Raw genomic sequence first — 144,179 nt, 5'->3', positions numbered from 1 at the left:
AAGACTTAGTGCAGAAAAAACAAGCTAGTATGGGTGCCTGGAGAGTCCACATGAACAATGTCCTGGGAAAGTCAGTCAATTCCATTATATATATTGGTGTGAAGTTATTCTTGGCTCTGAGCTCAGGGATCAAACCTGGGTTTTTCTGCATGCAAAAGGATCTTGTCAATATCCTGACAATTTTGAAAATCAAGATAGTGGTCTCAAAAAAATCAGGTCTGATGTTTATTACTCAATCGGGAGATTTCTGTTCCTAATATCTTCTGAAACACAACATCTGATATAAAGTGTAAAAATACATGGTAAAAGCTTGAGAAATGACTCTGTGACTCCTGCTTTGTAATTCTGAAGTTATACATCCAATCCCAGATACTACCAACATCAAAAAGTGAGGTCCCGGGGCCGGGTAGGTGGCGCTGGAGGTAAGGTGTCTGCCTTGCAAGCACTAGCCAAGGAAGGACCTCGGTTCGATCCCCCGGCGTCCCATATGGTCCCCCCAAGCCAGGGGCGATTTCTGAGCACATAGCCAGGAGTAACCCCTGAGCGTCAAACGGGTGTGGCCCAAAAACCAAAAAAAAAAAAAAAGTGAGGTCCCAGCAGCATTGTCTGAGACTCCCAAGATCAAACTAGTGTGCAAGTGCAGGTACATAGACAGGTGTACCTGTACAACACAACCACACATGCAATCTTGGTTATCTCACAGAAGCACCAAGAATGGACAGGAAAGGGTTTCAGTTTCTTAACTAATTTCAAAAGAGATGTCAAACCAAACTGATATAACTCAAGGGTACTTTGGTATTCAGGCTGAAAATTCTGGGCATCCTTGGGGGGGGGGTGAGTCAAGTCCTGGCCCTATCAAAGGCCTAAGAGCAGCAGCCACACCCCACAGCTGCCACCCAAAATGACCAGCTTCACTTCTTCACATGCTGACAAAAATCCCAGGTATACCAGTTTTCAGGCTAAAAATTCTGGGATCTTGGGCCCGGAGAGATAGCACAGTGGCGTTTGCCTTGCAAGCGGCCGATCCAGGACCAAAGGTGGTTGGTTCGAATCCCGGTGTCCCATAGGGTCCCCCGTGCCTGCCAGGAGCTATTTCTGAGCAGACAGCCAGGAGGAACCCCTGAGCACCGCCGGGTGTGGCCCAAAAAACAAACAAACAAACAAAAATTCTGCGATCTTCTGAGTGGGGGTGGATAGTTCTTCTCACTATCCCCATACTATCCCCATAGCCCCGGTAGGCACACCCACAACCATGTATACAAGAGCCCAGATTCACAACTAATCTCAGAGGAGATGCCAAGTCAGAAACAGACAACTCACAGTCTTGGGGCTGAAAACTCTGGACACCCTCAGGAGGGAAGACCAGAACTATCCCAGTTCTATAAATCCTGGAGCATGTTCACAACCATCTATACTTTCAAATTCCACAAAACTGACAGCCCAGTAGAAGCACAGCAAATTAGATGAGAAAGTAGCATAGAAACCAACTAAGCTCAATAAACCAAAAACATTATCACAGAAGGCTCAACGAGCAACAAAGAGGTCAGTAAACATTCAACTTTTTTTTTGTTTTTGATTTTTGGGCCACACCCGATGTTGCTCAGGAATTACTCCTGGCTATGAGCTCAGAAATCGCACCTGGCTTGGGGGACCATATGGGACGCCAGGGGATCGAAACTAGGTCCATCCTAGGCTAGCACAGGCAAGGCAGGCACCTTACCTCTAGCACCACCATGCCAGCCCCTAAACACTCAACTTTAATAACCCCACTGTGAGATATAACATTTTCACAGATTTTCTTCTACTGAAGGGGACATGCTTGAGAGAAGAGTAGGGAGAGAACTAAAGACAATGGTAGAGGGAATGTCACACAGCACTGATGATGGAACATTGAATGCCTGAAACAACTGCAAACTCTTTGTGTTAAATAAAGTTAAAAAAAACTTCAACAACAACTAAGACAAAATGGCAGACAACCAGAGAAGACTGAAATCTGTTTTCTCCTTGTTCCAAAGCACCTGGATCTATCTGTCTTCCTATCAAGCTAAATGTAGCCTCCAAACACTAACAATGCATAATAATGTATACAACTTCAGAGTCATTTACAACTTACAATAAACTTTATCCAGTAGTTAGCTTCCTCTACCATCTCCTCCCACCACAGCCTGTACCATGGAATGCACTATAGTTAAGTCAACTTTAACCATGCTGGTGGAAAAAAAACCAAACAAACAAACAAACAAAGGAAAGTTAATGAAAACGGAAGGAATCTGGATCTCTTGTTAATCTTCATAAACAGAAAAGACACACTGGGATAGACCAGACCTACTATTAGATCAGAAAAAAAAATTTCAAGTAGTTACTGGGAGCTAATGTTTACTTGTAGCTGATAAGATGAGTAATAATCACATATTCTCCTGAGGTTTGGGCCTTCAAATGTCAACTCCCTTTTATTTTTCCTGTCCAGTTTTTCACTGCTCTAAAAGCAACACTTACTCCACAGCTTTCTTGTAGATTTCAATAGCCTTGTCCAAGTCTCCCTCCAGCAAGTGAATCTTCCCCAGCATTATGTAAGTCAGGTCATGCTTGTTAAGAAGGAGGGCATTGTGCAAATGGTCTTTTGCCTAAGAAAATTGAGGGGATAAAGAAAACAAAATCAGGAGATAGAGAGATTGCATAGTGGGTAGCATACTTTACTTGTACACAACTGATCTGGAGGTTCAATCCCTGGTATCCCTTGGGTCCGCCAACACCACCAGGAGTGATTCCTGAGTACACAGGCAGGGGTCACCCCCTGAGCACTGACGGTAGTGCCTCATTTTTGATGGGATTAGATGTTTTTTTCTTGTAAAGTTCTGTCAGTCATTCACTCACGAATGACCCTCATCCACCCTGTGGGCCGGGGTCCCGGGGGTCGCAATGATACTCTACTTAGAAAACCCTAAAGACTCTACCAAAAGCTTCTAGAAATAGATTCATATAGCAATGTCTACAAAATTAACACACAGAAATCAATGGCCATTTAAACACCAATAATGATAGGGAAGAGATGGACATTAAGAAGGTAATCCCATTCACATTAGTGCCACACAAACTCAAATATCTTGGAGTCAACTTGACCAAAGACGTGAAGGACCTATACAAAGAAAACTATAAAGCCCTGCTCCAAGAAATAAGAGAGGACACACGGAAATGGAAACACATACCCTGCTCATGGATTGGCATCATTAAATGGCAATACTCCCCAAAGGATTATACAAATTTAATGCAATCCCTCTAAAGATACCCATGACATTCTTCAAAGAAGTGGGTCAAACACTTATGAAGTTCATCTGGAACAATAAACACCCTCGAATAGCTAAAGCACGCCTAGGGAAAAGGAAAATGGGAGGCATTACTTTCCCCAACTTTAAACTGTACTACAAAGCAATAGTTATCAAGACAGCATGGTATTGGAATAAAGACAAACCCTCAGATCAGTGGAATAGGCTTGAGTTCTCAGAGAATGTTCCCCAGACATACAAGCACCTAATTTTTGACAAAGGAGCAAGAAATCCCAAGTGAAGCAGGGAAAACCTCTTCAACAAGTGATGCTGGCAGAACTGGTTAGCCACTTGCAAAAAAAGTGAACATAGACCCCCAGTTAACATCATGTACGAAGGTAAAATCCAAATGGATTAAAGACCTTGACATCAGACCTGATACCATAAGGTATATAGAACAACACATAGGTAAAACACTCCATGACATTGAGACTAAAGGCATCTTCAGGGAAGAAACTGCACTTTCCAAACAAATGGAAGCAGAGATAAACAGATGGGAATACATTAAACTGAGAAGCTTCTGCACCTCAAAAGAAATAGTGCCCAGGATACAAGAGCCACCCACTGAGTGGGATAAACTATTCACCCAATACCCATCACATAAGGGGCTAATCTCCAAAATTTACAGGGCACTGACAGAACTTTACAAGAAAAAAAACAACTAATCCCATCAAAAATGAGGAGAAGAAATGAACAGACACTTTGATAAAAAAGAAATACAAATGGCCAAAAGGCACATAAAAAAATGCTCCTCATCACTAATCATCAGGGAGATGCAAATCAAAACAACAATGAGATACCATCTCACACCACAGAGATTGGCACACATCACAAAGAATAAGAACAATCAGTGCTGGCGGGGATGTGGAGAGAAAGGAACTCTTATCCACTGCTGGAGGGAATGTTGTCTAGTCCAACCTCTATGGAAAGTGATATGGAGATTCCTCCAAAAGCTGGAAATTGAGCTCCCATTCGACCCACCTATTCCACTCCTAGGGATATACCCTAGGAACACAAGAATATAATACAAAAACCCCTTCCTCACACTTATATTTATTGCAGCACTATTCACAATAGCCAGGCTCTGGAAACAACCAAGATGCCCTTCAACAGATGAATGGCTAAAGAAACTGTGATACATATACACAATGGAGATGAAGTCATGAAATTTTCCTATACATGGATGTACATGGTATCTATCATACTGAGTAAAATAAGTCAGAGGGAGAGAGAGAGAGAGAGAGACACAGAATAATCTCACTCATCTATGGGTTTTAATAAAAATAAAAGTCATTTTTGCAACAATCCTGAGACAATGATAGGAGGGCTAGAACTTCCAGCTCACTTCATGAAGCTCACCACAAAGAGTGGAGAGTGCAATTATAGAAATAAGTACACCGAGAACTACCATAACCATGTGAATAAATGAGGGAACTGTAAAGCCTGTCTAGAGTACAGGTGGGGGTGGGGTGGGATGGAGGGAGATTTGGGACATTGGTGGTGGGAATGTTGCACTGGTGGAGGGGGTGTTTTTTACATGACTGAAACCTAATCACAATCATATTTGTAATCAAGATGCTTAAATAAAGATATTATAAAAAAAGAAGTATTTCAACAAATGCCAAGTATTATATTTGCTTAACCTGTCGGATTTCATAATACTGCACATATAACCTCAAAAAAACTAAAGCATCTTCTCTCTATAGATGAATAGAAGGGCTGACCGACTGAGCAACTGTTAGAGGTTTAAAATTGATGCATATTTCACAGGGGGAAAAAATGACTCTTACACCTTAAGTACAAATGTGCAGACTTTTTTCACAAGGCCTGAGGGGAAGAATAGATCGTATCAGCTTGTAAACTGACAGTCAATGTTCCAAATGTGTATAAACCCATTAAGATTCTCAGTTCTCTCAGCAGCAGATAAAAGGAAATTACAATTTCACAATCACTTAGGAGCTTTCTAGAGGAAATTCTATCCAATATTCTAATTAACTTTTGTTTCTTTTGTTTAGGGCCAAACTCAGTGGTGATTGAGACTTACTACTTGCTTTGCTCTCAGGAACCACTCCTGGCAGTACCAAGGGAATCATAAGTGATGCTCAAGGTCTGTCATGTAAGGCATACAAATACCTTATGCTGTACTCCTGTCCCTGCTCCACTTAAGACATTTAAATTTTTCTCTTTGAGTACCAAGATGATTCAAATATACTCTCTGATATAGACTTAGAACCTAATCACTGAGATATAAATTCTCTTCATTAAACATAAACTTTAGGGACCTGCGAGGTGGCGCTAGAGGTAAAGTGTCTGCCTTGCAAGCGCTAGCCAAGCAGTTAGATCCCCTGGCGTCCCATATGGTCCCCCCAAGCCAGGAGCGATTTCTGAGTGCTTAGCCAGGAGTAACCCCTGAGCATCAAATGGGTGTGGCCAAAAAAACAAAACAAAACAAAACATAAACTTTAAAAAATCGGGGCGTGAGAGATAGCATGGGGGTTGGGCATTTGCCTTACATGCAGAAGGATGGTTATTCGAATCCCAGCATCTCATATGGTCCCCGAGCCTGCCAGGAGTGATTACTCAGGGAGTAACCCCTGAGTGCAGCCGGGTGTGACCCAGAAACCAAAAAAAAAAAAAAGTAACTCAAGGATGGAGTTACAGCTCAATAAGCTAAGTTCATGCTTTGTATGTAAGAGGGTAGAGTTCAATCCCCAACACCAAAAGGATCTCTGTAAGTACAAAACTAGAAGTGAGTGACATTACCCTTCCACATATCCAGCACCTCTGGGAATGGCCCAAATCCTTCCCCCGCTACAACATCTATCCCTCAAAACACAAGGTCCTCCCAAAACTGCCAGGGTCTGGCCTCACACCCCACCAAAAAAGTAAAACTCAGATATAAGATCTACTTGGGCTGGAGAGATAGTGTAGTAGGGGACTTGCTTTATAAAGTGGTTACCCTTTAGTAACAATACTGCAGATGATAATGTCTGAAAGTGGGAAGAGAAGAGGGAGAGGAAGAGAATGAAATGTCTGCCACAGAGAAGGGTGAGGGGAGGGCAGGAGGGAAATTAAGGACATTGGTGGCAGAAAATGAGCACTGGTGAAGGGTGTTGCACAATGTATGACTGAACTCAATCATGAACAATTTTGTAACTGAATACCTCACAGTGATTCAATGAAAGATTAAAAAAAAATTTAAGGGGGTCAGAGCAATAGTGTAGCAGTAGGGCATTTGCCTTGCATTTGGCTGATCCAGAATAAACCTCGGTTTAATCCCCAGCATCCCTTACAGTCCCCCAAGTCAGGAGCAATTTCTGAGTGCATATCCAAGAGTAATCCCTGAGCATCACCAGGTGTGGCCCCAAAAACAGAAAAAAAAAAGTCTAGATAAAGAATCCATCTCAGTGTAAAGTACTTGATTCATTTATAGAAATGAGGCTCTGGAGAGCATAAAAACCGGCTATCCTTTGCAAAAGCTGGCTCCCTGTGTGTGACACCAGGCGGGGAAAATCCGCGAAAGTACACCGGCCCAGTGGGGCTCAGCTGTGAAAGACTGTGAGTGTGACCTGTCTATGTCTGTCTACTGTCCTCTTGCGTGAAACTCTTGCGAGTGGGGCAAAAAGAGCCTCCAGAAACCTCGCTCGCCCAGACGCCATTTTCAGGGAGGGACTTCAGAGCATAAAAACCGGCTATCCTTTGCAAAAGCTGGCTCCCTGTGTGTGACACCAGGCGGGGAAAATCCGCGAAAGTACACCGGCCCAGTGGGGCTCAGCTGTGAAAGACTGTGAGTGTGACCTGTCTATGTCTGTCTACTGTCCTCTTGCGTGAAACTCTTGCGAGTGGGGCAAAAAGAGCCTCCAGAAACCTCGCTCGCCCAGACGCCATTTTCAGGGAGGGACTTCAGAGCATAAAAACCGGCTATCCTTTGCAAAAGCTGGTTCCCTGTGTGTGACACCAGGCGGGGAAAATCCGCGAAAGTACACCGGCCCAGTGGGGCTCAGCTGTGAAAGACTGTGAGTGTGACCTGTCTATGTCTGTCTACTGTCCTCTTGCGTGAAACTCTTGCGAGTGGGGCAAAAAGAGGCTCAGAGGAGCACGGCCGCGTAGCGAACTCTTTCTAAGGAAAGAACTCCATTGCAACAAGAAGGAAAAATCACACTAAGAACGGCGCTATATCACAGAAGCAAACATTTCTCTCTGGACTGTCTTCTCTGTTACATGCTCGGGCCTAAGATTTGACCCAGTGTGAGGCTTCATCCACGGAGGACTCCCCTCCCTTAGAGGCAAGTCAGCCCATCCAGAAAGGGAGGAGCCAGAGGAGTGTGCTGCCTACATCATATAGACAATGAATACCACTACAACACGTAGAAAAACCCACAATACAAATGTGACAATGGGGAAACAGCGCAGGCCAGCATCAGACATAGAGAATGAAGATGACAATTCTGAGGACCAGATAATGACTGAACAACTAATCAACCTCTCAGATAAGGACTTTAGACTAGCAATATGGAAGGTGCTCAACAGACTCCAAGAAACCATGGATCGAGTTGAACAGAACACTAATAAGAACCAAGAAAATATGAAGGCAGAAATGACAAAACTCCAAACTGAAATAACATGTCAACTAACAGGCCTGAAAAACTCAGTAAACGAAGTGAATGACAAAATGGATAAGCTCTGGGACAGGGTATCAGAAGCTGAGAATAGACTTGGTGCTGTGGAAGATGAGATACATAACAATTCCATACAGCAGGAGAGATTGGACAAAAAACTTAAAGCAAATGAGCAGACAATGGAAAAATTAGTCAAAGAATGGGAACAGACGAAAATAGAAGTCTATGATAAGATCAACAGAAACAACTTAAGAATCATTGGAGTCCCAGAGACCCAGGAAGAAAATTTCCAGGAAGAATCAATGGTCAAGAACATCATTAAAGAGAAACTTCCAGAGCTAAAGAATATATGTGATCAAATCCTGCATGCCCGAAGAGTACCAACCAAAAGAGACCCCAGAAAAACCACCCCAAGACACATCCTAGTCACAATGACAAATCCCACAGATAGAGACAGAATTCTGAAAACAGCAAGATCAAAAGGGGAAATCATGTTCAAGCAAGCTTCCCTGAGATTTACAGCAGACCTGTCACCAGAAACGCTCAATGCCAGAAAGCAGTGGTGGGATATTGTGACAAGACTGAATGAAATGAATGCTTCACCCAGAATACTATACCCAGCAAAACTCACTTTCCGGTTTGATGGAAGAATACATGGTTTCACAGACAAAAAACAGCTCAGAAACTTCACAGACACAAAACCAGTCTTAAGAGAAAAACTGAAAGACCTAATCTAAGACAAGACTACCCAAAAGACACACCAAATTTTGAAATAAAGATGGCGTTAAATCCCAGGACAATTCTTTCTCTCAACGTCAATGGACTAAATGCACCAGTTAAGAGACACAGAGTGGCTAAATGGATCAAAAAACTCAATCCAACCTTCTGCTGCCTACAAGAAACGCACCTGAATAGTCAGAACAAACATAGACTCAAAATAAAAGGCTGGAGAAAAGTTATCCAAGCAAACAACACCCATAAAAAAGCTGGAGTGGCCATACTAATATCAGATAATGCAAACTTTATACTCAGGAAGGTTGTAAGGGACAAAGACGGACATTTTATATTAATCAAGGGGTACGTAGAGCAGGAAGAATTCACTCTCCTAAACATATATGCACCGAATGAGGGGCCAGCAAAATATTTAATACAACTGCTGACAAATCTGAAAAATAATATCAACAACAACACAATAATTGTGGGGGACCTAAACACGGCTTTGTCAACACTGGACAGGTCAACCAGACTGAAACCCAACAAGAATATACTAGACCTGAGGAGAGAAATGGAAGAAAGAGGCCTAGTGGATATATATAGGACACTCCATCCCCAGAAACCTGGATACACATTCTTCTCCAATGTACATGGGACATTCTCCAGGATAGACTACATGCTGGCACATAAAACATACCTCCATAAGATCAAGAGGATAGAAATTTTGCAGACTACCTTCGCTGACCACAAGGCTCTGAAATTATTTGTGAACTCCAAAGGGACTCAGAAGAAACACTTTAACACCTGGAAGTTAAACAGCCTCATGCTCAATAACCAGTGGGTCTGAGATGAAATCAAGGAGGAAATAAAAAGGTTCCTGGAAACAAATGACAATAAAGACACAAACTCTCAGAACTTATGGGACACAGCAAAAGCTGTACTGAGAGGAAAATTTATAGCTTTGCAAGCACACATCAGGAAGGAAGAAGGAGCTTACCTGAGTAGCTTAATGACACAGCTAATAGAACTAGAAAATGCTCAACAAAAGGACCCAAGAACAGGAAGACAGAAGGAAATAACAAAGCTGAGAGCAGAAATCAACGAAGTGGAAACTCAAAAAACAATCCGAAAGATCAACGAAAGCAGAAGTTGGTTCTTTGAAAAAATAAACAAGATTGATAGACCACTGGCAAACCTAACAAAGAAAGAGAGAGAGAGAAACTTGATAACTCGTATCAGGAATGAAAAAGGAGAGATCACTACTGATATGACAGAGATTCAAAGGGTAATCAGAAACTACTTTGAAAAACTCTACGCCACTAAAAATGAGAACCTGGAAGAAATGGATAAATTCTTGGACTCTTATAATCTTCCACGGTTGAAGGAAGAGGATGTAGCATATCTAAACACCCCCATCACCATTGATGAAATTAAAACAGTAATCAAATGTCTGCCGAAAAACAAAAGCCCAGGTCCAGATGGATTCACTAATGAATTCTATCAAACTTTCCAAGAGGAACTACTGCCAATCTTGGCAAGACTCTTTCATGAAATTGAACAAACAGAAACACTTCCAAATAGCTTTTATGAAGCCAACATCACCTTGATACCTAAACCAGACAGAGACGCTACCAAAAAAGAAAATTACAGACCAATATCACTGATGAATGCAGATGCAAAGATCCTCAACAAAATCCTGGCAAATAGGATTCAATGCCTCATTAAGAAGATCATCCACTACGATCAAGTAGGTTTCATCCCAGGAATGCAAGGCTGGTTTAACATCCGTAAATCTATCAACATAATACACAACATCAATAACAAGAAAAATAAAAACCACATGATCATATCAATAGATGCAGAGAAAGCATTTGATAAGGTCCAACACCCATTCTTGATCAAAACTCTCAGCAAGATGGGAATGGAGGGAACCTTTCTCAATATAGTGAAGGCCATCTACCACAAGCCAGTGGCAAATATTATCCTCAATGGAGAAAAACTGAAAGCCTTCCCTCTAAATTCTGGCACAAGACAAGGCTGTCCTCTCTCACCACTCCTATTCAACATAGCACTGGAAGTACTTGCTATAGCGATTAGGCAAGAAAAGGATATCAAGGGAATCCAGATAGGAAAGGAAGAAGTCAAGCTCTCACTGTTTGCAGATGACATGATACTCTACTTAGAAAACCCTAAAGACTCTATCAAAAAGCTTCTAGAAACAATAGACTCATATAGCAAGGTGGCAGGCTACAAAATTAACACACAAAAATCAATGGCCTTTCTATACACCAACAGTAATAAAGAAGAAATGGACATTAAGAAAACAACCCCATTCACAATAGTACCACACAAACTCAAATATCTTGGAATCAACTTGACTAAATATGTGAAGGACCTATACAAAGAAAACTATAAAACTCTGCTCCAAGAAATAAGAGAGGACACACGGAAATGGAAACACATACCCTGCTCATGGATTGGCAGGATTAACATCATCAAAATGTCAATACTCCCCAAGGCATTATACAGATTTAATGCCATCCCTCTAAAGATACCCATGACATTCTTCAAAGAAGTGGATCAGACACTTTTGAAATTCATTTGGAACAATAAACACCCTCGAATAGCTAAAGCAATCATTGGGAAAAAGAATATGGGAGGAATTACTTTTCCCAACTTTAAACTGTACTACAAAGCAACAGTTATCAAAACAGCATGGTATTGGAATAAGGATAGGTCCTCAGATCAGTGGAATAGGCTTGAATACTCAGAAAATGTTCCCCAGAGATACAACCATCTAATTTTTGATAAAGGAGCAGGAAATCCTAAATGGAGCAGGGAAAGCCTCTTCAACAAGTGGTGTTGGCACAATTGGATAGCCACTTGCAAAAAATTAAACTTAGACCCCCAGCTAACATCATGTACAAAGGTAAAATCCAAATGGATTAAAGACCTCGATATCAGCCCCAAAACCATAAGATATATAGAACAGCACATAGGCAAAACACTCCAGGACATTACAGGCATCTTCAAGGAGGAAACTGCACTCTCCAAGCAAGTGAAAGCAGAGATTAACAGATGGGAATATATTAAGCTGAGAAGCTTCTGCACCTCAAAGGAAATAGTGCCCAGGATACAAGAGCCACCCACTGAGTGGGAGAAACTATTCACCCAATACCCATCAGATAAGGGGCTAATCTCCAAAATATACAAGGCACTGACAGAACTTTACAAGAAAAAAACATCTAACCCCATCAAAAAATGGGGAGAAGAAATGAACAGACACTTTGACAAAGAAGAAATACGCATGGCCAAAAGACACATGAAAAAATGTTCCACATCACTAATCATCAGGGAGATGCAAATCAAAACAACGATGAGATACCACCTCACACCCCAGAGAATGGCACACATCACAAAGAATGAGAATAAACAGTGTTGGCGGGGATGTGGAGAGAAAGGAACTCTTATCCACTGCTGGTGGGAATGCTGTCTAGTTCAACCTTTATGGAAAGCGATATGGAGATTCCTCCAAAAACTGGAAATCGAGCTCCCATACGATCCAGCTATACCACTCCTAGGAATATACCCTAGGAACACAAAAATACAATACAAAAACCCCTTCCTTACACCTATATTCATTGCAGCTCTATTTACCATAGCAAGACTCTGGAAACAACCAAGATGCCCTTCAACAGATGAATGGCTAAAGAAACTGTGGTACATATACACAATGGAATATTATGCAGCTGTCAGGAGAGATGAAGTCATGAAATTTTCCTATACATGGATGTACATGGAATCTATTATGCTGAGTGAAATAAGTCAGAGAGAGAGAGAAAAACGCAGAATGGTCTCACTCATCTATGGGTTTTAAGAAAAATGAAAGACACCCTTGTAATAATAATTTTCAGACACAAAAGAGAAAAGAGCTGGAAGTTCCAGCTCACCTCAGGAAGCTCACCACAAAGAGTGATGAGTTTAGTTAGAGAAATAACTACATTTTGAACTGTCCTAATATTGAGAATGTATGAGGGAAATGTAGAGCCTGTTTAGGGTACAGGCGGGGGTTGGGTGGGGAGGAGGGTGATTTGGGACTTGGGTGATGGGAATGTTGCACTGGTGATGGGTGGTGTTCCTTTTATGACTGAAACCCAAACACAATCATGTATGTAATCAAGGTATTTAAATAAAAAAAAATTAAAAAAAAAAACAAAAAAAAACAAAAAAAAAAAACAAAAAAAAAAAACAAAACAAAAAAAAAAAAAAAAAAAAAAAAAAAAAAGAAATGAGGCTCTGGATTTGATTCCCAGCACTGAAGTAAGGCCCACGTTTTCTTTTGCTTGTTTTTTGGCCACACCTGGCAGTGCTCAGGGGTCACTCCTGACTCTGTGTTCAGAAGTCATTCCTGAAAGTTTGGGGGGGGACCGTATGGGATGCTAGGGATTGAACCTGGGTCGGCTGTGTATAAGGCAAATGCCCTACCCACTGTAGGGCTACCTCCAAGGGTTCAGGTCCTTAGGCCCACTTTTTGATATCTAAGTTTTACTGAACCGAAGTTTTATTGGCCACAAAGAAGGAAACTTTGTAATTGGAGCTACTTTATAGAAGTCTTCAAAATAGGAGAGCAAACTATGGTTTTATAGGCTAGATATGTTACTATGCTGGAAAATAAATTGGAGTGAAGAAAATAATTAGGATTGACATTAAAATTATTTCTAAAATATTTCATTTTCTTATTAAAAGCAGAGGGAAATGAAAAATGAGAATAGCAATATGTACCTATGTATATGGCACTTTGAATTTTTACAACCAAAAATCTCTGCAAGAACTGGAAATAAGGGCCCGGAGAGTTAGCACAGCGGTGTTTGCCTTGCAAGCAGCCGATCCAGGACCAAAGGTGGTTGGTTCGAATCCCGGTGTCCCATATGGTCCCCCGTGCCTGCCAGGAGCTATTTCTGAGCAGACATCCAGGAGTAACCCCTGAGCACCGCCGGGGGTGGCCCAAAAACCAAAAACCAAAAACCAAAAAAAAAAAAAAAGAACTGGAAATAAAAGAAACAATGGCATCATCTTTGTAACAAGCATACCTCACAGAAATTCCCAACCCAATCCTAGTCAATCTTTATCTAAATTACCTTGCTGAACTGTTTCAGGTAAATGTAGCAAACTCCTAGGTTATGGGAGATCTCCTGCATATAAAAGAAAGATAGGTATAATTCCACAGCACTACAGTGAAATAACACACATGCATCAAGATGTTGTTGCTCAGTCAAGCTTAAAATTTAAGACATGCACTACAACTAATTTTTTAGGGGGGTCACACTCAATGACGCTCAGGGGTTACTCCTGGTTATGTGCTCAGAAATCACTCCTGGCTTGGGACGCTGGGGATTGAACTCAGGTCCATCCTGAGTCAGCTGTGTACAAGGCAAACGCTCTACCGCTGCACTATCGTGCCGGCCTCAACTAATTTTTAACTAGATTTCATACTCAAATATATTACAGTCTATAAAATGGATATCTTGATACAAATATAAAGTTACAGATCAAAAGAAAGAAAAGCAAGATAATTAAGTACACATCCTGGTTCTGGTCCTTTGAGTATATACATACCCTGTAACCCTTTGAGAAAAGACCACCCATAGCCCCTAAAGATGCTAGCCTTTTCCATTAAGAACAGTATGATTCTTTTTCCCAGGAATCTGATATTAGAACAAACCTAGCTAATAGTTGCAAGCACCAAATAGACTTGGGACTGAGAAGGTCAACTGGAGGCCACAAAAAAGGAAACTTTGTAATTTATAGAAGTCTTCAAAACAGGAGAGCAAACTATGGTTTTCTAGGCTACATCTCACCCCCTGCCTCTTTTTGTAAATGAGATTTTCTTTCAACATAGAGGATTTTGTTTATACTGTTAGTAGCTCTTTCACTTGATTCCTACATTAGTTGCAAATGACACGTATGAAGCTCCGAAAACTTAAAATGTTCACTAATAACTGCCCTTAAAAATAATTGCCTGGGCCAGAGAGATAGCATGGAGGTAAAACATTTGGCTTGCATGCAGAAGGACGGTGGTTCGAATCCCGGCATCCCATATGGTCCCCTGAGCCTGCCAGGAGTGATTTCTGAGCGTAGAGCCAGGAGGAACCCCTGAGCACCGCTGGGTGTGACCTCAAAACCAAAATAAATAAATAAAAATAAAAAATAAATGGTTAGGTTAAAAAAGATATGAAAAGCTAGAAATATAAGCAATCTGGAAAATAAAATAGCAGAATTATTCCTTAATGTATAAGCAAAAAGACAACTCAAAAACTAGTTTCTAGAAACCTAGTTTCTGGAAATCTAGAAAAGAGTCTTAGTTAAGAAAAATGAAGAGGAGCCGGAGAGATAGCATGGAGGTAAGGTGTTTGCCTTTCATGCAGAATGTCCTTGGCTCAAATCCCGGCATCTCATATGATCCCCCAAGTCTGCCAGGAGCAATTTCTGAGTATGGAGCCAGGAGTAACCCCTGAGTGCTGCTGGGTGTGACCCAAAAACCAAAAAAAAAAAAAAAAATGAAGAACAGATGAAAATATATTGAATAGTAAACCAGCATGGAGGATAGGGCTGGTCATGAAAATAATAAACACTTTTTTCGTTTTCCTAATAGCAGCCTGATTTTATTCACCAGTGGCCATGTATCAAATGTTTCTTGGTGTTACAAAAGGAGTAATGTCCCCCAGTAGTGATCCCTGATAATAGAACCATAAGCATAGCTGAGTATAGTTCTCAAACAAATAACAACAAACAGCTTACAGAAGGGGTAGGTAATGATATAAGCAGAAGTCTAACCGGAATGTTTGGATAGGCTGAACCTTACAGATTTAGGTCCTATTTTTTTTCTTATTTCTTTTTTAGTTTGGGGCCATACCCAGTGGTGCTCCAGGGTTATAACTGGCTCTGCACTCAGAAATCACTATTAGCAGGCTTGAGGGACCATATGGGATGCTGGGACCGGCAGAGTGTAAGGCAAACACTTACTATGCTATTACTCTGTATTTTTCTCTTTGTTGCTCCTACTTTATTCTTAGCTAGAATAATGAAGTTACTTGGGCCTAAAGCAGCCATCTTGGAACTATGAAGAAAAGTCCTCAGCTTTGACATTCCTGGAACACCAAATTATGGTCAGCAACTACCCTGTTTCCCTGAAAATAAGACGTCCTCCGAAAATAGACCTACTTATAGGCTTCCTTCTTGGTGAAATATAAGGCATCCCCTGAAAATACGGCCCCTGGGCTCTGTCTTGAAATGAAAATTAATTTACTGTAAACTGGTTGCTAGGGCCACTCCGACTGACTACTGTATGATTCACAGTTTGTCTGATTTGTGTTAACAACTACCTTTACTACCTACTGTATACAGGTAATAAATTTCCTTTATTTTCATTTAACAATACATGTGTACCATATTCTTCTTTATGGAAAAATAAGACATCCCCTGAAAATAAAACTTAGAGCATCTCTGGGAACAAAGAATAATATAAGACACTGTCTTATTTTCTGGGAAACAGGTTTTTTATCTGGACTTCTTGTTTCATAGGGGAAAAAATTAACCTCAAATGGGATACAACCAACATTCAGACAAAAATTTTGTTTAGACAATCTTGTCAGATTGACAGAAACAATAGAGGGAGAAATAAAGAATTGTCAGAAAAAAATGTCCTGACCCGAAGATAGACAAGTGCAAGAAAAAATGCTCACCAATGAGGGTAGGGGGGGAAAATGAAGCTACTCTATACAATTAGTAATAACTTTTCAGAATTTCAGTGATAAAAGGAAAATATTCAAAGCTTCAAAAGGAAAATGAGGTTCTCAACAAGCATCTAACTGGTTACAGACTGCATTTAGCTACACACACTGTCAGAATCAGAATAGACAACATCTGCTAAGTTATGGGCACATGAGATTTCTTGAATCTACATCTAACCAGGGTGTACATCAATAAGGGTACATATAAGACAGATATCTTGGCATGAAAGAATTCAATAGTAGGGGCCGGGCGGTGGCGCTAAAGGTAAGGTGCCTGCCTTGCCTGCGCTAGCCTTGGACGGACCGCGGTTCGATCCCCCGGTGTCCCATATGGTCCCCCAAGCCAGGTGCAACTTCTGAGCGCATAGCCAGGAGTAACCCCTGAGCGTTACTGGGTGTGGCCCAAAAACAAAACAAAACAAAAAAAAAAGAATTCAATAGTAACAACAAAATTCATGTTCAATGGAATCAATACCATGTTTATCAGCAAGAAAAAAACTTAGCCTCCTACTCACCCAGTCTTTCTGGTTAAGTTTAGCAGCTTCATTATATACTTCAGTGGCAGCTTTATGTTTTCCCAAAAGAAATCTGTGGAAGAAATAAATGCATTTTCCAAATTATTATTTCAAAGGTTTTATATTTTGTTTTGTTTTTGTTTTTGTTTTTGTTTGGTTTGGTTTGGTTTTTGGTTTTTGGGTCACACCTAGCATCGCTCAGATGTTACTCCTGGCTCTAGGCTCAGAAAAAGCTCCTGGCAGGCTCAGGGGACCGTATGGGATGCCAAGATTCGAACCACCAACCTTCTGCATGAAAAGCATATGCCTTACCTCCATGCTATCTCTCCGGCCCCTATTTCAATGTTTTTTGTTTTGTTTTATTTTGTTTGGTTTGGTTTGGTTTTTGGGCCACACAGACTAGCTCACTTATACCACATTAGATTATTTTTAAAGAATTCTGGGAGACTTTTTCCTATGAGCTGATTATGCTGGTTTTATTGAGGCTGCTGTAATTCAACATTTGGATCTCTCTGTGTAAAGAGATAGCTGTCACTGACATCTGTTCAGTACTTTGGTCTTAGTCTATACTAATTTTAGCAGACGTCTTCTGTAATTTATGTTTCATGATGTACTACAAAATTAAAGACCAAAAACCAAACCACATAAAACTATATTAAACAAGAGCTGTCACCGTTTATCAATCTATTTAAGGATATAACCTTTCCTTCCAAGCTTAAGTCTCTTTTTATTACAAATTATCATGCTTCTGAAGAGATAGAAAAAAAAAAAAAAAACTGGCTCTGGGCAAAGACAGTGCATGTTATGACAGTTTAGGTTAAGAACGTGTAAATGAGAATTCCATGGAATACTTTGCTGCTGGAAAGGCTATATCTAACAGGTTTCAATGTCTTTGCAGATTGTTTATCTCTAGGAATCTTCAAGACATTCACTTGATGAACTTCTGTTTATTTTTGGCTTTTGGGCATACCTGGCATTGCTCAGACGTTTACTCCTGGCACTGCACCCAGAAATCACACCTGGCAAGGTCAGGAAACTATATGGTAAACATTTAAAAAAGTACTGAGCTAGAGAGACTAGAGCCAAGAGAAAGCCCTGTAAACTGCCAAGTATGGCTCTTAAACATTCTCACTCACACTGTCACACTCTCACTTTCACTCTCTTTCTCCCCTCTCCCTCTCCCTCTCCCTCTTCCTCTCCTCTCCTCTCCTCTTCTCCTTCTCCTCTCCTCTCCTCTCCTCTCCTCTCCTCTCCTCTCCTCTCCTCTCCTCTCCTCTCCTCTCCTCTCCTCTCCTCTCCTCTCCTCTCTTCTCCTACTCCTCCTTCTCCTTCTCCTTCTCCTTCTCCTCTCCTCTCCTCTCCTTCTCCCTCTCCTCTCCCTCTCCCTCTCCCTCCCCTCCCCTCCCCTCCTCTCCTCTCCTCTCCTCTCCTCTCCCTCTCCTCCTCTCTTCTCTCTCTCTTTCTCCCTCCTCTTTCTCCTCCTCTTCTCTCCTCTCCTCTCTCTTCTCTCTCTCTCACACACACAAATGTTAATATTATACTAAGTATTGTTTGGAACACTAAATGGGAAAAATTTCATGGGTTACCAATGAGTAAGGTTAGAAGACCAGAATGTCTTTTGTTTTTGAGGAAGCAACACCCAGCAGTGCTCAGGGGTTACCCCTGATTCTGCATCAGAAATCATTTCCGGCAGGCTCAGGGACCATATGGGATGCTGAGTATCGACCTCCCAGATCAGCCACATGCAAGGCAAATGTCATACCCACTGTGCTATTGCTCTGGCCCCTCACCCCGAGGATGTCTTTATTCATATAAAACAACATTAGCATTTTCTCATCATATTCAAATATGTAATATGTAAAATACTTAAGTTTCTATATACTATATATACTTAATTTATATATTTAGTTTCTATATACTAGCTACATTGTTTTCTCAAATTTCAAAACCATTGCCCATTTTTAAAGTAGATGTTAGTATACCTATTAGCAATTAGCAATTCTCCCAGTAACAGTAACAGCCTGTCCTGACTGAAGAAGCAGCCTCTACTTGAGCACCTGACATTGTTCTGAGTACCCTGGAGGCCTGGCAGGCTTCCAAACTCACAAAGATCTGGCCACTTGCTTGAGGTTATCAGCACACAGAGGACTCAGAACAGCACATGTCTGAAAGAGTTCTAGGGATTCTTGGATATTTCCTTCCAGGCGGAGTATCAGTGCTATCAAGAAAACAGAAAACACAGAAATAAAATCATGCCTTTATTCTGAAAGACTAGACCACAGTATCATAAAAATTAGAGAGGGAAAAAAAAATGAGGATAGGGGCCAGAACACTGGCGCCACAGTAGGGTGCTTGCCTTGCACGCAGCTGACTTAGAACGAACCGTGATTTGATCCCCTGGCATCTCATATGGTCCCCCAAGACAGGAGCAATTTCTTTTTTTTTTTTTTTTTTTTTTGGTTTTTGGGCCACACCCGGTAACGCTCAGGGGTTACTCCTGGCTATGCGCTCAGAAGTCGCTCCTGGCTTGGGGGACCATATGGGACGCCGGGGGATCGAACCAAGGTCCGTCCAAGGCTAGCGCAGGCAAGGCAGGCACCTTACCTCTTTGCGCCACCACCCGGCCCCGACAGGAGCAATTTCTGAGCACATAGCCAGGAGTAACCCCTGAGCGTCACTGGGTGTGGCCCAAAAACCAAAAAAAAAAAAAAATAGGGAGTCACATTGAAGAATTCCTTTGGAGATATTTTTTGGGGGGTCACACCCAGTAGTGCTCAGGGGTTACTCCTGGCTCTCAGAAATCGCTCCTGGCAGGCTCGGGTAATAGTACAGCAAGTAGGGCATTTGCCTTGTATGCGGTCGACAAGGGTTCATTCGATCACAAGCCAAGCACCTCCAGGTGTTATTCTTGAGTACAGAGCCAGGAGTAACCTCTGGGCAACACCAGGTGTGCCCCTATCCATTCCCAAAAGAAATAGATATCACTGTAGAAGGACTCGGGGTCAGAGTGACAGCACAGAGGTAGGTAGCTGCCAACCCAAGAAGAACCCAAGTTAGATCTCCGGCAACCCATATGGTCCCCCCAAGCCTGCCAGGAGTGATTTCTGAACACAGAGCCAGGAGTAATTCCTGAGCACCAATAGGTGTAGTTCAAAAACTAAAAAATAAAAGTAATCCCTGAATGTAGAGCCAAGAATAACTAACTGGGTGTGGTCTAAAAATAAACAAAAAAGTTTTTTTGTTTAGAAGGACTAAAACAGTGGCAATTATTGGCAAGCTAGAATCTTAGGAATTTCACACTACTCCTTTCATTGCCAACATCCACCACACTGAGTACTGCATGCCCTGTGAACACAATTCTTCAAAATGAGAACATTCTTGGGAGTTCCCACTAGATACTCTCTTTATAAAGATAGTTAGATTCCCCCTGATTCTATTTCAAAGTGTACACTCAAATAGGACAAGTGAAATAAATACCCAAACCCAGCCAGGTGATTCTGGCAAAGAATGGAGTAATGAACAATGTTTTTGTTTTCCATACAGCAATAAGTCACAACCACTTTTCTTAAATTTCGGTAAATCTAGGTCTCATAAGATATTCACATGCTCAAGAATTATGAGGTACTGAAAGTCTTAAACTTTTACTACTGGAAAGAAAGCTTTTGTTTGTTTGTCATGAAGTCCTAGATATGTTAAGAACTTACTGATTATGTTAGAAAATAAACTATTAATATGAAGACTAAGAAAAGATTTGTGAACAAAACCACTTGTTTATATCAAAGAATCAAAAAGTTCTGGAAAAAATAAGTATGCCGGGATGAAGAAATAATACAGTGGTAAGACTCTTTCTTGCAATCAGCAGACCCTGGTTTAATCTTAGAACCACATAGGGCAGTGATGGCTAACCTTTTGCTCCCGAGTGCCCAAACTGCCGCACAAAACCAATGAATTTCCTCAAAGTGCCAGCATGTCAATTAAACCTTAATAACAAGATTTTAGTATCTAAAAACTCTATAAATTTTATAAATTTATTAACTGCGAACCTTCCCACGTGTCAGCTGCAAGGACTTCACATGCCACCACTGGCACACGTGCCATAGGTTCGCCATCGCAGACATAGGGTAAACCCAACACAACCAGGAGTCACTCATGATAAGCCCTGGCCAAAGCCAGGTATGGCTAAAACGCTCCTTCCCATGTTCCTCTTGCACAAAAAATAAATAAAATTTCAGGTAACCAAGCCCACAAACACAGTTACCAATGTTCACGTAAGACCAGCTCCACAGAATCACTCTTTTCTAGAAAGAGAAGTCAATCAAGCCATGAAAAATCATGGATATACCAGCTACATAACAGAATGCTGGCAATCTTGAAAGAAAGAGGGCAAAACCTCAGCCCTGCTAAAAGCCATGCCTGCTTTGTTCCATCTGTCACAATCTCCACTTTGCCTAAGGACCTGCTTGACCACTCCTAAAATTCTCTTTGGAGACATCAATCTGACCAAACTTTAGGTATGCTGGTATGTGGGCTGATATCAACAGGGCTTTTTTTTGTTGTTGTTTTTTGGGTCATACCCGGCAGCACTCAGGGGTGACTCCTAGCTCTACGCTCAGAAATTGCTCCTGGCAGGCTGGGGGGACCATATGGGATGACGGGATTCAAACCACCATCCTTCTGCATGCAAGGCAAACACCCTAACTACATGCTATCTCTCTGGCCCCCACCAGGGCTTTTTTGAAGCTTTTTTGAACCACTGTCCTCCAGCCCCTCTTCCTGGCTCTCTATAATTTTTTTTTTTTTGATTTTTGGGTCACACCCGGCAGTGCTCAGGAGTTACTCCTGGCTCTACACTTATTTGGAAACAAATGTATTATGATCAACTATGTGATGCTTTTTTTTTTTTTTTGGTTTTTGGTTTTTGGGTCACACTCGGGGGTTACTCTTGGCCCCATGCTCAGAAGTCACTCCTGGTAGGCTCAGGGGACCAGATGAATGCCAGGATTCGAACTACCAACCATCCGCATGCAAGGCAAACGCTTTACCTCCATGCTATCTCTCCGATCCTGCATTTTTTTTTTTTTTTTGGTTTTTGGACCACACCCGGTGACGCTCAGGGGTTACTCCTGGCTATGCGCTCAGAAGTCGCTCCTGGCTTGGGGGACCATATGGGACACCGGGGGATCGAACCGCGGTCCGTCCTAGGCTAGCGCAGGCAAGGCAGGCACCTTACCTCTAGCACCACCGCCCGGCCCCTTGCATTTTCTTTAAATAAAATAAAAATATGAGGCTGGAGCAATTGCACGGCAGTAGGGCATTTGCCTTGCCAGGACAGACCTTGGTTCAATCCCTGGCATCCCATATGGTCTCCAAGCCAGGAGCAATTTCTGAGCGCATAGCCAGGAGTAATCCGAGCATCACCGGGTGTGGCCCAAAGCCAAAAAATAAAATAAAATAAAGTAAAAATATAAACTTCAGGGACAAAGCAATAGTACAGAAATTAGGCATGCCCTGAATACCAAAAGCAGTGATCCCTGAGTGCAAAGCAAAGAAGAACTGCTGAAAACTGCATGGTATGGCCCCCAAAACAAACAAACAAACAAAAACAGAAAAAAATTCTATCTATATTTCTACATTTGGTTTCTGATATATTTCCTTGATTTTATACTGTATCCTGTAGATCAGAATAAAGGGTTCTTCCATTTATTCTAACTCTCCTTACAAAAATACTTAGATCTTCCCCCATTATTTCTTAGCTTGACTATAGGAATACTTCCAAAAGCTACTTCTGGGCCAAAATTGATACCCTTAATATCAGTTCTAAAAGAATGGATGGTAGCAAGGAGAAAGAATTTTCTTTTTGGGGCCGGGCGGTGGCGCTGGAGCTAAGGTGCCTGCCTTGCCTGCGCACGGACCGCGGTTCGATCCCCCGGCGTCCCATATGGTCCCCCAAGAAGCCAGGAGCAACTTCTGAGCGCATAGCCAGGAGTAACCCCTGAGCGTCACAGGGTGTGGCCCAAAAACCAAAAAAAAAAAAAAAAGAAAAAAAAAAGAAAAAAAAAAGAATTTTCTTTTTATAAGTGTTTTCACTACAGTGGTGCTCATGATTACTCCTAGCACCTACCTTACTCTTATAGCACTCTGAGCTCAGGGATCACATTGGGCAGGGTTTGGGGCCTTTTGGAGTGTCAGGGATTGAACTCAGTCATGTGGTAAGTCATGTGCAAAGCAACTATTCTATCCTTAGTACTCTTTCTCCAGTCTGGGTAGAAAATTTTTCAATTAGAATTATAAGAGAATTTCTGCGGTCAGCTCAAGCTCAAGGACTATGTTCCAATTTAAGGACACAGTAAATGTGATTAAGACCTCTGGAGGACCAGAAAGGTAGTATAGCAAGTAGGGTGCTTGCCTTGCATGTGGCAGACCTGGATTTGATCCCTGACACCCTACATTGTCCCCTGAGCCCACTATGAGTGATCCCTAAACATATAGACAGGAGTCAACCCTGTGCACAGCTGGGTATGGCCCAAAAACAAACAAAAAAACCAAAGACCTCTGAAATATTTTTTTAATTTAAATATTTTTAAGTTTTTTGTTTTCTTTTTTTTGGTTTTTGTTTTTGTTTTGTTTTGTTTTTTTTGGTTTTTGGGCCACACCCGGCGGTGCTCAGGGGTTCCTCCTGGCTGTCTGCTCAGAAATAGCTCCTGGCAGGCACGGGGGACCATATGGGACACCGGGATTCGAACCAACCACCTTTGGTTCTGGATCGGCTGCTTGCAAGGCAAACGCCGCTGTGCTATCTCTCCGGGCCCAAGTTTTTTGTTTTCTATAACTCAAAGTGTGTTTCTTTAAGATAAAAAATATATATGCATACATATATATCTTACCTTGTACATAAATAGCATATTCACACAACCCCTGTGTCTCTTGAAGTTGTTCTTTGATAACAGCCTAAAAGAGGAAGAAAAGAACTTCTTAGTAGTTAAATGTCTAGAATTGTCTTTAAAAAAGGAAACCGCAGACAAGGACAAAGTAAAAAATCTAGGATACTAAACAAAATAGTTAATTTGGAATTTTTTTAACTCTCTCGTTTCTTATTCTAAAACACTGGTTGGCAAACAAACCAAATCTGACCCATATGATCCAGAAAGATCTAACAATGTTTTATGGTACTGAAGAGAAAGTAAAGGAAAAAGAGACAGTGACTATGTGACGTGCAAAGCCTAAAATATTTACCAAATGGCCCTACAGAAACAGCTTGTAAACTCTGATATAGAATCTATGTAGGCAAGATAAAACGAATACAAAATGATTTGTGAGAGCCATGAAGGGCTCTCTCAGGAATATCAAGTGCTACGGAAGCTCAGTGAGCAAGTACCTAATTCTATCTTGGGGACACAGGCAAGGCTTTTCAGAGTAAACGATTCCAAATACTGCTTTGGCAGTGGTAGAGAAGCAGTTCAGGTGACCAAGAAAAATAGTTAGAGGATGTTTCTAACGCCACTGGAAAGGTTAAGAGCAATCAAAATCATCTTGGTAAGTTTTATTTGGGATGGGGTTTGGACCACAACTGGTGATGCTCAGGGGTTACTCCAGGCTATGCGCTCAGAAATTGGTCCTGGCAGGCTCGGGGGACCATTTAGGATGCCGGGCGTTGAACCTGGGTCCATCCCAGGTCAGCTGCGTGTAAAGCAAATGCCCTACTGCTGTGCTATCACTCTGGCCCATCTTGATAAGTTTTTTGGGGTTTTTTTGTTTGTTTGTTTTTGTTTGTTTGTTTTTTTGGTTTTTGGGCCACACCCGGCGGTGCTCAGGGGTTACTCCTGGCTGTCTGCTCAGAAATAGCTCCTGGCGGGGCCGGAGAGATAGCATGGAGGTAAGGTGTTTGCCTTTCATGCAGAAGGTCATCGGTTCGAATCCCGGCGTCCCATATGGTCCCCTGTGCCTGCCAGGAGCAATTTCTGAGCATGGAGCCAGGAGTAACCCCTGAGCACTGCCGGGTGTGACCCAAAAACCACAAAAAAAAAAAAAAAAAAAAAGAAATAGCTCCTGGCAGGCACGGGGGACCATATGGGACACCGGGATTCGAACCAACCACCTTTGGTCCTGGATCGGCTGCTTGCAAGGCAAACACTGCTGTGCTATCTCTCCAGCCCACCATCTTGATAAATTTAAACAGGAAGCAATTACATTCTATTTACATTACTGCAATTGTTGTTGTTGTTGTTGTTTTGTTTTTGGTCTTTGGATCACACCCTGGCTCTGCACTCAGAAATAACTCCTGATGATACTCACTGGACCAGACTGGATGGGGGATTAAACCTGGGTTGGCCACATGCAAGGCAAATGCCTTACCTACAGTGCTATCACTCCAGCCCTACAAATTTTTTTTTTTTTTTTGAGTATTGCTGAGAAGTAGACTGAGGCAAATCTACTTCAAGTCACTTGAATGCAAGTGCACAAATTTAATTAGATTTAAATTAAATGTACTAATTTAAATTAAAATGAAGGGATTAACTCAGGCCTCCAAAACATGAACAATGTTATGACAAGAAAAAAACTGAAAAAAAAAAAAAAAAAAAAAGAAAAAAACTGATGACTCTATTTTTAGTTTATGACTCCTACTTTTTGTTTTTGGTTTCTGGGACATACCCAGCAGTCCTCAGGGCTTACTCCTGGCTATGCTCAGGAATCATTCCTGCCAGGGATTATGAACTATATATGGTGCCACAAATCAAACCGGGGTTGAATGCATTAAAGACAAGAGGCTTACCCACTACTATCACTATTACTATTTTTCCTCCACTGCATTTATGGAAAATCTGTGCAAAGTTTCACATGAACAAGGTACCAAATTGGGACTTACATCACAGCCTGGACATCAAAAGTCATCAAAAAAAAAAAAAAACACTACAAGGGGCCAGCAATAGAATAATGAATACAGGCATTTGCTTTGTATGTGCCAGATGTAGTTCTGATCACCAACACTCCAGGTTATGTTTGAGTTTCGTATAATTTAATGAGATAGCTAAAATCAAGAATGGGAGTAAGACACAAGTTTATTATGTCATGATTGATTAAGGGAACCACAACCCATTCCACATTGCTTTAAAAACTAAGCTTACGGGGCCAGGAAGGTGGTGCTAGAGGTAAGGTTGCCTTGCAAGCGCTAGCATAGGACGGACAGTGGTTCGATCCCCCGGCGTCCCATATGGTCCCCCCAAGCCAGGGGCGATTTCTGAGCACATAGCCAGGAGTAACCCCTGAGTGTCAAACGGGTGTGGCCCAAAAACCAAAAAAAAAAAAAAAAAAAAAAAACAAACTAAGCTTACTTTTGGGGCTGGAGTGATAGCACAGCAGTAGGGCGTTTCTCATATAGTTCCCCAAGTCTGCCAGGAGCAATTTCTGAGCTTGGATCCAGGAGTAACCAACCCCTGAGCACCACCAGGTATGGCCCAAACACCCAAATAAATAAATAAAAACTAAGCTTGCTTTTATCCTCTAAAACTACATTCCAAAGCACAAACTAAAATCTTTCAAGGGGGGTCTCCAGAGTGATACTACAGTAGATAGAGCTCTTGTCTTGAAGAAAACTGACCCAGGTTTCAGTCCCCTACACCTACCAGGAGTGATCCCTGAACATAGAGCCAGGAATAAGCCTTGAGTAGTACTGAGTTTAATTTATTAAATTAATAAAATTTAATTAAATTTTGCAATATTAATCACAATTTTTCTTATGCTAAATCAAGACATGGCTTACAGTCACATATCACATGGAAGTAAATTCTTTAAACAGAGAAGTGTCAGGAACACTGTTCCCCATCCCTTATTAAAAAACTATTGCAAACCCCAATGTCTGTCAGAGATTTACAATCAGTATAGATAGCTGTTCTTAAATTTTAGGGTCTGACTCTTGCAAACTTTCAACCTTTACTTAGTCCAACAGTATGTATAGATTTTTTCTGAATAACCATGAGATACAGAGTTAAAAATGTGTTGATGGTTGAGTTTCAGTTATACAATGCTCTAACATCTATCCCTTCATCAATGTCTGTCTGTCTGTCTCTGTGTCTCCCTCCCTCCCTCTCTATTCTTTCTTCTTTGGTTTCTAGGCCATACACAGCAGAAGGCAGGGCTTACTCCTGACTGTGCTTGGGGATCACACTCCTGGCAGATTTGGGTATGGGGTATCAGGGATCAAACCCAGATTAGCTGCTTGTAAGGCAAATGTCCTTTCCTCTTTACTACCTCTCCAGTCAGGATGTTTTCTTAAACTATGTAAGATTATAGTAACAAATGACATTAAATCAGTACCCACATGATTCCCTGAGTGCCCCCAAGAATGATCCCTGGGCCTGGAGAGATAGCACAGTGGTGTTTGCCTTGCAAACAGCCGACCCAGGACCAAAGGTGGTTGGTTCGAATCCCGGTGTCCCATATGGTCCCCCGTGCCTGCCAGGAGCTATTTCTGAGCAGACAACCAGGAGTCACCCCTGAGCAACACTGGGTGTGACCCAAAAACTAAAAAAAAAAATAAAAAATAAAAAGAATGATCCCTGAATGAAGAACCAGGAGTAAGCCCTGAGTACCATGGGTGTGACCCAGAAACTAAAAAGATAAAAAGAAAGAAAAAACAAAGAAAGAAAAGTCACTGCAGGACCAACTAGTACAGAAAAGTATTGTCAAGAACAGTCAATTATCAAGGAATACACAAGTGAAAAGCCAGGGAAGGGGGGAGGAAGTAAACGGAAGGAAACAGAAAGTAGTTCCAAAAAGGAAAATGGAAACAAGAATAATCTAGAAAGAAACGTTTCAAAATTTACACAGTGCATTGACATGAGTATAGATTCCAATTATATATATTAAATACAATAAAATCACAGAAACATTATAAAGGCATAAATGCCAAGATAGATGGCATAGGTGTAGATAGCCTATGCCAGGGGTCTCAAAGTCGCGGCCTGCGGGCCGTTTGCGGCCCTCTATACAACATTTTTTTGGGGGGGGGCCACAACCCAGCAGTGCTCAGGGGTTACTCCTGGCTATCTGCTCAGAAATAGCTCCTGGCAGGCACGGGGAACCATATGGGACACCGGGATTCGAACCAACCACCTTTGGTCCTGGATCGGCTGCTTGCAAGGAAAACACCACTGTACTATCTCTCCGGGCCCCCTCTACACAACATTTTGTGGCCAGCGGATGGCCTTCAAATATCGCAGTATTCGCGATTATTCGCTTTCTGAATAATCGCAATAAAAATCACATTAGTAAGAAAAATATCGCATTAAACATTCGCATACCCCGAGCAGTTCCATTCGGGGTATGCAAATGTTTAATGTGATTTCTTGCGATTTTTTTTCTTACTAATGCGCTTTTTTTTTTTTTTTTTTTGGTTTTTTTTTGGGCCACACCCGGTGACGCTCAGGGGTTACTCCTGGCTATGTGCTCAGAAGTCGCTCCTGGCGAGTCGGACCATATGGGACACCAGGGGATAGAACCGCGGTCCATCCAAGGCTAGCGCAGGCAAGGCAGGCACCTTACCTCTAGCGCCACCGCCCAGCCCCACTAATGCGCTTTTTTATTGCGAATATTCAGTAAGTGAAATCCCTTATGCGGCCCTGCCTCACCCCGACTTTGCCTCCTGCGGCCCCCAGGTAAATCGAGTTTGAGACCCCTGCCCTATGCACACGGATGACCCAGGTATAATCCCCCACACCTCAGATTCCCATAGCATACTGAGAATTGTAAAATAAACTTCCTGGGAAACTATTCTCACCTATCTAGAAATTAAAAGTTTAAAACCTTGCTGTGTTATATATCTGCGTTTTGTCATGAAGCCAACAAGCAGAAACTAGGAGCAGCCCGGCCTTAGTGCTACCTAGCCTCAAGTTAATTCAAAGGTAGCTCACAGCTGATTTGAATAAATGTCCCTGGAAACAAATGACATTTTGAGTTTGCTTCTTGCATCATCATAACAAAGCTAACCAAGATACAAAAGTGTGGAGAAAAGATGGCTTACACATCATAATAGGATAGGACCTGTTATAAACAAGTTGCCAAACTAAAGCACGTCCTCATTTTCTCTAGCATCACAGCCTCTCACCTTGCATGCTTCATAATCTTTTCGGATATAATGAAGATGGATCAACCAGTTCTGCTTCTCCAAAATAGGAAACTCTGGAGCTGAGTAATATATTTTGACAAAATAAAAGAGTCACGGTTAGTTCTTCAGTATTGTCTGCATGTCTATGTAACCACAAATATATTGTAATATATCACACTAAATTCTCCTTACCGCTGACCATGAGAATAAAGCACATTTGAGGCTAGAGAGATGATTAAGTGAGTAGGGCACTTGCCTTGTTCATAGCAGACATAGCAGACTACGGCCCTGGCATCCCCTATAGTTTCCAAACCCTACTAGGAGTAATACCTGACTGTAGAGCCAGGAGTTACTCCTGAGCACTGCTCGTTGTGGCCCAAAGGCAAAAAAAAATATGTATGTTAGGGGGTGAGAGGGATAGCAAAGCAGGTAGGACATTTGCCTGGCATATGGCCAACCTGGGTTTGATCCCCAACATTCCATAGTCTCTGGAGCTGATCAGGAGTAATTTCTGAGTACAGAACCAGGAGTAAACCTTGAGTGCTGCCAAAAAAAAGGTGTGTGTGTGTGTGTGTGTATATATATATATATATATGTATGTATGTATGTATGTATGTATGTATGTATGTATGTATGTATATTGCATTGAAATATGGATTTTTTTTTGTTTTTTTGGGCCACACCCACTGACGCTCAGGGGTTACTCCTGGCTATGTGCTCAGAAATTGCTCCTGGGGCCCAGAGAGATAGCACAGCGGTGTTTGCCTTACAAGCAGCCAATCCAGGACAAAAGGTGGCTGGTTCGAATCCCAGTGTCCCATATGGTCCCCCGTAAAAAAAAAAAAAAATTGCTCCTGGCTTGGGGGACCAAATAGGACGCCAGGGGATCTAACCACGGTCCATCCTAGGCTAGCACGCTCAAGGCAGACACCTTATCTGGCCCCTGAAATATAAATTATTAAAGGTCGAGAATATAATGCAGGAGTTAAGGTTGTTCCCGAGCACTTCCAGGAGGGAACCCTGAGTACAGAGCCAGGAATTAAGCCCTGAGAACTGAAAGTGTGGCCCAAACATCCTCCTCAAAATGCCTATTTAAAAAACAAAAAACAGGGCCCGGAGAGATAGCACAGCGGCGTTTGTCTTGCAAGCAGCCGATCCAGGACCAAAGGTGGTTGGTTCGAATCCCGGTGTCCCATATGGTCCCCCGTGCCTTCCAGGAGCTATTTCTGAGCAGACAGCCAGGAGTAACCCCTGAGCACCGCCGGGTGTGGCCCAAAAAACAAAAAAACAAAAAACAAAAAACAAAACAAAAAAAAAAGAACAAAAAACAAAAAACAAAAAACTTTTCTCGAAGCACAAAATAGACTATTAAAACCAGGGCTGCGGAGTCAGAAGTACAAAAAACCTGAGGAGTCAGAGCCGGAGCATTTATATACTGACTTCCACAGCCCTGTTATCTATGGACTCCGCAGCCTTGTTTAAAACAGAGATACAGGGCTTAAAAGGCAGAGTGGGTATGGTGCTTGTCTTGCATACAGCTGACCTAAGCATCCCATATGAGCCCCTGACCACTGTCAGGAGTGGTCCCTGATATAGAGCCAGGAGTAAGCCTTGAGAACCATGTGGCCCCAAAAACTAAATAATTAAAAATAAAAAAATAAAAAAGGGGTCACAGAGAGTACAGCATATAAGGATGCTTGCCTTTCACATAGCCAATTTGAGTTTGATCCCAAGCATCCCGTATGAAGGAAGAAATGAAGACGGGGACTTAGATATCTATTTATATATAGATAGATGGCTATTAATACCCGAAAATAAGAATACACATTTTTCTCCAATGTGGTGCATACAGGACACTCTCCATGTCTGTGTGCATTCTTTATTAGACCACATCCTGAGTGACTCTATAAAGCCAAATAAATAGAAATTGTATTAAATATCTTCCCCGCCATTATGCACTAAAAAACCAAAGTTAATAGAGACAAAGAAATAATTCTATAACTGGAAATTAAACAGCTTATATGGAAAAGCAGTGAGTCAGAATGGAAATCAAGCAAGTCCTAGAACAAAATAACAATCTACCAGAACTTAAAGGACACAGCAAAAGTGTGTTAAGAAAGTTTATAGCTATGCAATCATTCATTAGGAAAAGAAAGAAATGGTCCACAAAAATAGCCTAAGAGGGGCCGGGCGGTGGCGCAAGAGGTAAGGTGCCTGCCTTGCCTGCGCTAGCCTTGGACGGACCGCAGTTCGATCCCCCGGCGTCCCATATGGTCCCCCAAGCCAGGAGCAACTTCTGAGCTCATAGCCAGGAGTAACCCCTGAGCGTTACCGGGTGTGACCCAAAAAACAAAACAAAAAAAAAAAAACAAAAAAAAAAATAGCCTAAGAGCACAGCCTAAAAAAGGAGCCAGAGCCAATAGAATGACAGGTAGGGGGTTTGCCTTGCACACACCAACGTGATTTGATCCCAGGCATGACCTATGGTCCCCAGAGCCTGCCAGGAGTAATTTCTTTTTTATCTTTATTTTTGTTTTTGTTTGGGGCCACACCTGGCAGCACTCAGGGATTTCTCCTGGCAGACTTGAGAACCATATAGGATACTGAAATAAAATCTGGGTCAGTTGCATGTAATGCATACATCCTGACCACTGTACTATCACTCAGGTCCCAACCAGGAGTAAATTCTGAACACAAACCAGGAATAACTCCTGAGCATCACCAGGTATGGCTCAAAACAAAACAAAACAAAACAAAAACAAAAACAAAAACAAATAAACTAGAAAAAGACCAATAAAAGGAGCCTAAAGCAGGCTGGAGCAATAAACTTATCGAATTTGTGAACAAAAATTATGGGGCCAGAGCAATAGCACAACAGGGAGGACATTTGCCTTGTATGCAGCTGACCCAGGTTCAATCTCCATGCCCATAGGGTCCCCAAAGCCTGCCAGGAGTGATTCCTGAGTGCAAAGCTAGGAATAACCCCTAAGTACTGCCAGATGTGGCCCAAAACTAAAATAAACAAATAAATGTAAAAATAAAGAAATAAAAGCAGAAATTATTGAATTGGAATCCAAAAACACAACTGAAAAAGATTAATGAAACTAAGAGCTGATTCTATGAAAAAATAGATTAACAGGATCTATAAACCAGATTAATTTCCAGAGAGGATCATAAATGAAAGGAGGGATGTCACAATAAATACTACATAAATTCAAAAGATTATAAAATGTTATTTTTAAAATTTTTATGCCAGGGGCCGGAGAGATAGCATGGTGATAGGGTGTTTGCCTTGCATGCAGAAGGACGGTGGTTCAAATCCCGGCATCCCATATGGTCCCCCAAGCCTGCCAGGAGTGATTTCTGAGTGTAGAGCCAGGAGTAATCCCTGAGCGCTGCCCGATGTGACCCAAAAACAAAAACAAATACAAAAAACAAACAAAAAAATTAAAAATATTTATGCCAAGGTACTACTAGAAGGTAGTACCAAGGTACTACATAGAAACAATGAATTAACTATTGGTCTCTGATAACCTACCAAACTGAACCAAGAGGAATTTGAATTACCTGAACAAGTCTATTACTACTGAGGAAATTGAAGTGTTAATCAAAGTTCACCCAAAAACAAAGGCCCAGGATTCACTGCTGATTCTTCCAAATCTTTACAAAAAAACTACTGCCAATTCTTTTCAGGTTTTTTTAATGCAAAATATATTTCTATTTTAAAAGGCTAAAATACAGGATTTTTTTTCTACTTTATTTTATTTTATTTTTTGGCAGCTCCTAGAACTTTACAAATATTAAAATTTTCAAATGAGTATATAACAATTGGGGAAACTGCTAAGGTTGTTTTTATCTTTTTCAGGTTCTTAAAGGAAATTGAAGAAACAATTTCAAATCTTTATGAAGCAAACATCACCATAATACCAAAAGTGAAAAAGGAGAATTACAAGCAAAGATCATCCAAAAAAAAAAAAAACCTAACAAATTGAATCCAACAACTCATTAAACACACACACACACACACAATGACCAAGAAAGATTCATCCCCAGAGATGCAAGTATGGCTTAATATATATGTATTAAAATCTCATAATAGGGGTGGGGGAATAATAATAAAGGGGCCAGAGTATTAGCACAGCAGTAGGGCATTTGCCTTGCATGTAGCTACCCAGGATTAGCATGGGTTCGATCCCTGGAATCCCATATGGTTCCTCAAGTCAGGAGCGATTTCTGAGCACATAGCCAGGAATAACCCATGAGCATCACCAGGTGTGGTCCAAAAAAAAAAAAAACTCAAAATAGGGGCCAGAGAAATATACAATAGAATCTTTTTTCTTTGGGGGGGGGGGTTGGTCACACCCGGCAGCGCTCAGGGGTTACTCCTGGCTCTATGCTCAGAAATCGCCCCTAGCAGGCACAGAGGACCATATGGGATGCCGGGATTCGAACCACCCTCCTTTTGCATGAAAGGCAAATGCCTTACCTCCATGCTATCTCTCCGGCCCATGGGGCCAGAGAAATAATAGTTAAGGTGTTTGCTTCCTGTTTACCCTGGTTTGAATCTCTAGCACCACATAAGGTTTCCTTACTGTAGAGCCAAGAATAGCCTGACTCCTGTCAGGTGTGGTAAAAAATGGAAGGGAAAAGAAACAAGTCTCCAATTTGTGACATAATTTGAGGAATCAGACATTTGTGAGATGAAGCTCTAAGTATCAGAAGAATAAAAGAAACCACCCAAATTAAAGTGCTTAAATATCACTTCAAGGGCTGGAGAGATAGCACAATGGTAGGGAGTTTGCCTTGCATGCAGTCGCTCAAGGAAGGACGGTGGTTAGAATCCTGGCATCCCATATGGTCCCCCGTGCCTATCAGGAGCAATTTCTGAGCGCAGAGCCAGAAGTAACCCCTGAACCGCGCTGGGTGTGAACCGTGAACCAAAAACCAAAAACCAAAAAAAAAAATAAATAACAATCACTTCACACACTTGGAGATTTAGTTTGTCTAAAAACTAAAAGAACTTCAGTTTCATCAATGACTTTAAAAATCATTTTAGTGTTGGAACTGAAGAAATAGCATAGCAGGTAGGATGTTTGCCTTGCACCCAGCTGACGAAGTTCAATCCTCAGCACCCTATATGGTTCCCCAAGCACTGCCAAGAGTGATTCCTGAGTATAGAGCCAGGAATAAGTCCTGAGCATCTCCATATATAGCCTGAACAACAACAACAATAACAAAATCATTTTAGTGTCCCCATATCTTATCTGTATGATAAGAGAAATCTAGTTTCCTTAATCTGTAAATATAGCATTCAAAAAAATAATCCCAGGGGCTGAAGAAATAGCAGTGAGTAAGGCTTCTGCCTTTCATACAGCCAACCTGGATTTGATCCCTAGCATCCCATAAGATCCCTCAAGACAGGAGTTGAGCGCAAGGAGTTGGTACTGAGTGCAGAGGGCAGAGGCAGGAGTAACACCTGAAGACTGCCAGATGTGCTCCAGCTGTCACAGCCCCTCCACACTTGACAAATAAAAAGGTGAAAGAACTCCGAATCTCTTATAAATCCCTACAATCTATGATTCCTGACTTATTAGAATTTTACCTATGAGGGGACTGAAGTGATAGCACTGCAGTAAGGCATTTGCCTTGCATACAGCCGACCTGGTACAGAACTGGGTTCTATTCCCAGTATCCCATATGATCTCCTGAGCCTGCCAAGAGCGATTTCTGAGTGCAGAGCCAGGAGTAACCCCTGAACACTGCCAGGTGTGGCCCCCTATAAAAGAGAATTTTACCTGTGAAAGTTGAATTTCTTGCACTCCAAATCATTGCTCACTTCACAATCCCCTCTATAAATAAGAATATAGATTCTTTTTTTTTTTTTTTTTTTTTTTTTTGGTTTTTGGGCCACACCTGGCGGTGCTCAGGGGTTACTCCTGGCTATCTGCTCAGAAATAGCTCATGACAGGCACGGGGGACCATGTGGGACGTCAGGATTTGAACCAACCACCTCAGGTCCCGGGCTGGCTGCTTGCAAGGTAAACACCGTGGTGCTATCTCTCCGGCCCCAGAATATAGATTCTTAGTGTCCTTTACAACTAAAAAATTACATTATTTGAAAGATCTTCTAAAAGTGATAAGGTATGTAAATGCAAATTTGGAGACACCTCCACTTTATAGCAAAGCAACATTCATCTCTGATGCCACATTTTTGGAACATACTCTGCAGTAGTAATAATTAGTGGCCACCTAATGAGATGAAGACAGGTAACTTAGTTATAAAAAGTCCTTGTTTTTGCATACAATTTCACATATAATCACCAGCAGTGAAAACAAATTAAAGTCAGCTGTCTGTACAAAAACCTTTTTTTTTGTTGTTGTTTTTGGTTTTTGGTTTTTGTTCACACCGGCAGTGCTCGGGTTACTCCTGGCTATATGCTCAGAAATCTCCCCGGGCAGGTACGGGGGACCATATGTGGTGCTGGGAAATTGAGTCAGGTAAATCACATGCCACATGCAAGGCAAATACCTACCCACTGTGCTATTTTTTTTTTTTTTTTTTTTTTTGGTATTTGGGTCACACCCAGCAGCGTCACCAGGAGTGGCCCAAAAAGCAAAAAACTAAATAAATAAACCTGAATCCTTATATTCTAAAACCCGATTATAAGGATTCAGGAATTATAAAAATAATTTTTATAATATGTAAATAATGATCAATTTAAAAGGAGAAAAGGTCAAATGCGTAGAGGACTATAACCCAAAGCAACATTACGGCAGGTTTGCCTTACACACATCGAACCCAGGCTTAATCTCCATCACCTCGTATTATACCAAGTTCACCACAAGAAGTCCCTGAACATAGAACCAGGAGTAAGTCCTGAGCACTGCCAGGTATGGCCCAATAATCAAAAACTAAACGAAAAATGAGTAAAGAACTTAAGCAGAAATTTCTCTAAAGTTGATATACAAATGACTAAGAAAACATGAAAAGATGCTCAATATCTTTAGTTAACACAGAAATGCAAATCACAACCACAATGAGATAGTCACTTCAAACAGACTAGCTATTTTTCTTCAGCAGTAACAAAAAAGAATAAAATGTATAGCAAGGATATTTAGAAACTGGAGCCACTATACTTTTAAGATGAGAACTTAAAATAATAGAGGAAATGTAGAAAACAGTTTAGCATTTTCTCAAAAAGTGTGCCATAGAATTACCATTCTAAATAATACTTAAAAGCAGAGAATACAACAGAAACTTGTATACAAATGTTCACTTTTCCATTATTCACAATAGTCCAAATAAAAAATAACCCAAATATCTACTAATAGATGAGTATATCAACAAAATGTGGTACATATATGCAACAACAGAACATGTATTACCTTAAAAATGACTGACACATACAATACACATGAATCCTAAAAGCATTATGCTTAGCACAAGCCAAGCAGAAAGTAATATATAAGGAACTGTGTGTACTGAGGGAAAGTGGGGCCCAGATGCAGAATTATTATTGCTCAATGTATAGTTATAGTGTTTCTATTTGGATTGATGAAAGAGTTCTGGAAATGGTAGTGACAGTTACAACACTGAGAAGATAATTAATGCTATTGAATAACACACTAAAATAAGGGCCAGAGAAATAGTATAGAGGCAAGATATTATAGAGCAAACTTAACAGGGAGATTACTACACATTTATAAATGCCAGTGTTATGCCAGTATATATCTAAATGTCAGTATATTAGTGCTATTATAAATGTGAATATTATTACTATGATGGCTGCAAACTGGTAATTTTTGTTTTGTTTTGTTTTGTTTTGGGGGGGGGGTCACACCCGGCATACGGCTCAGGGGTTACTCCTAGTTTACACTCAGAAATCGCTCCTGGCAAGCTCAGGGGACCATATGGGATGCCGGGATTCGAACCAATGACCTTCTGCATGAAAGGCAAATGCCTTACCTCCATGCTATCTCTCTGGCCCCCCGTTTTTTGTAAACTGGTAATTTTTGCACTTGTAAAACCCACAAATGGGCTAGAAAGGGCTCATATGGAGCCAGGGATTAAACATACAAACTACATGCTTTATCATTTGAGCTATAAACTCTGGACAGTACTGATAACCTTTTGGGGGTAAGGAGTGGAGATTTGGGTCCCAACTGCGTGTGCTCAGGACTACTCCTGCTTTTGTTCAGGAATCATTCCCAGTGGCGCTCAAGAGAACAAATGCAAATAAATAAAAGAACTAATGAAGCATTACAAATTGAAACTAAGAATATCAAGCAGGTGGGGATGGGGAAGAATGAAGAGGCAGACTAGAAACATAAGCAAACTTATGGAGGGTATTGGATACTTTGGTGGTAAGATGTGGTTATTGTTCATCAAAAGTATATGCACACTGGGGACCAAGAGATAGCACAGTGAGTAGGATGTTTGCCTTACACATCATTGACTTGAGTTCAATTCCCCACATCCATATGGTCCCCGGAGCCTGCCACAAGTAATTTGAGCTCTGAGCACAGAGCCTGGAGTAACCTGTGAGTACTACCAGATGTGGCCCAAATACCAAAACAAAAAATAAAACTATATGAGACCAAATACAGAGCACAGCAGGTGAGGTGTTTGCCTTGCATGCAGCCGACCCAGGTTCTATTCCCTGGCATCCCATAAGGTCCCCAGAGACTGCCAGGAGTAATTTCTGAACACAAAGCCAGGAGTAACCTGAGTGCAAAAAGGTGTGACCCAAAAACTAAAATTTAAATTTAAAAATAAAAAAATTAGAGGGGGTCAAAGTAATAGCACAGTGGGTAGGGCATTTGCCTTGCACATGCAAACCCAGATTCGATGTCTGGTCCCAAGATCCTTACAAATGATTCCTATGTGTAAAGCCAGAATTAAGCCCTGTGCACATCCAGGTATAGCCCTAAAGTAAATTAAGGAAAAAAAATAAATTGGACAATTTTTTTGGTCTTTTTTTTTTTTTGGAGAGGGGGTGTTCAGGCCACCCTTGATAGTACTCAAGACAGTCCTATTCCTGGTTCTATACTCAGGAAAAACCCCTGGCAGTGCTTAGAGGTAGGATCATATGCAGTAGTAGGGGTCAAACCTGGGTTGGTAGCATGCAAGCAAGCAAGCAGCACCTTAACTTCTTTTTTTTTTTTTTTTTTTTTTTTGGTTTTTGGGTCACACCCAGCGGTGCTCAGGGGTTACTCCTGGCTGTCTGCTCAGAAATAGCTCCTGGCAGGCACGGGGGACCATATGGGACACCGGGGTTCGAACCAACCACCTTTGGTCCTGGATCGGCTGCTTGCAAGGCAAACACCGCTGTGCTATCTCTCTGGGCCCACACCTTAACTTCTATACTATCTCTAGCCCCAAACTGAAAATTAAATCTGCAGAAGAAACAGTAAGGGAACATATAGTACCCTTTACTTATTTGCTTATATTCTATGTGTCCTCAAGACTGTGAATTCTTTAAAACAAAGCCATGCTCTACTTATCACTGTATTGCAAATGCCTAGGCTGGAGTGATAGCACAGCGGTAGGGCATTTGCCTTGCACACGGCTGACCCAGGACAGACCTGCGTTTGATCCCCAGATCCCATATGGTCCCGAACCTATCAGAAGCAATTTCTGAGTACAAAGTCAGGAATTACCCGAGTGCTGTCAGGTGTGGCCCAAACACCAAAAAAAAAAAAAAAAAACAAAACAGGGGCCGGTAGGTGACGCTAGAGGTAAGGTGTCTGCCTTGCAAGCGCTAGCCAAGGAAGTACCGTGGTTCAATCCCCCGGCGTCCCATATGGTCCCCCCAAGCTAGGGGCAATTTCTGAGTGCTTAACCAGGAGTAACCCCTGAGCATCAAATGGGTGTGGCCCCCCCAAAAAATAAATAAATAAATAAAACAAAAAAAAAACCCAAAAAACAAATACCTATCACTAGAAAGTACTCCTATATCAAGAACAGGAAATGATACACTTTGTTTTTAAGACTAGAATGTGGGGACCTGTAGAAATAGGACAGCAGGTAGGTGCTTGCCTGGCAGGTAGGCAACCCATATTCGGCCCCCACCATTCCATGTGATCCTCTGAACCTGCCAGAAGAGATTCATGAACAGAGTCAGGAGTAAACTCTGAGCACAATAGGTTGTAGTCCAAAAACAAATAACCACAAAAACAAACAAACAATAATGCAACTAAAAAGGACAGAAAGCAGGTGCTGAAAGTAGGTAAGTGATATGCTTGATACCCTTTCAGTAAGGGTTGCAAACCAGTGCTTAAAAGGAAAAAAGAAAAGTGCCATAGAAGCACTGGCTGGGGGAATGGAGAGAAACCGGGGACACTGGTGGAGGAAAGTAGAAACTGGTGAAAAAAATGAATACTCGAACACTGTAGACGCAATCATGAAGAACTTTGTATCTTATGGTGATTCAAATAAAAAAAAAAGAAGAATAGAAAGTGGTTGCTCTGCAGTGGAAAAGAAAGAATTCATTCTAAAGCACCTAGGTACTATTAACTTACATAGCATAATATGTCAAATATGTCCCTTTTCCATTTAGCCATAAACTTTGTTCCTCAGTAGCCTGGACTGGGTATAAAACAATTCTTTTCTTTGTTTTATTTGGGGGGGGGGGCAAACCCAGTGATGCTCAGGGGTTACTCCTGGCTATGCACTCATAAACCGCTCCTGGCTTGGGGGACCATATGGGACACTGGGAGATCAAATCACAGTAGTCCTAGGTCAGCCGCGAACAAGGCAAATGCCCTACCGCTGTGCCACCACTCTGGCCCCAAATTCTTGACTGATGTGACTAATTACAGATCTAGACTAGGAGTCAATGGAACTGCTTCTAGAGGAAGAGTGGAACAAACATTTAAAATTTCATCACTAACAGTCCCACTTAACTAGCCAGACACTCTTTTTTTTTTCCTTTGGTCACACCCAGCGGCGCTCAGGGGTTACTTCTGGCTCTGTATTCAGAAATTGCTCCTGACAGGCACAGGGAACCATATGGGATGCCAGGATTCAAACTACCGTCCATCCTAGATCTGCTGCTTGCAAGGCAAACACCCTACCACTGTGCTATCTCTCCGGCCCCAAACACTCTAATTATTAAAAGAAATGGCAACACAATAAAATGTGTAAGGAATGGCATAAAAATTAATAGCAACTCCATTCAATATTAGCAGAATTATATCTAATCTTCATGAAAAATCTAAATTATTGATGCAATGTTTTCTCTGGTGTTTTTTTTGGGGGGTGGGGGTCACACCTGGCAGTGCTCAGGGGTTACTCCTGGCTCTATGCTCAAAAATCACTCCTGGCAGGCTCGGGGGACCATATGAGATGCTGGGATTCGAACCACCGTCCTTCTGCATCTAAGGCAAATGCCTTACCACTGTGCTATCTCTCCAGCCCCAATGCAATGTTTTTTCAATTGTTACAGAAGATAGGTCTTTGCCCATACTCCCCTCAATGACTCCTAAGGTGGTGAAATCTCTAGGGAAAATGTGAAAGTCAGCAGAAAAGCTTCCAGGAGAGTAGGGGCAAGAGGAGCCACAGGAACTAACAAAAACCTAGCAATGATTATGGCCTATCCTGAAAAGAATCCTGAAAAGAGGCATTTCTTTAAGATACAGTGCAGGGAGGGCAACTACCCTCACAGAGACAACCATCTCTCTAGGCAACTGGATTCTAGGGCTCTATGTTGTTTTCTCCACTCCAACAGCTGTTCAAGTTGCAGGACTGAAGAAGACCCAGGAACCACCTTGTTCCTTGTGGTGGGGAGTCACCGGGTGTGGCCCCAAAACAAAAAATTTCCTAAAAGACAACCATAATTGACAATAATGTGCTTTATAACTGCAATCAGACAGCAATTACATATTATGACTTATGTATTAAGCATTCAGCAATTAAGTATTATGACTTATTTATTTCAATAAAGTAAACTAAATAACAATTTATTGGCAAAATCACTTTTAAAACTCTTAACAGAAGGGCTGGAGACTTAGTATATGCAACCAATCTCAAACTCCCACAGGTCCTGCTAGGAGTTATCGCTGAGCAGAGCCAGGACTAAGCAAAGACTAAGCAAGAACTTGGAAGTTTTTCCACAAGTCTGAGAAATTAGTACACATTTATTTAAAATTAAATAACAAATTAAGTAATGAAATCACATTTAGACATACTTGCAAGGTAAAATTGTTCCCTGTATATCTCCATAAAAATAGTTACATATAGCAGACCAATTACTACTTTTTCCAACATTCACATTTCTGAAGTCTCTAGGGGTAGGAGAGATGGTTCAATAGAACTGAGTATTTAACTTTGCACAGAGGAGTTCCAGACGTGATTCCCCAGCACCACATGGTCACCCTATGCATTTCTAAATACCAAAGTACCACCAGGTGTAGCCCCGAAACATAAACTAAATCAATAAAAATAGCTAATGCATATATAACTCTTATAAATCTGCAAACATGCAATAAAACTGCATACAGACCTTTTTTCAGCCTGGACTTTTGAGATTCAGCAGTTGTACCAAACTGAGTTTTCTAAAATAAGATAAATAAATGTTAATGAAACAGGAAAACATGGTGTTGGAATCAAAACCAGGTTTCCTGTACTCAGAAGTGACCTACCCAACCTATAACATTTGCTAACTTACAAAAATGTTCAAATAACAACAGTGAGTGTTCTTCAATCATGCAGTTAATTAATTGCATACAGGTACAAAAAATTTAATAAGGGCCTTCCCTAGAAATGCTGGAAGATGTTGGGAGTCAGTTCTGGTGATGCTTGGCCAGTAAGGTAAGCCAGATGATAGTACAGTGGGTAGAGTGCTTGTCTTGAGTGTTGGCAACTTGGATTCAGTCCCCAGCACCCCATAAGATCCCCCAAGTCCATCAGGGATGATCCCTGAGTACAGATGACTGAGTGTACTTAAAAAAGAAAAGAACCAAATAACTGGGCTAGAGAGATAGCACAGCGGTAGGGCGTTTGCCTTGCACGCAGCCAATCCGGTCCCTGGCAACCCATTTGACCACTGAGCCTGCCAGGTGCGATTTCTGAGTGCAGAACTAAGAGTAACCCTTGAGCAGGGCCAGGTGTGGCTCAAACCCCCCCCCCAAAAAAAGAACCCAAAAAAACTGGGGCTGGAACAATAATAGTACATCAATGGGGCCCTTCCCTGGCATGTGACAAGGCCTTGGTTTAATCCCCAGCATCCTATATAGTTCCCTGAGCACCGCCAGGGGAATTATCCCTAAAAGCAGAACCAGGAGTAAGTCCTGAGCACAGTCAGGTGTGGCACCCCCCAAAAAAAATATTTAATTAATTAAAAATTGAAAACCATGACTACCTACAAATACAAATCCCTACTTCCCAAAGGAAGGGATCCAGGCCGGGGAGTGGAAAATGTGCTGTGAAAAATTCCCAGGACCATTCGTTAGACGGTAATCATATAAAGTCACCCGTAAAAAAGAAAAAAAAAACCCACAAACATTTAAAATTTAAATTTAAATTAAATGAAATTAAAATTTTAATTTTAATTTTTTTATAATTTAAAAAAATCGCATAGTGCAATATCGTCTTCGATGTTTCTTAAAACTCAGGAACACGACTCAGGGCATTAATAATAATAATAATAATAATAATAATAATAATAGTAATAATAATGATAAACCGTCGGGTGCGGCCCTAAACAACAACACAACAGTAAGTCAATCAAGAGCTTGACAGAAGAAACCTTGGCTCTGGCCGCGCCGTCCAAGTACCCTACAGCGCCCCCCAACCCCGCTCTGACACCCCGCGTTCCCGGGGGCGTTTGTCCAAGCATCAGAAATCCCGCATCCAAACCCTCCAGTCGGATGCAACGCGTCAATTACCGCCACCGAAGCGGTCTGATCGGCCATCTTGGCCCCGCCCACCACGGCGCTGGCGTCAGTGGCCGTTGCCCGGGCAACCAGCGAACCGGAAGTCTTCGGCGAGCTGGCGGGAAGTAGATGGTTGGGGCGGAGGAGGAGGAGCCTAGAAGGGAGCCGTGCCGGAAGTCCCGGAGGAGGATAGTTGGGAGTGACGGTTCCTCGCCCTTGGACGCTCCTGCGGAAATCTCGCCGGAAATCTCGCGTGACTACGGTTCTAGCCTCTGGCTGCTCCGCCGCCAATCTGCGTTTATTCCCAGTGATTTCGGTCCAGGAAGCTGGAGGACCGAGGCATCCCAACCTTCCCAAATCCCCATCACTTTTTTGGGGCGGGGGAGATGGCTCAGACTGGGTCAGCGGTTTTTCCCCTGGCTCTGCGATCAGTGTGGATGCGGGTGGATTCTGCGGGGACCGTAAGGGATGCCGCGGATTGAACCGCGGTGGTTATACTGCGTGCAAGGCCAAAAAGGGGCCATAATGGAGCCAGAGAGATAGCATGAAGGTAGGGCATTGGCCTTGCATGCAGAAGCACGGTGGTTCGAATTCCAGCATCTCATGGTCCCCCAGGCCTGCCAGGAGCTATTTCTGAGCGTACGTAGAGTCAGAAGTAACCCCTGAGCAAAGCTGGTATAACCCCAAACACCAAACCAAAGCAAGATTTAAAAAAGCCTTAACTCCGTACTGTCTCTATATACCATAAGGTATATAGAACAACACATAGATAAAACACACCATCACATTGAGACTAAAGGCATCTTCAAGGAGGAAACAGCACTCTCCAAACAAGTGGAAGCTGATATAAACAGATGGGACTATATTAAGTTTAGAAGCTTCTGCACCTCAAAGGAAATCGTGCCTAGGATACAAAAGCCACCCACAGAATAGGAGAAACTATTCACCCAAAACTCATCAGACAAGGGGCTAATATCGAAAATATACAAGGTACTGAGAGAACTTTACAAGATAAAAGCATATAACCCCATCAGAAAATGGGGAGAAGAAATACAAATGGCCAAAAGGCACATGAAAAAAATGCTCCACATTTAATCATCAGGGAGATGCAAATCAAAACAACAATGAGGTACCATCTCATACCACAGAGACTGGCACACATCACAAAGAAAAAGAACAATCAGTGCTGCCAAGGATGTGGAGAGAAAGGAACTCTCATTCACTGCTGGTGGGAATGCCGTCTAGTCCAGCCTTTATGGAAAACAATATGGAGATTCCTCAAAAAACTGGAAATTGAGCTCCCATATGATCCAGCTATACCATTCCTAGGGATATACCCTAGGAACACAAAAATACAATTCAAAAATGCCTTTTGCACACCTATATTCATTGCAGCGCTATTTACCATAGCCAGACTCTGAAAACAACCAAGATGTCCTTCAACAGATAAATGGCTAAAGAAACTGTGGTACATATACATAATGGAATATTATGCAGCCATCAGGAGAGATGAAATCATGAAATTTTCCTATATGTAGATGTATATGCAATCAATTATGTGAGTGAAGTAAGTCAGAGGGAGAGAGATAGACACAAAATAGTTTCATTCATCTGTGGATTTTAAGAAAAATTAAGGACATTATTGTAATAATCTCCAGAGACAATAGAGATGAGGGCCAAAGAACAGGCTCATAATATGAAATTCACCACAAAGAGTAGTGGTGTAGTTAGGGAAATAACACAACTATCGTGACAAATCTTTTTTTTTGGGGGGGGGCCACACCTGGCGGTGCTCAGACGTTACTTCCAGCTGTGTGATCAGAAATAGCTCCTGGGCCCGGAGAGATAGCACAGCGGCGTTTGCCTTGCAAGCAGTTGATGCAGAACCAAAGGTGGATGGTTCGAATCCTGGTGTTCCATATGGTCCCCCGTGCCTGCCAGGAGCTATTTCTGAGCAGACAGCCAGGATAACCCCTGAGCACCGCCAGGTGTGGCCCAAAAACCAAAAAAGAAAAAAGAAAAAAAAAAGGAAATAGCTCCTGGCAGGCACGGGGGACCATAGGGGACACCAGGATTCAAACCAACCACCTTTGGTCCTGGATCGGCTGCTTGCAAGGCAAACGCCGCTGTGCTATCTCTCCAGGCCCATATCGTGACAATCTTAATGAGTGAGGGAAATAGAATGCTTGTCCCAAATACAGGCAAGGGTTGGCAAGGAGGGAGGGGGGCATTGATGGTGGGAATGCTGCACTGGGGAGAGGGGTTATTCTGTGTCTCCCTGTCTGTTTCTCTGTCTTTCTCTGCTGTCTCTTTCTTCTGTCCTTCTCTTCTCTCTCCTGTCTCCCTTCTCTGTCCCTCTCCTCTCTGTCTTCCCACAACCCTCTCTGTCCAACTCCCTCTTCCCAACCGCCTCTGTCCAACCATCTCCTTTGGCCTCCCCTCCAAGCTCCTTTATTTACAAAAATACTCTACAATAGAAAAAAGGGATATAGCATAAATATTGAGACATAACTTAATATTGAGACATAACTTAAACATCCTAAACACTTTTCTTAGAGCCTCTCTTAAAGATTACTCAGATTTATATAAACATACCTTACAATGAACATTTGTGTAGATTCAAATTTATTTAGTCTTATAAAAATAATTGCATTCTCAAACTAGCTTTGCTGTTAGCCTATGTGAAATCACATCAAAGGTTAATATTTCAGGCCCCAGTTCAGAATGAATGAACTGGAGCAAGGTCAAAACAATAGCCAGTCTCTGGGAACTGACCTTATTGGAGGAATACAAAGGCTGGGAGCTGTGCCTTGCCCTAAGTCGGTAAAGATAAACATGTAGTTTGTCCTGGGCATGTCTAGGTCCAGTGAGAAAACTAAACAATTATACCTGCAATTATGATGCCTTGCCAAGAAATTTGGTATAAGTATTCTGTTTTAGCCAAGAGAAGGAAGATTAGAATAAAGACAACATTTCTGCCGAATTCATGCCCACACTTTCTTGAGCAGGGACCCCAAGAACCCCTTGTGTCCAGACCAAGCAGTCTGTGACAAGAAGCATTGTATGTGGGGCCGGAGAGATAGCATGGAGGTAAGGCGTTTGCCTTTCATGCAGGAGGTCATCGGTTGGAATCCCAGCGTCCCATATGGTCTCCTGTGCCTGCCAGGAGCAATTTCTGAGCCTGGAGCCAGGAATAACCCCTGAGCACTGCCGGGTGTGACCCAAAAACCACCAAAAGAAAAAAAAAAAAGAAGCATTGTATGTAATAGCCAAAGTATATAATCAACACAAATGCCAAGTAACTGAAGTTATATAAACTCATAATTTGTAAAGATTTAAATGTACATATTAACACAGAAAAATTCCCAACATATATTAACTGTGTGTGTACCACCCACATTCACTCGTGCACTTGCTTTGGAATCCAGATTCAGACCCTCAAACATACAAGTGCTTTTTACTATTGATCTACATCCTCCTGAAAGTGCATATAAATGTGAATACAAAAGTATTATGTACATAATCGCTTTTCAGTAAAAAAAAGTCTCAGCAAGGATATTCAAAATACTAAAGAACTGGATAACAGAAGGAAATAAGACTTTTTATTCTATTTTGTATGCAATTAAAATAGTGGCTACGATTCTTGCCTTCCATGGTCCCAATTCGAGGGTTTTTTGTTTTGTTTTGTTTTGTTTTTTGGTTTTTGGGCCACACCCGGCATTGCTCAGGGGTTACTCCTGGCTGTCTGCTCAGAAATAGCTCCTGGCAGGCACAGGGGACCATATGGGACACTGGGATTCGAACCAACCACCTTTGGTCCAGGATCGGCTGCTTGCAAGGCTAATGCCGTTGTGCTATCTCTCCGGGCCCCCCAATTCGAGTTTTATCCCTGGCATCTATGGTCCCCAGAGCATCGCAAGGAGTAACCCCTGAGTACAAAGACAAAATTAACCTGAGTAACAGTGGGTGACCCGGAAACAAAACAAAGGGTGACCTGCCAACAGGTTGCCGATCCAGATATGATAGCCAACACCCAGATGGTCTCCCGAGCCTGCCAAGAATATTTCCTATGTGCAGAACCAGGAGCACCATGGATATGGCCCAAAACAAACAAAACAAGATTTTGCAAGTCATAGTGCCTAAATGAAGATAAAAATAAAGTGGGGCGGGGCAGAGATAGCACAGCAGTAGGGAGTTTGCCTTGCATTCGGTTAACCCAGGACAGACTATGGTTCTATTCCGGGCATCCTATATGGTCCGCTGAGCCTGCCAGGCGTGATTTCTGAGTGCAGAAGCAGGAGTAACCCGAGTGCCACCAGATGTGACCCAAAAAACAAACAAATAAACAAACCCACAAAAGAACACAAAACAAAAATAACCAAAAAAAGTGGGGAGGGGGAGAACCTCAAGACCAGGCAGAGTACTAAAGGTAAGATGCTTCCTTGCATGTGCCTGAACCAGGTTCAATCTCCAGCACCCTATATAGTCTTCAGAACCCCACCCGAAGTGATCCCTAAGTATAGAACACAACCATGTACGTATGGCTCCAGAACGAACAAAAACCAGAAAAGATTCTAGTAAATTAAGTAAATAAATCAGTCACAGTCAATCACCTCCTTAAAGTTCAACACATATCAGTTATTGTTGGTTTTGGTACCATGCTAGGCATTACTCAGGGATCACTCCTGGCAGTGTTGGCAGTACTCACACACCATATGGAGTGCTAGGGATAAAACCTAGGCCAGTCCTGAACAAATCTGCTATACTATCTAGCCCCTGTTGGAGGACTTGTATCTAGAACTCAAGAAAGAGTAACCACAAGTTTAAATCCATCTTTTGGTTTGTTGTAAGGCCACATCTGATGGTGCTGAAGGCTCACTCCAGGCTTTGTACTCAGGAATCACTACTGGAAGGTTCGGGGACTATATGCAATGCTGGGGATTGAACCCAAGTCAGTCATGTGCAAGGCCAAAAAAATGCACTACCTGCTGTACTATTAGCACTTTAAATCCAATTTTAAAACGGAAAAAAGATTGGAAGACACACCATAAAAGACACATAAATGTAAGACAAGCATACAAAAAGTGCTTAATATCTTTAATTGATTTAATTATCAATAATTACAAATGTCATGGAATTATTTCAATGCCACTAAAATGGCCAATATAATAAACGGTAAAAACAGTAAACATTGACCATATATAAAGAGCAACTAGAACTTTTTCATTGAGGAAATTATAAGATGGTAAGACCACTTTGGAGAACAAGAAGACTTTCCTTTTCCTTATTTATATATATATTTTTTGTTTGTTTGTTTGTTTTCAATGCTAAGGAGGCATACCCTGCAGTGCTCAGGGGATCAAATCTGGTCAACAGCCCTTTGAGCTATCTTGCCAATACAAAGAGGTTTGTTTTTTTTTAATCTCTCTCTCTCTCTCTCTCTCTCTCTCTCTCTCTCTCTCTCTCTCTCTCTCTCTCTCTCTCTCTCTCTCTCTCTCTCTCTCAATAAACCAGGAATTTGCCCATCTTAGGTATTTACTTATGGGAATGAAAACATATCCACCAAACAAAAGTAAATTCTTGGGGTCAGAGTAGGGTATTTTGCCTTGTATATGGCCAACCCAGGTTCAGATCCTGGCATCCCATATGGTCTCCCAAGCATTGACAGGAGTGATTCCTGAGTGCTGAGCCAGGAGTAATCTCAGAGCACTGGCAGGTATTGTCCCCAAAACAAAAACAACAAACAAAAAAAGGACACATATAGCAGCCTTATTTATAATTACCACAAACTGCAAAGAAGTCAGATGCCAGAGTCCATTACAAAGTTCAAAAGCAGGCAAAAAAAAAAAAAGTTTTGCCAGCAATTAATCATTAGAGTAGAAAGGGTAGCAAGAATGATTTGGAGTTTCATAAGAATTTTCTGAATGAATGGGCTGAAAAATAAGCACAGAGTAAGGCACTTGCATGCAATTATCCCAGTTAAGACCCTAGTTCAATCCCCAACAGCACAATTGGTCCCCAGGAGTGATGTCTGAACAGAGCCAGAAGTAAACAAAGCAAATATGGCCTCAAGATCAAAAATCCAAAATAAAACCAAGAACTTTTGAGTTAATGATAATGTATGCCCTTGGGGTGATTATCATACAGAAATATACAACTGTCAAAACAAAAAAGTTAATCCTTAAAATATGAACAGTATTAAATGACATGATTTCTGAAGCTGTTTTTGGTTTGGGGGCCACACCCATTTGTGATCAGGGATACTCGGGCTCTGCACTCAGGAATTACTAGCGATGTTCAGGGAAACCACCTTATGGGATATTAATATCGAACCTAGGTCGGTTGTATGTAAAACAAGTACCTTAAAACATGCTGTACTATCGCCTCAGATGCTAGAACTGAATTTTAAGGTGGAGGGTTCCTAGGCAGGAGGCATTGGTCTCCCAACTCTTTTTATAAATACATCTATTCTCTTCAGTGTGGTAGACTCTTGGTTATGACATTATCTTCAAGGACACACAATACAGTGTTCTCCCAAGATATCCTTTGAATGTAAAGCAGATTCGCAAATGTTCATTTCCATTGGTTGTTGAGGAAGGCACTGGCTTGTACTAAAGTGATTGTTTTGGGCACATCCATCGATGCTTAGAGATTACTCCTGGCTCTGCATTCAGTAATTTTGCCTGGCAGTGCTCAGGGGACGGACCATACGGGATTCGGGGGACTGAATCTGGGTCTGCCATGTGCAAGGCAAGCACTTTACCTACTAGTGTATATCTCTCCAGCCCCACTTATGTGATTTTTGTTTTGCGGCTACACTAGTGTTGTTCAAGTCTACTCATGTTAAAGGTCTACATTCGGGTCTATATTTATCTGGCCTTACTCAAGGGAATGGACCATACACAGTGCCATGGATTGTGGAGTCAGCAAATGCAAGGTTAGTGCCCAGTACTATCATTTTTGTTCTTCCTAATAATGGTTTTATTTTTAAGCTACATAGACACAGTGGTGTTCAGAGCTTTCTCCTGGCTCTGTACTCAGGAATTCCCCTGGTAGAGCTCAGGGACCACATGGGATGCTAAGAATTGAACCTGAGCTGGCCTCATGAAAGGCAATCACCTTGCCTATAGTACTATATCTCCCTACTAACAGTGCTTTTTACATGAACAAATGGTACAATACTTAATCTATTGTAAACTAGCCAACATAATGTAGTAGTAAATTCTTCAAAGTCATCTAGTATACTATAACTCATTAAACATAGTCACTGGTTTTAGTTGCCATGGTCTTCTACAATGCTCCAAAGCACTTGCAGAACTGAAGATGTTAAATAATTTATCAGAGAAAAAATAACTTCAAATAATTTTTTTATCCAGGGGCCTTGCATGCAGCCGACCCAGGACTGACGGTCATTTAAATCCCAGCTCCCCATATGGTCCACCAAGCCAGCCAGGAGGGATTTCTGAGAGCAGACCCTGGAGTAACCCCTGAACGCTGACCGGTATTGACTCCCAACCCCCAAAAAAAATTTCCTATCCAGTAGACATTCCAGTAATGCTTTCACCTTTTTTAGAAAATACTTATAGGGGGGTGGCGGTGGTGCATCTGCCTTGCCTGCACTAGCCTAGGATGGAACGTGGTTCGATCCCCCGGCATCACATATGGTCCCCCAAGCCAGGAGCGATTTTTGAGCACATAGCCAGGAGTAACTAGAGTGTCACTGGGTGTGGCCCAAAAAACAAAAACAAAAAGACTTATTAAATAGAAATAAAGCACAAGTTAGGGTCATATGGTAGAAATTTATTAACAAGCAAACACTTTTGTTCATACCAGGAAGACTTGAGATTAGTTTATAAATAACTAGAGAGCAGGTGCAAGAACTTACAATTTTTAAACATTCCATTAGAATGTCTTATGTCCAAGTAGGCCCACAAGAAATGCTCCCAAAATGCTGTTTATCATCCTATGAAGTTCTCTCTGACAAAATGTGATGTGCAGAGGCGGGAGTCTGAAGGAAAGTTTGGGAATTCAGCATGTGGTAGATGTTTTTGAAATGTTTCCAAGAACACTTAAAAAGCCATTCTGTTTGCTCACTTCTCTGGAACTCCAATTTGGTCAAATGATTCTAGAGCATAAAATCATTTACTGTTCAGTGAAGCAACTTCGAGGGTACTGCTTTGTTACTAAGCACACAGAAACCAATTTTAGTTATTAGCCCTGAATTAAAAATCTAGAGGGACAAATTTTCAGCCTAGCGAGATTTCTGGTGAATTTTCAGTTTTGTTTCTGTAACCACCTTTCAAATCCCTAATCTGAAGTTTTAACACTCCATGGCAAAGGCTGGTAGCTTGAAAAGTGAATGCCAAACTTTAAAAGGCATTGTCAGTGGATGGACATGAAGATAAGATACCAAGTCATTTAGTGGTTATGAGTTACTCCCAAGCCAAGTTAGTGATTGAGTTACTAATATAACAAGGACCTTGAAGATCATTGGGTTTGCTACTTTTTTTTTTTGGGGGGGGGGGACAACAAAGATTTCTCAGTAGCTCTTCCTGGCTCTTCAGGAATAACCTCAGACAGTGCAAGGGGATAGCATGCAGAGTTGGAGATTTGAATCAGTTCCATGAAAGGCAAGGGCCTTCCTTCCTGTACTTACTCTCTGGCCCAACGTTGTGTTTTTTTTTGTTTTGTTTTGTTTTTCTTCTGGTAGGGGCATGGGAGAGGGAGGGGAATTCAGACCAACAGTTCTTGGGGGTTATTCCTGGTTCTGTGCTCAGAAGTCACCTGTCAATGCTCAGGGTGTTGCGGAGTCAAAACAGTCATAAATAGCTGCTTGCAAGACTAGGGCCTCAGCTTCTATACTCTCTCTTCAACCCTAGCCTGGAGGGCACATCTCACTGTACTCAGGGGCTATTCCTAGCTGTGAGCTCAGGAGTAACCCCTGGAAGTTATCTGGAAGAATACATACTGTGCTGGGAATCAAACAGTGTAGACTAAAAGGCAAGCACTTGTAGTATCTCTAGATACTCTGTAGCATCTCTCTGGCCCCCTGCCTCTTAACTTATTAAATATTAGGATATATCCCAAATGTGAAGGATAAAGGTTTATTTTGGATCCTTATTAGTAAACTAAAGTTGAAGACGTTCTGAACAGAGAATAATCAACGTGGGTGCCCCCCCCCCCCGCCTTTCAGGTTACTCGTCTATGTGCTCAGAAATAGCTCCTAGCTTTGGGGACCATATGGGATGCTGGGGATCGAACCAAGGGTTGGTCGCGTGCAAGGCAAAATGCCTTATTACTGTGCTATCCCTCAGCCCCCTTGTTTTGTTTTGGGCCCAGACCCACTGGTATTCTGGGGTTACTTCTAGAAAGCTCGGGAGAACATACTGGGTGCCAGAGCCCAAACCTGGGCCAGACATGTGCAAGGTAAATGCCTTTCCTGCTCTAGTCACTCTCTGGCCCTGAGAAGAATCAAAAACATGAATGTCAGTGAATCTCCAGGCAACTCTAAGGCAGATGTTTTCAAACTAGACTATTATAATTTCAGAGGTGCAGTTAGACAGGCTGTTTCCAAAACCAGTGCAATGAAAAAAAGTGGTTAAATGTGACTCCAGCTCTGTCACTGATTAGATGAGTGTCATTGGGCAATCCACTCTGAATCTATGTGGAATCAGAAGTCAGAACTTCAACTAAAAGACTGTTAAATGCTGTCACCTCCAGTGTTAAGAACAGTTGCAAACTTTGTGGTTACTGACAGAAGACAATTAGATTTGATTCTCCATTCTGCCACTTAACAAAATAGTGACAGAAAGGGCAGAGATAGAATGCGCTGACATGAGTTTGATCCTTGACACCACATATTGACCTAATCCTTGAGTACAGATTCAGGAGCCCTGAGTACTACTGGGTGAGAACCTAAAACCAAACAAACAAACAAACAAACAAAAAACAATAGGTACATAAGAGAAAATACCTACCTTTTTTGAACAACTATTTTACTTAGAAAATAGAGAAAACTATCTCAGGGTTGTGAATTTAAAGATAAGAACTTTAAATGGGCCCGGAGAGATAGCACAGCAGCGTTTGCCTTGCAAGCAGCCGATCCAGGACCAAAGGTGGTTGGTTCGAATCCCGGTGTCCCATATGGTCCCCCGTGCCTGCCACGAGCTATTTCTGAGCAGACAGCCAGGAGTAACCCCTGAGCACCGCTGGGTGTGGCCCAAAAACCAAAAAAAAAAAAAAAAAAAAAAAAAAAAAAGAACTTTAAATAAGTTAACATGATTATAGTTTCTTAAAAAAAAGAAATTTCTTTGATACCAGCCTGTGCTATGAAGCCAGATAACCGTTCTTTTCAACTTCTACCTCCTAATCCACAGGGTTAAGTCCTCAAGTGCTCCCATTTGTACTTAGGATGCTATCCCATGGCTGTCTGCCTAAACAGTAAAAATATGTAGGCACCTCGAACTATAGCAGACAGAAAAAACAGCTGTTAGAAGGATGTGGACAAATGGTGGAGGATGTCAGTGAGTCGAAAAGGTTTTCTGGCTTCTAGACCTAATCTTATCCATATTTTTAAAAATTGTGTTCATGATTTATAATTAGGCTTTGTTTCATTAGTTTTCATTAGTTTTCTTTGATCCTCTATTATCATGAAACAGTTAACAGAGCATGAAAGGATACACATGGGGCCCAGAGAGATAGCACAGCAGCGTTCGCCTTGCAAACAGCCGATCCAGGACCAAAGGTGATTGGTTCGAATCCCGGTGTCCCATATGGTCCCCCGTGCCTGCCAGGAGCTATTTCTGAGCAGACAGCCAGGAGTAACCCCTGAGCAATGTCGGGTGTGGCCCAAAAACAAACAAACAAACAAACAAACAAAAAAGAAAGGAGATACATGGCTCCGCTAAAAACTCAGTAATTTGGGGGTGTGCACACTCAGGGATCATTCCTAGTGGACATAGAGGATCATGTAGGGTGCTATGGCTCGGCCATATGCAAGCAAAAGCCCTACCCAAATATTATCTCTTTGGCCCCAAACCCAGTATAACTTTTAAGACTAAGAGCCTCATTTGTAAAAACAGTAACAATGCCTATTTTTAGGGTTGCTTAGAAAGTAAAGATAAGGCATCCGTTAAGCAGCAATCAATCACAGGTCCTACTAATAGCCCCATTTGACAAAAAGGAAAACCTGTCTATTACTGGTGCTCTACTATATACCACACTCAGAAAACAAAATCTTGTCAATACACAAGATGATTGAAACAGTTAGAAACTTGTAAACACTTAATGTGTCCTATTTCAAGGATGGGGATGAGGATAGAATTTCAAGACTTGAGGCCCAAGGCACTACTCAAACCTAATAATTTCTAAATCTCTATATAGTAGGAGCAGGTTTTTTTTCTCCTTCAGGGCCAGGGAGTGAAGGCTATTGCTCTACAGCTCAACTTGGCCCCAGTTTATTGCTCAGATGGACAGTGGAACTGAAGAACCCAAGTTGAAAAACAGTGTGCCAGTGCAGGATTTTTTATTTTATTTAGAAATATCATGAATCAGTTGTCAACATCTTAAAATTGAGAGGATTTCTATAAAGTGGATTTCACAAGTTCCTCTCAATAATCCATTCAGTCCAGGGCAATGTTACTGAACTTTATTTACCTGACTAACCGATTTAACAATTATGACCGGTTTATATATTGCATGCTACCTTAAAATATTTCAGTTATTTCAAAACTTTTCAAAAGAATCTTATGCTTCCTACCCTATATGCTACTTAGAAAAAAGTAGATTAGAAAAAATATATGTTGATACTGCTTGAACCTACAGCAGGTACTATTTGGAACTGAGCATTTCTCATTTGGCTATTTGTAGTTGTACAATTGAAGACATAATTTAAACCAAGCCAGAAAGGGGCTGGAGAGATAGCACAATGGTAGAGCATTTGCCTTGTATGCGGCCAACCAAGGACAAAAACCCGGGTTTGGTTCCCCATGCCAAGAGAAATTTTTGAGTGCAGAGCCAGGAGTTAACCTCTGGCTGGGTGTGGCCCAAAACTAAAAACTAAAAACAAAACCAAAACAAAAAACAAAAAAAAAAACACCACCACCACCACACACACACACATACACACCAAAAAAAGCCCAAAAAACATGGAAAAGAAATCCGAAAATATTGAGCAGCTCACTTTTTTGTTTTTGAGAAGTCATGATTACTCCAAAATGCTCACTTATCTTCAAGTCCCAAAGTTAATTTAAGTTCTTGAAGTCCTGAGAACGAATGGTTTTTAGCTCTTGTTTTAGTACCAGTTATGGCATATTCTCTAACTTGTTCCAGTAGACTGCCCCAAATTGAATCCATTTGAGTAACTAGACCAGTTGCTTGGTCTATCAAATGATCCTGAACTTTTTTTACTCCCAAATACCACAATGGAGAATAGTAGCAATCAACAAATGATTATTCTATCCATAGCTCATTTCCAGTCCTCCACCCCCTTAGACAAATATAGGAGCACTGTCGTTGCAAAAAACAAATGGACAAAGGCATAAAAAGGTTGGAAACCATTTGATCTAAAAATCAGCAGTGCTCAAGGGCTATACTTCAGGTAGTGCTCAAAGGGCCATGCAATGCCAGGGATCAAATACACTGACTTTTATTAATGTTTTTGTTACTCACACCTGGTGGTTCTTGGGGGACCATAAAGGATGGTGAGCCAGATCGGTGGCCTGCAAGGCAAGCATCCTACCTACCTACTGTACCAGCCCTTTTTCTTAGGGGGGCACACCTGGCTTTGTTCAGGGGACCACTATATGGGATGCCAAGGACCTGAATTAGCAGTAAAAAGGCAAACATCCTACCTGCTATACCATAGCTCCTGCCCTCCTGCATAGACTTTGTTTTGCTTTTGGGGGGGTGCACACCCAGTGGCGCTCTGGATTTTCTGATTCTGAGCTCAAAAGTTACTCCTGGCAGGCTCAGGTGACCATACAGGACCCCGGGGATCAAACTCGGTCAGCTGCATGTTAAGGCAAATGCCATAACTGCAATGTTCATCAGAGGACCACTGTTTAGCCTCAAGTATAAACCTTTTTCTTACAGTGGCTCCCTTTCCTGTGGACCTTGTCTTACTGCCTTAAACATGCCAGATGATCCCTCAAGAAACAACACTCTATGTAGAAATAGGGTACTTTATTTTTGCTGACCACTTGAAGTTGGTCACATGCAAGACAAGTGGCTTGATTCCTGTACTTTAGTCATGCCATAGTGTATTTATACAATCATTCTCTGGTCATACAATACTAGCAGCAGTCCAGTATAGGTGGTGTCTTGCCTTGTCCTTGTACCATGATCTGATTACAGATTTCATGGTATATGGGACACAGGTATAAAATTCTGCACTTTGATTGTTCTTGAACAGTAGCAGTGAGAGACACATTTATAGTCTTTGATGTAATTTAAAGTATATAGGTCTTGGGACTTGAGTGATAATATGAGTAGGCTTGATTGCTTACTTTGCAGTTGCCAACCTGGGTTCAATCCAGGAGTTTCATATGGTCCCCTGAGCACTGCCAGGAGTAACCCCTAAACATCGCTGTATGTGGCCCCAAAACAAAACAATATACAAGTTTTTTTTTTTAATATACAAGTTTTAAAGTATTTAGGAACCACCTCTCCTAGTATAAATGTTAGGATACTCAAACCAAATTAAGGAAATAATTAATGCAATTACAAAGAGGTAGCAATATGTTTCAAAACTTCCAGATAAAAGAAACAAAGAATCTAGAGCAAGTTAATTAATATAGCTGAGTCTTCTCTTTTGGAGAACAGAGCAATTTCTAAGACACTTGCTTTAGGTGGTAATCTAAGTTAAAATGCAGAAAATAGTGAACTTATAATTACAGATCAAAGACTGAAGTATCTTTTTTTTTTTTTGCTTTTTTTTTCCAATGGAAAGAGGGAAGGAAAGGAGGGAAGAAAGGCAGGAAAAGGAGAAAGGAGGGAGAAAGTAAAAGAGAAGGACCGAGGAAGTGAGGAAAAGAGGGAGGAAGGACAAAAAAAGGAAGGAGGGAAGTAAAAAGGGAGGGAGGGAAGAAGGAAAAGAGGGAACTGACTGAAGTATCTTAAAATTTTTAGTTTTGGCAATAAAAATCAGTAACAAAAATGTCAAACTTTAGGTCCTTCTTTAAGACAAAACACTTTTCATAAAAATGAAAATATAGATGTCTAAGGGAACAAACCTAATACAAAGAAGTTTGGGGTTGAGAGCAACTTTTGAAATAGCTTTTAAAAATCTAGAGTGATCTGAGTCAGATCTAATATTTTTTAGCGGGGAGGGGTTGTTTTTGGGCCACACTTAGCAGTGCTCTGGGGTTACTCCTGGCTCTGCACTCAGAAATCGCACCTGGCAGGTCTGGGGGATCATATGGGATGCTGGGAACTGAACACAGGTTCCAGGGTTGGCCAAGTGCAAGGCAAATGCCCTACCACTGTGCTATTGCTCTGGCCCTGTAATATTTTTCCCTCCCCCTGTAATATTTTTAAAAGACAAAATAACAATCTCAATTTAAATTCAAGAACTCTAGAGAGATTCTGAATATGCCCTGGTGGCATCATTAAGCAAGCTAACTTTGGAAATGGTCTCATTCCCTGTTCCCTACCCTAACAAACAAAATCCCCCAAAACAAAAATACCACCGAAAAAGAAACCAAACTTATAATATTAAATAGGAACAATGAATAAGGCACAAAATATAGGTGACTGTTAGGCCACAATGTTATTGTTGTTACTGGGTTTTTTGTTTTGTTTTGTCTTGCCTTGTTTTGTTTTTAACTATGAAAATAAACGTAAGTAACTAATGGAATAACAAAATAAAAGTTTATTTTATTAGAATTAGGAATGTTCTTTCCCTCTGGGCAACCTGAACAGTCCAGTTACAATGAAAATCTAAGAACAGTTATTTCCACAGCACAGGGTGCTCTATGCACAAAATTACAGGGTTAGGAGCATTTAATCAATTCAATCAATCTGATTGTCTGACCAACCCACCCCCTCCCATCCCCCAAGTGCTCTATAGTGGGATTTGTACCTAAAAGAATTTGTTACACCAAGTCCTTTGCCCCCCTCTTGTATCAAATTCCAGTTTCTAATCAAGGCTGAACTACATTTGACACTGCAGGTTCAACCAATTCAAATGAAATCAGTCAATTCTGGAACTGTGATATGTGTGTATGTATACACATGTGCATTTAATTTATTTATTTAAACACACATAAAACACATACAATCTGGATTGCAGCAAATTACATAGAATTTAATCTGATATTGTAATTTTACCACTGTGGTGTGTATCCTGAGCTTTGGATCAAAATTTTATTGTGAATCAGTGAAAGTCCCTCTGCTGCTCAATGAATTATTCAAATGATGCATGCACTTTTCAAAGACAATGTAACTGCCCTGGAGAAGACAGGGTAGACCCTGATGTTTACGGAGAAGAGAGCCCTCTGATAGAAAGGCTTAGGTAGGTGAAATAGGGAAGCTACAGTATGGCTTACCTATCCCAAGCTGGGGTCATTGAGGGTTCTAAAAAGCGATTAACTAAAGGAATTCTGTCAAACATGGAGATAAACTATTAAAAACATGGACAAAGAAGCCAGTTTACCTTAATCTGTTCAAATTAGAAAATGCAGCCACAATGACAGTCCCCTCAGGTAATATGCCAACACTAAAACTAAAGAGCAATAGGAAGCACTGTTCCTTAATGAGTGGGGGCTGATATCATGAAATAGACATAGTTTTTGGATATCTGTTGCAAGGAGACAGTGTAAATAGGATTTATGACACTCAATCTAGATACTGCAAAGTTAACTGGTAAGGTTTTTTTTGTTTGTTTTTGTTTTTTTAATCACCACACATACACAAAACATTTTAAGGGAACCACATAATATCTAGATAGCAACTCTGGCTGTTTTCAAAATTACTGGGAAAAGAACTTATTTTAAGCTTTACAAGTTTCAATAAATGTCTTTCACGTTTAATACAGTTACTAAAATAAATTCAAAAGAATGAAAGGGATGGGAGGAGAAGAAAAAATGGAAGAAGCAGACAGAGCTCAGGTTTGCACCTGAAGGGAAAAGGGAGGAAAAAAGGTACAGACCAGATAAAACTGATCCTAAAGCGACAAATGGTTTAAGGAAGCAGCACAATAGACGGTTTGCAAACATTCACTGATTTCTGATGGGAAAAGTACAGCTGCAAGTACATCTCACATAGCAAACTTTTCTAATGGAAAAGTAGGGTTGATTCAGCAAAGCCTAACTTAGGCAAAAGGCCAGAGGAAAGTGAGCCTACTTCCCAATGGAGTAATAAGATGTACAATGCAAAAGCAGACGAAGCTGCCTCATCACTGGTAAACACTCCCTAGGCACAAGACATTTTAAAGGAAGACAAAGAGGTCCTCAGTCAGAACTGGTATTGGATATTAAGAACTCTTAATCTAGTTGCCTAGTTCTTTTTTGCGCTCCTGTATAAAACTGACAGATTTAGGGATGCTGACCTGTTGAAAAATACCACAGCAAGCATGGCCTAAACAGGCGTTTAATTAATAAAACCATCACCATCCTTTACTTTTAACATAGCTCTTAATAGAAATTTCATAAAAATGGACATCACAGCTAAAATGCATTATTAATTCTCCTATCTGCTGACAATATAAAAGAAGCAAACGCAGTGATTTTTCTTTAAATAAACTAGATGGGAATATTATGTTCTCGGGGTGTTTTGCCTCCAAACTGAACCCACAATAATACACACAATTTCTGTATCTGCCATTTTAAATGCACAATCTGGAACTAAGTGAATGGCTATTTATATTTAAAGCAAAAATATTCTATTTGACACCCTCATAGAGAAGGTGTGAGAGAAGAGCCATAAACTAAAATCTCAAAAGGCTCAAAGCAGCAGTTAAAGTAAGGGAAAAATACTAGGAAAGTTTCCACCAGATGTGATCATCCCCGTACATGACATGGGCGAGCGAGCGCATGCACACGCGCGCACACACACACACACGCACACGCACACGCACGCACGCACACGCACACACACACACTCACACACGCACAAAGCTTCAAGAGGTTCACGAGGCCATGAACAGGGTGAGACTGAGGATAAGGTCTTTGAAGGGCGAGGGGTTACACGCAGAGATTAAATCACACCCAGTAATGCTCAGGGGTTACTCCTGGCTCTGCATGCAGGAATTACTCCTGGTCATTCTAAGGAGACCGATGGGAAGCCTAGACTCAAACCTGCGTGGGCAAATGCAAGGCAAACAAACACCCTACCCACAGTACTATTTCTCCAGCCCAGGGACTACATCATTCTTAACTGTAAACAGCAACGAAGTTCCTTGTTACAGAAAGAAATCCTATCAGACCATGGTATTTAGCCAGAGCTTGACCTCACTGTCCCTGATTAAGAGCTGGGAGTTCAAGGCAAGAGACCCATTGCCAGTAACAGACATACCACAACCAAAAAAGGGCAAAATCATAGGAAAGGGAAATCAAAGAGCTCTACTTAAGTCTTCCAGAGGTGCTAAAGCATCACACCTCTTATCCCAACCCTCAACCCTGGAAAGAGAAAGCAAACTGAAAGAAAATGCACAGCAAATAGACATAATCTTGAAGATTTTTAAAGAATAAATATTTCTTTTGTAATTAAACATTATGCAAACACGTGCCACGCTTGCTTTGTCCATGCATATGCACTATATACAATTTTGAAAAATACTGTGTTGTCTTCTTGTTTAAAAGTCATATACAAAGAATTTTTGTTTGTTTAATCCTCTTACTGTCTACCCCGCTTCCAACCCCAAGAATTTTCTTTACAAGGAACTAATCATCATTCACTCATGACCGTGGGGTATGAGAGAAAGAGTCAGTCTGTGTGGGGGGACGGATTTGTATGTGCAGGGAAGGAAAGGAAAGAGATTCTTGACCAAAGTACAACAAAATGGCTAGTTTGGACATGAAAAGCAGTGTCAAGGAGCCGTTTTAAATTTTAACTATACTGCACTCAGTAAAAAGAAAAAGAAAAGAAGTCAGCTTTAAGAATGAAGCTACGTTACAAGTTGGAGGGTTTTAAGTGTGTCTGTTACACTTCTGTTGGCGGCCTAGAATACTGTTGTACAATGGTTTATCTACCTTTTTTTATTACAATATAATTTACTTAAACTTTCCATTAACAAAACAGAATTCTGGTACTACAGACCAGTGATGTCAGAATAGGCTTAGGGCCTCTGTGTTTGTTTTGTTTTGTTTGCTTTAATTGCATGAGCACTCTAGATGGTAAAGATTTCAGAGTTCATTTTATGCAGGGGCCATTCTCAGTCCTCAATGTACTCCCACAGATCTTTTTCATAGCCTTCATGCACATGCTGTAACAAAACCCTTCGTCGACTCTCACAGTATCTGTAAAAAAGAGAAAGAGGGTAGAGAGAGAGGAGAGAAAAGAGGAATTCACTTAATTTTATTTAAAAAAAAAAAACAAAACTGTGGCATTTGGTGGTGGCAATACCTGGCCAGGACTCAAGCTCGTAGCTTTTTGCTTTAGGGGGTCATTTTGACAATTCTTGGGGATCAATCATGAGGCGTACTCATTCTGTTGACAAACCTCCCCAATTACTTTCTTTTGGGGAGGGCCACACCCAGTGACGCTCAAGGGTTACTCCTGGCTATGCACTCAGAAATCGCTCCTGGCTTGGGGACCAGTCCCAGGGATTGACCACATGTGTTGCTGGGGATTGAACTAGAGCCAGTTGGGTGAAAGGCAAGCACATTAATGTACGATGAATCTGGCCCATTATTTATATTTGAAGACACTCCTACAAATCTATCCAGACTTAAGAGACACACACAAAAAAAGGACTTGAACTACACTTCCGCACCCCCTAAGCATTTTTTTGCTGCTTATTTATTTGAATTTTGGGCTACATCTGACAATGCTCAGGTATCACTCCTGGTGGTATTAAAAGGATCAGAAAATACTGAATCTGAGCTGGCCATGTGTAAGACAAGGGTACTACCCACAGTACTATCACTCCAGCTCCAACGCGCTTATTTTTCATATGCACGATTTCATTTCTACATAAGTATTCTAAAGTTAAAACATTTGAAAGCCACGCTTCCCAGTTTGAGAATTTTAAGGCAACAAAGTATTAGACCTTTTGCATAGAGATCAATAATTTCAGAAAGAGGTAATTTCAGTATTCTAATATGCAGTCGGAATTAAATATGAAAGTACTTATTAAAAGCACAATTCAAGTAGTTTCAGTTGCTTAAAGAAAGTAAAAATAGTATCGATGACTTAATCTTAAGTTTTCTCAATTTCCAAAAGTTTTAATTACGATCAAAAAGATAATAGGGCTGGAGTGATAGCACAGCAGGTAGTGTTTGCCTTGTACACTGCTGACCTGGGACAGACCCAAGTTCAATCCCTAATATCACATATAGTCCCCGAGCCTTCCAGGAGTAATTTTTTTGCTTTTTGGGACACACCCAGTGACAGCTCAGGGATTACTCCTGGCTATGCGCTCAGAAATCGCTCCTGGCTTGGGGGACCATATGGGGCGTCGGGGATAGAACCCAGTTCTGTCCTGAGTCAGCCGCCACATGCAAGGCAAAAGCCCTATTGCTGCGCTATCATGCCGACCCCAGGAGTGATTTCTGAGAGCAGAGCCAGGAGTGACCTAAGTGCCACTGGGTGTGTGGCTCTTCCAAAAATAATAACAGCAAATAAAAATATAATAATAAGATGGACCAGAGAGATGGTATGGTGGGTAGGATGTTTGCCTTGCATATGTCTGACCTGGGCAAAATCACCATACGGTCCCCCTGAGAGTGGCCAGGAATAAGTCATCACAAGTGGATGTAGCCTCAAAACCAAACCAAACACAAAGATAATAGCAGTTGCTAAGAAACAACTTTGGAGGAAAAAAAATCTTGTAGCAATTGCCTTCAGTTTAGAACGCAGTAATTTTGCCTTTAGGAGGTAAGATGTATGACAGAGTAAATCTCTTAAAAAGGGGAGGAGAGGGAGGCATACCAGAGAGCTAGCATATTTGCCTTGCACTTGGATGACTTCGACTCTAATTTAGAAACCATGTAAATCCTCCAAGCATTGCCAAGAGTGATCATTTAGCACAGAGACAGGAATAAGCTCTGAGCCTCTAGGTGAGGCCCACTTAAGATAAAAAAGGGGGAGGGGAAAAGAGGGCTTGGAGATATGCCTCAAAAATGCATGCCTTGGGAATAATAGTACAGAAGGGTAAGGAACTTGCCTTGAAAACGACTCTACCCAGGTTCAATCCCCAGTAAAATGGTCCTGAATCACATCAGGAGTGATTCCTAGGTGTTGCCAAGAGAAAGCCCTAAGCACAAGGCAAGTATGACCCCCAAAATAAAGTGCATGCAATTTAAGACTGATCTCTGAAACCAAGGGGAAAAGAAAAAAAAGAGATCTTAGTACCCCCCCCCCCCACCACAACACACCTTTTTTGGTCCGTTGCCAGCAGCGCTCAGGTGTTACTCCTGGCAGACTTGGGACTATATGGGATTGTGGGGTTGAACTGAGGTTGGTCATGTGCACCTACTATGCTATTGTTCTGCCCCATCCCCCCAAGAAATCATTTTTAAAGTCTTGGAGGATTACTTGTAATAGCCCTGATCCCCAAGATATTGGTCATTTGCCCTTAATTGGTTCTTTTCTTCTCAAAGGGAAGACAATAAAGCAGAACTTTCCAGTTAGATAAGTGAATTCCCTGCTATGCTTAGTTAGGATACTTCTCTGCAATTTGTTAATCAAAGGAAAAAAGAACCAATGAGAAACATGGTAGAAGTTCATTTACTGAACATGCTAAAACCAAGTTTCTCTGTTACCTAATTACAGTCACTGCTAAAGCATACTAGATCACTACCAGCAGAAACTTTTGTACAGTTTACTATTTTTTGTTTGGTTTTGGTTTTGGGGCTACACCATGCTGTGCTCAGGGGTTACTCTTCGCTCTGCACTCAGAAATCGCTCCTGGCCAGGAACCATATAGGATGCCAGGATTCCAACCACCGTCCATTCTGGGTCAGCTGCATACTAGGCAAACACCCTCCCACTGTGCTCTCCCCGGTTCCTACAGTTCACTATTTAAAGCAAAACAAAACCCAAAAACTCACCTGTACTTATCTTGTACTTTCTGTTTAATATCCTGCAGAGAATCTTGGGAAATATCTCGTTCAAGGTAGCCCGAAAGCACCTCTGTGGCATTCTCTAGATCTGCTTGGTTATTCTGCAAATAAAAGTAATACATAGTAAATTTTAGCTTCAAAAGAGAGCTAAAGGAAAAACCACCTTACCCGTCGTTTTTGCCTAGAGATTGCCAACTATAATTTTGGACATGTTCAAAAACTGTGTAACTGTACTAATAAAAACTCTTCTATGCTTTTACTTCTAACAACTTGTTCTTGTTCTCCATAGTAATTTTTTTGATGTTTATAAAACCTAAAAACTTACCTATCCACAACTTAAGAGAACTTAAGACTTAATAATAAAATATTTTGGAATTGTCTTATTGTGAAAATAAAGTGAGGGGAAAAACAGCAACACTAATTCTTGTTTACATTTGTCTACAGCTACTTCTTATTAAAAAAAGAAAACCTGTAAAAACATTAAAATTTCCTCTTTATTTTTATGGATAACTCAATCTAAATCACCACCTGCTAGATTGTCTATTTCATCATCTACTGAAAAACTCAAATGAAATACTGATGAACTAATTCCGATTTTAATTTCCTGAACTGGAGATCATATGCAGGACCTCATGCATGCATGGTATGCACTCTACAACTAAGTTATACCCTCCAGACAATACACTATTTTTTGTTTTGTTTAGTTTTGGGGCCAGACGTTACTCCTAACTCTGCGCTCAGAAATCTCTCCTGGCAGGCTTGGGGGATTATATGGGATGCCAGGAATCGAACGCAGAACCAGCCTGGGTCGGCCACATGTAAGGCAAACACCCTGCCGCTGTATTATCGCTCTGGCCCCCTACTTTGATATAGTTTTGACCAGAAAAATGAATCTAAATTTTCCTATCTTCTTCCTAATAAATAACTTTAACTTTTATTCTAAATTTCTAAACAGAAATCTTTTAAATTCTGTACATTCTATAGAATACCTATAAGTCCTGACACAAAGGAGCATCAGTATCTCTTCCTACCTCAAAGATAATGGACTGGTTATTCTTTTTGAGGTAGAAAGCGAAGACATAAGTGTACATGAGTGTGGCACGACACTGGCAGAGGACATCAACTGCTTTCTTCAGAAACTGCACCTCAATCCAGGACATGTTGTGCTGTTGCATCTCCTCCATTTTCTGTTTCACCTGAGCATATAGTTTGTGCTCAAAGCGTAGACTCTGCATATGGTTCATATAACGATTACAGTAGAACAGGTACCTCTGCAGGGCTGCCCTAGACCGCTGTTCCGTTAAGAAAAATTAAAATTATAATGAATATACTATGGAAACACAAAGCCATACTATAGTGTAAACAATTAGCTGAACATTTCATCTTCCTAAAACCAAGTGCTGTCAAATTCCCTTTCAAACCTGTCAAATGCCCGCAACAAAACAGCCTAAATCACCATGATTCTAAAAGGTTTGTTTTGATGCAAATAGAAATCCTAAAATGCCTTATTGAAATAATTCTCAAATTCAACATGAAATAAAAACAACATCATCATTTTTTTGTTTTTGTTTGTTTTGGGGCCATATCCAGCAGCACTCGGGGGTTACTCTTGGCTCTGCGCTCAGAAATCACTCCTGGCAGGCTCAGGGGATCCTATGGCATACAGGATGCCAGGGCTTATTCCTAAAAAACAGGTTCTGTGCTTGAGATCAATCCTGGGTTGGCCATGTGCAAAATATTATTGCTCTGGCCCTTCTTGTAGTCACTTTTGTTTGTTTCTTTTTTTTTGGGGGGGGGCGCACATCCTGTGTCGCTAAGGGGTTACTCCTGGCTCTGCTCAGAAAATGCTTCCGGCTTGGGGTACCATATGGGACGTCAGGGGATCGAACCACGATCCATCCTAGGTTAGCGGCATGCAAGACAAACATCTACCGCTGTTGGGGGCTGCTTGAACCCTGAGCATAACCGGAACCTCTGAAACTTCAGACTCTACATACAACCAGAGGCACCCATGCCCTGAGGACAAAGGAAATAGCTAAACTCTAAAGTATATTCAAAGCAGCCATCCACCCAGCCAGAAAGAAGTTACCCATATAGAACAACTTGCCTTTGTGTTAGCAAAAGATTAATGTGTTTACAGCTGATGTTTTATTTATGCTTGCTGAGTAAAATTTATAAGATCCTGTTTGGTAATGTTTTACATGACTCGTGCTTTCAGTACAAACAAGACAATGATTAGCATTTTACATGTGCTCAAGCCTACCTCTTTATCCCTCCCTATTTCCTGCCACCAGCTTATGCTGATAAGCGCTTGCAAGCTGTAATTGGTGGAAAGTTGAGTGACGTTCTTGTAACACCCCCCATGACGTATTTTGCCTTTAAATGCCAGTCTCCCCAGCAATAAATCCTTTTGAACAGCGTGAGTTGTCTTAAGTTCTTACTAACCTCTCAAGTTTACTTCACAGATCAGCTCTGCTCGAGGGAACCCACAAATTACTAGCGACCTCCATTCCCACACCCCCACGGGTCGGGGTCCCCTATCGGGGGTCGCATACCGCTGCGCCACCACTCCGGCCCCTTTTAGTCATTTTTAACATTATATTCCCTCATTTTTGGAGGGAGGCAACATGCCCAGCTGTGATCAAGAAACACTCAGGGGGCCAGAGAGGTGGCGCTAGAGGTAAGGTGTCTGCCTTGCAAGCGCTAGCCTAGGACGGACCGCGGTTTGATCCCCCAGCGTCCCATATGGTCCCTCCAAGCCAGGGCAATTTCTTTTTTTTTTTTTTTTTTTTTTTTTTTGGTTTTTGGGCCACACCCGTTTGACGCTCAGGGGTTACTCCTGGCTATGCACTCAGAAATCGCCCCTGGCTTGGGGGGGACTATATGGGACGCCGGGGGATCGAACCGAAACGTGGTCCGTCCTACGCTAGCGCTTGCAAGGCAGACACCTTACCTCCAGCGCCACCTTCCCGGCCCCAGCCAGGGCAATTTCTGAGCGCTTAGCCAGGAGTAACCCCTGAGCATCAAATGGGTGTGGCCAAAAAAAAAAAAACCCCCAAAAAACGAACTTCTAATTAAATAAGAAAAGAAAAAAAAAAAAACTTGGGCCTGAAGAGATAGCACATTGGCGTTTGCCTTGCAAGCAGCCGATCCAGGACCAAAGGTGGCTGGTTCGAATCCTGGTGTCCCATATGGTCCCCCATGCCTGCCAGGAGCTATTTCTGAGCAGACAGCCAGGAGTGACCCCTGAGCACCAGCGGGTGTGGCCCAAAAACAAAACAAAACAAAAAGCAGCACTCGTAGTGGTACTCAGGAGACCATATTTAATGCCAGGATCTAACGCTGTACTAACTCGCTATATTATCGGTTCTGGACCCTACAATTCCTCTCTTAAAGTGTGGCGTTAGATCATTACACACATGAAATACATACATGGAACGATATACTTCAAATAAAATGTTAAAATTTGGGGGTCGGAGCGATAGTGCAACTAGCAGGGCATTTATTTGCCTTGCATGAGCTGACCCAGGATAAACCTGGGTTCAATCCCAGGAGTCCCATATGGTCCCCCAAGCCAGGAGCGATTTCTGAGCGCTGAGCGTCAACAGGTATGGCCCAAAATCAGAGAGAGATTACTACTTCAGTAAACAGAAGGCAAGGTTTAAAAGTGAGACATGAGGGGCCGGGTAGGTGGCACTGGAGGTAAGGTGTCTGCCTTGCAAGCGCTAGCCAAGGAAGGACCGCGGTTCGATCCCCCGGCGTCCCATATGGTCCCCCCAAGCCAGGGGCGATTTCTGAGCACATAGCCAGGAGTAACCCCTGAGCGTCAAACGGGTGTGGCCCAAAAATCAAAAACCAAAAAAAAAAAAAAAAAAAAAATGTGAGACATGAAGGGAAAAAAGAAGCAAGAAGGAAATGTCATTATGAGCCCTGTAAGGAATTGTTCCCATTGACATGTTGATGTAAGAGCTGCGATTTGTGTTAAGCCACAGCAAGTGTGAGCCACCAGTAGTACAACTCTGTGACACACTTAAAAAAAAAAGAAGACACCTTGCCCTGCACCAAGAGTCTCATAAGTTTACTTCAGCAGATACAAAAACAATGTTATTATAAGATCTCAAGTCTTTTGGGGGGTAGGGTGGGAGATGGGCCATACCAGGCGGCACTCAAGGTTTACTCCTAGCTATGCACTCAGAAATCCCTCCTGGAAAGCTTGGGACAAAATGAGATGCTGGGGATTGAACCCAGGTGGGTCACCCAGGTCAGCCAGTTCCAAGGCATATGCCCTACTGCTGTGCTATTGCTCTAGCCCCCTGCAGGAACTTAACTCTTGACATTAGACAGACTTGGGGCCAGAGCGGTGGCACTAAAGGTAAGGCTTGCCTTGAAAGCACTAGCCTACGAACTGTGATTCGATCCCCCCGGAGTCCCATATGGTCCCCCCAAATCAGGAATGATTTCTGAGCGCTTAGCTAGGAGTAACCCCTGAGCATCAAAAGGTGTGGCCCACAAACAAACAAAACAGACATTAGACCAAGAAGCTATGCAAAATAACCCACCCTCCTTACAGCTTCCAGAAAGTGATACTATCAGCAACTAAACAATAGCCAGATGAGGCCAAGGATAACAAAATAATTTAATATGGGGGCCGGTGAGGTGGCGCTAGACGTGTAAGGTGTCTGCCTTGAAAGCGCTAGCCAAGGAAAAACCACGGTTCGATCCCCCAGCGTCCCATATGGTCCCCCCAAGACAGGGGCAATTTCTGAGCGCTTAGCGAAGAGTAACCCCTGAGCATCAAACGGGTGTAAAAATATAATAATAATTTAGTATGGCTAATCCTAAACTACACTGCTTTTTATCCAGGATAAATGAAATCATAAAGCCCAATGTGGAATCTTTTTCTGATTCAAGAATAATAAAAATTAGGCCAGAGACAGTAGAGGAGGCAAGAATTTTGCCTTGCATGTGTCTAAAAAGCACCTATATCACTAATAAGACCACAGGGTCTCTGTGCTGGTCCTGAGTAGTGAGGCATTAGGCTATTGGGCAGTTTGCTGAGTATCACTGGCAGTTGCCAACAAACCTAAGTACTATATGAGGTATACCATTCCTATAAAAACCAAAGTACAAACTCTCAAATTAGAGCAATCCCTAATAAGTACCATTACCAAGAGTGTGTGACCCCTCAACACTGCAGCAGAGGCTCAAAGAAATTAAAAGTGTTAATGAATTTAATCCATATCTACAGTGTGAAGCCCTTCTAGATAAGTGAGCTATTTTCTTATCCAGCAACAGTGAATTCCTTAGCACCTTCAATTTTAAAATCATTTAAAATCAGCTCATCAAGAGGACAGAAAAAGCGCCCAATGGGTAGAGAACTTGCTTTGCATCCCATTGGTCCTCCAAGCACCTCTGGGAGTAATTCCTAAGTGCTGATTATAGCTCCCAAATCATAAATAAATAAATTATATCAGCTCACTACATTCATTAGTTTTCCAAAGAACAATGACACAAATAATTAAATTACTAAAAATGCTTATTTTTAGTGTTAATAGATTAAGAAATTATAGTAGAGCTTTTCTAACAAATACTATTTATTTATTTTTTTAAAAATGCTCTTTAATAGAGTGTAAAAATCTTGACCAAGACTAGTAAAACTTGTAATTGTATTTCATGATGAGATTTTATTTTACTTATGGTTTTTGGTCACGAACAATGGTCAGAACTTACTTCTGGCAGGCTTAAGGGACCATATGGCTACTGGGGATCAAACACAACATGGGAGTGCCACATGCACTGTCCATTTTATTATCTCTATAAACCCTCTATGATTAGATTTTAAAGAGGATAGACTCACAAATAGTAATTCCCTTGACAAGCGTTTTTTTTTTTTTTTTTAAATACTTTTTTCCAACTATACCTAGCAAGCTCAGGGGTTACTCCTAGAGAGCCTGGTGGATCAATCTTGGGCAGGTCACATGCAAGGAGTACTTTACAATGTACTATCTACCCAGCCTCCCTTGAAAGGCATTTTCAACAAATCCCTTAATACACATAATGATGTGGTTTCTACAAACCTCTTAGAATTGAAAACCGTCTGTCATACCATAAAGATCATATACAAGGCACATTTGTGAAAATAAATGTACGTACCTCTTGTGCATCTCTTGCTGCCTTTGCATCATCCTCATTATAGCGATTACAGTTGTACCTTAAAGCAAATGAAAAGAATTCCATAAAGTCACACATACACACACACGTGGAGATTTTTGCCTAATTTTAGAGATTATCCAGAGCAAATATTCTCCTTTACACAGTTAGTGTTTAAATACCCAGAATTACCACACTGAAAGGAACCAAAATGTTATTTAACTACCTCTAAGTAAAATTGTCAGCTTTCTATTTAAGAATTCCTCTCCTTCTGAGGCATTATATTCCAAGTCAGTCCACATATAATAGGAAAACATTGTCATTCTAGAAATTCCATTTATTGATTGTAGTATAAACTTGTAACTTAATTTATGAAGAGAGGTAACAGTTCATCTACTAGGCTGCTTGTTACTGAGGTCAAACTACTGTGTACTTTTTTTTGTTTGGGTATACCTCAGCTTTGTGTTTGGAAGTTGCTCACAGCCGTGCTGGGGGACCATATGGCGTTGAGAATTCAACCTAGGCCTGCAGCATGCAAAGCATGTGCTCAGTCCGCTGAGTCATCTCTCTGGCCATTAAATACTGCCAATTGTTCCAATGTCACTCACCTTCTTTGATTATAAACCAAAGGGACAAACATTGACAGAATATGTAGGAAATAATATGTTATGTTTTTACTTGTTTACACTTCATAAAGTCAACTGAAAATTGATCATGCAAACAGGAAGAATGAGGAAATCTACCAATGAAGTCAGGTCACAGTAGAAATAAGTTAAGATTTTTTTCCCCCATATAAATTATTTATCTTTTCTGTTGTCAGTATACAATAATATTAGTGTACAATAAAGAAACATTTGACATTTGTTGAGATTATCACACCATCCACTTACTGAGGACCTAGAATTTTTATTATCAAATTTAATCTAATAGCCCTCAGGAAATATGAATTATTCTTCTCACTTAGCAGATAAGGACTTAGATTCAGAGAAGATAAGTGAATAACATAACATTAAGGCCATATAAGTAGAGTTCAAGAGCTAAAAATTAAATTTATCTGTCAATTTAAATCTGTGCCCATTAACCAGTGAATATATAATTTTGGTCATCTTTTAAGAATTAAAGAAGTTTGGGTTTAATTTAAATCTTGTTAAACTCTTTTTAAACTTTTATCAAGTTGTTTGTGTTTTTGTCTATATATTCAATACCCTCCCACTTTGATATAACTTTAAAATAAGTCATTATAAAATTGATCAGAAAGCAGTATATACTACCCCCACCACTCCCAAACCACACAACCACACACACACAACACACACACAAACTGTGGTCTCCTGCATGTTAAGGTACACTTTACAAGTATATGCTTTACATAAAGGTAAAGACAATGCCTTTCAACCAATCTCTAATGCATTCCAATAGAAAAGTCCAACCTCTTTTACTTCAAGAAATAATCAATTTTCTACACATTTCAACTAGGCCTTATATTTCTCAGTCTAAATTGACAACCTTAATGAAATGCAAAAAAAAAAAAATGTAAACTATCACTTGAAAACTCAAGTTATGTAGCTCATATCATTTGAAGCATCAGTAACAAATTTCTGAGAGCTGAGATCTCATTTACTCTTTTTGTTCTTGGAGAATCACTATATCTCCAAAATTACTTAGAAAAAAATAAAACAATAGCTCACAGTCTATTCTTTATCAAGTTGAAACAATTTACTTGAGCTGAAATTTAATTTCCCCACCCTTTGGGTAATTCTTTCTTACCAATATTAACTATATTAAATTTAATTCAAAGAATGGCCCCTACTGGTCAACTATTCAGTATCTTTCTTTTGATACAATCCCTAAAATTTTTCCCGTCTGATGTATTTCATAAGCATCCATCTGTAAGGGCTTACTCTAACATTATCAAAGATTTTAGACACAGAAAACAAATAGGATTTAAGTATGAATAAAGATATATATATATATATATATATATATATATATATATATATATATATATATATATATATATATATTGGTTTTGAGGTCACGTCTGGCAGTACTCAGTGTTCTGCAGTCAGGAATCACTCCTGGTGGTGCTTAGGGGGGCGTCATATGTCAATGGAACCTGGGTTGGGTCATATGCCTGACAAATGCCCTATCTTACTCCATACTGTCTCTCCGGCACCAAGATTTATGTATACTTCTAACTCAAATTTGGAATGCTATTTTGAGGATACTGAGATACTTACAGATTTAAATAAAAGTCGTTTCTTCATTCACAATTATCAGGTATCAATAAAGGTAACGGGAAACTTTGTAATCCCTAGTTCATTCTTCTACATATATATGTATTCTATCTTTTACAGTTTCTAATATACAATTCATTTAAAAATTAAGTTGGGGGGGCCGGAAAGATAGCACAGCAGCGTTTGCCTTGCAAACAGCCGATTCAGGACCAAAGGTGGTTGGTTCGAATCCTGGTGTCCCGTATGGTCCCCCGTGCCTGCCGGGAGCTATTTCTGAGCAGACAGCCAGGAGTAACCCCTGAGCACCGCCGGGTGTGGGCCAAAAACCAAAAAAAAAAAATTTAAGTTGGGGGGGCCGGAAAGATAGCACAGTGGTGTTTGCCTTGCAAGCAGCCGATCCAGGACCTAAGGTGGTTGGTTTGAATCCTGGTGTCCCGTATGGTCCCTCGTGCCTGCCAGGAGCTATTTCTAAGCAGAGAGCCAGGAGTAACCCTTGAGCACAGCCGGGTGCCGGGTGTGGCCCAAAAACCAAAAACCAAAAAAAAAAAAAAAAAAAAAAAAAAAATGAACACCCACATACCATCACCAGTGCAACATTCCCTGCTTTCGGGGCCGGAGAGATAGAATGAAGGTAAGGCGTTTGCCTTTCATGCAGGTCATTGGTTCAAATCCCGGTATCCCATATGGTCCCCCGGGGCCTGCCAGGAGCGATTTCTGAGCACAGAGCCAGGAGTAACCCCTAAGCAATGCCAGGTGTGACCCAAAAACCAATAAATAAATAAACAAACAAACAAGTTGGAATTATACAAACACACAGATACACATGTGTCCATATCGTCAATAATTCATCCACTCTGTTCCCCTTTTAAATTTACCAGGGTGAATTTCATTTCTAAGAACACATTAAACTTCTACTTCTTAAAAATAGAGTTTATAAGCTCAAACCCATTATTTGACTAACCGACTAAATTATGAATTCTTTTGGTTTTTGGGCCACACCCGGCAGTGCTCAGAGGTTACTCCTGGCTATCTGCTCAGGAATATCTCCTGGCAGGCACGGGGACCATATGGGACGCTGGGATTTGAACCAACCACCTTTGGTCCTGGGACGGCTGACTGCAAGGCAAACGCCACTGTGCTATTACTCCGGTCCCTAAAACATGTATTCTTTTCTTTAATTTTTTCGTGGGGGCACATTCGGTGATGCTCAGGGGTTACTCCTGGCTATGTGCTCAGAAACCGCTCTTGGCTTGGGGGACCATATGGGATGCTAGGGAATCAAACTGCGGTCCGTCCTAGTCTAGCACTGGCAAGGCAGACACCTTACCATTCTGTGCCACTGCTCTGACCACTATTTTTTTTTAAACACTTCATTTTATCTGGTTTAGAATTTCAGCAAATAATCCTCCTTTTAATATTCCACAAATAAATCTAATAAAATTTCCAATAAAAGTAAAAAAAATATTTGCTTTAAGTTTAAATTCTCTTGTCTAGCTTCTCTGTCCTTCCTATCAAATCTATAAAGTAGCTACTAACAATGTATATAAATTACATACTATGAGTATGTCTATAGCTCTATTCATATCACTTGGACGCAAAAGCATTCTGATAATGCAAAAGGAGGTCTAGTCTACTTTCTCTTTCTCTATATGCCATGTAATTTTCTGAGTCATAAACTTAAATGCCAAATGGAGAAAAGCAAGAAACACAAACAAAATGTTAGTAAAATGGCAATTTAAGTATTATACTCATATATTTTCAATTGTGTTGCATGATGTGTAAGTTACCACTTTTCTCAATACTCAAGATAGTCATGATCTAAACCTTACTTAAGAATGTGTGAGTCAGGGGCCGGGCGGTGGCGCAAGAGGTAAGGTGCCTGCCTTGCCTGCGCTAGCCTTGGACGGACCGCGGTTCGATCCCCCGGTGTCCCATATGGTCCCCCAAGCCAGGAGCGACTTCTGAGCGCATAGCCAGGAGTAACCCCTGAGCGTTACCGGGTGTGGCCCAAAAACAAAAAACAAAAAACAAAAAACAAAAAACAAAAAAAAAAAAAAAAAAAAAAGAATGTGTGAGTCTGGGCCGGAGAGATAGCATGGAGGTAAGGCATTTGCCTTGCATGCAGAAGGTCGGTGGTTTGAATCCCGGCATCCCATATAGTCTACTGAACCTGCCAGGAGCGATTTCTGAGCAGAGAGCCAGAAGTAACCCCTGAGTGCTGCCAGGTGTGACCCAAAAACGGAAGGGAAGGGAGGGGAGGGGGGGAGGGGGGAGGAAGGGAGGGAGGGAGGGAGGGAGGGAGGGAGGGAGGGAGGGAGGGAGGGAGGGAGGGAGGGAGGGAGGGAGGGTGGGTCCAAATGAGCCCATAGCACAAAGCAAATGCTCTGCCACAGAGCTGTATACCGGACCCTCAATGATTTTTGAAGCTAGAAATCAAATCTACAAGTATGTTTCAAAGTGAAACTAAAAGCCTGTATTTTTTATTTATTTTTTTATTTATTGGTTTTTTGGGTCACACCCGGTAGTGCTCCGGGGTCACTCCTTACTCTACACTCAGAAATCGCTCCTGGCAGGCTCAGAGGATCATATGGGATGCCGGATTCTAACCACCGTCCCTCTGAATGCAAGGCATATGCCCTACCTCCATGCTATCTCTCAGGTCCCAAAAACCTGTATTTTATATTGAGCAATTTTTCTACTTTTTAAAGTCGTGCAATAAGTAAAATACATGCATGTTGAGTTTTGCCAATAGTTTATTAGTTTTCAACTACTGACAAGAGACGAATTAGACAATACAGCTCTTCTCTCAATAAGTCAAGTCTTTCATATCTCTCTACTTTGATTTATGATGTTTCTTTTGGGCTACATGTTTTTTCTACTACTTAAAAAACTTTTTCTTTTTTTTTTTTTTTTGGGAAGGTGCTAGGCATCAAATCCTGATAAGCAATGAAAAGAATGTATTCCATCACGTAACTATATTATCACTTCAACTCTTGGTTCTCCTTTAAAATTTACCCTATTACATCCCCTTTGAGATATGCCTGATTAATCTTCTTTCTGTATATCTTGCATATATTTCTAATACTAATACATCATGAATTTAATTATTTAGGATCCAAGTTACATGATTTCCAGGAGGTAGAATCTTAATCATAATATGCGGCACAAATCATACTTATGCGAACATATTCTTCCCTTTATTTCCCGAACCTACCAGGCAGATCCATGTGGTTCCCAAGGGCCAAGACACACCCAGCAAAACTCTGCTTTACAGTTCTGGTTACGACAGACCATGTGATTACAACCGCCATCCTTCTCAATTGTGACATGGCATTTGGGACATTCCTATGAAGAGAAACTATAAAGTTGGTGTCAATGCTACACTAGGTTGTATTACTACCACTGAGGAGAAGCCAGGTCTAGATTTGGTTTATTTTTAATTAGCAACTTTACTGTGATTAATACATGCAAAGCACTTAGAACAGTGTTAAACACTTAAATTTCATTGAAAACAAGCGTATCATTATTATTGGCTTTTACAAGGTACAATAATTATATAAGAATTTTAGTGGGGTTGGCAGGAAAAAGAAACATTTTAAGTACTTTAACCATGCATATCGTACAAAAACTTTTTATGGGAGACAAAACTTTTAGTTTGTTTGTTTTGGGGCCATACCTGGCACTGCTTGGAGAACCATTTGATGATAGGGTTTAAATATCCAAAAATCCCGCATGCAAAGCATGCTCTCGAGCCCTTTGATATCTCTCTGACCCCAAGGTAAGACATTTAAAATGTAAATAAACCTTCTAGTCTCAACTGGAAATTATCAATAACTTCCTGTACCCCACACACTGTTCTCAGTGTTTTACATGCATTAACTCATAATACTTATAGTGCTATTCCTATTTCAATTTGTCATATGAATAATAAGCTAAGGGAAAGAGAAATAATAGAGAAACTAATTCATTCAATACAGGTAGCAAATGGTAGTAGAGTCAGGAGGCAAATCCAAGTAATTTGGGCTAAAGAGTTAGGTCAAGGGAATTATCAGTAAATTCTTTTGTGCTTGCTAAAATTTGTGGTTATAAATACTTTGGAAGGTTATAGGTATTTACCTATGTCTTAATTCTTCTCATTATGGTCTGTTTATAACTGTTCTATAATAATTACAATTTTCTGCCCCAAGTCTATTATTTTCTTGATTGCTAGGGAATCAAAGCTACTACCCTGCATTTCCTGTTAAGAATTAAGAAGATAATGGGCCCGGAGAAATAGCACAGCGGTGTTTGCCTTGCAAGCAGCCAATCCAGGACCAAAGGTGGTTGGTTCGAATCCCAGTGTCCCATATGGTCCCCCGTGCCTGCCAGGAGCTATTTCTGAGCAGATAGCCAGGAGTAAACCCTGAGCACCACCAGGTGTGGCCCAAAAAAAAAAAAAAAAAAAAAAAAGAATTAAGAAGATAAAATGTACTCATTTTAAATTAAACTATAAGGATATAAGCCTGCATTCTGTCTATATTTGATGTCAGAAATCACTATGCATTATACTAGTTACATAATTCAGTCTTTATGAAAAAAAAAAGACATTACTACAAGCTACATTAATTTTATTAACTTTTTTGTTTGGGGCATATATCCAACATTGCTCAGGGCTTAATCCTGGCTTTGCACTCAGGGGACCAGTTGTAATGCCTGGGATCAAACTGAGGTCTGTTGTGTGCAAGGCAAACATCTTATCTATCCCCTGTACTCTCTCTCCAGACCTAAACATTGCACTAATATTAAATTCTAAATAAATCAAACAGGGCAATTATCATCTTCTTTTGAGCATAGTCCTCCAAAGTAGTTCTCTTGTGATAACTGGCCAAAGGGGCTTTTGAGTTCAATACAATATATGCTGCCTGAGTCTAGCAGCAGGCAGTACTTACTGATTGGTGTTGGGGCCAACCAGAGACTCCCTGGCTCTGATGAGAGGACCACACCAGTAGTGATTGGAGGCCACCAGGCTACAATCTCTGGTGCCAAGTAGGCACTATATGCAATGCCAGGGATCAAACTCAAGTCCCTACTGCATGTACATTATGCCTTATTAACAATTGAGTTACCTAACGGGGCCTAAAAATTATTTAATAATATTATTTTTAGTCAAAAAAATTTAATTACTAGTAAGAAATTGTAATGTTGGGCCCAGAGAGATAGCACAGCGGCGTTTGCCTTGCAAGCAGCCGATCCAGGACCTAAGGTGGTTGGTTCAAATCCCAGTGTCCCATATGGTCCCCCGTGCCTGCCGGGAGCTAATTCTGAGCAGATAGCCAGGAGTAACCCCTGAGCACCGCCGGGTGTGGCCCAAAAAAAAAAAAAAAAAAAAAAAAAAGAAAGAAATTGTAATGTTTTCCCAAATTTAAAGCTTAAGTGTACATTTCATTCTACTTTCTGTTATAATTAAATAATATTAATCTCTAAATATGTCAGGATGCCACTGGAAATCTGCTAGAAATACTAATAATAAAATTTCTAGGCCCTCTTCGGAGATTAACTTGCAGTTTCATCTCAAAACTACCAAGTTGATAAATTCGTAACTACAAATTAACCTTTTGTTCCTTCTATGACCTTTTCTAAACAAATTCAATTATATTCTGGCCTATACTTTCTATTTCCATGTCCTGGAAATTTAAAGTATTTACAAGTAAAGTATTTCTGTAAATGCTGAGTGAATGCCACACACTAATCACTCTCCTTAGAGAAAATATAAGTCTCTCACATACTAAGATTCTGGGACTTTAATGACCATGTGTAGTTTTCACTACAACACTTGGATTTTGATAGGAAATAAAGTTATTGTTCTTGGGCCATACTGGCTGTGCTCAGGGATTAACTCTTGGAGTGCTTATGGGAACATCTGGGGTGCTAGGGATCAAACCAGGGTCAGTCATAAAGGAAAATGTCCAACTCACAGTATTATTACTCTAGCCCCAGAAAAAAAATTTTAAATAGCAAAACTAATTGTTACTTTCTGACATTACAAGTATGTTATTTTGTAAAGCTTTCTTTGGGTGACATCTGTTGCATGACAGTTTTAAAGAGCACGAAGATATTTAAATTATACATTCCTCAGAGATGTGACATCTGTTTTGTGTGAAAAAACTTCACTACTAATGCTTTCTGGGAGATCAACATGTACACTTTTAATCTCTTGAGTAGAGCAGGTATATGATGATATAAAATCTGGTTGATAAAATTTTATCATTTTAGCACTCCTTTTTTTCATTGTCCGATAACTGAGGATGAATAAAGCTATAGCCAACATTAAACAACTCAGTATTTGTTAATGCATCATCTTTGCAGGTGAAAGATAATAGTATATAAAAATGAACAGTACATGAATAGCAGTATCATTCAAACCCAAGATATTTCCTATAAAAACAATTCAATTAAATATATATCATAAAATTTTCTAGTAAGAATAAGAGCATATGCAGTTGGGATATAAATGTTTGGCTATTGATGAACAAAATAAGCATACGTGGATTTCTAAAACATTAAACAATGATTAAAGTCGGTAAGCATACTGAAAATTAGTAAGTAAAAACAAAATCAAAAGTTCTATTTCTCAGGAGAAATCTAATAAATAGTATTTTATGTACTAGCCATGAAATAAATTTGGTTAAGCTCAGCTTAGTTTATATAGTAAGTTAACTTTGATTGTTTTATAAAATGACTTCTTGAAAATTCAAGTTAAGACCAATACATGTCAATTTAAAAAAAAAAAAAAAGCCAAAAAAAATTTAAAAGGTCATCAGTTCTGTATTTAGGAAAATTATTTTCCAACTGAAGAAATCATCTAAAGTAGAATATTGCACATAAAAGCATATTATAGAACTCAAGAAAAAAACACACAAGAGAAAATTAAGAAATTAATTAGAGGGGGGGGTGAGTGAGAAAAATTTAAATCCAGGCTTTTTACTATGTAATCTTACTGATTCTGCTATAAAAAAAAACCCATGATTTTAAGTTTCATTGTGAAGAATTTAAGTAAGAAAATTACCAACCTTTGTGTTGGCAGCAATCCAATTGGAGGTTTCGCTGTCATCATCACACTTTTTAATCCACTTCTTCAACCACTATTGAAAGCAACAACTTTTAGAGCACAACATAAGACTTAGGCTAACAAAAATACAGTAGACTAACACTCAATATAGTAAACTTTAATGTAAAATCCAAAGAACCAGATTATTTGCAGGTTTATTTTCATTTATTTATTTTTGATTTGAAGGCCACACCCAATGGTGCTCAGAGGTTACTCCTGGCTCTGTTCTCAAATATCACTCCTTCTAGGCTCAGGAAACCAAGTATGGTGCCAGTGATTAAACTCAGATTGGCTATAAGCAAAGTAAATGCACTATCTGTTATGCTATTCAGGCCCAGACAATGATCATTTTATTGCCAGGGCTGGAGCAATAGCACAGCAGATAGGGCATCGCCTTACAAGTGGCCGACCCAGTTTCAATCCCCGGCATCCCATATGCCAGTCAGGAGTTACCCCTAAGTAGTTTCTGATTTTGGCCCAAAAACCAGTCAGTCAGTCAGTCAATAAAAACAAAATTGCCAAACTCACCTTACATTTAACAGGATCATGCCAATTTTCTCCACAGTTAAAGCTGTTAACACAAAATTGAAAATAAGTATCACCTACTAATACTAGTAGGCAAACAAACTAGTTAATTATTTATATTTCCCTAATTTCTAGTAACTGAGCAAAAAAAAAAAAATCTCTGCTTTATATAAATAAGTTATTAAGAATTTAGTGCTAGGAAAAGATACATTTTAAGTACTCAATATGTGGGAAAAATATAAAAACATATGTGTCAAAATTCCATCTTAAAAGCTAGCAAATGAATAAGACAAAAATAGACTATTTGGGACTATACTTTCCTGATAGGTTTTTTGGGTTTGGGGGGGGGGTGTTTGGGCCAAACCCAGCAGTGCCCAGGGATTACACTCCTGGCAGGCTTAGGGGACCGTATGGGATGGTGGGGATCAAACCCGGGTCCATCCTGGTTGGCTGCATTCAAGGCAAACGCCCTACACTGTGCTATTGCTTCGGCCCTCCTAATAGGTTGTTTGTTTGTTTTGGTTTTTGAGCCACACCCGGCGGTGCTCAGGGGTTACGCCTGGCTATCTGCTCAGAAATAGCTCCTGGCAGGCACAGGGGACCATATGGGACACCGGGATTCGAACCAACCACCTTAGTAGGTCCTGGATCGGCTGCTTGCAAGGCAAGCACCGCTGTGCTATCTCTCTGGGCCCCTACCTAATAGTTTTTAAAAGTTTCTCCCTGAAACATTCTTTAACTGAAACTGAGCATAATTTTTTATTAATTTGAGTTTAGTTTACACACAAATCAGTAAACATTCATTTTTGTGAAGTTCTGAAATGACATTTACAAGTTTTACTAAGAGTATTATTTCAATATAGTGTTAATACACAGCAAATAATATGTGGAAAGCAAAAAAACCCCACATAGCTACATAAATTAAAAAAAAAATCTCAAAAATATTAGATAAAGCATACAAATAAGGTACAAGTAAGATACAAAGGCTTAGAGATAAAGTAGAGCCATTTTAGATGATTGCCTTGTATGTGGTTAGCTCGGGTTTGATCCCTGCACGCTGTAATAGAGCCCTGAGCCCACCCTAAGAGCAAACCTACCAAGATCAGATATGGTCCAAACCTCCCTTTCCCCACCAAAAAAACTTATTTTGATTAAACTACATTACTATATTAAGTACTTATACATGTTATTTCCTATAAAGTCCATGATTCAAATGCTTCCAATTTAAAATTATATTTGAAAGTATATAGAGAATTATAGTATAAATTCAAAATAATACATTTTAAAAAATTATTTGGGGGAATAAAGGAGGCCACACACCTAGAAGTACTCAGAGGTTAATCCTGATAGGATTGGGAAGCCAAAAGTGCCAGAGATCAAATCTAGGTTAGCCTGAGGGCTTACTCCTGGATCTGTACTCAGTAGGAACAATATGCAGTGGCTAGGTCAGCTACATGCAACACAAGCATTCTACCCACTGTAATATCACCCTGGCCCCTCTAAATAGTATTAACTATTAAAGATACAATAAATTCTATAGATGTTTGGAGAAAAAAAAAAGAATGATAAGAAATGCTAATCAAATGACTATTTGCTACTTCAAAGCCCCTGGAGAGACTGCTCCTCATTCTTTGTTTTTGGTCCACTCCCAGAGATGCTCCAGCAGTGCTGGACCCGATGTATAGTTAACTGAACCTAGGGCACCAGTGTAACCAAAGCATGCACTCCATCTCCTGACTTTAGTTTTTCTTTTTTTGGTTTTGGTGGTGCTCAGAAGATATTCCCAATTTGGTGTTCTTGGGGTTGCTCTGGCAGTGCTTGGGGGACTATGTGGTACCAGGGATTGAACTTGGGCTCCTTCTAAGCAAAAATGCCTTCTCAACATGTTGAGCTTACTCTTGGCTCTACATTCCAGATGAGGCTGTAGGGACCATCTAGGATTGCCAGGAATAGAACCCAGGTTGGCTGCATATAAGGCCAGTAGCCTGCCTGATGTACTATCCATCCAGTCCCTAGTAAATCTCATTTAATAATTAAATAAAATGGGGCCACAACATTAGTGTAGCGGTAGCGCGTTTGCCTTGCACACACTGACCCAGGACAGACTTTGATTCAATCCCCGGTGTCCCATATGGTCCCCCGAGCCAGGAGCGATTTCTGAGCACATAGCCAGGAGTAACCCCTCAGTGTCAACAGGTGTGGGCCATGACCCCCAAAAGGAAAGTACATCTAATCATTTTATCTTTTCAATTTTATCTACATTCTTTTTAGAAACGTGATTCAACTTTTGAAAGCAAAAAAGTTTTTGGAAAAAAAACTTTACTATAGAGGCCACGACAATAGCACAGTGGGGAGAACATTTGCTTTGCATATGACTATCCTGAATTCAATTTCCTGCATCTAGTATAGCTTCCAGAGCAATTCGAGGAGTGATCCCCGAGTGCAGAGCCAGGAGTAACCCCTGAGCACTACTGGGTGTGGCACAAAAAATAAGTAATATTAACTATATATTTTACTTCCAGGATGTAACTTGAAAACGGCAAAAGTAATAAAGTAGGAAAACATAAATTGATAGAATGAGAAGAACTGAATTCTTGTCCCAGATCTGTGAGGCAAGTTCTATCATACAAGTTCTAGAAAACATACAAAAAATTTATTTATAGCTATATTTTTTCCATTAGAAAATTACAGAAACTGAACAAAAGAAAACTCATTTAAGATTTGACTTTTTATGTGTTTTTGGTTTGGGGCCACACCTGACAGTGCTCGGGTTACTCCAGGCTCTGCATTCAAGAATTGCTTCTGGCAGGCTCAGGGGGCTATGAGTCAACATCATGCAAGTTAAACTCCTACCCTCTGTAATATCTCTTCAGCCCTGTATGTGTATTTTTTAAAAAGATGCTGTATTTAGGGGGCCAGAGACCATGAGGTAGGGTGTTTGCCTCGCATGCAGAAGAACGGTGGCTCGAATCTCGGCATCCCATATGGTCCCCTGAGTGCTGCCAGGTGTGACCCAAAAACAATAACAAAGATGCTGCATTTAAACTCATTACCTAAAAAAATAATTAAAAGTAAATTCAGGGGGCCGGAGAGATAGCACAGCGGCATTTGCCTTGCAAGCAGCCGACCCAGGATCTAAAGTGGTTGGTTCGAATCCCGGAATCCCATATGGTCCCCCATGCCTGCCAGGAGCTATTTCTGAGCAGATAGCCAGGAGTAACTCCTGAGCATTGCTGGGTGTGGCCAAAAAGCCCCCCCACAAAAAAAGTAAATATCATCCTCTGATGCAAACAAATATTCTACTGTTTTCTAGTGAGAGCAGAAATCGCTGGCTTACCAAAATTGACGACCACATTTGCAGCGAACAGGTTTAGCATCTGGATATTGGACTTTAACAACATGATGGCAATCTGGGGCAGGACACCACTTTAACAGTCGATTGCACTAGAATACAAGTTAGACAATTAAATTAAGCCATAATAGATTTCCTAGCATGACAAGCAATTATTTTCACTGTTTCTCTAATGCAAGGGTTGTAAAGGCACATGGTGACAAACACACATAAAAATCTACTACCAGTATTTGGTCTTATAGCCATGACTTTGTATGCAGTTTTTCAAAGATTTGATCACTTAAGCTCAGTTTCATAAAAATAAATGGCTCTAGTTTACCCTAAAATTCCCAGAGAACAAAAAGAAATAAAAATAATTCCTAATCATAGCCAAGGCAGGATTTGATTTTCTGAAAAGGAACTATGCAGTATCAGGAACTGAGCCTGGTTCATCCACAAGTAAAACCTGGGCTTAGCTGTTTGTTGTTTTGTTTGTTGGAGGAGGAGGAGAAAGGACAGAAATACAGACAAAAAAAAATAATGACACACACACGCTAAGGGTTTCCTCCTGGTTCTGGCTCAAGGATCAAACCTGCTGGCCATGTACGAGGCGACGACTTATTTTTTGCGGTATACCTTGTGGTGCTCAGGGCTCATGATTAGGGATCACTTCTGGCACTACTTGAGGACCAGATCATAGTCACAGGGATAGAGGTGAATGTGCAAAGTAAGTGCTTTAATCCGTTTTTCAGGCCCCTTTGGAATTCACAATTCAAAATAATGAATATACTTTTTTCTTTGGGGGGGGGGGGGTGTTTCACACCCGGCAGTGTTCAGGGGTTACTCCTGGCTTTACGCTCAGAAATCATTCCTGGCAGGTTCAGTGGACCATATGGGATGCCGGGATTCGAACCACCATCCTTCTGCATACAAGGCAAATGCACTACACCTCCACGCGATCTCTCCAGCCCCAACATTTTTAACAATTAAAAAAAATTAGGGGGGCCAGCGAGGTGGTGCTAGAGGTAAGGTGTCTGCCTTGCAAGCGCTAGACAAGGAAGGACCACTGTTCGATCCCCCGGCGTCCCATATGGTCTCCCCAAGCCAGGGGGCAATTTCTGAGCGCTTACCCAGGAGTAACCCCTGAGCACCAAACAGGTGTGACCCAAAAACCCAAAAAAAAATTTTTTGGGGGGGGAGGCCAGAGCAGTGGCATAGCAGTAAGGTGTTTGTCTTACACACAGCTGACCTAGGACGGACCATAATTCAATCCCTCTGGCGTCCCGTATGGTCCCCTAAGTCAGTAGCAATTTCTGAGCGCGTAGCCAGGAATAACCCCTGAGCGTCACCGGGTGTGGCCCAAAAACTAACTAACTAACTAACTAACTAACTAACTAACTAACTAACTAATAAATAAATAAAATAAACTTGCATAGGGCCAGAGCAATAGCACAACGGTAAGGGAATGCCTTGATGCAGTCAATCTGAGTTCAATCCTACGTATTTCATATGGTCCCTCGAGCACCAGCAGAAATGACCCTTGAGCACCACCTGCTATGGATCCCCACCAAAAACCAAAAAAAAAAAAAAACAAAAACAAAAAACCACCTTTAATTTTGATGTTCCTAATACTTTCACTAGGGTCCACAGAGCCCTGTCAGGAGTTATTCTGGCTCAATATTGTGTGACCAAATAAAAAAGGGACTAGACTGTTAAACATGATTAATATTACATCATTAATAATCTGCTAATTATCAACTAGGGACAAAAATAAAAAGAACAATATATTGGAACTGGAGTGATAGGATAGCAAATAGGGCATTTGCCTTGCACACGGCTGACCTGGGTTTGATCCCCATATGATCACATATGGTCCCCTAAGCCTTCTAGGAGAAATTTCTGAAACCACAGAGCAACACCGAGTATGCCCCAAAAAACAAAAAAAATTAAAAAGAACAACAAATTAAAACTTAAGATCTATTAAGAGATCTTACTCCCGCCTACCCCTTTCACACCCAGGAGCACCCAAGGAGTTACTCCTTGCTCTACACTCAGAAATTACTCCTTGGGTTCGATTCCTGGCATCCCATATGGTCCCCGAACCTGTCAGGAGTGATTTCTGAGCACAGAGCCAGGAGTAATGCCTGAGCACTGCCAGATGTGGCCCAAAAACAAAAACTAAAAAAGCAAAGTAAGGGCCCGGAGAGATAGCACAGCAGCGTTTGCCTTGCAAGCAGCCAATCCAGGACCAAAGGTGGTTGGTTCGAATCCCGGTGTCCCAGATGGTCCCCCGTGCCTGCCAGAAGCTATTTCTGAGTAGACAGCCAGGAGTAACCCCAGAGCACCGCTGGGTGTGGCCCAAAAACTAAAAAGAAAAAAAAAGCGAAGTGAAAGAAATCACTCACTCCTTGCAGGCTTGGAGATGCCAGAGCTTGAACTCAGGTTGGCTGTGTGCAAGGCAAAACCTCTACCTGCTGTGCTATTGCTCCACCCAAGAGATTTACTTTTTGGTTAATCACATTCCTTTGAGAACATGGGTATTTTGTTATTCTTCATAAATACAATCTAAAAACCAACTTTATGGTGAGAGTATTTTTTATAATTTTTTTCAAATCCCCAGTGTCCCATCAACAAATTCAATTCTGAAAACTATGCTACTTGAGCTCTACAGTCTGACTGCCAACAGTGCAAATGAATTCTGAGTACTCTCGAAACACATGTGTGTAAGCAGCCCAAAAGGTGCAATTCCCAATGAGTATTACAGCAAATCTTCCAGCAATCATACTATACCTGTCAATTAAGAATGCAATCCTAACAAGCACCTGAACAGAGAGCTAAAAGTTCAGTGAGCACAAAACTGATAAAATACCTTACCCAAAAGTAAAGGTGAAAATGGGCAAGTAAAGGCAGAGCTAGTATAGGAGTTGAGGTGCTTGCTATGGACAAGGCTAACCCTCATTTTATTACTGTCAGGAATAATCCGAGTATAAAGCTGGAGCACAGCTGTGTATGGACGCAAAACGAGGTGAGGGTAAAATTTAAAAATAAATAAAATTGGGGTCAGAGAGATTGCATAGCAGTAACGCCCTGCACACAGCCAACCCAGGTTTGATTCCAGGAATCCCACATGGTCCCAGAAGGGATTTCTAAGCGCAGAGTCCATGAGTAACTCCTGAGTACCGCTGGGAGTGGGCCCCAAAACCATAAAATAAAATTAAAAAATTAATTAATTAAAAATACATAAAATTAAGATGTTCAAAGACCACAGTTACACATATGCTGGCAACCTTCAATTATCAAAGCATCAATATCCACAATAAAGGAAGGAGTGGAACTGTAAACAAAAGTAAACAGAAGGAATCCTAAACTTATACTTACCTCTACAAAGCTATTTGTTATTAAATGTTGATACTTTAACTTAACTTTCGAATCTGTGATCAGGCGCCTGAAAAACAAGAATCATTTTTAGTTAGGAATTAAAAGATGGGGGGGGCGGCGAGGTGGCGCTAGAGGTAAGGTGTCTGCCTTGCAAGCGCTAGCCAAGGAAGGACCGCGGTTTGATTCCCGGTTTGATTCCCGGTATTCCGTATGGTCCCCCCCAAGCCAGGGGCAATTTCTGAGCACTTAGCCAGGAGTAACCCCTGAGTATCAAACGGGTGTGGCCTGAAAAACAAACAAACAAAAAAAAACAAAAAACAAACAAAAAAAGAAAGGAATTAAAAGACAGGACCGGAGAGATAGCATGGAGGTAAGGCATTTGCCTTGCATGCAGAAGGATGGTGGTTCGAATCCCAGCATCCCGTATGGTCCCCCGAGCCTGCCAGGAGCGATTTCTGAGCATAGAGCCAGGAGGAACCACTGAGCACTGCCGGGTGTGACCCAAAAACCGAAGGAAAAAAAAAAGTAATTAAAAGATGTCAATGCTGTGGCTATAAAGACTACCTTAATATGAAAATTCTATAGAAAAAGGAGTTAAGGGGCTACAACCAGTGGTGTTCTGGGGACCATGTGGATAGAACCACGGTCTCAAATATGCAAAGTATGTGTTTAGATGGTTCAAATATCTCCCTGGTTAAATTAAATCTCCCTGTTAGGGACCAGAGAGATAGCACAGTGGTAAGGTGTTTGCCTTAGGTGCAGGACAGTGGTTCGAATCCCGGCATCCCATATGGTCCCCGAGCCTGCCAGGAGTGATTTCTGAGCGTAAAGCCAGAGCACTGCTGGGTGTGACCCAAAAACAAACAAACAAACAAACAAACAAATCTCCCTGTTAAACTGTCTTTAACACATTTAGAGCCAAAACCCTTTTATAAGTCTTCAGATTCTAATAGGTTGCCTCAAAGACAGAAATTCTAAGTCACTTTTCCTCAGATCTTCTAAACCCAGTATTTGAAATGAGGTGTTTCACGAATGTTAATGAACAAATCTAGATTATTCTCGATATTAACCTGAGGGCCTTCCCTCAGATTTAAGTAAATTTATTCAAATTTTATGTTTTATAAAATTTGAATAAATTTACTTACTGGCCTCTTTTTTTTGGGGGGTGGGTCAAACCCAGCAGCACTTCAGGGGTTACTCCTGGCTCTACGCTCAGAAATCTCTCCTGGTAGGCTCAGGGGACCATATGGGATGCCAGGATTCGAACCACCATCCTTCTGCATGCAAGGCAAATGCCCTACCTCCATGTTATCTGTCCGGCCCCTACCTAGCCTCTCTTGTCAAATATTAATTCTATAATTCACAACAAAATTTAGACATCAGTGAAAACAAATAACCTTGAAACTCAAATAAACATAGTAAACATTTCTGAATTTTAAGAAAATGATGTTAGAAAAAAACAAAGCAACCAATGGGCCAGAGAGAGAGTAGAGAGGGTAGGCTGATAGAAAAATAAATGAAAATCATGATGGGGCTATTAAGTAGAAACACATTCTACAATGCTAAAGTGTCCAACATGTCTAAGAAAAAAAAATAACATTTGCTTTAGTTTAGGATCATGTCCTGTGGTGTTCTGGACTCTTCCCTCCTGGCTTGGTGCTAAGGGGAGCCATGTAATGCCAAATTTAAACCTAGCCCCAGCGCAGGTGGCCCTGGCAACTAAACCATCTTCTCAGTGCCTGATGATTAACATGCTTTTATGTCCCATATCTAATTAAGTCTACCTCAAAAATACATCTAAAATCTCATTACTTACCGACCATACCCGGTAGTACTCAGGTTACTCCTGGCTCTGTGCTCAGAAATTGCTCCCTGCAGGCTCGGAAGACCATACGGAATACTGGGGATCAAACCCAGGTCATCCTGGGTCGGACCCAAGCAAGGCAAATGCCTTACCGCTGTGCTATCACTCCAACCCCTTACTTTATATTAATATTATATAGCAGATTTCCCGAGAACCTCAACTGACACATGAACACAGATTATATCTTAATTCCAATGTTTACTGAAATTTACCTATCATGTATTTCCGAGTTTACTACAATAGTGACTGGGGCATTTATTTAAACCAGTTACAAATGGATTTTTTAACCAAATATATATTTGCAATCACCTCAGACTAAAATTTTTACCTCCTTTGGGGCCGGGCGGTGGCGCTAGAGGTAAGGTGCCTGCCTTGCCTGCGCTAGCCTTGGACAGACCACGGTTCGATCCCCCGGCATCCCATATGGTCCCCCCCAAGCCAGGAGCGACTTCTGCGCGCATAGCCAGGAGTAACCCCTGAGCGTCACCGGTGTGGCCCAAAAACCAAAAAAAAAAAAAAAAAAAAAAAAAAAATACCTCCTTTGAGGAGAATATGATATGTAAAGTGCTAAGGGAAATTTAGTCCAACTAATATTCATCATGCAATCTATTTAAAAAAAATACTTACATAACCGTGTTGTCATCCACTAGGATATCACAACCGTGAGCAGGACATGAAATAGTCTGAAAGAGATTTAAATTTAAACTATGTTTTCATTCAACAGATACTGAATGTTTACCGTCATTACATCAGAGAAAGAAGGCAAAACTGGTAAGTTCCTGACTGTTTAATTTTTATTAAAAGAAATGTATGTGTGAGCATTATCACCATAAGGTTACTAGACTTGACTTGAATCACTGTTTCTGGGAAAAGCAAGTAACCTGACAAAGCTGTTAAATTTAATGTGTAAAGTTAATGTCTGCTCAGAATTACTGCATTGGATCTTATACTACAATGCCCCAATACAAATAGAAAAAGGCTTCCATTATCTTAAGCTTTAATAACAAGCTTTCCCATGCAACTCATAGTACAGAGAGCCTCAGCTGTTTATATTTATGAAATGATCAAATTGAACAAAAACTAAAACCAAATTGGCATCTTTACCTGTCCCATGCCTTCCTCTATAATTTTGGTAGTTAAATATTCGCTCCAGCACTGCATACAAAACTTATGTCCACATTCAAGGCCAGTGAAATACTGCAACAAAAATAAAGACTTAAAAATATATTATATTACCAGGAAAAAATACTAAAAACAAGACTTAGTGAGGTTATTTTATTCACATCTTTCACAGTGCATATAAATCCCAAAGGTGTGAGATCACCCCACACGTCATGTTTCTAACTCCAGGCAGAGGGATAAGAAGGCAGGGTACCTGCAAAGAATGAATAAACCAATTTATGAGTCAGGAATGAGTCATGGAGTCAATTTGCTTCTTCCCTCATAGTGTCTCTGAGGGCCAAAGCCAGACTGCTTTTCTTTACTCTCCATACAAAACTCAACTGAGTTGGGGAGGGTGAATTAAGTTCCAGGTGGACTTTTACATATCAAAGGCCTAGGTAAAAAGGAAAGACGAAATTGGGGGGATGAATGTCTTTATTTTGGGTTAATAGCTGGGTGTCATCTTACAGATGGGTTCCTAAAATGAAGTTTTAGGTGGTGAAATATAAGCAGGCTATGCAATGGACAGAAAATCTCAATGAGAAATAAATGTACAGAATTTATAATTTTTAGGAAAGGCAAACACAGTCAGTAATCCTGCATTGATTTCTTTTTGTTTGTTTTAGGATCATACCTGGCAATGCTCATTGTTTACTACTGGCTCTCCACTCCTCAAAGTGCTCAGGAGACCATATGGAACATGGGGATAGAACCTAGGTTGGCCACTAAAAACAAGTGACTCACCTACTGTATTATCACTCAGTGTCTGTATAAAATGTTAAATGTCATAGACCAAGAAGTACATAAAAGTAGATATGAAGCTCTTGGACTGATCCAAAAACATTTAAAATAAATGAGTAACCTTTAAAGTACCAAAAGATAATACAGGAGTTAAGATGCTTGCCTCACATGCAGCCAATTTATATTTCTCTACCTTTCCTTATCCTTTGACATAAGGCTGCTTTCCCAAACACCCAGATCTTCCATTGTTTAAGAATAAAATTTAATTACACTCTAAACAGAGTCAGTGCTAGCCTTAAACTACCAGATACTCACCGAGTTAGGGTAGTTCAAGTAGCAGATCTGACAAGGCATATCCTGTGCTGATGACCTTGTATTCATCTGGCGTGTTCGAGACTTTTTACTTGGATTAATTACATGACACTCAGCAAAGAGCTTCTCCAGGTTTCCATCAAAGTACCTGCATCATTTAAAAAGAGAGGATGAGAACCCAGCAATATCACGCTATTAGTGCTCTCCAAAATCTTATTTTCTATAGGGTAAATTAATGAATTTAATTAAAGTATACCAAGACCATAACTTTGGGGGGCAGGGGCAGAGAAAAGAAGTTGTACATCTACAAATTGTAGTAATCAGAGGTTTAGCTATCAGAAAGTTGACAAGTTTTAGTGCTACTTTGGATTGCCTTTTTCTTTTTATTAGAAGTCAAATTATTGGCTGGTCCGATGGCAGTGGTTTATCAGAACTTATTAACGTTAGTATCACAAAAGTTGGTATACAACCCACCCCCCACTGCCCAATTTGACTGGCTTAAAAAAGAGAGAAGTCAAATTATTAATATTTCTATAGCCATAAAACTACAACTTAAAGATGTAAGTTTTGCTATCCCTAAACTGCCTTAAGAGCAATGAGTTTTATTTATTTATTTATTTATTGGTTTTTGGGCCACACCCGGCAGTGCTCAGGGGTTACTCCTGGCTGTCTGCTCAGAAATAGCTCCTGGCAGGCACGGGGGACCATATGGGACACCGGGATTCGAACCAACTACCTTTGTTCCTGGATCGGCTGCTTGCAAGGCAAGCACCGCTATGCTATCTCTCCGGGCCCGCAATGAGTTTATTTTTGTCTATGTGTATGATGGGGGACTGAACCCAAGAAATGACACAATTAAGGCAAGTATTCTATCACTGAACTATTATTTCCAAAATGGTATTTTGAAAACCTATATAAGAAATTTTTATTAGTAAGTGTAATTAGGTACAGGAAGATAGTACAGGGTGCATGCCTTGCATGTGCCTTAAGCAGGTTTGATTCCTAGAACACCACATGGATTGTCTAGCACTGCCTGAGTTGGGTGGTCTAGTTGGTATTGTGTGTGCATATGTACAAAAATTTAAAAGTAAAAAAGAGTAATGAGAGTACTTGAAAAGGTTCATACATTAAGTAATTTAACTTCATATTATACATATCTATATTAACCACTTATTTAAACAGTTGAACATGAAGATAAAAACAGTATAAGTAAGCATATATAAGAAGTTTAAGATGCAAAATTCTTTTTTTTGTTTTTGTTTTTGTTTTTGGGCCACACCTGGCGGTGCTCAGGGGTTACTCCTGGCTGTCTGCTCAGAAATAGCTCCTGGCAGGCACGGGGGACCATATGGGACACCGGGATTCAAACCAACCACCTTTGGTCCTGGATCAGCTGCTTGCAAGGCAAACGCCGCATCTCGCCGCTGTGCTATCTCTCCGGGCCCTAAGCTGCAAAATTCTTGACAAGAGATATCACGCAGCCTAACACCTTCATAGTCCATGCCTCCTGAAATCTAATAATCTTAAGAGAAAGCAACAGACATAAAAATTTAAATCTATGAATATACAGTAAAATATTAATCAGAAGTTGGCCAATTGCTTCTTTTATACAGTAGTTTGGAAGATTACTTCCGGTTCTCAGGGAATTGTATAGGTGCCAGGGATCAAGCTTATGTCAAATGCACACAAAGGAAGAGACTTACCTGCTGTATTATCCCTCCAGCACCCACTAATTACCATTTATTTTTCTTGGTTTGGGGTCTCACTGGCTATACTCAGAGATCATATTTGGTGCTAGGGACTGTGCACGTGGCACTATCTGACCCACTATATTATCTCTCTAGATGTTATTATTTTGTAAAGGCTAGGTTTCCATAACAACAATCTCCTTTATATAAAAGAGTAAGTTAAAAATTTAAGAAGGAGAGCCAGAGCGGTGGCGCAAATGGTAGGGCATTTGCCTTGCATGCGCTAGCCTAGAACGGACCGTGGTTGGATCCCCCAGCGTCCCATATGGTCCCCCAAGCCAGGAGCAATTTCTGAGCACAAAGCCAGGAGTAACCCCTGAGCATCAACAGATGTGGCCCAAAAATAAGAGAGAGAGAAAAAAAGAGGGACCAGAGAGATAAGTACAATGAGTGCTTGACTTGCATGAGGCCAATGTGATTTAGATCCCCAGTATCCCACATTGTTGAGCCCACTAGAAGTGATTCCTGAATGCAGTGAGGAGTAGCCAGAGGTAGTGTTTCCCAATAAAAAATAAAATAAAAATAAAAGATACTTGAGGTTTCTAAAACTTTTATGGAAGAACTATTTCAGGTTCTGTGTTAAGACACTTTTGAGCAATATTAAAAAAAAAAAAAAAAATCACTCGGGGCCGGCGCGATGGCGCTAGAGGTAAGGTGTTTGCCTTGCCAGCACTAGCCTAGGACGGACCGGTAGTTCGATCCCCCAAGCCAGGAGTGACTTCTGAGCGCATAGCCAGAAGTAACCCCTGAGCACTACCAGGTGTGGCCCAAAAACCAAAAACCAAAAAAAAAAAAAAAAAGTATATCACTCAATAAGAATAAGCACTTTCCTGAGATTAAATATCTTTTTAGTATTTTTTTTCACAGTACATTTCAATAATCAAATTATCAATCAAAATACCAACACCGGGCCAGAGCAATAGCGCAACGATAGGGAGTTTGCCTTGCATGCAGCTGACCCAGGACAGACCTCGATTAGATCCCCAGCATCCCATATGGTCCCCCAAGCCAGGAGTGGCACTGGTGTGGCCCAAAAACAAACAAAACAAATGAACAAAAAACCCAATTCATTACAAAAGGAAAATTTACATAAAATATTCCGATTCAGTAAATCAGAATATAAAACATAAGCTTTCCTATAAATTTCATCTAAGAGATCCAAGATGCATAGTATACAACTGGTAAGGAACTTGCCTTGCACAAGTTTGAGCCCCAGTATCCCACATGGTTCTCGAGCACAGGAGTAAATCCTGAGCACCACTGAGTGTGACTCAAAAAACAAAGTGATAGTTATCATATGCAGAGTCAACTTTTCAAACAACTCAATAGATAAAAAAAATAATTAGTTTCAAGAATAATTAGTTTTACTTATTTTGTATCAGCAAATACATTCGTGATAACGCAGACTATAAAGCTTCAACCATTTCTCTAAATTTCCCAATTCTCTATGGTCTTAATTCTCTATTTTTGGTTTGGGGGCCAGACCTGGTGAGTCTCAGCTCAATATTTTATAGTAGTGTCAACCCAGTGCTACCACAGGTATGACAGGAAAAATGCACAGTAAACTGTAGACCTTTGTGAGCCTAAACAGTAAAACAGAAGGTTCAAACACAGCTCAGAAAATCTTTAATGACTTCAGTAACACCATGTAGAAATATAACAATCATTTCAAACTGACCCATGTTGATCTAAGTTTTCATAATTCCATTTGCCTTTGAGTTTTAATATGCAATATGAAGAAAATGTATTTGTTGTTCCTGCATGGAGGAAGGCTAGCTATATTATGTTGGTGGGTGGGAGATTGGGAACAAAGGTGAGGAAAGGTGGGATCAGTGTTTGAAGATTTAATGCCTGAAAAGACTGTATTGTGAACAACTTGATAAAGGCAAGGTGTACTAATAAAAATTAGAAAAGAAGAAGACAAAAGGAGGGGAGGGTAGAAGGAGAGGAATCAGGCTGGTGACAAGTAGTGAAACAAAAAACAGTAATCACAAGTCTTCCCCATAACAGAAGTCCAGGTACAGACAGGTACACTTGTGTTTCTGAACCTTCAAAGAGAACCTGTTCTCAGGTTCTTTCAGAAAGTCACAATTTGTCTATTACCAATACCAAAAGCAGAAATATGACTAAAAATAGAAAAGATTATTACTTAAATCATTTGATAATAGATGCAAAGATCCTCAATAAAATTTTGAGGTGGGCAAAGCCACAGTACAGGAAATATGGTGCTTGCCTTAAAACACAATTGACCTAGGCTCAATTCCCAGAAACTCCTATTTCCAAAGTAGTAATTCCTTGAGCAGAAATAGGAATAAGCCCTGAGCACTGCTTGGGTGATCCACCACAAGCTCCTACCTCCAAAAGAATGGTCTTCACTTAGCAATATTCCTACCTAGAAAAAAGTTGATGTTTTTTGAGTGATGACTCAAGGCTCTATTTGACCTTTTACCAAGTAAAGCATCTGTAAAGTAGAGGCAGCACAAAAATTAATCTAAAGTTCTAATTACTGATGAAGATTTAGTGAGAAAGTGAAGATGTCAGAGAGGCAGAAAAAAGCTGGCTTTTTAACTGGAGGAGGGGGTGTATTTAATAAGGAATTCACTGGTAGTGTTAGGGACCCCAGTACTACACTTGGTTATCTGGCTATGGAGGACCTACACAACTCCTGGAATCAAACTTAGGACCTTGTACAAGCATGGTCTGTGCTATTCCTCCAATCTATGAATTTCCTGGCTAAGAGCTAAATTGTTGGGTTGTCTTATCATTAAAAAAAAAAAATAATAATGGGAGAGATTTATGTGCTATGGAAGCAAGACAATCTTTAATTTATGAAAAGCAAAGTACCAAAAGAAGATCCTATGCATCCTGACTCTAGGCCTAGAGAGGTAGTACAGCAGTGCAACGAATAGGGCACTTGCCCTGCATACAACCGACTTAATTTAATTCTAGTTTAACCCATACCAGGAGCCAGGAGTAAACTCTGAGCAGCTCTTAGTTATTGTATAAGCCCAAATCCAAAATAAAGTGAAATTTTAAAAATTAAATAAAGGAGATAATACAAAGGCTACAAAGTATTAGATTAAATCCTGGCACTACATTGCCTCCCTAGTGATGTACCTGGCCAACTCAGTCTTGCATACAGTCCCCCGAGCCAGCCGTTGCCACGAAACAATAATAATTGGGACTGGAGCAATAGCACAGTGAATAAGGCATACCTTCCACATGGAATACCTGGGTTTGATCTCCAGCATTCCATGTTTCCTTCCCACCTTGATTTCTTTTCTTTACCTCCTTCCTAAATTCTGGGGTCAAGGGTGACCTAGGATTCTCTCTCTCTACTACATTTTCCTCGACCAGTTATTCTATGCACTACAGATGATTGAGATCGATCTGCATTCCTCTAAGCCTGCCAGGAATAACCCGAGGAATGCTGGATGTGACACAAAATATTTTTAAACAAAAATTGCTTATGTTACTGGACAACCCACCAAAAGGTGTCTCGATTTACTTGGGTCAGAGAGATAATATAGCAGGTATGGCATTTTTCCTATACATGTCTAACCCAGGTACACCATATATGGACCCCCAAGCAGAGCTCCCTCAAGAGAAAAGCCTAAGTACAAATCCAGTCTTGCATTACATAATTAAAGATGAGGCTGGATGGCGGTGGATGGCGATGGATTTCTTTTTGCCATCCCAGGCCACGTGGCTCAGCAACCCCATGAACCGGCGAGTTTCAGGCCCAGGTGAAACGCGAAATCACTCACTCACAGGCAGGCTTCAGGAAGAATCATCTTTATTTAGGCCCTAGCCACCACATGTGTGTGGCCTACTCATAACCTTTCAAGCATACAGCCATTCTAGGCTTGCCCTGCGTCTTATCCTCTTTCAGCCATCTCCCTCAGAGAGCCCAGCAGGGCCAAAAGGCAAAAGCCCCTTAATCCCTTGGCTTCCGGGTTTATCTACCTATTCCAAGACCCCTCCCAGAATTGGGCCGGGCTTTGCAGGTAAGGTCACACCTATTATCCGGTTCCCAAGACCCCTCCCAGAAATGGGTGGGTCTCAGATAGGTACCCTACAATCCAGGAGTAAGCCATGAGCACTGCCATCACCACCAGCATAACACCCCCCAAAAAAGAAAAAAAGAAACTAGTCTCCACAGTAAGGCATGAAGCTCACCAATGAAACAGGGATGTAAATACTGATAAACCTTGGTAAACAAGTGTGGAAAGCGGACTGAGAAGATAGAAAATTAAATACTTCATCGGTTTTGAATAGGGCAGTATCAAAATAATCACAAATTCTATCACATTTGAATACACTGATGCTAGATCTTATGTTATGCAAACATAACCTTATATACCTGGGACCCTAAAGTTAAAAGATGCTAGCATACAGGCAATTTTAATTTTCATATACAAGGTAATAGAAATTGTACTGGGAATATAAAGTAAAACCGCACATTCTATGTTTCCTTCCTTCCATTTTCATAAGGTACTAAGATCAAAGGATGAGAAATGGAAAGTGGTTTAAAGACTGACACTTTAAATAAAATATGCACTCCTTCAATAGTTTATCAGTGATTCTTTAGAGCTTTCTAGGTAAAACATAGTTCTAAAATTCAGGCTGTGCTAAGGCTTTACTACTTGCTCTGTGTTTGGGGAAATCACTCCTGAAGGGATTTAGGAGAATCATATGTAATTCTTGGAATCAAGTTCCCAGGCCAGCAACATTCAAGGCAAGTTCTTTATGTACTGCATAAATGATTACATTGTTTACTTTACAAGGTGTGGAAAGTGCAGGTTAGACAGATGACAAGAATAGTTGGACATGATCACTCTGGTAAATCTCACTGAATTTTTAAAAAGCACCTTAAATTTAAAAAAATCTTAACTTTTCCTGGTCCTTATAGCACTAATTTAATTTTCTTTATTATTTATTAGAAGTTCAGGGGCAGGAGGCATGTACCTTGTAAGCAGTCGATCCAGGACCTAAGGTGGTTGGTTTGAACCCCGGCATCCCATATGGTCCCCCGTGCCTGCCAGGTGCTATTTCTGAGCAGATAGCCAGGAGTAACCCCTGAGCACCGCTGGGTTTGGCCCAAAAACCAAAAAAAAAAGGGAGTTCAAAGTATAGGGGCCGAAGCGGTGGCGCAGACTGCAAGGCATATGTGCCTTGCTCGAGCTAGCCTAACACAGACTGTGGTTCAATCCCCGTGTCCCATACGGTCCCTCAAGCCTGGAGCAATTTCTGAGCACAGTCAAGAGTAACCCCTGGGCCGGGCGGTGGCGCTAAAGGTAAGGTGCCTGCCTTGCCTGCGCTAGCCTTGGACGGACCACGGTTCGATCCCCCGGTGTCCCATATGGTCCCCCAAGCCAGGAGCAACTTCTGAGCACATAGCCAGGAGTAACCCCTGAGCGTTACCGGGTGTGGCCCAAAAACCAAAAAAAAAAAAAAAAAAAAAAAAAAAGAGTAACCCCTGAGTGTCATCAGGTGTGGCCAAAAAAAACAAAAACAAACAACAAAAAAAGGGAAGTTCAAAGTATATAAAAGGTAGAAACAGGCAGGAACCTTGTTTAATTTTTATTAATATAATTTTAATTTCTGTAACTTTTTCTGTAAATTAGACTCTTAGCTAAGAAACTATTATTAGTCTGCTAACACTTTTTTTTTCTAAATTATGGGTAATTGCACATTGATATTTTTTGTTTTAGTTATAGGCCACACTCAGTGGTACAGAGGCTACTCCCAGTTATGGGCTTGAGGTGGTACATGCCCAGCAATGCTCCGGGAGCTATACAGTGCCAGAGATTAAGCCTGAGCCTCCTGCTTGCAAAACACACTCATCCATTAAGCTAACTTTTTGGCCTCTAAATGCATATTTAAAAATATTTACTACTAGTTCCCATGAACGATGACAATTGAGTCCACTGTCTTAAGTTAGATTGTTTATTTCCCCACTTTTTATTTTTTCTCCTCTTTGTGAACTGTTCAATAAGGTATTTTGGTGAAAGAGTCCCTCTCTTTCTTTCCCTTTGTTATTTGTTAAATAAGGAAGTTTGTAGAAATGTCCCTCCATTTAATGTTTATATAAGAACCAAGTCAATTGGATTTTTGGACTTGTTCTAGCATCCCCATAGGCACCAATCTTGCTGTGAACTGTTCAATAAGAAATTTTGTTGATAGAATCCCTCAGTTTAATTCTTATGTTTGAACCAGGTCATGGGGATTGTTGGACTTGTTCTTGCGGCCCTTAATGCACTGATAACGCCAGGTGGCATTATTCCTTGTTTGCATGAGCACATTAAAATGGAAAATACTATACATACAAATAAGTTCTTATCTAATAGAGGTAGGAACACACAAATCTTGTGGTGCAATGGAACCTTACAAACCCTGAACATTGACATGATGACCTGGCACAGGCCTCAGAGGCTTGGGTATTTTCCATTAACCCCTGAACCAGGGAAGCCATCTATGAAACATCCAACGTTGTTTATAATATCACCTGGAAACAATCCTCTACCAGGGAAGACCCTACTGCTGCTCTGACAACGATTTACTCAAAAGGGTCTTCCCTTCACACTGAGAAGATTTAAACAACAACGACGACCTGCATACTGGACAGAGCTTTCTGCATTGCCCGTTAATTGCGAGTTGAAATTAGACACCGCTCTGCACCATCCTGACTTCAATGTGGGATATACAAATTCCAGGACCTTCAATACAGAAATGTGAGATCAACAACAGAGACTGTGAAAAATATAACTGTATGGGTACTACAGACAATGACCAGGATTGGACAAACTAGTTTGCCTGGAGCCTTAGGTCTTATGTCAGGAAACTTCAGGGGAAGGGTCTCCTTGTATTTAGGCCAAAAGTTTTTCCTTTCCATGACCCCCATACTTTGGTGGGCCCATGCAAACGATGATTGCCACACTAACATTCTTTTTACAGTGCTCCTTTGACTCCAAACCTTTAAGAAACCACTAGCAAAAATATCTGGAATTGCAAAAAAAAAAAAAAGGTTTACATTAGTGTTAACATATATGCTTTCAGATGCACTAGCATTCTGGGGGATAAAGGAGGGAGATAAGGGATATATGCTTGGGAACAGAGATGAAGGGAGGACAACACTGCTGGTGGAAAGGCCCTCTTTTATTGTCACCGCGTACCATAAATATCACTGTGTGGGCCTGGAGAGATAGCACAGTGGCGTTTGCCTTGCAAGCAGCCGATCCAGGACCAAAGGTGGTTGGTTCGAATCCCGGTGTCCCATATGGTCCCCCAAGCCTGCCAGGAGCAATTTCTGAGTGTAGAGCCAGGAGTAACCCCTGAGGCGCTGCCGGGTGTGACCCAAAAAAACCAAAACGAAAAATCTATTACTGGGTCATAGCAAAAGTACAGTGGTAGGGTGCTTGTCTTACGTGCAGCCAACCCAGGTTCAAACCCCAGCACCCCATATTGTCTCCTGAGTACTGCCAGGAGTAATCCCTGTGTGCAGAGTCCTGAGCACCACTATGTGGGGCCCAAAACCAAAAATAAGTTACTATGATTACCTTTTTGCTATCTTCATTAGCCTACTGTAGAGGAGTGAATATGTTAATTTTCCCCAGTAATGACCTAATATTGTTCTTATTAAGAGAATATGCTGAGTCACTATTTTATTTATTGTTCAATAGCTATGTTCATTATAAAGGTTTTTTTACAGTCAGATTTATAACAAGGGCCACTATGATTTGACTGGCATAAATGAATGCTTAACATTTTCTACATATAATTTGGAAGGGTTCACACCTGGCAGTACTGGGGATCAAACCTTATGTCTAATATTCAAAGCATGTGCATCAGCCCTTGAGCTCTCTCCTGGTTCCTCAACTACATTGAGCAAAATTTACTTAAACATGAGGGGATATTCACTGCTGCACTTAGAATAAGATATAAAATGACTCTAGGTGTCCAATGGAATACCAAGCAGTAGCAAGAAACAAGGAAATCATACAATTTGCAGCAGCCTAATTTGAACTATGATTGGAACCTGATTTGAACCATAAGACTTTGTAGTGTGCAAGGCAGCAGCTGGGGCGTTGGAGTGGATGGCAGAGTATGGGAGAACTGATGATGATAGTTAACACTGATGATGGGATTGATGTTGAAATATATGCCTATAACTCAACTATCAACAATTTTGTAAACTATGGTTCTTTAAATAAAAAAATTTAAAGATATGTTAGAGACTTAAGTCAGAAGAAAGACAAACACAGGATGATCTCACTTATCTGTGGTATATAGAATAACTGGATAAGGAAATGTAGTAATAGGGAGAACAAATTAAAGAATTCAAAGCGGGAAGCAAGAAGAGAAAGGGAAGTGATAGGGGAACAGGGGTCAGAGATTCAGTTATACTGGTGATGTGGGAGAATGGGTATAACTATAATTCCACAGCGCTGAAACCACCAAACTTTGAAATGTATCACAGGAGGGTGGATGCGTGCGCACGTGTGTGTTGGGGAGGGGTTGAAGAAGAGAAGATATAGAGTATAGGAACATGTGTATTGGTAAAAGAAAATTAATATTGATGGTGAAATTGGTGCTGAAATTTTAATGTTTTGAAATTTATTAATAACTTTAAGTTACACAATTAAAAAGTTATTCATGATTGAGTTTTAGCCATACAAACACCCACTCCACTGATGCCTAAAATTCAATTCTCAATGATTATGTAAATCACTGTTCTTTATTTAAAAAAAATTATTGAAGCCAGAGTAATAGCACACAATGGGTAACTGGTTTCAATCCCTGCACCCAAACCCGGGTGAGTGGTTCCTAAACTTAAAGCCAGGAGTGACTCCTAAACTCAGAGCTAGGTGTAATTCCTGAGCACTACACATTACATTTAGCTGTGACCCCAAAACAAAACAAAAACCAGACAAAAAATATTTTAAAAGAGTTGAGGGAAGAGAAAGAGAAATATGCATCCAAGAGAGAACAGGGACACCTTCAGGGTAAGGTAAAAAGCCTAATATAATTTTTGTTTGTTTGTTTTTGTTTTCTGGGAAGGTCACACCCATTGGTGCTCGGGGGTTACTCCTGGCTATGCGCTCAGAAATCGCTGCTGGCTTAGGAGGACCATATGGAATGCTGGGGGATCGAACCATGGTCCATCCTAGGCTAGTTCTTGCAAGGCAGACAGATGCCACTGCCATGGCTGACCTGGATTCAACCCGGCATCCATATAGATGCCTACCAGGAGTGAGGCCCCAAAATGAAACAGCAGCAGCAGCAACAACAACAACAGCAACAACAATAATAATAAAACCACATAAAGAGAGTCTGGGGAAATAGCACGTAATTTAGAACACATTCAAACACCTGGCTCTCTTTTGATCACCAGTATAACAGGGCTAAGCAGCATCATAACCACAAGGGCTCAAGCACTGGACTGACAGTCTCTGGATTCCCTGAGAACCACTTGGCAACCCCAACTCCTAAATCATTCACTATGGGGGCTCATATATAGCAGTAGAGTGCTTGCCTTGCATATGTGATGTAGGGTTCAATTCCTGTTATAAAGACATAGAAACATCCCATATGGTCCTCCCTCAAGCCTGCCATGAGTGATTTCTGAGTGCAAAGCCAAGAGTAACCTCTCAGCACTGCTGGGTGTGGCCCCCCTCCCAAAAAAAAAAAGAGAAAGAGAAAACAATGGGGGAAAAAATAGTTTTCATTTTGATTTAAAAATATTAAAAATGGGGGCTGGAGTGGCGGCACAAATGGTAGGGATTTTGTCTTGCACGCGCTAACCTACTACGGACCGCAGTTCGATCCCACAGCATCCCATATGGTTCCCAAGCCAGAGGCAATTTCTGAGCGCATAGCCAGGAGTAACCCAAGTGTTCACCAGGTGTGGTGCTTAATAAGCAAAAAGGGGAAGAAAAAAAAAAAGATGTATAGGCATCAAAAACATTATCTTCAGAATATAACATAGAAAATAAAACATCATATACTAAGAGCTAGTGCAGTAGTAGTACAATGGATAAAATTTAGCTTGTCTTGCATACAGCTGACTTAGGTCAATTTCTGACACCCCATGTGGTCCCTGAGCCTATGTGTAACCCCTGAACAGAGAGCCAGGAGTAACTTTAAGCACCATTGGGTGTGGCCCTAAATCCGCCCCCCCAATATATATTCATAATTTAAAGTTATACACTCAGTTTCAAATGCTTTCAGAGAAACATCAACAGAGAGAAAAAGTTCAAAATGTATTTTGTCAAGTACGTTTGATCAAGCTAGGCTAAGTCTAGTTCACTCAAAGTATATCTGAATATATATGTATATATATACTACATATACATATACATATACATATACATATACATATACATATACATATATGGTTTTTGGCTCTGCGCTCAGAAGTCACTCCTGGCAGGCTAAGGGGACCATACGGGATGCCAGGATTTGAACCACTGTCCCCTCTGCATGTAAGGCAAATGCCCTACCTCCATGATCTCTCTCCAGCCCCCAGCATGCATCCTACATCTCCCCCATAATGCTAGTATAACTGTTCCCCACTAGTACAGCTTGTTGTAAATTGGGTATCCATTCTGTTGTCATTGACTATGGACTTAGTGTTCAAGTCTGATCATTTCCACTAAATGTTCATTCAACTGTCTGGTCTTGGTACCATCCATTTTTCCCCTTAAATTGTGAGCTCATATATTTCTAAATAACTTTCAGTAAAAAACTTTCTTGCGGGGGACCAAAGCTATAGCACAGTGGGGAGGGCATTTACCTATATATGATCTATCAGGGTTCGATTCCCCACATCCTGTCTCCATCAGGAGTGATGCCTGAGTGCAGAGCCAGGAGTTAGCCCTGAGCACTACTGGGTGTGGCACAAAAAACTAAAATAAACAAAAACTCTTCCCTCACCCCCACATAATTTATGTATGTAAATTTCTTGCAATCAAATTCATTTATTTGGGGGCTTTAGAGATAGTACAATTGATAAGGCACTTGGCCTTGCCTTACACCATAAAAAGAAAAATCTAAGAAAGAAAAAATTAGTAATGGTATTACAGTCTCTATTTACAATAATTTTTTTCTCTTTCAAGTAGTTTCCAGAAGAAAGAGAAAACAAAAACAAACCACAAAATGATCAATGGAATAATTCCACACTAAACCAGAGAATCAATGCAAATCAGTTTTGGTAGCTAGGATACTCAAAGAATTTCTTCTTTTGCTTCTATTAGTTATATTATTAATATGCCTCATACAAATTTAAAAGTTTACAAATCATAAATTTTGTGAGTTTTGGTGGAGATGTTTGTTGTTGTTGTTGTTGTTGTTTGGCTACACTAGACAGTGTGACATTTACTCCAGGTAGGTCCAAGGGACCATATGGAGTAACCATATGGAGTAGAGATTGAACCTAGGTTGTCTGCTGCAAGGCAAGTGGCTTCCCTATTTGCTCTACTATGGCTCCATTCCCATAAGCTAGAAACGTTAAAGGATCTAATTCATATGGTCCAGAATGGATCAAACATATTGTAAATTTTGACATTCTCAGTGACAATGAAGTACAGTTCAACTGCTCTTCTTAAAAAAAAATAAAAGAGGGGCCGGGAAGGTGGCGCTGGAGATAAGGTGTCTGCCTTGTAAGCGCTACCAAGGAACGGACCGCGGTTTGATCCCCCGGCGTCCCATATGGTCCCCCCAAGCCAGGGGCGATTTCTGAGCACATAGCCAGGAGTAACCCCTGAGGGTCAAACGGGTGTGGCCCAAAAACCAAAAAAAAGAAAAAAGAGAAAGTCTGAGTTTAAGTTTATCACATAATTTACAGAAGAATAAAGAAAACATTAAAGCAAATACTACCTGCACATTGGTTTGTTCCCATATTAATATATAGTCAATTCCTTCTTGCAAATTCACATCAAAGACTTTCTGTTTTACTTCTACATCAAGGCTGACAATATAGTTCCTTACCTTTCCATTAGCTTCTCTTTATCCCAATTGAAGTGGCTAAGGAGTATTCTTGTGATAGTTGCTGGATTCTAAAGAAGGGGAAAAAAAGGTTTTTTAAGGTAATAGCATTATAATGATATGCAATAAACTTTTAAACTTCATTTAAATTCCTATATGACTAAACCAAATAAGATTCTTTTATCCCCCTAAAAGTCCACAAAATTTTAAGAGTAATGCTACAATAATGCTACAATGGCTTGCCAAACTATTAAGTTGGGATGCTAAGGAATATTCTAAAACACAATTCAAAAGTAAATCAAGTGAAAAATTACTGTATCAAATCAAGCAGTAGGTAAAATTAAAATTTTCAATTAAGATTTAACAGATTGGGACTAGAGCAATAGCATGGTGGTAAGGCGTTTGCCTTGCACACAGCCAACACAGGAGCGACTTCTGAGTGCAGAGCCAGTAGTGACCGCTGAGTGCAACCGGATGTGACCCAAAAACAAAGAACAAACAAACTACAACAAAAAAAGATTTAACAGATTGCCACATTAATTTTTTCAATAAAATCTCTCACACTGGGGCCGGCGAGGTGGCGCTAGAGGTAAGGTATCTGCCTTGCAAGCGCTAGCCAAGGAAGGACCGCAGATCGATCCCCCAGTGTCATATATGGTCCCCCCCAAGCCAGGGGCGATTTCTGAGTGCTTAGCCAGGAGTAACCCCTGAGCATCAAACAGGTATGGCCCAAAAAACCAGAAAAAAAAAATATCTCATATCTTATATATTGAATAGTTCATATGTGTTCAAACAATTCAGAATATACTTGAGATATTTTTATTTCAGTAACAAAATGTACATTGTACTAACTCATAAAGTATAATTTCAGATTGCTACTTTATTTCTAGAGAGAAAGCTTAATGCTATGAATAAGATTCAAAGTTTATTGCCCTATCACTCAATGCTCTCAGATATTTTCATTTCCATAAAGCTAGTGAGCTTGCTTGCTTTTCCCTCAACACTGGTTGAGGGAACACTGGCAGTGGGATTGGCCCTTAAACACTGTATGTCTGAAATCCAACTATGAAGAACTTAGTAAATCACAATGGTTTCAATAAAACATTAAAAAGACATGCTAGAGGAAGCAGAGTGGTAGCGCAATTGGTAGGATGTCTGCCTTGCATGTGCTAACCTAGGATGGACCACAGTTTGATCCCCCAGCGTCCCATGGTCCCCAAACCAGGAGCGATTTCTGAGAATGGCCAGGAGTAGTAACACTTGAGAGTCTCCCAAAACAAACAAAAAAGACATACTAAAGAAGTGGGAATGTCAGAAATAGAACTCAAAGCTGGGCTTACTTATCTGTAAGTAATAATTTTATCAGCATAAGTTAAGTTTTAACTACTATTTTATTTCATCAGTAAGACCATAAAATTTAGTAGTATAGGGGCCAGAGAGCACAGCAGGACATTTGCCTTGCACATTGCTGACCCAGGGCAGACCTGGGTTTAATTGGCATCCCATACGCACAACCCCCAACCCCGGAGCCTGTCAGGAGTGATTTCTCAGCACAGTGCAGAGTAACCCCTGAGCGCCACAGGGTGTGGCCCAAAAACAAAAACAAAAAAAAAAAAAGAATTCAGTAGTATATTAATTTAGATAAAAGTATTCCTGGGGGTCAGAGCAATAGAACAATGGACAAGGCATTTATTTGCCTTGTACGCAACCAACCTGGGTTGAATCCCAGGCTTCCCATATGGTCCCGAGCACTGCCAGGAGTAACCCCCCTGAGCACTACCAAGTATGGCCCCAAAACAAAACAAAACAAAACAAAACAAAACAACACAACACAATAATCCTATAGGACCAGGGTGATAGTACAGCCAGTAGGGAGTTGGCCTTGCATGCAGCATTCTATGTGGCACCCCCTGAGCCCCACAAGGAGTGATTGAGTTCAGAGCAAGGAGTAATCCTAGAGCACTGCTGAGTGTGGACCCAAAACAAACAAATGAAAAATAATGAAAAAAAGCAATCCTGTTAGGGGGAGCATATGGGTCACAGGGACACCCTACCTGCTGTGCTATTGCTCCAAGCCCTCTCTGCCCACTTTAAAACAAAATTTGGCAATGGCAAAATGCCCAAAAGTTCTTTCTCTCAATTTTCCCAGCCCTCTTCTGAGGGCATACAGGAATAAAATGACAGCTCTGCAGTGTGCCCAAAGAAACTAGAGAGCCCAGGGAAAGAGGGGCTCAAAGGCCTGGAACACACGTGTTTACTTTGTTTTGTTTTTCTTTGGGGGCCACATCTGGCAATGCTTAGTGCTTACTCTTATATCGATCTACACTCAGAAATCACTTTAACAGTGCTTGGGGACCCTATGGGATGCTGGAAATAGAACCCAGGTGGGTAGCCCAGAAGGCAAGTACCTGCTGTACTGTTTCTCTAGCCCCTGAGCATATGCATTGCATACAGGAGGCACAGAAGTTTGATCCCAGAATCTGCAGGGTCCTCTGAGTTCAGTGCCAGGAGTAGCTCCCAAGCACTACTGGGTATGAACCAAAATAAACATACAAAAGTAGCAGTTAGGGCTGAGGGTGTGGTTTAGTGGAGCACATGCCTCCTCGGTGAGCACTGATTTTGATTACTGGTATATTACACATGCACGCGCACACACACACAAGCATACGAAAAGAGGGGCCATCTTTCACAGTCCTGTGAAATGTTAGAAACTTAGCATACAATTCAGTACAGAAAATACCTTAAATTTAAGGAAAACAAATTAACATCAAAATGTGTAGACTGCAACTTTTCTTTTTGGGTCACACTCAGCTATGCTCAGGAGTTACTCCTAGCTCTGTGTTGTCGAATTACTCCTGATGCTGGTTGGAGGGAACATGTTATGTCAGAGATCAAACCAAGTTGACTACAAGCAAAGCAAACAGCCTTGAACATCCTAACTGCTGTACTATGGCTCTGGTCTTACAGCAAATTTTTTGAGGGAGGTGCTTTTGGGCCACACCCAGCAGTATTTGGCCACATGCAAGGTAAATGCCCTATAAGCTGTGCTATCGCTATGACCCCATTCTAGCTAACTTTCCTTTTTATAACTTTATTAGTTGATTGGGCCATAGCCATTGGTGCTCAGGGGAGTTACTCCTGGCTCTACACTCAGAAGGCTATGTGACCATATGGGATGCCAGGAATTGAACCAGGTCCCTCCCTGGTAGGCCGTGTGCAAGACAAAACATCCTCCCGCTGTGTCATCTCTCCGGCCCCCATTATAGCTAACTTTTTTTTTTTGTTTTTGGGCCACACCTAGTGATGCTCAGGGGTTACTCCTGGCTATGTGCTCAGAAGTCACTCCTGGCTTGGGGGGACAATATGGGATGCCAGGGGATCAAACAGTGGTCCGTCTTAGGCTAGCACTGGCAAAGCAGACACCTTACCTCTAGCGCCATCAAGCTGGCCTCAATTATAGCTAACTTTTAAGAATAACTTTATAGTACTAAATATTATCTAAGGCTAAATATACATTATTGTATAGAATAAAAATCAAACTAAGCCCAAAAGAGCACCAAGAAAACCTCAATAAAAATTAATAAACTTGGGGCCAGAGAGATAGCATAGTAGTTGGGCATCTGCCTTGCACGCTGCCAACCCAGGATGGACCTGGGTTTGATTCCCGGCATCCTATAGGGCCCCCAGAGCCTGCCAGGAACAATTTCTGAGCAGAGTCAAGAGTTACCCGAGTGCTGCAGGGTATGGCCCCTAAAACCCAAAGCAAACAAATCAAAAGCTACTACAGGGGGCAGGAGCGACAACACAGTGATAGGTCATTTGCCTTGCATGTGGCAGACCCAAGTGGGACCTGGGTTCAATTCCCAGCATCCCATATGGTCTCCCAAGCCTGTTAGGAGCTATTTCTGGGCATAGAGCCAGGAGTAAATCCTGAGCAATGCCCGGTGTGACCCAAGCCCCTCCCCACAAAACAAACTACTACAAGGGCTAACCCAGGTTCGATCCCTGGCATCCCATTATGGTCCACCACGCCTGCCAGGAGCAATTTCTGAGCACAGAGCCACGAGTAACCCCTGAGAGTTGCTGGGTGAGGCCCAATTCCCCCAAAAGCTACTATAAAAAAAAAATCAATGCAACTATAAAAATAGAATACTAAATATAACCTTGCTCATTAATTCATATTTTATAATCAATATCTTAAGTGCTGAAGCAATAGTACAGCAGGTAGGGTACTTGCCTTGCTAATCCCCAACATCCGATATGAACCCACAAGTAATGTCCTAAGCAGTCTGTTGTGACCCAAAACAAACAAACAAAAAAAAAAACCAATCTCTTTAAAATCACTTAATATTTGATAAAAAAAAAACACTATATTAACTGTATTATCATACTGTTCCATTTATATACAGTTTGTTCTATTTATCTATTTATGTAAGACTTTCTATGTAAGTCAATACCCAAATGGCCTCACTAGAAAATTCTACCCCTTGCAGGGGTCTCAAACTCACAGCCTGCGGGCCATTTGCGGCCCTCCTTACAACATTTTGTGGCCTTGCCCTAGAGGAATCTTTTTTTGTTTTGTTTTTAGTTGTTTGGGTCACACCCCCCAATGTTCAAGGCTTACAACTGACTTAGCACTCAAGGAGCACCCCGACCTTGCCTCCTGCGGCCCCCAGATAAATTGAGTTTGAGACCCCTGGACAAAAAAAAAAAATCTAGGGCCCGGAGAGATAGCACAGTGGTGTTTGCCTTGCAAGCAGCCGATCCAGGACCAAAGGTGGTTGGTTCAAATCCCGGTGTCCCATATGGTCCCCCGAGCCTGCCAGGAGCTAGTTCTGAGCAGACAGCCAGGAGTAACCCCTGAGCACCGCTGGGTGTGGCCCAAAAACCAAAAAAAAAAAAAAAAAAAAAAAAAATCTACACAATCTTGCCATTCTTAATTCCTATTATAAGACCAGCATTAGCCCAATATCAAAACTAGCCAGGCATTATAAGAACTAACTTTAAGAACAAAGCTAAAGATGAAAGAATCTTTAACAGGGGCCAGAGCAATAGTACTATGGGAGGGCCGGGCAGTGGCGCTGGAGGTAAGGTGCCTGCCTTGCCTGTGCTAGCCTAGGACGGACTGCGGTTCGATCCCCCGGCGTCCCATATGGTCCCCCAAGAAGCCAGGAGCAACTTCTGAGCGCACAGCCAGGAGTAACCCCTGAGCGTCACAGGGTGTGACCCAAAAACCAAAAAAAAAAAAAAAAAAATAGTACTATGGGTAGGGCATTTGTCTTGCAAGTGGACAACCCAAATTTGATCCCTAGATCATGAGCACCACCAGGAGTAATTCCTAAGTGTAGAGCCAGGAGTAACCCAGGTATCCCCCTCTACCCTGTCCGAAAGAATCCTCACCAAATTATCAAAAAGAAAATTATAGCAATATATTAGGAAAGATAATTATACCAAATCAAAGAAAACCACGCTATCCTATCAATGAAAGATTCACAAAGGGCATTTAACATTCAGTGCTTTCCCCCCCCCCAAAAAAAAAAATCCCTGAACTAGAAGTAGAAAATAAATTTATTCATGTTGGAATTCTATAAAAAAAAAAAAATTTAGAGGCCAAGGAGACAGCTCAAAGAGGAAGAGCAAAGGTCTTGCATATGAATGTTCTGAATTTGATTTCTGGTACATCACAAGTTCTCTGGAGCAAGCCATGTGTAAGTCAGGTAGTGCTCTCAACACTACCAGGTCTAATGAGTTCAGTCTACAGGGAGGGAGGAAGGAACCCTATAAAATCACATTGAATTGGCTAAAGTAAACAGATTGGTGCCATAGTGATAGTACAGCAGGTAGGGTTGCATGCAACTGACCCTGGTTCAATGCTCAGCTTCCCATATTGTTCCCAGAGCCCACCAGGAGTGATTCCTGAGTGCAGAGCCAGGATGTACGCCCCTGAGCACCACCAGGTGTAGCCCCAAAACCAAAAACAATACCAAAAAAAAACAAAAAAAAAAACAAAAAAACCACATACCAAATAAACTAAGTTTTAATTTTTAGAAAGGTGCTCAAGCAATTCTAGAGATTGGAAATATTCAACGGTTCTGTAATAATTAAGACATATTGGGGTGGGGAGAGTGTTTAGGTCACACCTTCAGGTGCTGCATGATGTTTCTCAGGGATTGTTCCTGTGGTGCTCTAGGGACCATTGTGGTGCAAGAGTAAACATGGGCCTTCTGCATCTGTAGCATGTACTCCAAACCATTAAAAAGTAGCCATGGCTCAGGACACACATTTCAGAAAGCTTCAAAAGCATGTAAGCATTTATGCATATATTTGAGAGTATCATCATCCAAGATTCTGGTTTTCAAGAGCCTGGGTCCTGATTAAAGAAAAAAAAGTGGGGGCTAGAGTGATAGGGCAGGCGGTAGGGTGTTTGCCTTGTACACAACTGACCCAGGACGGGTCAATCCCCAGCATCCCATATGATCTCAAACCAGGAGTGATTTCTTAGCGCGTAGCCATGAATAACCCCTGAGCATCGCAAGGTCTGGCCCAAAAACCAAAAAATAAATAAATAAGCAAGCCACATATATATTACCAAAACTCAAAATTAGGGACTGGAACAATTACACAGCAGCTAGGGAGTTTGCTTTGCACGCTGCTGACCTAGGTTCAATTCCCACATAGTCCCGAGCCTTCCAGGAATAATTTCTGAGTCCAGAGCCAGGAGTAACCCCTGAGCGCTGCTGGGTGTGGCCCATAAACAAAACAAAAACTCAAAATTTAGTGGAAAGTCCAAACTGTTGAAATAAGTAACTTCTCAGGGTATTTATACCGGTGTTATTTTTAAGACAGAAACAAAAATCAGTTAAAAGAGCAAGATCATATATTTAGGAATAAGTACTAGGGCCAGAGTAACAGTATAGGGAATAGGGCACTTACTTTGCAGCTAACTAGGGTTTGATTTCAGCACTACATATACTACCCTAATTCCTATATTTATAATATACATTTATAAGTATAATGTATATATTATATTTGTATATATAATGTATATTTTTCATTTTCTTTTAATTTCAGGGGACCCTGTTCTCAAGGACCCACATTGGGGCGGGAGTGATAGCACAACAGTGGTAGGGCTTTTGCTTTGCACGCAGCTGATCCCAGACTGGTCTGGTGCCCAGTATCCCATTATTGTCACCCTAGCCAGGAGTGATTTCTGAGCGCATAGCCAGGATTAACTCCTGAGCATCACTGGGTGTGACCCAAAAACCAAACCTCCATATTCTCTTTTCTTTCCCCTTTAAAATAAATTTAATTTCAAAAAAAAAGAAATACAAAATAAAAATGGCATCTGGATAGAGCTGCTAATAGCATTTCTGATTCAACTGTCTTGGGTAGAACAAGGACAAATGTACTTTTTTTTCCTTTTTAGTTTCTGGGACACACCTGGTGATGCTCAGGGGTTACTCTTGAATCTGCATTCAGGAATCACTCTGGGTGGTGTCTGTGGGACTATATGAAATACCATGGACCAAACATGATTGCACTAACGCAGGGGTCTCAAACTCAATTTACCTGGGGGCTGCAGGAGGCAAAGTCGGGGTGAGGCAGGGCCGCATAAGGGATTTCGCTTAGCGAATATTCGCAATAAAAAAAAATCGCATTAGTAAGAAAAAAGTCGCAAAAAATCGCATTAAACATTTGCATACCCCGAACAGAACTGCTCAGGGTATGCGAATGTTTAATGCGATTTTTTCTTACTAATGCGATTTTTATTGCGATTATTCAGTAAGCAAATAATCGCGAATACTGCCATATTTGAAGGCCGGCCGCGGGCCACAAAATGTTGTACCCGCGGGCCGCGAGTTTGAGAACCCTGCACTAATGGAAGGTAATTGCCTTATACACTGTACTAACAGTTCTATCCAGAGGGGTCCCTGAAATAAAAAAGAAAAAGAAAAATTACTGTATACATTATACACTCCAAGTTGGAATCTGAGCAATTGTACAGTGAGCAGGGCATTTGACCAAAGGCCCGGGTTTTATCCCCAGCATCCCATATTGTCTCCTAAGCAACACTGGGTAAGGCCCAAAAACAAAAACCAAGCAAACAAACAAAAACTGCTCTGAACACTTGTGAGGCTGGCGTTTCACCTATAGAACTACAAACTACTAGGCAGGCTCAGTGAACTATACAGAATGCCAGAGATTGAACTCAGGTAGGCTGCATTCAAGGCAAGCACCCTACACACTGTACTCTAGCCCGAATACATTTATTTTTAAGACATCAACAATGATTCCAGAGAAAGGAAAGGGAAGAAAATTACCAAAGCCATGTTAGAAATTAATTATCCAAAGTTTCAAATTTTTCATTTGCACATCTCTTAGAAACCAAGGTTAAAAAAAAGGCAAGAGGGATATTAATAATGATAAGGTGTCCTTACCACAGCCTTGCATGGGGCTGACAAGAGTTTGATCTCTAGCACTCAAATGTTTTCCTGAGCCATACCAGGAACGATTCCCTGAACACAAAGCAGATCTAAGACTTGAGCACTATTGGGTGTGGCCCAAAAACCTAAAAAGAGCACAAAATAACTAAAAATGTTAAAATAATTATTTAAGGGGCCAGAGAGATAGCACAGCGGCGTTTGCCTTGCAAGCAGCCGACCCAGGACCTAAGGTGGTTGGTTCGAATCCTGGCATCCTATATGGTCCCCCGTGCATGCCAGGAGCTATTTCTGAGCAGACAGCCAGGAGTAACCCCTGAGCGCAGGCGGGTGTGCCCTAAAAAACAAAAAAAAAAAAAAAAAAAAGATTTAAAAATAAACAAAGTTCTACTTGGAGTGGGTGAAATTAGGGACTTGACTTGCATGCAACTGATCAGTTTGATCATCATCACATAAGGGCCCCCTAAGCACTACCAGGACAGATTCTTGAGCCCAAGCCACCTCCCCCAAAACGGTGGGTAAGGCACTGGTATTGTACACACCTACATGGCTGAAACCCCAGCAAACCATATAGTCTTCCCAAACACCTCAATGAGTGATCCCTAAAATGAAGTCAGAAGTAAGCCCTCTGAGGGGATCAACCTCCTTCCCACAGAATCAATTTAGCAAGAGCCAGAGTAATAGCACAGCAGGGAGGGTGTTTACCTTACATGTAGCCATCCCAGCTTCAATATCCCACATCCCATATGGTCCGCAGAGCCTACCAGGAGTGATTTCTGAGTCCAGAGCCAGGAGTAACCCAGACACTGCTGGGTATAACCCAGAACCAAGGGCGTAGAAAAATCAATTTAACAAATCCTGAGAATATCCTTTCTGTGTGTGTATAGGCATATATGCATGTCCACCCCATATATCAGCAATTTTTTTAGCTTTTTGGACCATTATTTTGAAACTCTATCAATATCTCTGAAAAATTAATGTCTGTGTCTGCCTATTCATTTGAGAAGACTTGAGAAACAATGTATTAATTTACTTATAAAAACCTTCCTTTTAAAAATACAATAGCAAAGTAATGAAAATATTTGTATCACTAATGTAATTCATTTCACATCTAACACTAAGTAATATATATATATATATATATATATAAAATCAGTCTAACTTCTTCCATTTCCTTTTCTTCAAAATACATTGTATCTATATCCTAACATCTGCTGGCAGTTCAGATATTAGCATTTATCTTAGATGAATGAAATTACACATGCCATCATTTATAGCTCAGTTAGGGATTTTTGCTCCAAGTGGTTGCGCACCTCCCTTACATATTATGTGGCTTTAGTACGACCTCATCTGCTTTGTCAGCCACACAAGAAAAATGCTACTGCTCTCTCATTTTAAGAAAGGAATTAAAGTATTTTTATTAAAAAGGAAAGAGGGGAATTACTATTACAACTGCTATCATGTAGCAAGTAAATGGATACAAATATCTTTAAAATTCATAAATATTTGAATAGAAAGTCTTAAAGAGCAAGATTTAGATTTCTCCATCAACATATTCTAAATCTGGAGCTACCATTAATATAAAAATATGCACAATGTAGAGAATAAACTTTTGTGCTTCTGCTGGTACCAGCGAAGTTTATGAATTGAACAAGTATTAATATCCTCCAGAGCCGGAGAGACAGCATGGAGGTAGAGTGTTTACCTCTCATGAAGAAGGACGGTGATTCAAATCCCGGCATCCCATATGGTCCCCTGTGCCTGCCCGGGGCAATTTCTAAGCTTAGAGCCAGGAGTAACCCCTAAGTGTTGCTGGGTGTGACCCAAAACCAAAAACCAAAAAAAAGAAAAAAAAATCCCCCCTTTATTAACTTCTGTTATCTAGCTTTTAAAAAATGATGGTGGCAAATACATTAAATGCTCAAAATAAGCTTCTGCTTTAATAATTAGTAAAAACTGGGTCCTTCGGGGCCCGGAGATAGCACAGCGGCGTTTGCCTTGCAAGCAGCCGATTCAGGACCAAAGGTGGTTGGTTCGAATCCTGGTGTCCCATATGGTCCCCCGTGCCTGCCAGGAGCTATTTCTGAGCAGACAGCCAGGAGTAACCCCTGAGCACCGCCGGGTGTGGCCCAAAAAAGGGGGGGGGGGGGGACTGGGTCCTTCACAAAGAGATTAAACTTTCCATGTAAGATAGGCTCTCAAAAAATACTTATAGAGGGGCCGGAGAGACAGCATGGAGGTAAGGCGTTTGCCTTTCATGCAGAAGGTCATTAGTTCAAATCCCGGCGTCCCATATGGTCCCCCGTACCTGCCAGGAGCAATTTCTGAGCATGGAGCTAGGAGTAACCCCTGAGCACTGCCGGTTGTGACCCAAAAACCTCAAAAAAAAAAAAAAAAAAAAACCTCATAGAATAAAATATTGTGCCCTATATAATAAGCTGTCAATATGTGTGTGCAAATACATGTGGTTATAGTAGTCCTTTAATGACTTGTCTTTGGGAAGATTCTGTCCTACCTTTGCTGCTGCAGCCCGCCTGTCCTTTGCATCACTGAATTCATACTTCTGGAAGTACCCAATATGCACTGTAACAGACAGATGGACAGATCAATGGGCCACAGCGGCAAAGGCCAGATAGACAGACTTGATAAAAAATTAAAATCAAGGTATATAAAAGGGAGGGGAAACCAGAAGAAAACCTAACTACCCAAACTCTAAAATACCTGTAATCAGTATCTGTAACCCTCCCACCCACATACCCAAAATAAACTATTCGTGATTTCTTTTTTGGTTTTTGGGCCACACCCGTTTGACGCTCAGGGGTTACTCCTGGCTATGTGCTCAGAAGTCGCCCCTGGCTTGGGGGGACCATATGGGATGCCGGGGGATCGAACCACGGTCCTTCCTTGGCTAGCGCTTGCAAGGCAGACACCTTACCTCCAGCGCCACCTACCCGGCCCCCCTATTCGTGATTTCTTATTCAAGCAGAAATAGTGTCAATGCAATAGACAAAATAACCAGTATTTTAATACTATATTAATTTATGGATATAAAAAGGCATGGTAACTATGTCATATAATTTCTCCAAATAAAAAAGTGGGGGGTCGGAGAGATAGCATGGAGGTAAGGTGTTTGCCTTTCATGCAGAAGGTCATTGGCTCAAATCCTGGCATCCCAGATGGTCTCCCGTGCCTGCCAGGAGCAATTTCTGAGCATGGAGCCAGGAGTTTCCCTGAGCACTGCTGGGTGTGACCCAAAAACCACACACACACACACACACACACACACACACACACACACACACATATATACACATACACACACACACACAAAATACATGGCAAAAAAAAAAAACAAAAAAGTGGTGTCACACCCAGCAGTATTCAGAGTTTAGGGATCACTCCTGGTGATGATGGATCAAGGTATTCTAGGCAGAGGGGTGACAGAGGTAGGGATGTATCAGAACCAGGGTAGGTCACAAGCCAAGTGAGTTAGCCCCTGGTATCTCCCACGCCCCTCTCTTTTCTGACAGGTGGACCATACTGGGCACTGACCAGACTAAGGGAACCAGATGGGGTGCTAGGGAATTGACCCCAGGTCAGCTGACTGCAAGGCAAATGCCTTACCCACTGTATTATCTATGACCCTTTTTTAAAGATTTGATAAAGTATATACAAGAAACATGTTCATTTTTCCTTAAAATCTGTTGTTTTATGGCAGGCTAGGGGGCTACAGGTAGAGGAGGTATATAGGATGCCTGCTGGGAGCTTTGGTGGAAGGAGGTCAACAGTTTAGTGATAAGAATGGCCCTAATTCACTGTCGCTGTATGCCTGAAATCCAACTATGAAGGACTTGTAACTCACAATGGCTTCAATAAAAAAAAATTTTTTTTTTGGTTTTTGTTTTTGGGCCATACCTGGTGACGCTCAGGTGTTATTCCTGGCTATGCGTTCAGCAATCGCTCCTGGCTTGGGGGACCAAAAGGGAAGCCGGGAGATGGAACCATGGTTGTCCTAGGTCAGCAGCATGGCAAGGCAAATGACCTACCACTGCGTCACCGCTCCGGCCCAATAAAAATCTTTTTAAAAATTACTTCTAACTAGGTCAATACATAATTTGAAATATAATGTATATTATAAAACATGAACATTTTATTAGGTAAATGTGTTTGTGATCAGACATTGATGTTGGCTAATTATATGTGATTAATGACTTAGTTTATTATATAAATAAGCATATTTAGCTCATTTAAAAAAATCTTTTAGTTCCAGGGGCCACAAACAGCTGTACTCTGAGCCTAGTCCTGGATCTTCACTCAAGGATCACTCCTGGTAGAGCTCAGGGAACCATATGGGTTAAGATTCTATGGTTGGGGCCAGAGAGAGCACAGCGGATGCAGAAGGTCGGTGGTTCAAATCTCCGCCATATTGTCCCCCTAGCGGCCTAGCCTGTCAGGAGCGATTTCTGAGCGTAGAGCCAGGAGTAGCCCCTGAGCACTGCTGGGTGTGACCCAAAAAATAAAAAACAAAAAACAAAAAAAGAGTCCATGGTTGCCAGCAAGATCAAACTCAGTTTGGCTCCACACAAGACATAGTTCAGCATTTTATCTTTCTATGAATTAAAATGTTATCCTATCATTTTATTCTACAATTTTTATGTTATTTCAGATGCATATAACTCTGGGAGTTTAAACGAACGTGTAGGTCCAAAGATGTGGTTCAAATAGTAGATTCCAATACGCAAGCCTGGGGCTAGAGCTATAGAACAGTGGGTAGGTCGTCTGCATTAAACCTGGCAGACCCATGCTTGATTCCTGCCACCTTAGATGATTCCACATGACCCAAGTGATCTACGCATGGCAAGCCAGGAATAAGTCCTGAATACCCCAAACTGTAGCCTAAAAACAAAAACAAAACAAAGAGGAAAAAAAAAGCTGAAAATCAAAACCAATTTTAAGTACAACATGTGGAAAGCACTAAGTTTGGTCTTCAAGTATTAAATGCCATCAACCATGTAAATACTGACTGTGGCCTTGGTGTCTCCAAGCATTGTAGGTCCCTATTAAAATGCATTGTAATCAGTGCCATTTAGACTATTAAGATATAGGGGACCGGGGAGATAGCACAGCAGCGTTTGCCTTGCAAGCAGCCGATCCAGGACCAAAGGTGGTTGGTTCGAATCCCGGTGTCCCATATGGTCCCCCCCCTGCCTGCCAGGAGCTATTTCTGAGCAGACAGCCAGGAGTAACCCCTGAGCACCGCCGGGTATGGCCCAAAAACCAAAAAAAAAAAAAAAAAAGACTATTAAGATATAATAAGACAGCATCTTGCAGGAAAAAAAATCTGATTCCTCTTATTTATTTCTATTTTTTTTTCGGTTTTTGTTTTTGGGCCACAACTGTTGACGCTCAGGGGTTACTCCTGGCTGTGCACTCAAATTGCTCCGAGCTTGGGGGGGAACCATATGGGACTCCAGGTGATCGAACTGCTATCCATCCTAGGCTACGCTTGCAAGGCTTACCTCTAGCACCACCACTCCAGCCCGATTCTCCTATTTTAAATCCAAACAATTATTCAGTTCTCAAAGTTAGTATGCAAGTAAAGTGCTAGCCTTGCACATAGAAGATTCAAATCCTAGCACCATATACCAGCGTTTTTCAACCACTGTGCCATGAGATATTGACTGGTGTGCCATGGAAAAAATTCCAATTTCATCTGTAACATGTGGCTTCGGCTCACAAATAGACCGATCATTAGATTCTAATGATTTATTTCATAATAAAGTAATTATAAAATAATTTCTTTGTTTGATTCCTATTCAAGAGAATTACTTTATATAATAAATATAGGAACAGAATTAAATTTTCTTAACATTTTTTTTGTGTGTGTGGTTTTTGGGTCACACCCGGCAGTGCTCAGGGGTCATTCCTGGCTCCAGGCTCGGAAATTGCTCCTGGCAGGCACGGGGGACCATATGGAGCACCGGGATTCGAACCGATGCTCTCCGGCATGAAAGGCAAAAAACGCCTTACCTCCATGCTATCTCTCCGGCCCCCAACATTTTCTAATGGTGGTGTGCTTCGTGATTTTTTTTTTTTTCATGAAAAAATGTGTCTTTGCACAAAAAGGTTGAAAAACACTGCCATATACAGTTGACTGAGCACTGCCAGGTGTGGTCCCAAAACAAAAAAAATATTACTGGACCAGGATATAGTACTACTAGTAGGGAACTCAAACCAGTTCCAACAACATAGTCCCCAATAAATTGCTAGGTGTAGTCCTGGAGGCCCCCAGCAGCACTAAAGAAGTCCAGGTATCCCCAAGCACCATCACATCCCTGGGACACTGCACTGAACCATCAGTCAACTGCCCAATAGTCACTGATGAGTCCTCCAGATCTCCTGCTTAGGAGGCTGTGCTACCACCTTGTCCAGCAGCACATCATGAATTTGACTATCACAGACTGGGAAGACAGCTCAAGTGGCAGAGAGTGTGTCTACATAGTATATAGACCAGGTTTAATCCCCTGGACATATGGTCCAGAAAGCACTGCTGGCTGGGTATAGCTTGGTGACCCTGGGGCGCAAATACCACTGGTGTGACCCCGGCCCAAACTGGGTTAGAGTTATAGTAATGGAGAAATGCCCATTTGATCCCTTTCACTACCTGGTTCCCCAAGTATTAGCAAAGGCTTGTGAACAATGCAGGTGTGGCATTGGAGGTTCTAATGGTGCCTGGCACTCCACTGCCCGAGTATCACCACATCCTGAAGTCCTACATAGCACCAAACTGACTGGCCCAGTTCCATCAAGAATCGCCAAGACTTTCAGGCTCCCTGAACACCCTTGGAGGAGGTTCCTCTCCCCAAAAAACACCTATATCTCAAAATTTAGGTTCAGACTAAGTTTCATCAAAAGTTTAAATCTTCAGGGATCTAACCATTTATCTTCAGGGATCTAACCATTTATATCTAACTTATTGTAACCCCGCATCAAAAGTATGAGTAGATAATAAGACATGATCAAATTAAGAGAAACTGAATTACTGGACAAGTGAATGTGGAGATATCTTTATGACGTTAGATTTAATTCACTTACCGTGAATTAGTGTTCGATTATACAGAATTGGCAATACAGAATTTTGATTATACCAAATTGATCACCCAAAAAAATGCCCATACTCCCTGGCAGTCACTCCTCCTTTCCTTCCTCCATCCAGCCTCTGATAACCATTGATTTGCTTTTTCCTCTTAGGCATTTTCCCCTTTTCCATGTGAATGGTATCAGACAGCAAGAGATCTACTGTAACTAGCTAAATTTGACATTGTAACTTGTCCAATGAGGTCTAATGAGCTGAGAGATTGCTACAGACAGCATGAGAAGTCTATTTTACTGTAAGAATGGAGGAGGTTCAAGGAGATAACTCAGAGAGCTGGAGCACTACTGTATAGCAGGAATCCTGGGTTTACTTCCTTACCCAGAAGTTATTCAGTTAAATAAAAAAGTGAAGCTTTAGCTTTAACTATACTACTCGAAGTTATATATAATATCAGAGGAAAGAAAACCTTCTAAAATTAAATAGCTGAGGCCAGAGAGACAGTAGAGTGGGCATAGTATTTATCTTGGACAGAGACTATCTCAGTTTGATTCCTAGCACCTCAGTTGCTTGGGTACTGCTAGGAGTAATCCCTGAGTGCAGACACAGGAGTAACCAGAACACTGCCAGATGTGACCTCCCCAATCCACAACCCCCAACAACAACAAATTAACAGAAAAAGATGGAATTGAATCTATTTTTCTATGTTAGAATTGTCTATTTTACCAAAGACTGAGCTTTTTATTGGTCTCCTAGTAGTGCACCACTTCTCACTGATTAGACATCTACTATCTTGAATCTCTCTGGGCTGCTAATTTACTTATTTATGTTATTATAATAGACTTCTCATTACTCTCCCTGCTTCCTAATCTCATCCTAATTTTATTCCCATACTTCTAACAGAATAGTTTTTCTACTAGTCTTTACTATGTGACACCAAAGTAAAGAGATCTTGATGCACTATTAAAGTTGTTTCACTTAACTTTGAGGGATAAATCCATCTAATTTAGCACTAAGCCAATTTTATAAAGGGAAAGCAACTCCTACTTCCCAATTATTTTAACATTCTATTCCCTCTGGTTTACAGCATGTCATTAATAGATTCTGCACATGTACAAACTTATTCTTCTAAACCTTCTCCATGTTATTTTCCTCCTTGGTTATTATTCATTTTTATAGCTCCATTTCATACCTATTTCCTCCATAGGTAGAAATCTAAAAATATTTATCAAGAAGTTGGAGAGATAATATAATGATTAAAGCACTTGTCTTTCCGGAGTAACTCCTGAATACAGAATGAGCCGTGAGCATCGCCAGATGTCGCCAAGAACAAAAAAAATTTATTTAATAAAATTTAAAAAATTCTAATTCACCTGGAGGCCAGAGCACTAACACAACAAGTAGGGTGTTTTGCCTTGCATGCAGCCAACCCAGGTTAGATCCCCTGCATCCCATATGATCCCCCGAGCAGGCCAGGAGTAACCCTGAACACAATTATTCTATGTGTGGCTCCAAAAAGAACAAAAAGTTCTAATTCACAAAGTTCACATTGCTTTATCAGAATATTCTTCACATAAACTGGCTCAGAGTGCGAAAAAGTAGCGTTTTACTGAGAACTAGTTAACACTATCTCGCAAACTTTCATAAAAGTGAGATAAACAGAACGGAACCCCAAAACTATCAATAATATATTAACATCAAAATTAGTTCATTAGTGGTATGCAAAATCTGCCCATGTCTGATGAGGTTATGAACAGAGATCTGCCTTTACCTACCTTGTCAAGAATACATTCAGGACCTGGAGAGATAGCACAGCGGCGTTTGCCTTGCAAGCAGCCGATCCAGGACCAAAGGTGGTTGGTTCGAATCCCGGTGTCCCATATGATCCCCTGTGCCTGCCAGGAGCTATTTCTGAGCAGACAGCCAGGAGTAACCCTTGAGCAACACCGGGTGTGGCCCAACCCCCCCCCCCAAAAAAGTGCATTCAAAGGAAAAGGATGCCTATGCTGTTAGTGCCCTCTACTTATGTAAACTTTGTTTGAACAGACAAGCCAAGGTTCAAATCTTTTTTTTTTTTTTTTTTTTTTTTTTTTTTTGGTTTTTGGGCCACACCCGGCGGTGCTCAGGAGTTACTCCTGGCTGTCTGCTCAGAAATAGCTCCTGGCAGGCAGGGGGACCATATGGGACACCGGGATTCGAACCAACCACCTTTGGTCCTGGATGGGCTGCTTGCAAGGCAAATGCCGATGTGCTATCTCTCTGAGCCCAAGGTTCAAATCTTAAACACCAGTGCATAATCAACAATCTAAAAAAATAGCAGTAACTTTATTCTGGATTGTAAACATAAAATATTAGCGCTGATAGTTTAATACATTGGTAATTCACCAATGTGCTAATTAAAATCTTTTAAATAAACTATGGAACAGAGCTAGAGAATAAGTTCCAAGAGTACAAGTTTACAAGTAGGTGCTCCAGGTTCAATAATTGTCACCATGTGTTCCACCCCACCCTGCCCCGAGGAAAGCTTGAGTACTACTAGATAGGCCTCCAACAAAAACAAATAAATCCAAAATTATGAATGCTATCAAATGATAGGCTAAAAGCTTGAACCTACCTCATTAGGTATATGGAAAAACAGATATATGGAGAAACTCAAAGTGAGCACAATCATTACCTGTTTACTACTTAGCAACATTTAAGAACCCCACGACTTTTACAATTAATATTTCAATGTAAATATTTTCTATGTAGTATTTCACTTCCTGAAGTCGTGTGGCTGTGAGAATGTGAGTCATTTCTTAAGAATATATACTCAGGAACCTCTTGACAGGGAATAGTACTTGCTAAGTGGTTGGCTATATCACTTTTCAGGTTCCTTTCATCCTTGTTAATTGGACACTTAGTAAATTAAAAATTGTGTCCATTCTACCGTGAAAGGTTAGACAAGCTAAAAGCCACTCTAATTTTCCAATTATAACTCTACTCTAAATGTTATCTTTTCATTCCTAGAGAAACCAGATTTTTGTGGGTTTTAGCATCCTATTTTTACCATTTAAGAGTTGAGTGAAATGCAATTAATACAAATTTCTGTACAAAAAGCACAAAAGAAAAACACCACAAGGGATACTATTTCTTATAATGCCAAATATCCAAGAAAAACCAATAAGTTACCTTATAAGCCCAATTCCTATTCTAGTCAACTGCTGACAATAAACATTAAAGATATAGTATAGTAGGCTAGAATGAGTACAGAGGTAGGGCACCTGTCTTGCATGTAGTTAACCCAATCCCAGAGTCCCCTAAACACAGCCAGAAATAATCCTTGAGTATCATCGGTGTGGCCAAAAACAAAATATCTGTCAGGCCAAAAATGTCAGACTAAGTATGAACTTTTATTTTTCTGGAGCTGGTGATGGTGTTCTTGGATCACACCTGGCAATGCCGGGAAATCAAATGGGGTATTAGGGACCATACCAGGGTCAGCAAGCACCCTACCTGCTATACTAGTGCTCCAAAGTATTAACAATTTTGGCAATGTCCATCCTAATCTTAACAGGATGGCCTCTGTATAATGGCATATTTAACATACACACACACTAACCTATAAAAACCATGCTATACTACTCATAAGGTTACAGAATCCCCATCACCTTTTTCAAATAATTTTAAATTTTCTGATTTTGCAACAGATAACTTCTAATAATTTGCAACTGCTTCCAAATAAGACTACTTATCCACACGATGTCAAAATTTTCCTTCTTTCCTACAAACCAACTTAGTCGGTTTGAAGAAAATAAGGCTTTTCCTAACTAAACAATAAAGCACCAGGGTTGACAATGTCAAAGATTTTGGGGTAATAGTAACATACTAAGACCCTTAACTTTGCAAATCCAGAAAAGCAACTGAAACTGAATAAATAAATGTGGGCCTGATGAAACCTGTATTATGACCTTCATTCACAACCAAGTATTTATTTGTATGTAAATTTATTCTTCCTATTGAAGGATTCTTGAAAAGGAAAGGAATATCCTCCATTCATCTCCTTACTCCCATTGACAATACATACGAAGGGGAAACATAATCTAAGCATTGAAAATTTAGAATGTGATAATGAAATGTAAAGTAGTAATTTTAATAATAAAATCTAAGAAAACCAAGTTCCATATAAATAACGGCATAAGGCTGGAGTGACAGTACAATGGATAGGTTGCTTGTCTTGCACACAGAAACCCAGGTTCAATCCCCACTAGTCCATCTAGTCCCCCGAGCACCACCAGATGTGTCCAACAGAACATATCAAAGAATGTCTTTTGTCACTAAAATTTCACAACTGGAAAAAAACTTTGGAAATAATTAAGGCCAAAATTTTCTTCTGCAAGGACAAGTTCATACTTAAGGTATAAGGCAGTGGTCTGCAACCTGCGACTCACGAGCCACACGTGGCTCTTTACACTTTTAATTTGGTTCTTCTGTATGCCGGGCAGCCACTCCAGGAGTCAGGACTCTGCTCCTAGCCTCTGTCAGGGTGCACCCTGTGTGGCTCTCAAAATAAATTTCAATCATGATTTTGGTGAGATTTGGCTCCGTTGAACAAAAAGTTTGTCGACCACTGGTCTAAGGTACAGTATTATGAATGGAACTAGACCCTAGTTTGATAATGTACATGCAGTTCTATGAAATGTGAACTAAATAAAGTACCTGTCCCATGATAAAAAAAAAAAAAATACTTGGGGCAGGGCGGTGGCGCTAAAGGTAAGGTGCCTGCCTTGCCTGCGCTAGCCTTGGACGGACCGCGGTTCGATCCCCTGGTGTCCCATATGGTCCCCAAAGCCAGGAGCAACTTCTGAGCACATAGCCAGGAGTAACCCCTGAGCGTTACCGGGTGTGGCCCAAAAACCAAAAAAAAAAAAAAAAAAACTTAAGTAAGCTTAAATATAAGCAGCTCACATATGAAGGTACTCTACTGCTAAAAAGCTACATTCCCAGTCCTGAAATAAAAAAATTGGGGGGTGAGTTGGGGGGGGGTGGTTGTTTGGTTTTTGAATCACATCTGGCAGCGCTCAGGGGTTACTCCTGGCTCTGCGCTCAAAAGTCACTCCTGGCAGGATCGGGGGAACCATATGGGATGCCGGGATTCAAACCACCATCCATCCTGAATTGGCTGCGTGCAAGGCAAACATCTTACCACTGTGCTACCACTCTGGCCCCTCAAAAGTTTTAAATGCTGATTCTGATAAATCTATTTATTGTATTATAATGAAAGGAGGCTACCCGCTAAACATGTGGTGAGCTTCAGAGTGCATAATAGAGATGGGGAGGAGGAGCATGAGAGAGTGTGAGAGAACCAGGGGGAGAGGGAATAAAGGAAGCAGGAGCCAAAGAAGAAAATGCAGTAGGCAGGGCACTTGCACTGTAAGCAGCTGACCCAGGTTCAATCTGCATCACTTTACATGGTCCCCTGGGCCAGGAGTGATTACAAGTACAGAGCTAAGAGTAAGCTCTGAGCACCACCAGATGTGGCCCCACATATGGTCACAACCAGGAGTGACCCCAGAGCACAGAGGAGGGAGATTTACTCAAAAAAACCCAGACGGAACACAGCATGTTACTATCATGATATTATCTCAGTATAATACATTTTAGACATTAAGAGCTTTATGATAAATGTTTTGTGTTGTCATTAAGTAGCAGCAAAAAAAGGCAAACAATACTGCGACTTGAAGGAATGACTCAAGATATAGCCATTCTCAGGTAGGGTACTTGCTCTGTAAGTGGGATCCTCAGTATCCCATAGAGTCCTTTGAGCCCACCCAAAGTGAGTGTAGAGTCAGGAGTAATCCTTGAGCACCTGTGGTGTTGGTCCCAAAACAAAACACAAACACACAGACACACAGTTTTTGGGACACCTGCTACATTGCTACATTCCAGAATGCACATAATCAAAAGTTGACACGCAAAGGAAAAGTCTCTAAAAAAGAAAGATGCTTTAAGCAGTCTAGGGAAGCAAGGATTAAAGATTGGGACTCCCAAAAGAGGGAATAGTGTAAAGAAAGAAGGTTTCATAATAGAAGACTTTAAAGATCTACAATAGATTAGAAATCTACTGAAACTGAAGAATCTGGTGATTGAATTTAAGATAATCATTCAGGACTCTATCCAAATGTATTGAAAATCCAATCAGGAGGAATCTATCATCTAAGTTTTATGCAGTTAGTGGCAATCAAAATATGTCAAATAGGGCTAGAGCGATAGTGCAGCGGTATGGCGTTTGGGGCTGATCCTGGAAGGATCTCGGTTTGATCCCAGGAGTTTTATATGGTCCCCCAAGCCAAGAGAGATTTCTGAGTGCATAGCGAGAAGTAACCTCTGAGCGTTACTGGGTGTGGCCCAAAACCAAAAAGCAAACAAAAAAATATGTCAAATAACAGGAACATGAACAAACACTAAAGGAAAGACAAGACAATATGAAATAATTCTAAATTAGAGTTAGATTATATGAAAAGATTAAGAAAGGAAGAGCCAGAAAGATAATACAGTGACCAGGGCACTTGCCTTGCAAGAGGCTGGCCCAGTTCAATGACCAGCACTCCAAATGGTACCGCGGACCCCTGCCAGGAATGAAACCCTGAGCAGAATAAGAAATTAAGCACAGCGGGTGGCACAAAAATCAAACAGAAAACCTTAAGAACATGATCTGGGGGGCCGGGCGGTGGCGCTAAGGTAAGGTGCCTGCCTTGCCTGCGCTAGCCTTGGACGGACCGCGGTTCGATCCCCCGGTGTCCCATATGGTCCCCCAAGCCAGGAGCAACTTCTGAGCGCATAGTCAGGAGTAATCCCTGAGCGTTACCTGGTGTGGCCCAAAAACCAAAAAAAAAAAAAAAAAAAAAAAAGAACATGATCTGGTATAACAGTTCAAAGTGTCAATGCCTAGAATTGAAGGGTTTCCAGAGCATTACCTGGTGTGGGTGCCCTAGTGAACCCCAGCATCAACACACACTTAAGGCTGCAGTCAGGCCAATAATCTCCTTTAGTAGCCCCAGGAGTCCCTTAAACTGCTTAGGAGCCTTGTTGCCCCAAAACATTTTAAAACTGAGTAACAAGAATGCTAATACAAGAAAATAGAAAATGTGGAAAATATGGGGGGGGGATAAGATCTTTGCTGAGAACAAACTTAAGGTTTGTTGTACACATGTACAAATATTCTTTTAAAATCAAAATCAGAAAAATGTTTATCAAGTTCCTACTACATAAGAGTATTATTACAAGTAATAAACAAAACAAAGTCTCTACTTTTCATACTAATTAATAAGGAAAATGCCATTTCTACTAGTTTCTCCTTGGAAAAAATATAAAGAGCATTACATTCCCATTTTCAATCATCTTTCACCAACCAGTCATATTTTATGATTCACATCCTGTATATGTTTATATGTACATGTATGTGGCATATACATATATATTTATAAAATATATAACCCCTGGCTAACCCCTGGTTCTGCACTCAGGGATCATTACTGGGCAGAGTTTGAGGTGCCTGAGACTGAATCAAGGTCAGGACGGCCTGTGCAAGGCAGGCACCTCTCCCTCTGTACTATAAATCTATAATATTATAAAACTATAAATAAACTGTAAATCTGGCCCATATATCTCATATAAGTAAACTTTAATATTTCTGATAGTACCCTATATACAAATTACTCCTGCAATACTTAATTTGTAAGTTTAAACCCATCACTAATTATAGTTTGTAGCATATTTTAACAGTTAACAGATTTTTGTTTTATTTTGTTTTTTAGGGTGCCACACCCAGCGATGCTCAGGCAATACTCCTGGCTCTTGCTCAGGTATCATTCTTGGTGGTGTTTGGGAGACCATATGGGATACCAGGAAATGAACCCAAGGCCAGCCATGTGCATGGAAAAGCACCTTACCCACTATACTGTAACTCTGGCCTCACATTAACAAGTTTGAACGATGCAAATATATTCTAGAATATCACAGACATGATTTGCATTCAAAAGGGTCTCACAACCTTTTTTCTTTCCAAACTAAAAAAATTTTGGCAGGGGAATAAGAAAAGTAGGCCATGAAGTGTCATGTTCTCTAGGAGATTGGTTAAGATTTGATTCCCACCAAGTTCCCAGACAAGAAAGGTAGCTCCCATTCTCCTGTCCGATTAGGTCAGGGGAACATTCCAATTGTAGAGATCCACAGAAAATAATTCACACAGTAAAAAAGTACAAGAATGGGTTCAGGAAATCCAGTGCTCAAGCAAGGAATTCAAACCACAAAAGCTTTCTGCTCCTAAGATGGAGTGCAGCTCAGTGGAAAAAGAAGAATGAGCCCCAGCCTTCCTCAGACCCTTGCTTTTATTGACAAGAATTAGGTATCACCCTAAGGTGGGGTACAATAATTGATTAGGGGTAGGATCAGTAGTAACACAACAGCCCATACCTAGATACTAGTTGGTAAAGACTATCCCCCTGGCTTTATGCTTGGGTCCACTACCATTGGTACTCAGGAGACCAGGTACTGCCAGAGACCAAAGCAGGGTCACAGCCACATGCAAGACAAGAGCATAATTCCTGTATCCTGTACTATCTCTGCACACGCAGCAAGCACACAAGCATATGATTTTTATGATTTCTAACTACTAAGATATACCCTGTTCAATTAAAACAGAATTTAGAGACTAGAGAATTAAGGGGCTTACCTTGCATATGGCTGACCCCAGTTCAATCCTCCAAAATAAAATAACAGAAAATTTAAAATATTAATTCATTTTAAAATAATAAAATAAAATTCATGTTAATATAAAAATGTTTTTATAAAACTTTCTAAAACAGCAAGAATTAAGTAAGAGTTGAGATAGTACAGTATATAAGTCATTTTACAAGTTGCAGACCTTCGTTCAATCCCGGCACCCAACATACTGTCTCCCTTAGGGAACCTCTTGGAGGGATCCCTAAAAAGTCCTGAGATCTGCCAAGGTGTGCCCCCTTGCCTCCCCAAAAATTAGTGAGGATAGTGAACTATCTACACTGATTGTTTGGGGAGAGATCTCTCAAGGAAACTCTCAGGAAGCCCCAATAGTTCTCTCCAGACAAAATCTTCTGAGAAGTGGACCAGTGGTTCAATGCAATGAACCAAGCTGCTTGGGTCCCTACAGTGCTGGGATTCCACGGGCGGCTTCATGGTTGGGGTAGGAGGATGTCGTCAGGGTTGCACCTAGCAATCCAAGGTAGGCAATCCAATGCCAGGCAAGCACCCTTAACTCCTCCTCCATTAATATTACTACTTACTTCCTACTTCTCTCTCTCCCTCCCCTCCTCCTTTTTCTCCACTTTGAAAGGACTTTCATATGTCAATTATTGCAAGCAGCTGGATTCTCACTATGTACTTCACTAAGTCTTCCTGTGTATACCTATTTTGTTCAAAAAAATAAAGAAAACATGGCTTCCAAGGACCATGCTGATGCTATCTATCATCCAATTTTAGGTATTTTATACCAAAACTCAAAAAGTTTTCTATAAAAACTAAGCCTGCAATAAAGAATCTGAAAAAAATGCAAAGAACTTTTCATACTCTTGTTAAACCTGACTTATCTTTTACTGAAAACATTTACCAATGAATAAAGTATCACAAGTTGGCCCATAAGAAAACCATCCCAGGGCCCGGAGAGATAGCACAGCGGCGTTTGCCTTGCAAGCAGCCGATCCAGGAACCAAAGGTGGTTGGTTTGAATCCCATGGTCCCCCCGTGTCTGCCAGGAGCTATTTCTGAGCAGACAGCCAGGAGTAACCCCTGAGCACCACTGGGGTGTGGCCCAAAAACAAAAAACAAAAACAAAAACAAAAAAAAAGAAAACCATCCATTTGAAAAATAGTTTTCATATTAAGAATCCTAAAAAGAATCCTTTAGTGTTGGAATTTGATTGGGGGGGGGGGGGACTGGGCCACACCCAGTGACACTCAAGGGTTACTACTGGCTCTGACCTCAGAAATCACTCCTAGCGGGGTTGGGGACACCGCAGCCGCTGTGCTATCACTCTGGCCCTTAAAATAACTTTTCTAGGGCCCGGAGAGATAGCACAGCAGCGTTTGCCTTGCAAGCAGCTGATCCAAGACCAAAGGTGGTTGGTTCAAATCCCGGTGTCCCATATGGTCCCCCGTGCCTGCCAGGAGCTATTTCTGAGCAGACAGCAAGGAGTAACCCCTGAGCACTGCCAGGTGTGACCCAAAAACTAAAAAAAATAAAAATAAAAATAAATAAACTTTTCTAAAGTTCAAATTTTCACTTAAAAATTTTAAAACATTTGGGGCCAGAGCGATAGCATGGTGGTAGGGCGTTTGCTTGCATGCAGGACAGTGGCTCAAATCCCGGCATCCACACTTAGTCCCCTGAGCCTGCCAAAAGCTAATTTTTGATGTGTAGAGCCAGGGAGTAACCCCAAGAGCTGCCGGGTGTGAAACCCTCAAAAATAAATTTTTAACATTTGAGATTGAAAAAAAATAATTTGAGAGCACGAGCACTATTACTGTGCTTAGGGGACTTGCCATACATGCAACCAACTAGGGTTTGGTCCCCAGAGTGATCCCTAAGCAGAAAACTTGGAGCCCAGTGAACCAGTCAGTCAGGTGTGGCCAAAAAACTAACCCAAAACAAGTATAATATTACACCAGCAATAAATACTGCAGACGTTGAAATGACAGGGTACAAATAATGAGTTATAATATTTTACTTGCCATATGTCTAAACATAACAACTTATCAGTCCCTTATTCTCAAGTGAATATGTTTTATCAAACAAATAGTTGTATTCAGCTCACTAATCAAACTGCATAAAACTTTTTCAAGACAACCATTATGGTTCACTATGTACAGGTGTTTTCTCTGTGCAAACACCTCTCTGAGCCAATATTAAATACAAGGTAAGTGGTCTGAGCAATAGCACAGTGGTAAGGCATTAGCCATGCACGTGGCCAACTCAGGACTGATGGTGGTAGGAATCTCAGCATCCTATATGGTCCCTGAGCCTGCCAGGAGCGACTTCTGAGCACACAGCCAAGAGTAACTCCTGAGCGCCGCCAGGTGTGACCCAAAAAAAAACAAAACAAAATGAAACAAAAAGACAAAAATATACAAGTTATAACGAAACTAGTAAATTTTACTGCTCAATCCAACACAATAATGAAATCAGTATTTTATTTTGCTGATAAGGCAGTCAATACACAATGACTAGGGCCAAAGCAATAGCACAGCAGATAGCAATTTGCAAGCAGCCAACCTGGGTTCAATAATCAGCATTTCATTTGGTCTCCCACAGGCTGCCTGATCAGAGACAGGAGTTAAGTCCTGAGCACTGCTGCGATCCCAAAATTAAAACAAAACAAAATTAAAAAAATAATGGTTACTGATTTAGTTCGATGCCAGAGATTTGATTTATGCTAAAATGCTTCTAGCACCACCAGTACACTTGTCAAGTACATTAAAATGGTAAATGCCAAGACAAGCTAGTACAATGGGAAGGGCATTTGCCTTGCATGCTGCTAAGTCAAGTCTGAGCCCCAGCATCCAACAGAGATCCCCAGCACCAACATAAGTGAACCCTGAGTGAGAACCAGGAGTATGTCCTGAGCATTGTTGGGTGTGCCCCAAACCAAAACAACAAATGTAATGGCATCAAAATGAAGTCATGAATCCCATGTTACACAACCAGGCGTAGACTTAGAATAAGAGTGGTCAAGTAGGTGGATAATAAAGTCCTTCTAACAGGAAAAAAATGCTACTTTTTACTTGGTACTATTAAGAGTTTAAATTAACTACAAGAGTTAACTCAAATAAAAGAAAGCTTTGAAAAAGACAATAAATGTGGGCCTTTCTAAGGAGTCTAAAAGAAATGCCCATCATAAAACATCAGGGATTGTTATTTAATACCTACTAAAAATATGCACGCAGGGATTGAAGCAATAGTACATAAAGTAGGGCATCTGTCTTGCACATGACCAACCCAGGTTTCAATCCCTGTAATTCCCATATGGGTTCCTGGAGCCAACAGGAGCACCTAGGAGTGGTATCTTGAGTTCAGGGTCAGAAGGGAGTATCCACAGACCACCACAAGGAGGGACGGAGGGAGAGGGAAAAAGGAAGGAAAGAACCAGAGCAATAGTTCGTTTTGCTTTGCATGCAGTGACCAAGATTCAATCCCCAACACCTCATAAATTTCCCCCAGCACTGTCAGGAAGTGATCCCTGAGTGCAGTGTCAAGAGTAACCCTGAGGGGCCAGAGAGATACTGCACAGTGGTAGGGCATTTGCCTTGCACGGGTCCAAACCAGAACAGACCAGGCATCCCATAAGGTCATCTTCGGAGCCTGCCAGGAGCGATTTCTGAGCACAGAGCTAGGAGTAACCCCTGAGCTCCGCCAGGTGTGACAACACCCCTCCCCCAAAAGACAACAAAAGCAAACAATACTGTTTGGGTTAATTAAAGTTAATTCTGTGGCACAATAAAAATTTTTTAAAAATGGGATGGGGGAATAATAAGTTTTTATACAACACAATATTTATTTTTTGAAAATTATGAATTAAACACTATGTAGGCTTCAGTAAACCTAGAAGCAAGGCATTCTAGCTGTGGATTCCCAGATGGCAGCCCCTGCTTAGAAATGATTATTAAATGTGGTTAAAAAAAAAAAGATGAAAAACAATTTTGGGGGGGGTTGGGGGAGGAGTAAACTGGGTCACACCCAGAGATTTCTTCCTAGCTGTGTGCTCAGAAATCGCTCCTGGTGATATTCGAACCACCATCTGTCCTGTATCAGCTGTGTGCCAAGGCAAATGCTATGCCACCTGTTGCCTCTCTCTCCAAACCCAGAAAATAAACAACTTAAAAAAAAAAAAAAAGTAAGCCCTGAGCATCACCAAGTGTACCAAAAAAAAAAGTATTTAAAATCCTTAAAAAAGGGGGGCTGGAGAGATAGCATGGAGGTTAGGCAGTTTGCCTTGCATGCAGAAGGACCGTGGTTCGAATCTCAGCATCCCATATGGTCCCCCAAGCCTGCCAGGAGCAATTTCTGAGTGTAGAGCCAGGAGTAACCCCTGAGCACTGCCGGTGTGACCCAAAACCTAGATACAGATAGATAGCCTGTGTGGACCCAAAAACCTAGAGATAGATATAGAAGACTAGATATAGATAGATAGATAGATAGAATAGATAGATAGATAGATAGATAGAAGTTAGACTAAGATAGATAGATAGTAATGATATAGACGGACGGTCGGACGGACAGACAGACAGACAGGACAGAACAGAACAGACAGACAGGTCCTTAAAGTGGGCCCCAGAGCAGATTACATTGGTAGAACATTCTGTCTTAAATGTGGTAAGGTGGATGACCTGGGTTCAATCCCTGGCATCCTGTATGGTTTCCCAAGTCCACCAAGAATGATCCCTGAAGACAGGGCCCAAGTCCCGAGCACTGCTAAGTATAGCTCAAAAACAAACACCACAAGAAAGAATTTAGAGTTAGACAACTTAGAATGTCCAGAGCCTATAGTTGGTCATATGCAAAACAAAACAAAAAAATCGACCACACACAGACACACACTTTTTCTTTTCTTTCTTTCTTATATTTTAAATAGGGGCTCCTGCCTTTTATCATAGAACCTTGGGACATGGATTACTTTGTTTTTACCACATATTTCCATATCTTTTCCTATAAACTAAGAAGAAAGGAATAAAGAAAGGCTGGGGGCCAAGGGCAAGTGGTCTCAGACACATTGAAGGAGGAAAAATTAAGGACAGAACTAAAATATCCAAGCCAAAGTCAACGACAAATAGAATCAAGGGACCTAAATTTTAACCATCTAAACTTAAAGGGGCCTATTCTACTGGGACGCCAGGGGGCAAAGGATGGTAGGATAGGATGTACTGATGCACTCTGGGTCATTGGTGGAAGGAAATTGACAAGGGTGGTGGGAATGGTCCTGATTCACTGTATATCTGAAATTCAACTATGAAGGACTCTGTAGATCACAATTGTTTCAATAAAATAAAATTTAAAGAACAAAAAAAATTAAAGGGGGATTAATAATTAAAAACATTGTAAGACATGTCATTGAGGGGACAAGAGAGATAGCATGGAGGTAAGGCATTTGCCTTGCATGTAGAAGGACAGTGGTTCGAATGCCGGCATCCCATATGTCCCTCAAGCCTGCCAGGAGTGATTTCTGCGAGTAGAGCCAGGAGTAACCCGAGTGCTGACGGGTGTGACCCAAAAACCAAAAAAATAAAAAATAAATAAAAATGTGATTGAGGGGGCTGGAGCAATAGGCGCAGCAGTAGGGTGTGCGCCTTGCATGCAGTTGACCTAGGACAGACTGCACGCGGTTCGATCCCTGGGGAATCCCATATGATCCCTAAGTCAGGAGCGATTTCTGAGTGCATAGACAGGAGTAAACCCCTGGGCGTCACCGGGTGTGACCCAAATCCCCCCCAAAAGTTAGTGGAGTCAGTTGATACTTAAATTAAGGAAGTATAGTAAAAGGGTAAAGTGCTTGCCATGCATTTAGCCAACCCTAGTTTGATTCCAAGGACCCCATATGGTCCCTAAGGCTGCCAGAGGAGAGATCTCTGAACCCAGAGTCAGCAGTAAATCCCGAGCACAGCTGAGTGTAGTCCAGAAACAAAAACAAAACAAAATTAAATTAAATGTGTGACAGTTTCAAAGCAAAGTCAGTTTGAGGAAAAGTGTCTGGGATCAGAGCTATTCTTAGTATTGTCTAAACAAATGTCTAATAAGGAAATGTTACCTAATACATCATTATCTATTTTGCTTTTTGCCAAAATGTATCAAATGTCAGGCCACTTGTAATACTTCATTTTAATACAACAGAGCATAAAGAAGAAAATGCTCGGGCCCGGAGAGATAGCACAGCGGCGAGATGCGGCGTTTGCCTTGCAAGCAGCCGATCCAGAACCAAAGGTGGTTGGTTCGAATCCCGGTGTCCCATAGGGTCCCCCGGGCCTGTCAGGAGCTATTTCTGAGCAGACAGCCAGGAGTAACCCCTGAGCACCGCCGGGTGTGGCCCAAAAACCAAAAAAAAAAAAAAAAAGAAGAAAATGCTCTGAACATTTACATGACGGAAAGGAGAAAAATGTCACGGGTAATGTCCCATTACAATATTTAACATTTCTCATTTAGGTTTACTACCTTTTAATGCTGGGTGTGAACAAAAACAAAACATGCAAAAATACATGCAAAAACCTAGGGATAATGGATGAAAGTTGCTACTGCAGATAATTTAAATCTTAATAAAACAAAACAAAACATTGCAGGAGGCAATTTCTTGCAGAGGCAAGAAACTTAACATCTGGGGCCAGAGAGATAGCATGAAGGTAGGGTGTTTGCCTTGCATGCAGAAGGACGGTGGTTCGAATCTTGGCATCCCATATGGTCCCCCAAACCTGCCAGGAGCTATTTTTGAGCATAGAGCCAGGAGTAACCTCTGAGCACTGCCGGGTGTGACCCAAAAACCACTCACCTCCAAAAAAGGAAACTTAACATCTGTTTTGTTAAAGCACATGCCTTGCCTTGCATGCAGGTGACCTGAGTTAGACCCCTGGCATCCTGTAAGATTCCAAGTCCACCAGCAGTGATTCCTGAACTCAGAGTTAGGAGTAAAACTCTGAGCATCACTGGTGTGCCCCAGAAACAAACGAGAAAAAAAGTGAGCACAGAACCAGGAGTAGCCCCAAAACCAACAAAACTAAAACAAATGGCTTAAAGTAACAATAGAATCTGCTACATAACCAAAAACTTAGTCGTTTATCTGTATTTTAGTAGAAACACTGCTATTAAAAGTCATTGGATCAGGGGCCAGAGAGATAGCACGATGGTAAGGTGTTTGCCTTTGCATTCGGCCAACACAGGACAGACCCCGGGTTCAAATCTGGCATTCCATATGGTCCCTGGAGCCTGCCAGGAGCAAATTCTGAGCACAGAGCCAGGAGTAATCCCTGAGCGCCACCAGGTGTGACCCCAAAAATACAACAACAACAAAAAGTCAGTGGTTCTCAAACTTTAGCTTGATTCAACATCACCTTGTTCAAACTGCTGGGTCCCATCCCCAGAATTCATCATCCATAGGCCTTTTGCAACATAAGCAACAAGAAAACTAAAAACTTAGTTTAACAAAAATTTTAAATTTACAGTTCAAGATCAACTGAGAAAGGATAAAAATGTCAAGAGGAATAAACTACCGAAAATGCTTAAACAGGGCCAGAACAATAGCACAGCGGGTAGGGCATTTGCCTTGCACAATCCCAGACATCCCATATGGTCCACCCAAATCTGCCAGGAGTAATTTACTGAGTGTGGAGCCAGCGCCACCAGATGTGGTTCAAAAAACAAAAACAGAAGAAAATAATCATACCAAGCTAATATCAATACCTATCTCCATCTCTCCCACACCTACTTAAAGATAAGGTCATTAGTCAATTCTATTCACCTTGATATTCATACTTTTAATACGTTTGTTTGTCTGGCGGCCATATCTAGCAGTGCCCAGGGATTACTCCTAGCTCTGCACTCTGCCAGCAGCCATGGAACTATATAAGATGCCGGGAATGAAAACTGAGCAGGCAACCGTCAAGGTTGATTCATCCAGCCTGATGAATCTCTTGTTTTTCTTTTTGGGGGGTGGAGGTGAGGGGACACATCTGGTAGTACTCGTGGCTTATTTCTGACAGGACTTGGGATTCCAATTGGTATGCAGGGGTATAAACCAGGTCAGCCATCTGCAAAAGGAAGTACCTTACCTTCTTACCTTCTGGCCTCTTGAACTAAAAAAATTTTTGAAGATAACAGACTTCCCAAGCAGTGCTCAGACGTTCATTAGAAGCACACAGAGTTCAGGTGTTCAGGGGACAGAGTTCAGGGGACCCTAGTGCTGAGAATCAAATTCAGGGCCTCTATATCCATATACAAAATGTGAACTCCAGTTCTCTATTCAATCTCCCAGCCCCTAAATTCAATTACTTAAAAAAAGTAAGCAGGTAGTTGAGGTTGTAACGGATTAGATAAATTCTAATTAACCTAAAAAGACCAGTATCATAAAATCTAGATTTTTAACTACTATATTTAAAAAAGAGGAGCAAAAAAACTAAAGGTTTTGAAACTACGAGGAAAAGAAATAAAACCAAGAATCATGTCTTCTGCTCTTTTAACAAAATTGGCAAATCCACATAAGGACCAGCATTTGCTAAACATTATGGCAGGAACAAAAATTAGCATGCTTATACATTCCTCAAATGTGTAGCACACAATACAGGGATTGTGTTGTGTCAATTTAAGCACTTGTCTATTACTGGTATAGACCGAAATTAAAATATCAGGGGCTGGAGTGATAGCACAGCTGTTTGCCTTCCACATGGCCAACCCAGGATGGACCCAGGTTAGAGCCCCAGCATCCCATATGGTTGGTCCCCTGAGCCTGCCAGGAGTAACCCTTGATTAACTTCAGGTGTGGCCCAACCCCCCCCCCCTCACAATCTAGGGCTGGAGCATACATGGGTAGAGCGTTTGCCTTCCAGGATATGCACCCAGGTTTGATCCTCACCATCCCAAATGGTCCCCTGAGCACCACCAAGAGCCAGTAGTAAACTCCTGAACATCACCAGGTGTGGCTCCAAACCAAATCTTAATAATCATCATCATCATCATCATCATCATGGGGTGAGGAGAGAATATGGGGATCCAATTATTTGCCTTGCATGCAGTTGCAGTGCAGTCCCTGATTTAAATCCCTTGTACTACCAGCTGTGGTCCCCTGACCATGGATATGGCTCTGTGTGTGTGTGTGTGTGTGTGTGTGTGTGTCCGTCCCACACACATATCTTTATTTATTATTAAATCACAAATCAAGAATTATAGGAAATCAGACTTAATCCACCTGCAGATAATCTGTTGATGCCCAAAAACACTCCCCCACCACCAATAAAAGGATGCAAATTTCAAGAAAAACTCAAAGTAACAGCAATCTATTTATTTATTAATGGGCCACACCCAGCGATGCTTAGGGGTTATTCCAGGCTCTACACTTACGAATCACTCAGCTCAGAGCATCAAACCCAGGTTAGCCACATGCAAGGCAAATGTCCTAACTAGCACTCTGCCAGCAAGCTTTCCATATTTCAATCTTTTCCTCCTAAAATTGCAAGCTTACTAATAACTAATAAAACAGAAAGATAGTTTACAGAAATTATTAATTTCAGCATAAACAGTAAACTATTAGTTTTGTAGCTTTTTTTATTTTGGTATTTGGGTCACATCCGGCGTCGATCAGGGGTTATTCCTGGCTCTGCACTCAGAAGTTGCTCCTGGCAGGCACGGGGCGCCACATGGGATGCCGGGATTCTAACCACTATCTGTCCTGGATCCGCTGCGCCCAAGGCAAACACCCTACCGCTGTGCTATTTCTCAGGCCCCTAGTTTTGTAACTTGATAAACTTGTCACATTAAACCAACATTATATGGATTGGGGGTTGATTTGTTTGGGGGGGCACACTCAGGTGCTCAAAGCTTATACCTGGTGCTTAGGGAATCACTTCTGGCAGAAATAAAGGGACCATCCACTGTGCAGAGGACTGAACCTGCATTAGGTATAAGCCAAATGCCTTACTGCTGTCTATATCTGGCCCTAGCGTTAGTTGTTTTCCGTTTTGGTGTTTTTTTAAATAAAAAATGAGAGGGGAGAGAAGCTGTTGGGGGAAGAGGGCATCAAGGAGGGTGAAAGTGGAAACGGGACATTGGTGGCCAGGAAATTCGAACTGGTGAAGGCTGTGCATTGTACTGCAAGACTAACTCAATCATGAACTTTATCTGTGGAGAAAAAAAACTATATTATGAACCACCTTGTAACCACGGTGTTTAAATTTAAAAAAAATGTTTAGGGCCCGGAGAGATAGCACGGCAGCGTTTGCCTTGCAAGCAGCCAATCCAGGGCCAAAGGTGATTGGTTCGAATCCTGGTGTCCCATATGGTCCCCCGTGCCTGCCAGGAGCTATTTCTGAGCAGACAGACAGCCAGGAGTAATCCCTGAGCAACGCCAGGTGTGGCCAAAAAAATAAATTTTTTTTAAATCTAGATGAATGATAAAGATTTATACAGTTCATATAAGGACTGGGAATGTGACTTGTGGTAAAGCACTTGTCCAGTGTCTCAGAGGTCTTCAATCTCCAGAACCCAAGATATGGAACATAGGCCTTGTAATCATGAAATGTCCCAATGTGGGTTGTAATAAGCAATTTATAAAAGAAATACCAATGCACTCAAACATATTGAAACTTTGATCTTATTAGTATGGAAAGAAAATTAACTTTATCTTCTAAATTTTTATCCAACTAACCACTAATGGCCAAGCATTAGTATTACTGTCCTGAAAGCCCTGTGGTGATCTTAGCAAATACTTAGAAAATAAAATATTATTTGATTCAGTAGCCCAATTTATTCTAAGGAAATATTAAAAGCTAGAGAGATAGTAGAGCAAGTGGAATAGTTGTCTTGCATGCGGTCAACTTGTTTTAAATCCCTGATGATCTGGGTTGGATCACAAGCACAGCATATGGTCCCCAGAACTTTGCTAGCTAAGCACAGAAGCAGGCCATGCATTAAGCTCTGAGCTCCACCTGTCCAACACAAAGTCCCAATCAGTAAATAAAAACACACGCAAATAACATATACCATTTGGAAGACTTATTTGTGAAGGTATTCTTATGTTTAATTTCTATAAAAAAAAAAAAAAAAGGAAAAACCAACAGCAGACTTACTTCAAACCAGCTCTAAAGATACATAATAAGAATTTGGAAAAAAAAATTCACTATTTTTGTCACCTGTGTTTCTCCACTTAAAACAATGATTCTGTTAGTAAAGAGTATGTATAGTGCACCTACATCTATAAAGCTAACTACAGCTCAAATTTTAGAGTCATCTCTCTGGTTGTCAGGCACTATTGTTTTTCTTACAATGTAAGTGCTACCTGTATAATTTGGGGGGGGGGTAGGTAAGGACGGGGGAAAGGCCACACCTGCATTGCACTCAGGAATTAATCCTGTCAAGCTGAGAGAACCATATGGGATAACAGGGATCCAACTCAAGCTGGCTGTGTATAAGGCAAATGCCCTTAGCACTGTACTGTTGCTCTGGCCCCAACACATAAAATCTACCAACATAAACATCCTTTAACATAGCCAGTAGAACATAATATGGGGGGGGGGGGTTGTTCTGAGAAAGGGAATACAACCTAATCTTCACTGATATTTTGAGATATAAACAAGAAACATACATGGCTTCAGAATCTAGGGTTTGGAACAACAGTATAACAAGGAAGGAAGGAAGGAAGCTTCCTTTGCACGCAGTTTAGCTGGGTTCTATCCCAGTATTCTATATGATCCCCAGAGCCTCAACAAAAGTGATCCCTGAACAAGAAGCCAGTCGTAGTAGTCACCTCTGAGCACAGCCAGGTGTGGCTTCAAAACCTGTGTCCGCGTGAAAATAAACAATTCAAGGTTTTAAAAGTTTTTGCCTGCTCAAAATAAAATGTCTCAGTTTAGTAACCAAAGAACCCAAACGGTCATGTGTCTAAATTCAGAAAGAGCAGTAATGTTTACTGTCCACAACTTTTATTTCCTCAGACTGAATTATCCCTATGAAGGGTTTGAATTCTCCAGTTTAGTTTAAAAACACCAGTATCAATTTTTTTCAACTATTATTTCAAGTAGGTACCGTAAAGAAATGGATCAATATTAAATATACAGTGCTGCTTACTAGACAACACAGTAAGACGATAAGCAATGACTAAACGGTAATTAATTCATTAGTATTTAGCCAACCGATTTTAAGAGAAGAAAAAGAACTGACATACAGGAAGGTAAAATAGTAGCTTGCTACGCTCAGGTAAATGGTGTAATCTTCCAAAAAATTGCACTAAATCAAGACTACAATTATATTGCTCAATAGTTCCCCAGACTTCTCATCCTTTCCCACCCCACTCCACTCCACTCCACTCCACCCCACCCCATGCAAATGAAAATCTTTGATTTCCGAAATGAAATCCGGAACCACTAGGTTAAAAGAGTTGGAGTGACTGACACCAAGCCTAACTTGCTGACCACGAAACAAATTACCCAAGAATTGGGGGGGGGGGGGGATAGAAAAAGAAAAGTCCCTGCTCTCTTATTCACAATAGAGTCTTGTCCGAGTTGCTGTAGTCGTTGGAGCTGCCAGACAGGGTTCGCATTCTACATTTAAAAACAACAACAACAACAACAAAAAACATGGCACTGCACTCTTGCAAACTATTCCAACATCTTCAAATAAGTCCTCTGGCACCACTGGAAGACGTAGCAGAGCAGCTGAGTCCCAAGCGACCAGCAAAGACGTCAAGAGATTCCAGCAGAAGCCTCGCCGTGGGCAGCAGAGGCGGCCCATCAACACCTCTTCCGAGAAGTCGCTCCCTTCCCCCACCACCACCCGGGGCCACCGACAGCACTCCCTCCCAAGCCTGCCAAGGAGATCCATTTCTTTTAGTAGCCGGTGTGGCCCGCTTGGGGCAACCGTACTCCAACCGACCAACAAGCTAAGCTAGCTGCTCTGAGGCCTGACTCACTCACCCCTTACCCCAAAGGGCTGCTACGCTTCTCCCAAGTTGGAGGGAGGGAGGGAGGTAGGGAGGGAGGCTCGGCTGGAGAGAAGCGGAGCAAGCCCCTAGGAGGGCCCGCAACCCCGGGGGTCCGTGCAAGGCGTTCCCCGGGCGCAGGAAGGACACACAGACGCTAGACCGGGGTTTGGGCCGGGATCGCCTTGTGCAAGACGAGTCAGTCCCATATCCAGCCAGCCGGCCTGCAAGGCAGGACTCGGAAAAGCACTACACTTCGAGAGCCCTTTGGCCTGGCTAGGCGGCCAGGTCCAGCGTCGCGATACCTTTCCGACAGCGCGCACTGGGCTGCGCACCAGGCCCGGGTTTGGGCCGGGATCGCCCGGTGCGAGACGAGTCCGTCCCATCCGGCCAGCAGGCCTGCAAGGCAAGACTCGGAAAAAGCAGCACTCAAGAGAGCCAGCAGCCCCTGTCCGGGCTCTCGTCGCGACATCTTTCCGACACCCTGCAATCCTGCCCGGCAGCAGCAGCAGCGGCGGCGGCGGCCACGGAGCAAGGAGGCCCCGCACGCACAGGCCCGGGTTTGGGCCGGGATCGCCTTGTGCAAGAGGGCTCAATGCCATGCAGCCGGCCTGCAGGGCAGGACTTGGAAAGGCACCACTGGGAGAGCCAGCAACTTGCCCGGCCCGGGTTTGGGCCGGGATCGCCCGGTGCAAGACGGGTCAATCCCGTGCAGCCGGCTCCTGCATGGCAGGACTCGGAAAAGCACCACTCGAGAGAGAGCCAGCACCTTGCCCGGCTCCCGTCGCGACACCTTTCCGACAGGCCCGGGTTTGGGGCCGGGATCGCCCGGTGCGAGCGAGACGAGTCCGTCCCATCCGGCCAGCAAGGCCTGCAGGGCATGTCAGGCCTCGGGAAAGCAGCGCTCGGCCTGTCCGACACCCCGCGGGGGCTGCGCACCAGGCCCGGGCCTGGGCCTGGGCCCAGATCTAGGCCCGGGTGTGGGTTCGGGTTTGCATGTGCGTCGGGGCCTGGGCCTGGAGGACCTGGGGCCCCTCACCTGGATGACCTCGTTGACCTCCCGGATGCATTCCACCATGTGCTGCAGGATCTGCTCGGCCGTGAGCACCTCGTAGCGGTAGTCGTCCTCCTGCTCGTGGCCGGGCCGACGCCGCCGCGCCCACGCCGCCTCCGCCGGGCCCTAGCGCGCTGCCGCCGCCGCCCGCCCACGCCGCCCACGCCGCCGCCCGTCTCCCCGCACAGCAGTCCGTCCGCTCGCCGCCGACGCCCACGCCCACGCCCAGCCCGGGCTGCACCAGCTCCACCTCGCCCAGGTCCAGGGTGTCATCGTCGGGCTCGTCGTCGTCGTCGTCCTCCTCCTCGGCGCCGCTGTCCTCCTCGCTGCACTCCTCGTCCTCGTCGAACTCGTAGTTGTAGCCCTCGTCCGAGTCCATGGTGCGCGCGAGGCGGGTGCGGGACGCCGAGGCGCGGCCCGGCCCCCGAGGAGCGCTGCTGGCTGGCGGGCCTGGCGCGGCGGCGGCGGCGGCGGCGGCTCCTCCTCCCCGGGCGCGGCGGTTGACGGTTGGCGGCGGCGGCGGCGGCGGCGGCGGGGAGGGCGGCGGAAGGCGGAAGGCGGAAGGCGCAAGGCGCGGCGCGACGGCGCGAGATGGCCCGCTGGCCGCCCGCCTCAGTCGGACGCGGCGGCTCCGCTCGTCTCCGCTCCTCTCCTCGCCTCCCGGGCCTCGGAGACCACCCCAGTCCCCGGCGCCTCCGCCACGGCCGCTGCTGCCGCTCCTGAGCCAACAAAGGGGCGTGCGTCACCGCGTCGCGCTGCGTCGCGCTGCGTCGTGACGTCACTCGCCCTCGCCCTCGCCCTCGCCGCCGCCGCCGGGCCCCGCCCCGACGCCGCCCCTGCGCGGGCCGCGGGGAGACCCCGGGGGAGGGAGCGAAAGAGGACGGAAGGAAGGGCGAGCGGCGGACTCCGCCCCCGCCCCCTCCCCCTCCCCCTCCCCCTCCCTCTCCCCACGGGTCGGGAAGCGCGCTAGGTTGGTCTCAGCTGAACCGAGCCGAGCCGAGCCGAGCACGCGCGCGCATGCGCATGCGCGCTCTCTTCCCGGCGCGCGCGTGCGTGCGTGCGTGTGTGCGTGTGTGTGTGTGTGTGTGTGTGTGTGTGTGTGTGTGTGTGTGTGTGTGTCTGTGTGTCTGTGTGTCTGTGTGTCTGTGTGTTTGTGCTGGGGAAGTTTGCTTTCTGGGGAGCCGACCAATGTATGTGTGGTATGTCTGGGGGACCCTCTAATGTGGGGTGACGTGTGTG

At 41.6% G+C, this 144,179-nt stretch overlaps 2 protein-coding genes across 2 annotated transcripts in view; both read right to left on the bottom strand.

The window, feature by feature from the left end:
• The window catches only part of BBS4 (Bardet-Biedl syndrome 4), a 52,625-nt gene extending 11,008 nt beyond the window's left edge, over window positions 1–41,617 (bottom strand). Inside the window, exons 1-8 of the mRNA XM_049777893.1 lie at window positions 41,565–41,617; window positions 34,857–34,910; window positions 29,062–29,141; window positions 23,846–23,909; window positions 19,068–19,179; window positions 16,962–17,034; window positions 13,795–13,848; window positions 2,497–2,624 (exon numbers count right to left, since the gene is read on the bottom strand). Coding sequence (XP_049633850.1) covers window positions 2,497–2,624; window positions 13,795–13,848; window positions 16,962–17,034; window positions 19,068–19,179; window positions 23,846–23,909; window positions 29,062–29,141; window positions 34,857–34,890 — 545 coding nt within the window. The 5' untranslated portion in view covers window positions 34,891–34,910; window positions 41,565–41,617. The remainder of the gene's footprint in view (window positions 1–2,496; window positions 2,625–13,794; window positions 13,849–16,961; window positions 17,035–19,067; window positions 19,180–23,845; window positions 23,910–29,061; window positions 29,142–34,856; window positions 34,911–41,564) is intronic.
• A 16,168-nt stretch (window positions 41,618–57,785) lies between these two features.
• On the bottom strand, window positions 57,786–143,350 carry ARIH1 (ariadne RBR E3 ubiquitin protein ligase 1). The gene is given in 15 exon segments (XM_049777865.1): window positions 57,786–61,391; window positions 64,146–64,258; window positions 65,189–65,449; window positions 70,311–70,368; window positions 75,759–75,889; window positions 79,594–79,665; window positions 80,160–80,202; window positions 83,494–83,600; window positions 86,866–86,932; window positions 89,357–89,412; window positions 89,834–89,926; window positions 90,947–91,091; window positions 104,680–104,747; window positions 142,926–143,031; window positions 143,033–143,350. Coding segments are annotated over 15 exon segments (1,692 nt in total). The 5' UTR covers window positions 143,320–143,350; the 3' UTR covers window positions 57,786–61,306.
• Window positions 143,351–144,179: the final 829 nt, after the last annotated feature.

The sequence above is a fragment of the Suncus etruscus genome, chromosome 1, assembly GCF_024139225.1.
Source record: "Suncus etruscus isolate mSunEtr1 chromosome 1, mSunEtr1.pri.cur, whole genome shotgun sequence".
NCBI lineage: Eukaryota > Metazoa > Chordata > Mammalia > Eulipotyphla > Soricidae > Suncus > Suncus etruscus.
This window is presented reverse-complemented; position numbering and strand designations above follow the sequence as displayed.